The sequence below is a fragment of the Xiphias gladius genome, chromosome 2, assembly GCF_016859285.1.
Source record: "Xiphias gladius isolate SHS-SW01 ecotype Sanya breed wild chromosome 2, ASM1685928v1, whole genome shotgun sequence".
In the NCBI taxonomy this organism is placed as follows: Eukaryota; Metazoa; Chordata; class Actinopteri; order Istiophoriformes; family Xiphiidae; genus Xiphias; species Xiphias gladius.
Genome location: NC_053401.1, coordinates 19,633,195 through 19,777,373, shown reverse-complemented (window position 1 = coordinate 19,777,373; position 144,179 = coordinate 19,633,195). Strand labels below are relative to the sequence as shown.

The following is a 144,179-nucleotide window of genomic DNA, read 5'->3' as shown; positions in this document are numbered from 1 at the left end:
GCTGATGGAGGCAGAGGCTCTCACTTCCCAGTGCCTTTATTATGGAGGAGGAGGCTTCCCTCGGGCTCCTTCCTCTTACATCACAGTCTCCTGGCTGCAGCAGGGAGGACATAAACATATTCATAGCAGCCACCGCAGCCCCTGGATTGTTAGAAATGAGCCTGCTAAGGGGAGATGCAGGTGAGAGCTGGTGGTGCTAGGAGATGACGGGAAGGGGGAAAGGGGAGAGGAGGGTGTTGGATTAGATGCAATTCAGGAAAGATGAGTCTTTTTTTTTTCTTCCTCAGCCCATTCCAAAATTCCTCAGCCATTGGCAAACTTGAGAACAGTGTTAGCAAAAGCTTTTATAGGGGAGGCAAAGAGAATGAACATGTAAAATTCAATCAAATCAATACTAACCTAGAAAACAGGTTTTTCAAAGTAAGGTTTCAAATGAGAATTATGGACGTAAATGAAGTTCTATGAATTCTTGATGACCAACAGAGATGACATGGAAAAGTAATATTTATTGCTTTGCAGAGAATTGCTTTAGTAACTCTTAGGCTGTCTTAGCCTTTTTGGTCTTAGCCCGTGCGGGAATGTAACTAATGACATTTACTCAAGTACTGTACCAAGGGTGACATATCAGGCTTACTACACATGAGGCCTGTACTACGAAGCAGGATTTGTGGTTAGCGAGGTAACTTCCGGTTTAGCCCCAGGTTTTCAGGGTTACTACGGCTGTTCATTGCCATGGTAATTCATCCTGTACGCGTAGAAAAGGACTGCCCACTGACCAACCAGGTCTCTTGGAAAATGGCATCCCTGTTTGTAGAGGAACCAATGGAGGGCAAGACTGAGAGACTGGCAGAGCCCTTTGGCTTTCCCTGCGGATTTCACATATGAGAGATACAGATTCTCTTCGGAGGGAATAACTTCTCCCTGGCAGCTTCTTGAGCCGTACGTTGCCAGTGCAACACATAGGCGTCACGAGCTTACAGTCCTGCAGACTGTATCCCTCGGCCTACGTTACTTGGCTTCTGGTACTTTAATGTATACTGTGGGTGATGCAGAGAACCTGAGCAAAAACGCAGTAAGCAAGGCAGTTCACAAGGTGGCATGTGCTTTAACAGAGCTCCTGGATGCCTTTGTTGTGTTCCCTGGTCACTTGACCACGCGGTCGATAAAAGAGGCCTTTTATCACGTAGCAGGTAGATACTATCCTATGCGACTACTTGACTACTTATAAATAATGTATATATTGTCGTACATTAAATGTGCTCCTTTCATTGGGTTCCCCAGAGGGATCCATGCCGATCACGCAGCACAGGTGTCACAGTCGGGTACCTTTCTCTCCACCATTGTGTCCTTTCAAACGCACATGAATGCGACATCGACTTTAATGCTGTTATCTTGTGGAAGTGTTGTTAGCCCCAAATGCTGTTGCGGAAGATTTGTGACCGTCACTGCATGATCACCGGCATTCAGGCAAAGTGGACTGGTTCAGTCCGTGACTCCTGCACTGTGCCGCAGTTTTGAGCATGGTATGGCAACTGTACATGGCATTTTTTTTTGTTTTTTTTGTTATGTTCTTTAAACAGCATTTTGCGACACTAATCATGGCAATATTCCTTTTTATCATCAGGGCTGTTCAGTGGAGTGCTGCTCAGTGAGCAGGGGGTACGCCTGCCAGCCCTTTTTATTCACCCCCTACCCTGGCCTTGATGCAGGGCCACAAAATAGATTCAACGTGGACCTTAACAAAACCAGGGTCAGGATAGAGATGACATTTGGACTACTGAAAGCCTGATTCACATGCCTGCGTGGGCTCAGAGTGACCTCATACCAGGCTTACAGAATAATTTTGGCGTGAGTTGAACTCCACATTATAGCCACCATACGGAAGGAGAGGGCCCCTCCTGTCAGACAACTACCCCTTGATGTGGTGGACCTCATCACCCTGGACCATCCTACTGGCAGGGCTGTGAGAGAGACCATCACTCAGCAGTTTTTTGCCTAAGAACAGGCCTTTTTTTTCTTTTTATTTACAAGTCTTTTTTATTAAATTGTCCTTTGTTCTACCATTCCTGTTAACAAAGGAAAGTACAATTTAGTTTAATTGTTTCCCATGCCTGGAAATAAATTACATTATTGAATTACCTTCTTTTAGGACTTTAGTTTCTACACCTTGGGTTTTGCTTTTTTCATTTAATGCTTTTTGTATTCTATATCGATTTTTTTTGTATTCAATATCAAGTTTTTTTCTTTTACACGATATACAGTTCCAGAGTCCTCTTGCAAAGAGACTTCATACTGTCTGCTCCATCCTGAAGCAAATAACACAGCGTTGTCCCTTTGCAAGGCTCACTTGAAGAAAGGTGTAAACGTCACAGCGACTACCCTATTTAAATTAAGGTTCATTCATTACCACTTGTGATCGTCTTGGCCTGGAAGTGGAGGACACAGGCTCAGGGGAAGGAAGACTTCCATCTTCCGGCAAAAATAACATCATAGCAACGGGAGCAATTGATTCATTTTAGGATAGAGAGCACTTGAAGCAGTAATTAGTCAGATGTGCAGACCAGCACCATTAGCAAGTAATTAAAGATAAATCAATTACGGCCAAGTGTCCACTCCCACCATCTGTGTTAAGATGGGTAAATAGAAAACTGTATAAAATTGGTAACAAAGGACTAAAGTTTACCCCCAAAGCTGTCTTTGGGGATAAGAAAGCTTTGGGGGTTAGGATTGCCAAGCTGGCTGTAGACCATTTTGTAAGTGCATTTAGAGACCACTACACCTATATGTAGCTGTTTACACTGCACAGTAAATGGTGAAATCCATGGTGCCAGAAGCTTAACCAGGGTCACAATCACGTTAATAAGCATTCAAAGCAACATAGCATAATATTATGCTACATGGGTTCACATGAGCTCTGGAAATCCCCTAACAGGCTTTTGTTACCCCCCTGGAGTCCAAGGAACAAATTCAACCTTTCAGTCTTTGCTCTGATCCTGAAGCCACTGCTGCATGAATTGAAGATAAGAGCTCTTATTTGGAGACATGGACACAGGGGATCCTGGATCATCAGTGCTCAGGGATGCATACACTCTGTCTGATCACATCCTCTGTGGGCCATGTGAAGGATGCAGACGTGACCTGACTCTGGAGCTTTGGTTTGTGCTGAGACATTGTTTTCGTGCTGTATGGTATCATTATGTGAGGACTTTTCTGTCGAGGGAAAAATATCAGCGCTGAGTGCCGAGCAGGTCTGGGATGGAGAATTATTTTGCTTGTTTTTATGGGTTCATGTGAATGTCACTGAACGTTAGTGCTGGGGGATGAATGAGAATCCATCACCTCTGTTTTCTTCACTCGGGCCCTACGGTGTTGACAAATGGAGATGATCACAGAGTATACGGCGAATGATGCAGGCATCTGATATTCCAGCACGGATGTGACACTGGAATAACGTGAAAGCTATCAAAGTAATGAGGTGACACTGAGGCTAGAGCCCTCTTCATCTGTCTCTAGTTGTCTCTGTTTCCAGTAGCCACCAGCCAGTGCCTTTCACTTCACGTTCTGACGTGATAGTTCATTTACACACTGCTGCACTGCTCTGACCAGGGCTGGAAGAAGTACTCAGAACCTTTATTTATGTAAAAATAGCCCACCAATGTAAAAATAATCTTTAACAAGTAAACGTCCTGCATTAAAATTACACCAAAAAATACTCATCACTATTATCAGCAAAATGTAGTAAAGTATCAAAAGTAAAAGTATTCATTATGCAAATTGGTCCCTTTCATAATGTTATATTACATTATTAGATTGTTCTTACTTATAAAATAATGTGTGAGTAAATTAAGTACATGATATACCAATGGGCAGTTTAATCCGCAAGCAGACTTACTGGGAATCCACATCATAATGCGAGTAGCATGAGAGTTAATGAAGTGTTCAGTCAGTTCAATCCGCACCAACTCCAACCCCCTTTCAGCCGTCACTGTCCTCAGAACCGGAGGACAAAGCGTCTTCTTCTTCTGCAGACTGACAGGCGAGGGCTGTAGACAGCTCCATGAGTCTATGACTAGGCACATCAGTGCTTTAAGCTAAATGCTAACGCCATCATGCTGACATTATCACAATGACAATGCAAACATGCTGATGTTTAGCATGTAATGTTTACCATGGTCACCATCTTAGGTTAGTGTGTTACCGTGCTGGCATTTGCTAATCATCACAAACACTCTACTGACTTTGTACACAGTGCAAACCAAAGTATTGGACAGACTTAAATTTTGACCTAGTGGCGTTCTAGTGGTGCTAGGCATACAGTGCCCTTTTTCAATTTAGATTCAACTTTAGTTTTATCAGTCCACAAAACATTTTCCCAGTAGCATTGAGGACTGTCAGGGTGCTCTTTGGTGCTCTTCAGGCACGCATTGAGGATGTGTGCCTTTGGAGGGGCATGATTCAAGTGTATGGAGGAGGCTGGGTGTTGGAGGAGCTGCAGCAGCAAACCGCTTTGGCATGAAGGCACAGTATCAGCAGAGTGATAGAGTAAAGTGTGTGGTAAACCTGCATATTGCTAGTCAGCTGGTAGCCACACAACTTGTAAATGTGATTGCAGAGCATTCATGAAGCAGCTGATGCCATCACTTAATGGAAGATCTACTTCAGTGCTCCGCCTGAACTAATGCTATGCTTCAAAATGATAATGTAACTATTGCAAAAACTAATGTAGACTTGATGTTCACAGCCAAAATTCAAAAGTTTGGTAATTGATTTTCAAATCACATGGAAATGAATGGAAACCAACAGCTGCCTCAAAATGAAGGAAAAACACATTCATATTTCTAAAACACAGCATTATTTACAAAATAGCTGATGGGATGTAAAATGTAGATTACTTGTAACAAATTGACAAAAATATGCAAAACCACAGGTGCAGACCTTATACAATAAATGAAGAAATCAGTGCAGTAAGAATATTTTCAACCAGTTCTTAATTTCAATACATTTGCCTTAAAGTGTTCTATAGATGAGAGTCTAAATAAGAAAGAATATGGCTGGTCACTGGAGGAGTATTATGAAAAATAAAACTTGATTTTGGGAAATACTTTAAACAAGTTGATTTGCATTGAAAACAAGTTGGAATAATTTAACTACACAAGTAGATTTGTCACTTTTAGAAACCAAAATGACTTTATAAGAAGGTGGAAACCTGAACTTTTGATCAATCTGACCACACAGTATGGTATATAGCAAAAATTGTATGTGCTTGTCCTAATTTCTATAGCTAATCACTCTAACAGTAAGGTGTCCTTGCTTCATTGTACATAATATTTATGTTTAATTTATAACTAACAGTACAAATTTCTGTCCGAATCTGAAAAAGCTTGACCACAAAGCAAAATACAAGTACGTGTGCATACAGCAGCTAGTATAATAATAATTAATTTTGCATTCTGCTTTAAGAGGGTCACATTTGGTGTAACCTCTCTTTTTTCCTTGTCGATTTTCATCACATGAAAATCACAGGGGCTTAAATGAATCTCTCAGTCTGAACAGTCAGAAATATGACTGCCACAAAATGATCTGCTGTTTTTGGAAGCAAATTGTTAATGACCAGCTGACCATAGCAGAGACACACAAAAAGCCGAAAGAGAATATAAATGGTACCAAAAGAAAACGACAAAAATCACAGGGGACAAAAAACAAATTAAGGAGAACTATATGAATCCAAGATGCTGGGAGGCAAAAATAGAGAAAAAAATAGAGAAAACATTTAACTCTCTTTTATGCGGAGAGGAAAAAAATAAAAGAACAAAACAGACTGAAAAACATTTATATAAAAAAACAAGTAAAACTAAAACAATAATGAGTAATTATAAAATAAATCATTTGATGAGTGGTCTAAGTAATTAATATGTTCATTTAGAAGTATGTGTATTTGTGTGGTGGTGTTAGTGTCAGGAGTCTCCCATTGGCAGAGACAGCCGGAGGGCACCTGATCCAGGCATGAAGGAACAGGCCCCAGGCCCAAGCTCAGACATCATGGCGGTTCGAGAGGGAAGCTGGGAACCCCCCTGACGGGCAGAGACCACTGAACAACCTCATGTCCGGTTTTTTATGAGGGTTAAATGGTGGGGGCTGAGAGCTTCATGGGCAACCCCCAGACCCTGAGGAGGGGGTTAGCTCATCCTGGTCAACAGCTTTTATTTTTTTCTTGTCCACCCCTCCCCTTTTTGTTAACTTGTTATGGCTCTTGAGATCACCAGCACCAATCATGCCCCGGGGCACTTCCTATGACTGCCAAGACCCAGGGCCAACAACACCACCTGCCCTCACTCATAGGGGGACGAGGGAATGGATGAGGGGTTGGGAGCTGTGTTGTGGGATTGAGTGGGTTGATTGTGTGTATGTGTTGTGTGTTGTCCACGGAGTGAGTGTTTGAGAAAGAAAAGAAAAAAAAAACACCAGGAAAGAGAAAAAAAAAAATTATAATGATAATAAGTCATATTAATGATCATCAAAGTGATGAGCAGAATAGAGTAGTGAAAAGGGTGTGTGTGTGTGTGTGTGTGTGTGTGTGTGTGTGTGTGTGTGTGTGTGTGTGTGTGTGTGTGTTGGTGTTGGTTGAAGACACATTTTAATGCCAGGTGAGACCGGACGTAATTAAAGCCGTCCTCTTGTGATGGGATCACCCAAGGCGCATGTTAATGCCAGGTATGAACAGGGCCTCTGACTTATAACAAACACTCACATCAACATTTTGAGTTTGTCATTGACATGATGCATCTAGCGATGCAAGCCAGGCCTCGCAAAAAAGAGATCTCAGGAGACTTACATAAAGAGGCTGAGAAAAGCTGGAAAGGGCTACAAAGTGGCCGAGGGTCAGTAGAAGATTAACCCAGTAGAGACGCTGTGGAATGAGCTCAGAGAGCCGTTCACATCAGACTACCTAAGAATATGGCTGAGCCGAGAGCATTCTCCCTCACAGAACTGCTGCTACAGAAAGTGCTTGTTTGAGGTTTGACAAGATCCAACACTATATATGTATATACACCATTTATATATACCATGTATACGATTGAAACCACAGCATTAAAACCAGTGGCTGCTTGTAATGTTGTGGCTGATCAGTGTATATTTGTGATTTGTTTTTAAAGATCTACGTCTTCGGTAGAAACCAATGGGCTTGGAGCTGAGAGCCGCAGACAGGGTAGGGAAATCAGTTCTTTTCGTGAAGGATTTGTTGACAGTAAGAAACAGTTTTGAACAACACCAGCTTTTACTTTGAGTAGTTCTGCGTATGCGTATGAATATTTTTGCTGTGGCAGTGTATAGTTTTTTTTATACATGTTTCCTCATTAAGAATAACATTACATTACATTTCCTCCAGCACATTTGCTACTTCATATTATTATATATGAATGGAATTATTTAGAGGACAGGATTGCATTGCTGCACCATTCAACATAAACACTCTGTAAACCCACTGAAGCTTTAACACAGCAGTGATGCAGATTAAAGTGTGTGAGTGGGCTGCAGAGTAATTTTCATTTTGGACCTCTTTCGATTATCTTCAGTGAAGCCAAATGCAGTTTGTGCTGCCTGACTATAAGTCAGCAGACAGTGGAGATGATAGCAGCTCTCTGCTGTGTATTTGTAGCTCACCAAGGCAAGGTGACATTGGAAAATAGTTATTGCAACAGCAGTGAGTCTGTTTCATTGGAGTAGATAATAATTCACTATTCCCCTACAGGGACAGCATTTAAAACAAATCCCTATCCCCAAATGCAATGTCCCAAAACAAAGCATGCCAAAGATCAAGCATCAATCAAAGATCCATTTCAGGTGGTATCCTTTTTACGCCTGTGTGATGGCTATGTCATTTGATGTAAAGTTTCGAAAGCCTTATCTCTTGCTGCCTGTCTAACAAATATAGTACATGTTCACCTACAGCAACAGGGCTGTAAAAAATGCGCAGCTGACATAGAATGCTGCATGAATTTTAAAGAAACACATCAGTCAGCTGTCAGATGCTTCATCGCGTCGTTCCTCTCAGGCATGAACACGGCGATGGAACCTCTAGAGACAAGGCTGAATATGTCATATTCACATACAGTAACGTGTAGAATATACTGTATAGTGTATGTGTATGATGAGAAAACAGGAGCTTAGAATAGGATTAAAAAAAACAGGCTCTGCTTTATAAAGATGTATTTTTGCTTTTTCTTTCTATCACTTTATATAATTCAGAGAAAGCAGCGCTCTGTGGCACAATGATTCTTAGTTTGTATTCCACAGAGGGAGATATGGTGGTTATAGAGACAGATAGTGCTATAGGAGGCTTTATGAGCTCCCGTCCAAAGCAGGGCATCATTACTCAAGCCATGTCAGTGCTGATCTCAGCTTAAACAATGGTGTCCCCACTGAATGGGGAGCCAAATAAAGGAAATCAAGCTTATCAAGTCTGTTAAAGACCCGAGTGAAGGGCCCAGCACTGCATCTCGCTACAGCGGGAATTCGTCTCTTTTCCATACACGGGAAATTCAAATGGTCAGAACTGCCATAAGGAGTAGCACTGTACGGATCGCTCGATAAGGCACACTACAGAGCAGACGACATAATGGTGTCTGCTCTGTAGTGAAGTTCAGCAGTCTAAAGACTCAAATTTTAGCGGGTGTCTATCCACGTTGTGTTTTCACAAACAGTGTTTTCTTGCTGAGCTGCTCAAATGGACAGTAAACAATAAATTTGTACAAAAAAAGACTGTAACACTATGCCGACATCGAACTGGGACTGATTCATTCCCCATCGCTTACATTAGAATTACTTTAGGAAGGAATCTTCATGCCAGTATGGACATGAGGAATAATTACAGTGACCAATAATGCTTTTAATGTTCACATGGGCAGGTGACTATTGTTTTAAGAAAGACATGAGAAACGTGAACCTTTTGTTTAGAAAGGGCAATAAACAATAACAGTACGCTTCAGTACTACAGAATGTCCGAAAAAAAGTCATTAAGTAGAACATATTGTCACTCAAGTATGAAGTCTCATCAGCGTTACGTTTGAATTCCACTTGAGACCTGGTTCTCAATGGTAAACCACTTCTCTGCTCTCTGTTTGAACTGTTTGGCTTAATTAGCAACCTAACACTTGACATCATAAAAATTTGGAAGATTCTTGGCTGAGACCGGCCAAGCAACTCTTTTAAGTTATGGTAGGGAATGGTATATTAGGAATTTATATTGAATCATGCTGTATCACCTGCAACTTGAGCCACACATTTGTTTCTGTTGTGGGCAAATTCAAACTTCTGTCCACAGTTGTGTTGTGGAATTTGCCCAGGTGGTACAACCACAACCTACAACTGCTGCAGGTATGAATTGGTTAGTTTACACATTGGAGGAAGGTCTGCCTTCAGAGGACTTAACTCATCAGTAAAATCTCCTGACTGTTTAAGACTCGTGAGACTTCTGTAAAATGAGCCCAAAGCGCCTCTTCTTCTGTGGTAAATAAGGACCTCTGAATGACAGGAATGCCTGGACTATGCTGGATAAAATGCCATGCTGGTGCCATGGCGCTGGTATTGTAACGTCGGTCGGTCCACCACTTCGGTCTGGACTGGTAGATATCAGCGACTGTTGGATTGATTGCTAGGCAACCTGTTACAGACATTCACGTTTCCCAATGAACGAACTGTTCATACCTTTGGTAATCCTCTGACTTGCCACCTAGTGGCAGCACCAGGTTGAAATTTCCAGTTTGTCCAAAATTTTGGTAACCAATGACGTTCTCATCAGGTTCAGCTGTACTTTATCTTTAGCCCTAACTAGCAAATGTTAGCATGCTAACATACTAAACTAAGATGGTCGGTCTGTTACAAATTCAAACAACAACACACAAGCAGTTGTTAGCATTCTCAGCACACGTTTGCATGCTGAGGTTAGTATTAAGGTCCAGCACTTAAATGAACTGAATTTGCTTTCACTCCCTGTTTTTCTACAGGTTAATTTCTAATTTTAAAAAAGAAATGTGTGTATTTCCCCTGTTTTTATTATTATCTACACTATAAAGAGTGAATGGAGCACGACAGTCACTACCATTTGTACATTTGTTCACCAGAACAAGTTCAAAAACAAACTTTGAACATCCACTTTAAACAATTTTAAATTTGATCTTTTCTTTACATGAGCATCACCGCCTCACTGATTTGCTAGCATAGTTCTAAACAGACGCTCGACTTAATATACCCACTGATTTTTTTTTTAGGATAACAAAATGTGCTGCCACTTTAATAGATTTTGCATTTTTTGTCACTCTCTTCACTCTTTCGGTTTGTTGTGGGTCTCCAGTCCCGATCTGTCTCGGCCTGTTTCTAATGATTATCAGTTGCAGGTCTCTGGTCTCAGGGGGTGGTAAATGAGCCGGAAAGCACACCATGATTTGACACCGTGGCAGTGATGAGTACTGTCTACTTCAGAGAGACAGGCGCAGACTCTCTCTGAACTCATTCTTTATTGAGCTGCATAATTTGTATCTGAAATGCTAATGTTAACTGAGACTATGTTTGAAATGCTTCTGAATTCTTTAAAAGGTCAGCCAAAATACAACAGGCAGTGTGAGGCCCCAAAACAAATATGAATTGCACATTAATTTGCCTCCCTCGAGGTCTCATTACGACTAATTGATTTATTTGCAGAATAGTTTGCACACGAGCACAGCACGCCAATCTCAAATAGTATCTTCGCAGTATTTTTTAGTCCGAGGCCAGTCGGTCTTTTATTAATCCAGACCCGGAGATCAGAGGATAGAGCAAAGCGAACATAACAGCACGTCCAGCCAGAATTGGCCTCAGTTGTCCTTGGGGGGTCGCTCGGCTCACCCTCTGGATTCCTGCTCTCCTCAGCAGTGTGCAACAGAGCGCACTCAGTGGGAGAGAAACCGGCGCCTGTTTACATCTGCGAAACCCTCCCTCTCTTTGCTTCCCACTCTGTGGGGAGTTTTCATTTCGGCTGTTTGATATAATATCGTATGCGAAACAGAGGAGTGTGCATGTGTGTGCGAGAGCATGTCATACAGTTGGTTGTAATTACTACCCAAGGGAATTCTCCTCCCCCGGAGATATTTTCCTCAGTAGAAAAACAGAGGCAACTCTGTGAATATTATCTAAATTACACTTGATGCCAATAATCTTAACCACATCGAGTATTAATGTACTGCTATCTGTGTCTGATATGAGTGTGTTTCTATTATTTAATCAAACCAGAGTGTTTAAACAGAGCATGCATTGTACATTCACACTGATCTCTCCCATAAGGCTCTAAATGCTTGATCCACACCCATAGCTCTGTGGCTCAAAAGTTTCTGTTCTGATGTACTCTCTTCATTAGGCAGCAACATGTAGAGGCTAAGTAACTGATTGTGCTGGTGCAAAGCTGCAGTTTGTAGCCTTCTGTTCAATCAGCAAAGATGAAGGAGCACTTAATGTTGTCATGACAACAGCTCCATCCTACTTATTTTTGCATGTTTCCTGCCATTGATTATATCTCCGGCTCTAACATCTCTTGTCATTCCCTTTCCGTCCAGCTGTTGGCCCCAGCTCTTCCTGCCATTCCACAGTCAGCTGATCATTACTTCCATGCACAGCTGCAATAGGGTTGTTGTACATTAAAAGTCATCACCAACATCTGTGACATAGTAACAACATCATCTGCCATTGGCATTTCATGATTCACAAGGCTCCAATACCCAAGGTATTGCCCCATTCTTTGTCTCATTCCACGCCATTGGCTTGTCCCATTATTAACCATATGCACTGATTCAGTGGGTGCTCATGAGCTCAAGCAACCATGGGCAATCGTCAGAAGTCGTACTGGGGTGACTTTCTCTTGTGAAAAAATATCAAAACTTAACAAAGGGTTAGGTTAGATAAAGTCTTATGAGAAGTAAAAGTAGCTGTTATGTCGCTGCTTGTCCAAATCAAGTCCATCCCTCCCCCTAGCATCCCAGGAACCTTTAGCAGTTCTAGCTGCAAGTGTTTCCCCTATTTGCACGTGTTTTTGCATTTGTTGCATTCCTGGAGTTAGACCTTGTTTCCATCAATGTTTGTGCTTTCTCTCTTGTATGTCCTTTGTCCTAAGGGGCCACCGTACCTTTTGAACCATTGCTTTCTGAATTAACTGATTTTAACACATGCACAATAATTTTAAAGTATAAGTTATTTCACAACTAAACCTTTTAATAAAAGAACAGCGACGTTCTGGTGTCGTCCAGGCATGAATGGCCCCCCTTTCCGTCCAGCCAAGGACGTTTGTTCCACGTCCTGTCGGCTTTCAGCTGTCCAATAGATTTATAGAATGTACAAAAAAAAGGAATAATACACATCATGCCCGTCAGTTCTTCAATAATAAAAACGAAAGCAATGTTGTTCCCTTGGCTTGTGCTGTATATAGAATGATTAATTTAAACCATACCAAAAACTCTAGTCACACTAACAGCCCCATGTTGTGGGGTGTACTTTTTTTACTGTCCCCCACAGTATGAAAGGGTTTTCCCAATATCCTGAATCATACCACAAAACAACTACTGAAAACCTGAGTGGTGTTAGAGCAAGTGCACTAATAGAATAGTTTGGTTGGACTGGGCAGCTTCCACTGTAAATAGATAAAAGTGAATGAATGGTAGTGCTGAAGAAAAAGCAAGACAATTTTGATCACGTCTTCCATATACAACAGCTAGGTGGGCTACGTCCATGTCATGCTAATAATTTCAGTGGTGATCGTCTATCATCATTGGGTGGCCAGCCTCTGGTCTGCCACTATCACTGACAGTTTTTAAGCTTGGTTGCTCTGCTGCTGGTAAGGCGTTTCCTGCAGACCTCTGCTTCAGTCTGACTTAAAGCCCTGTAAGTGATGCAATGGCTTCCTCTCCCATGCAACTCTCTGCGGAATGCCGTTTTGTTAGCCCACTTAACAAACCCACACCTCTTTAGTAGGCTTAGCTGCACGTTGAGCACTATGGAGAGATGGGATACACTGGAGAGACTAAAGTGCACAATATCATCAGCACATCTGTCCCTGTTGACCCGAGTGGGTCAGAGAGAGTCTTTAAAGAGAGCACTCGAAGCAGGACTCACTCACTGTAGCGCTGACTTAACGTGATGTGATATAACTAAAAGGGTTAAAGGATGTGCAGCTGCATGAGCCTTCAGGCCTCTCGGGGGGCCAACTAATGCTAGGTGTCCCGTCAACCACAACTAGACCAAGACCAAGTCTTTTTGTATTCAAGAATAAAGTAATTAAAAGTACATTTAAAAAAAACTGCCATGCTCCAGTGCATATAATAGTGACTTTTAGTTTATTTACTTAATTTAATAAGTCAAGGCCTTTATTTGAGACAGGCCTTTATTCAGATTTGATTCTTCACTTTAGAATATTTTAGCATATTTTAAGAACTCCCTCTTTTCTGAATTGCTCACATTTGTTGTATTAAGGGAACACTCCAGTGATTTAGTATGATAATTCCATGAAGTTGAGGGACATTCGAGAGACAGGTTTAAAAAATGGTCAAAATCGAAGCAGCAGAGGCCGAGATACCCTGACCTTTAGTACCTAAATTGTGTCTCACTCTGAAAACACTGGATCTTACACTTACCATAATGCAACCGATAGCATCTGTTGTTAATCCCTTTGGGCCTGGCAAATGCCCACATCTTCAAACTTCATGCCAACAGTTTGTAACGCAGGCTTTCTGTTAGGAATGTGTAGTCTCCAAACCCAAAGAAAAGACCACCCTTGATGACATCACTATGACATAATCAGGGTTACTTTCTCAGACTTGACAAAGCTCCTCATGAGACACAGAAGATATTATACAACTACAGTGGTGTCATGGAATGGGTAATGCTAACCATGACTAATTAAGTGATCTTCATGTGTTTCTTGTTCCATACTAAAAGCCTTCCAGCATTCCACATGACACTTTCCTGAGAGACTTTTATTTTGAAACATCCGCAGAACCAAAAGGTTTTTATTGTGAAATATATACAGGAAGTTTTGAGTGCTACTAACAGCAGCATAACATCGAGAAAGACAGGATAAAAATTAGTGAGAAATGGCAAACATTGTGTTAAAAAGGCAAAGATGACACGACTGTTGTTGAGCTGAAATGTACATTATGCTGAAGTTATAATGTGAGCTGTTATAGTAAATGTAATTTTGTATTTTATTTGGGCATAGCGTTTTCAGCATCCTGATACTTTTATTTGCAGCAGGACCTGGAGGGCTTCTGGAAGCAGACATGAATGCAGTAGCTCCTTATGACCTCTTTTCTTATTCAAATTGTGATTCTCTTATCGCTCAATGATAAAAGCCTTAATATAAACTTATCCAAAACAATTTTTTTATTATCCTAATTGTGAGTTTTGGTTTTTCCTAGTTGTACTAGTAAACTATAATGTGTATGTATTTTATTTTTCCACATCCACTCACATTCAGCTTCAAAACATAACAGGGAGGCTCTGAAATTGGGCAACCTTTCTGATGACTGGCTGGGTTTGAAACTCTGATTGGGCTATTTTGCATCTGGCAACACTGAAGACATCACACTCACCATAGTAAGTTGTATAAAAAGGTAATTGCTTACATCCAGGTAGAAGGCAACAGCATACCTGTGTTTTCATTTAGAAGACCTTTCTATCCAAGCTGCTGTTATTTAACATTCTTTGACAAGTTCAAAGTTCAAAATACTCATGTTCTTTTTTGGCACATTTCAGATGTCTAGTCTTCCTGTTGTGTTCCGGTCAAATTGACCGATTTATGAATAGTCTGGCTGGAAAATGTAGTTTATTTCATCTGATTGGCATAAGGCTTAGTAATATCCACCACAAAGATCATATAAACATAATAACATGTAATAATATCATTACATTTGGGGTTTATTATTTAAATTTTTGTCCACAGTCAAAAATTACCGGTCATAGGAAATGAATGCGTGAGACTACAATTAAGAGCAAAGTGTTCAAACTCTCAAAATTGTGAACACACACACACACACACACACACACACACACACACACACACACACACACACACACATACATTTACACTCACCTAGCACTTTGTTAGGAACACCCGTACACCTGCTTATCAATGCAACTATCCAATCAGCCAATCGTGTGGTAGCAGATCAGTGCATAAAATCCTGCAGATACAGGTCAGGAGCTTCAGTTAATGTTCACATCAAACATCAGAATGGGGAAAAATGTGATCTCAGTTACTTTGACTGTGACATGATTGTTGGTGCCAGACAGGCTGGTTTGAGTGTTTCTGAAACTGCTGATCTCCTGGAATTTTCACACATAACAGTCTTTAGAGTTTTTACTCAGAGTGGTATGAAAAACAAAAAACATCCAGTGAGCAGCAGTTCTGTGGATGGAAACACTCTGGTGATGAGAGAGGTCAGAGGAAAATGTCCAGACTGGTTGGAGCTGACAGAAAGGCTGGGGTAGCTCAGATAACCACTCTTTACAGCTGTGGTCAGAGAAGCATCTCACAATGAACAACACGTCAAACCTTTAGGTGGATGAGCTACAACAGCAGGAGACCATGTCAGGTTCCACTCCTGTCAACGAAGAACAGAAATCTGAGGCCGAAGTGGGCAAAGGCTCAACAAAACTGGACAGCTGAAGACTGGAAAAACACGTGTTGCCTGGTCTGATGAATCTGGATTTCTGCTGAAGCAGCACATGGTGGGGTCAGATTAAGCATCAACAGCATGAATACATGGACCCAACGTTCCTTGTGTCAGCAGTCCAGGCTGCTGGTGGTGTAACAGTGTGGGGAATGTTTTCCTGGCTCACTTTGGGCCCCTTAATACCAATCAGTCATGGTTTGAATGCCACAGCTTATCTGAGTATTGTTGCTGACCATGTGAGTCCCCATAATCACAAAGCAAAAACAGAATTTTTGAAATTTTTGCAAATTTCTTAAAAAGGAAAAACTGAAATATCACATTGACATACATATTCAGACCCTTTGCTATAACACCTCCCATTTCTCTGATCATCTCTGAGATGTTCTCCACCTCGACTGGAGTCCACCTGGGGTAAATTCAATTAATTGAACATGATTTCGAAAGGCACACCCCCCTCTATAAAAAAAACCAAACCATGAGGTCGAAATAACTGCCTGCAGAGGTCAGAGGCGGGATTGTGTCAGGGCACAGATCTGGGGAAGGTGACAAAAAATTTCTGCCTTATTGAATGTTCCCGAGAGCACAATGGCCTCCATGAGTCTTCAATGGAAGGACTCTTTCTAGAGCTGGATGTCCAGCCAAACTGAGCAATCAGGGGAGAAGGGTCTTGGTAAGAGAGGTGACCAAAAACCCGATGGTCACTCTGGCTAAGCCCCAGACATCCTGAGTGGAGACAGGAGAAATTTCCAGAAGGACTCTTAGAATTGAGGCCAAACAGTTCAATATTGTCCTGGACAACTATAGAAACAAAGGGGGAGTCAACAACCTTGATAAGGTAGACAATGTAACATCCTAGGTGTGTCAGCATAAAATGCTTTTGTAGTGTGGACAGAGGTGAATTCAGGCTGGAATCAGAAGAAGACATCAAGAGGAGACACAAGCAAAAAGCATTACATATTGTCAGTCATGTGCAAGAGAACACATGTACATAACATAATCACCACGTAATGGTTGATTGACTCACAGATTGTGAACCCTGATGTATTTTTTTTTATTTCTTAGTGACACTGTTACTGTTACTGTGCAATGTTCAGAATTGAATGTTGTAACTGAGATGAGTTATAAGTCAGTTGACCAGGAACACTGCTTTGCTATTTTGTACTACTGTTTAAAAATTTGAGGGGTTTCAAAATAAATGTCCTTTCTACACTGTGGCGCTTAGTGTTCTGTGATAAATAAATCTGTGATAAAGCACAATATGTGTCCTTTAGTATTTAGTATTGTCTAAATGATCCATAAATAATGTTTATTTTACTCAAAAATGAGTTGTATATGTTCAGCTCAATGAGGCCTAAAAAAGTATAAGATGTGCAAAACTTGATATAATTAATAGAAATAAAGTTAATAAAAAGATCTAACAACATCTTGTAGTAATAATGTATTATGATAGATTTGTAAATAGTTATAATGGATTGGTCAAGTTGACCAGAAACACAAAAGCTGGTACTATCAACTGAAAAACCAAAGGCTAGAAACTCTAGACAGCTGAATGGAATCAGAATCGCTGTTATATTCCATCAATGCCTCTCAGCCTTCTGTCACATCACTGACAACAAGGCCAGTTTGTCATTAAAACCTTCTCTACACCCATTGTGTTCCCTGCTAAATGACACTAATAAAATTAGCTTTCACCAATGCATCCTATTAAGTGCTCTGAGTGTCCCTTGGCCCTGGTCTTTACAGATTACATCAGCACTGAGTGAGTTAGCGCATGTACATAAGCTTTCACATAAACTTGACACTGATCTGCAGATGGTGAGGGTTAAGGTAAACACTTCTAAACAACTCAAATGATGTCTTAAAAAACTGTGTTTAACACGTATTAGCCCCGTGTTAAACACGGGTGATCCTGACCATAGGGGGTTTGGTGGGCTAATGAGGCTGTAGCCCTGTGAAGTCCTGCAGTAAATCAGCAGGAACCCTCCACCTTTAATGCTGACTCAGTGCCGAGCACTCTACTGACTACACTCCTCTTTCTCTGCCTCCTTCTCTCTATTTTCCATCACTTTTTACCCCACTAGCAACATTGGTTTGTCCATGCAACACTTTGATCTAGAACAAAATCTCAACATCTACTGGACACACTGCCATTGAATGTGCTATGTAATTCACAATTTTGGCCACATCTGACCTTTCCTCAAACCCACCAAAAGATCAAAATTTCCCCTTGATCAACAATTTGTTCCATGACAAGTATTTTAAACCAATGACTGAATTTCAATGAAATCTACTGAAGAAATTTATGGTCGCTAGGAAATTCATCGTAATGGTTTTGGCAACCCCTGACCTCTGTTCTAGCAATACCATCAGATAAAAATATCCTGTCTGTGTCACACTCCTCAGCATTGGATAAATTCTTCACATTTCGGACACCCCATGAGCTTTTCTGTAGCATCGATAGAAAAATTTACACTCAATAGGAAGAACATTTTACTTTTCATACCCTAAAGCAAATACTTTTTTCTGTGACGATTGTTCATCAGGCCCAGACTGGCCGTCAGGAGCACTGGGAGAATTCCCGGAGACCCGGCCAGCCAAATAATGAAAATGACGATGAAATAAAATGAGGAAATAAAAGCAGCCACAGTCCCCCTGCCCACAATACAAGTGTTTCAAGTCAGATAAAAATTGCTTGTTTAATCTGATGAATGCCACTTACCTCCGTGCATATCTCTTACCACTCTGTATACTTATATTGCTTTCCATTTACCTCGGAAGTCAGAGCTGGGAATCACGTCACACCCAGGTCGACCGCGTTCCAGTACATGAAGGCTTGAAAACCAAGATGGACACAATTTATTGTTAGCAAAACCAGTTCTAGACAGGCTAGAGATTGTTAGCCATTGTTAGCAATACCAGTCGATAACAACGTATTACGCGGTATTTTGCACGTACAAGTCCACAGATAGAAGTTGGACATTACTGTGTGTACGACTGATTTGACAAGACACAATTAAAAGTGAAGTGCTAATAAACAGTATATTACTACAGCTTTCGCTGATGTTGATGTACCAAGCAGTTGTGCGTTCACTAACCTCCAAAACTATTTTGGGGGTAGAGTGTTTTCTCTTCAACCCCCCCTTCTTTGGAATAAACCGCCACTGACTTCAGGCTGGTGAGATTGTCAAAGTTCGGATTAAAACCCACATTTTTCCCTCTATGCTTTGGTCCCTCCAAGTTTAACTGGCTGAGTTAACATGCAACTGATGTCTACTTTAATAACTAGTTACCTGAATTCTGTCGTTGTTACATTAACTTTTTTTTTTTAAATTTCTTAACATGAACCTTGTTATTTTAATGTAACATTGGTATTCTGCCTGTGTGTCTGTATTTGTTTCTGTGTATTGTGAGGCCTTGTGTGTATGATGTTTGTATTTCAACCTGTGAAGGATGCAGAAACTCTTTTGGTGAGAGTTAAAGTTCAAAATCGACGCCCCCAGTTTGCTACATAAGGCTACCTTTTCGTCTTCGTTTGTGGGAAAAAAATGTTACACAATACTGAAAAGAACAACTTGAGACCACAGAGCTAAAGGTAGAAAATCTGCAGATGATCATATACAAATTCAGCAGTGTCAGAAGTGGCATTAAGGGACCTGAAACAATTGAATATTGACATAAAGTTGCAATGACATGTTATCAGAGCTATTGAACTGCAGAAGTTGGCCAGTAAAATCATTAAATCTAAATCAAACAAACAAAAACATTGCCCAACTTCTCAGTAAATAGGCAAGCAATGATGATGATGATGACATGGTGAACAATATGTTCATTTTGCATCAAGTATATTTCTAATTTTATTTTTGTTGATGTCAGTAACATGTTTAAACTCCAAAGTCGTTCAGATTAAGACATTATATTTAAATATGAATAAAACAAGCATTTACCCCGTGTGGATATCTGAACATCACTTATAAGGCAGGTGTGGATCGCTCAAGAATTTCATTCATTCCTAAGCGAAAACGCTACAAACGCTTGTTGTTGTTGTTGTTGTTTTGGTTTAATTTACACTTTATGGACTGTGTCCGCAGGCAGCTGTTTCTTTCATTGGCAGCGCCCATGACCTTATTTTCAGAGCGCTCCTCTCAAGTGCTTATTGCTGCTAGGTTGATGGTGTCTGGATGATGCCAATTATGAGTTCTATTTCAGACTGAAGAGGATCCAGTTTGAGATCGTTTTTGTCTTGTTTTCTTTATTCATTAACCTAACTAATGTGACAGTTCAGCCGTCTGACATGTAATGATAATATAACATATATAAGATATAGGTCTGGCCTGCGTATGTGTAGCCTAGAAGCATATCAATTTCTTGACGTTACTTTTGACAGGTATCTGTCAACAGGGTACTCCTTTAGGACAGTTGCATTCAGCTGCAGAGCGTGGGGGTTCTGCTCTGTTGTGCGCAGTGTGTGAAGCAATCTGGAACTGTCCCGTGGAAGAATACGTGCCCCTCCCAGGGGCTGAAGCCTGGAGAAGAACGCCAAAGGACTTCCAGAGGCTAATGAGGAATTCCCAAACTGCGTGGGTGCAATGGATTGGAAACACATTATCATCCAGGCCCCTCCCTCCAGTGGCAGCCAGTATTGGAACTATAAGGGCAGTTTTTCCATTGTGCTCTCGGCTATAGTGGATGCTCACCACAGATTTTCTGTCGTGGATCTGGGGGCCTACAGTAGGAGCAAGGCTGGGAGCAACAGCACCTCCAGAGAAGCAGCTGCTGTAAGAAACATCTTTAACAGCTACTTCTCCTCTCCAGGGGGCAGAGTGCCATGGCAGGGCAGAATCCTGTGAATATCTAACACCTAAGCACCAAAGTCTCCTATAAGACCTGGCACCCACTACTCAGATAAATGAGTAATAATCTGTCTTAAATAAATTTTTATGTATTAGTTCTATTTATTTCCATTTGTCTCCTCCCTGTTACTAGTCAGTTTTTAACAGTGTATGAAATTAAAAAAATGCAAATGAACAAATTGACATTTATTATAGATGTATTACTTTGTGTGTGTGTATGTGTGTGAGTGAGTGAGTGAGGGCTTCAGCTTGTGTCAGAGACATGAGAAAGTGCCCATCTTCATCTGGTACTTTGTTGTGAGTATCGATGACAGGCCGTTGGTATGTGCTCAGCCCCTGGTGTGGGTGCTGGTGTTCGCTTCCCTTTTCTGTGACTTGTGGGAAGGCCGACTTCTTTGGGAGGTGATGGAGAAATCTCTATGGGTCGCAGTCTTCCTCACTCTCCAAAATTTGTAGAAAACATAATCATAACGTCAAAAAGTACTTAAAGTCTCTTAAGGTCAACTGATTCTATGTTAAGTTCCTATGTTAGGGCTTAAATGTATTGCATGTACTTCCATCGTTTTTCCCACTCTTCTTCAATTGTTCCTGATGTCGCTCCCTATATTTGTCTCAAAGGTATTTCCACTTCTTTTTGCGGTCCTCCACTGCACAGATTCACATAAAACCCAGCTACAGCTGTTGGTCCCCATAGTAGTAGTAGTAAATGTTACCAAGTTAGCTAGCTAGCTAACGTAAACTTTGGCTAAATTCACCTGACATCCTGACAGACGTGGTACCATCCCTCCACGCTCTTGATTTCAACTAGTGATCACGCCAAGGACATTGAGCACTGTTGATGCCGAACTACATAGGATTTGTATGCAAAATAGATGTTGCCAGAGCAAAACCAACTGCCTGAGGACACAGGCCCTGAATCTTTTTTTTTTTTTCTTTAAAACATGGACTTTATGTGCAAAACAGTTGAGTAAGAACATTAGAAGACCTGCACCACCTGTAAGACTGTCATGATTATGCATATTCAAAAAATTACAAATGATCCCATTCAGCCTCAGACTGCCAGTACCAGATACTTCAAGACTATCTGACATTCACCTTTTCTATAAGTCTTGCACATGGTGAATAGGAAGCTTAGCTCCTCATCCAAAACCAAACTTTGATGTTTCTTTCAAAGCTAGAGTAGAATCATATTTCAGTTTATCCAAGAGGCTCATCACTTGGACAGAGAGTGAGGCTGAGCAGAATAAAGCATGGCTAGATCTCATGAGGATTTCCAGGGTTAGAGAGTCCTGAGCCCCTGCCAGTCAGTGGTGCAGCTCAGAGACCAGCTCCCTGCTGGGCGCTTTGAAGGCAAGCACCACAGCTTTAAAGTAGCCTGCCCCCACTGATCCCACCGCTACGACTTTGAGGTCATCACAACAAAGTCTAGAGCCAGCAGAAACCCTCTCACACTCCGTGGAATCCTCTAGAAATGTTGACTTCACCTACAAAGAACCTGCTATGAAGAGACTTACATTTTAACCTAATCAAATGGCAGAGTAAAATTGCAGCAGCGCTGTATAGTTACACGATGCAATGCAAAGAGAGTCAAGAAACAGAATGCGGTTCAAATGCAACTGATCAAAGTTGGCGGTGGGCTGGATGAGGAGTAAAAACCTTTTTGCTTCAAACTTCAGCTCAGGGTGATTTTGTTGGTATTCAGACTTAATTTAAACTAGGGACCATCTTGCAGTGGGATCACTCCAGCCACAACGCCCGTCAGTATGTTGACATTTTGACCCATGAGTACACAGTGGTCGTTACTGCATTACTCAGCCAAAATCTGTCAATCGATTGACAGGTGGACGGACAGAAGGACGGATGGACAGACACCAAAGTACTCAAAGCTGCCTGTGTGGTAGTTCCTGCTGCAGTAGGTGTTTCTAGGACCACATTTTGCCATGACGACACAAACAGACTTAGAGGGTGAAAACAACACCAGCCCCACTGTCACGGCTGGTAACAATCTATTAGGTTGTTTTAAATGAATGAACTCCCCCTCCAAGGCACAGACAGCATGAAGAAAGAAAGTACTCATTTACAGATGACTGTCAGTTCCTTTGAGCTGCTGTAGAGATGATATATTAGAGTGCCTTTTAGGCAGAAACAATTGGTGTGTTCTCAGACCCATCAATTGACAGCTAACATCCCAAAAAATTCAATGTCAAGTTTTTGGTTGGTCTCAAAGATTAAACTAATTTTTTTGTATTTACTCATACCGTAAAGGTTATTTGCATGTAAATGTCAATATGTTTAATCCTTAACTTTCATCTATAGTGTTTCAAGGATATATCTGGTGATATTCTAAATTTTCTTATTCAGTAATCCCAATCCCAAAAATAAATACATACTAACAACTATTATGTATCAAAAGCCTAATACACTATATCTTAGTCCTTGTTGTGCCAGAGAGCTTCATTGATGTCTACAAACGATTAAAACATATCAATGATACACATTGTTGCGCAAGATGACACGTTCCTCCATTGCCATGAAAAAATATATATTTACACGTATTTCTTTTAACTCAATCCCTCATATATCATCCTGCTGCCCCAAATCAGTAGAGCTCCACTGCTGAAATGAGTCCCCAACAAATGCCCCAGTCAAAAAGGAGTAGCATTCAATAAAAACATCAGCAATGAATTACTTTCTGAAGTGCATTCAGAAACTATTCAGACCCTCTCACTCTTTCACATTTTGTTATGTTGCGGCCACATGCTAAAAATCATTTAGATTCATTTTTCCCTCATCCATCTACACTCACTACCCCATAATGACAAAGTGAAAACAACATTTTAGAAATTCATACAATTTATTAAAAATTTTAACTGAAATATCATATTGACACAAGTATTCAGACCCTTTAGTCTAGTTGAAGCACCTTTGGCAGCGATTACAGCCTCAAGTCTTTTTGGGTATGACGCGACAAGCTTTGCACACCTGGATTTGGGGATTCTCTACCATTCTTCTCTGCAGATCATGTTCCAGTACTGGCAGGTTGGATGGGGATCCAGACATGTTTGATTCATGTCAGGGCTCTGGCCAGGCCACTCAAGGAAATTCACAGAGTTGTCCTCAAGCCATTCCTGTCTTGGCCATGTGCTTAGGGTTATTGTCCTGTTGGAAGGTGAACTTTCGGCCCAGTCTGAGGTCCTGAGCGGTCTCGACCAGGTTTTCATTAAGGATATCTCTGTACTTTGCTCTGTTCAGCTTTCCCTCAACCTAGTTTCCTCCAGACATGATGCTTAGAATTGAGGTCAAGCAGTTCAATCCAGGTTTAATCAGACCAGACAATCCTGTTTTATCACAGTCTGAGATTTCTTTGCTCTGATATGCATTGTCTGCTGTGAGAACTTTAATAGACAGGTGTGTGCTTTTCCAAATCATGTCCAATCAATTGAATTTACCACAGGTTGACTTCCATCAAGGTGTAGAACATCTCAAAGATGATCAAGAGAAATAGGAGGCACCTGAGCTGAATTTCAAGTGTCACAGCAAAGAATCCATATACTCATGCCAATGTGATATTTCAGTTTAAATTTTTAATAAACTGTACAAGTTTCTAAAATTCTGTTTTCACTTTGTCATTATGGGGTACAGAGTGTAGATTGATGAGGGAAAAAATGAATTTCAACGATTTTAGCATCAGGCTGCGACATAACAAAATGTGAATAAAGTGAAGGGGTCTGAATACTTCCTGAATGCACTGTATGTTTGTGAGCTGTTTTGAAAGATTTACGTCATCCACAGAAAGGGTAGGCAAGTCAGAAAGTATTGAAAGTTGGACTAACTTGTTGTCGGTTATTGTTTTTTCATTTGTCTTTTCATTGGATTTTTTGACAGTAAGAAAAATATTGAATAATATCAGCTTCATTCGTTAAATACAATTTGTATATTTAGGTTCATTTACAGAAATTCACACTTTCCAGCTAGTTTCTATTTCAGTAATGGAACATGCTGCCAGATATCATACAGGAATTTGATGGAATCAATTTTTCATTTCTTTCTCATTACCACTTCAGAACTTATTAACATGAATTGATCTACCTTGAGGTCTTCAGACTTGAAATGATGAATTGAATGGATGTACTGCTGAATTTAACTAACTGATTAAAGTTAAGTTTTTAAAGAAAAAAAAAAACTACTATATTAGCACAATTCCCAGCGTGCATTGTTTGAGAGAAAACAGATGTGAACTTGAGTGTCTTTAATACTTATGAAGATAAGTCAAGGTTGTTTCTTTTCATAATAATGAAAACAGTGCAAACCATAATGAAGGTTAGCATGGAGTTCAGCCCCTACTCCCAGACATGTATAACTTAGTAATTATAACTATAAAGTCAAAGAGCTGCAAAAGTTGTAAGTTTTTCATGTTTATTGACGAACCAACTCTCCAAACTGACAAACTGAATAAAGATAAACTTTACAAACGGGCCACATTATTTATGTTGAAATGGATGTTTAAATTCAAAGAACTACCAAAAGATTTCAATAAATGAAGACATTTAAATAAAACAATCAAGACAAAGGTTTGCACAACCTAAAATTTTAATTAAGCTGAACGCGATTTGCAAATTCAAACAACTACCTCAGCAGTTCAATAAATTAACAAATCAAATCAACCAAACTAAAACAAGGGTTTAAACAACAAGCAATAATGAATCAAGATAACATTTGGTGGTATTAGAAGAACAAATTGTATTTTTTTTAATCAATCTGAAATTTCAAGGCTGTCCTTTCACTCACAATTTTAAATTGAAACAACAAACAACAACTGAAACAGAGAACGCTCTACCAGCTGTTTCACTGTGACATAGAGCAAATATGACTTAAAACTGCAGAGAGAGCCCAAGTCATGATGCCACATCTGGGCTAGCCTCTGTTCCGCTAGCCTCAGTAACTCAGGGCAAGCTCTCCTTGAGCATTTCTTCATGAGTCTCCGTGAAAAACTTAAGCACTGTCCACTGGTTTACTTTCAGTGTCATAAGACAAAAATTATTTTGTGGGCAAAGGAAAGACTACAGCTCCCGTGACAAAAAACTACAAGTGCGGTGGCACGGGTACCTACTGTGCGCCATTGTAACTTGGTTTCATCCATCTCCATATAACTAATTTTTCTCAGCTTTCTAGTGGTAATCTCTGCCTTCTAAAAAAAGGTTCTACCACGTTCAGTCCACTCTGTCCTGGTGTTATTCACGAGCCCTCAACTCAGACATGGACACGTTGTGACGTTTAGCCCACAAATGTCTAGGGCTTACGGGAGATGGTGTTCATTAAAGGCAGCTTAAAACATATATACCGAATGAACGATGTTATTAGACTGTTTTTCAAAAATCTACTATAATTATTTAAACACATAGAGACCCATATGCCACACTGTGGAGAAAGGCTCCTTTCCAAAAAAATGTCATATTAATAATAATACACTGATTCCCTCTCCTGACTGAGAAATACCACTTGCAGCCTCAGCATCAATTTACTAGCAAGTGATCCAAATGATTTTGTTGGCAGTTGACGCTGGGACAAAAGTGAACATTCATTACAGTACATATACTGTGTATTTGATGCCATATAGAGAGCCAAAGTAAATGCTTGTACAGAAAAGATTGCTGTACCAGAGGAGAAAACAAGACTATAATTTGGGAACATGTAAACTGTACTAATGAAAGAAGCCCTGTCACTTGTTTGACAATATTCCCAGATTGGGAGAACATTCACATGACAGAGAATTTGGTGATATGCACAGGTACCGTTAATCATCTCGAATAGCTTTAGCTACAAAGTTCCCTTTTACAGTATTTAGCTGGTCTGCATTAGCATTTTCCTCAAAGAAAACCACATTATGCGTCTTAAAGCAGCTTACCGAGTGAAGCCATAGTCGGCAGCAAAAAAAAATTAGCCTTCAGTTCATGACATGTAAGGCTCACTGCACCAATGGCAGAACCGTGTCTGTGATACCTAAGCAAGCCGCAGGGTAAAATGTCAGAAAGTGTTGTTTGATACAAAAAAGTCACACAATCATGCTAAATAATCAGAAAATGTTTCAAGTTTTCTTCCAAATTACGTTAATAAAAACAGTATGTTTAGTATAAAAAACGTCTAATTTAAAAACTGATTGAAGTCTCAGAGAGGATTCTGACCTTCTGTTCAGAATTTTGACTTAATACATTGAGGGATTTCTCTATATACCAACTTTGTAGAGAAGAGCGTATGAAATTTGAATTAAAGGGAAACTTTTGAGATTAACATCTGAGTTCTGATTTTATGCCACAAAAATTTTTATATTTGAGATTGTCAAATAAATGTAGAATTATTTTTTTCCAGAGTTTTTTTGTACAAGTTAAAATTGAACATAAGGCATACAAAAGGCCCGAAAGGGCTTTATTCATCACACAATTAAAAAAACAATATTGACAATGTCAAAGTTGTATTTAGCGTTTGATGTAGGTACGGCATACTCCGACTTTTTTCCAACATTCATCTCAGAATTTTGAGATCGATTCATTTCATACTTTTTTCCATGTGGCCCTATGATTCTTCCTTAACATTCAAACGGTTTCAGAGCAGTGCCTCTTCAGGCCAAGGCTGAACCAGCTGGGCGAAGTGGCCAACTGCCAGGCTCTTAATCCTCAGAGGCCCCGGAGGCCCCAGGTTCATTGGGTGGCAAGGTTTGTGGTAATTTGTTTTACTGATTAATAGAAACTGAAATGGAATGGCTTTGAGGTGACCCCTGCATTTTCACCTAATTCTGGGGCCCTGTCTTTTACAGTGACCCTGTGTTAAAATCCACTTTTCAAAAGTGTCTTCGACATTTCAGTTGATATTTTGCACACATGGTGCATATTCGCGGATGAAATCAACCTATAACCAAACTGAGCGGCGGAACACATGAGCCCAATAGGAACCCACGGCTCTCGCCTTAGCCTCAGCGGAAACCTTGGGTTAATGCAGCCCTGCTTCAGTCTGCCGGGCTCCTCGGTCCATCAATCCCGCAGTCCAGTCCAGACTCCAGTCCGTTATGATCCACTCCCTTTTACCCTCCGTGCCCCCCTCTCTGAACGCGGCGCTGTGATTGGACGCTGGCTGCTTGTCAGGAAGAAAGAGCTGCTGTGTTGAGGCCGAAAACTCAGACACAATCAGAACCTGGACGACAGTGGAATTCCTCCGTGGAGGGACGTATACTTCACTGGAAACACGCGAGGCGTTTTTAACTAGCTGAGCGTCCGTGGAGCACCGAGCGAGTCTCCGTGCTTCTGCTGTCGAGGCCGCCGCGGTTCTGGTTCTCCCCCTCGGACTGTGTGTCGCTGCCTGCTGGTCGCAGTAATCCAGACCCGCTGCTATTAATGAGCCTTAGAGGAGTGAGGCTGCTGTGTGGCGACATAGCCACAAACCTGTCTGAGATTCAAGTCTTTATCCAGCCCGGAGGGAAACATAACGGCTCAGCTGTTACTGCCGGTAGCCGGGGCTAACTGCTGCGGCTGCCGGACCGATAAACAACCAGATAAAGCTCCAACTACATGGAACAAGTCAGCGGCGGACCTCCGTCTCGTTTTGCGCTAGAAGAACTGTTATGACTGACCCAAAGACACCATTCTCCGTTTGAAGCAGCACCGCGGGCTTCGTTGCTGTGGATTTACTTGAACAAGGCTTCCTGAAAGCAGCAGTTTGTAGCCCCCCTGCATCAGGTGAGTGGAATCCGCAGTTACTCACGTCTGACTAGCACGGCGACCTTACCTCACCAGTCCCGCTGTAGCTGCTATGAACCGCCGGAACGACCTGTGCGGTTTTCACCTCTCATAACCTTAAAAAGTCCTTGTGCTAAAATTTCCATTGACGTCTCTCTCTCTCTCTCTCTCTATATATATATATATGTATGTATATGTGTCTGTGTGTATATATGTGTGTGTGTGTGTGTGTGTGTGTGTGTGTGTGTGTGTGTGTGTGTTGCTTCAGAGCGCTGGTAGCAACTCAGCAGATTGAGGTTCTATCACCCAAACCTACAGAAACCGTGGGGGGGGGGACGGTCCCTGAATTCCCCCTAAGCAATAGTAAATAAAGGAGGAGGAGAGGATTACCAGCGTTCGTGCGGTCAACCCCACGCTAAGTTTCCCACCTGACATTTTCTGACTCTTCACGTGTTTTTTTTTTTTTTTTTTTAAATTGGATAAACAGCGCGAAATTGTTTTCTTTTTGAATTTTATTTTGTAAAATGTGCTCACTGTCGTTGGTAAGTGTGCCGGTCGTGGTCCCCCTGCACTTCTTGCGCGTGCTGACCGACAGCCGTGGAGCGAGCGGAGTGGCAACAGTTGCACGCGGCAACGCTGCTACGCCGTAACAGCGGGAATGTTACTTTGCAGTAACAGGAGGCAGCGGACAACAAGGACATTAAATAGGGATGCGGTTGTTAAGCCAACCCGGTTTTCGTTTACTACTGTTTTTACCACTCATTTTAGCAAGTACTTATGTAGCCTAATAGGCTATACGTAATATATCCTAACAGTAAACGATGTTACATTCATATGAATCATATATAACGTCACTAAAAACATTTATTGTAAGTTCTGTTTTATCACCACGGTGTTGTATAACAATTTTCCTTGTGACCAAATTTTTTTCCTTTTGAGTTAACCAACTCTGCCCTTCAAAGCCTGTAGCTGTATCTCTCTCAGACCATGCAGTTTGTCTGAAAAATCCCAGCCAACGATATTCATCCTGATTCGCTTGAACTAAGTGCTAATGGCTTCTTTCACCTGATGCTCCATGGGGGATGGACTGGAGGTGGAAGTTGAGGCAAAAAAGAAAACACGTTCCAACATTACAAACTACATCATAGGTCAGCAAGTAATGGTGATTTCATCGGTGATTATTTATAAATTAAAGCCTTTAGTCTCAAAATGTTAAAGTTAATGACAAAGATTGGCCACAAGGTCCCGGAGTAGGGTTGCTATCAATGAAGATTTTTATTATTGATTATATTTTGTCAATTAATAGATTAACCATTTGGTCTGTAAAATGTCAGAAAATAGCCATCACAAGGTTGCTTCTTGTGTCTGGCAGTCTGAAAAATCCAAAGATATTCAGTTTACAGTAATATGTCAGAGAAATCAGCAAATCCTCACAGACGAGATGCTGAAACCAGTGAATGTGTTCCATTTGTGCTTGAAAAAGGACTGTCGTGATACATTTTTTGTCGTTTGACTAATCGATTAATTAGCTCATCTTTTCAGCCCAAACTGTACTTTTGTATGTGGTCTGCTTGTATTGTTGCACCAGCAGTCCAAAAAACCTGCCGGAAATCACTTTATGACAGAATATTATCTTATTATGGAAACTGTTACTAGGTAATATTTGGTGTTTTTGACTGACTTAATGTCCTCTTGTTTAATGGGCTAAAAAAAACATTACATTTCTGCACTGACAACAAACCGTGTGTATTTAAACTACCAAGAAACATCTATGAAGCCATTGCTGCTGTAAGATGAAATATCTATATCTGCTAAGTTTTAAGGAACAAAGATAGAGTCTTGGTGACATTGCACTTTTGAGATGTTGCTAGGATTCTGAACAGCTATAATGAGCATAAATTGAGCATTTTCTCAACATAATCCTTATCCTTCAATTTAAGTTTGGAGATGCGTGGTTTTCATCCGACAATCACGATATATTTCATGCAAAATATAAATGAAACCAGGTTTTGACCTGCCTAATTTTATCTTGACTGTAAAAAGTCATTTGTCTATAATATGCTTACCTGTATTGAAAGGATGGTGAGTAAGTTCACCTCACCTCAGAGAATTAGTTGTGGAGATTTAGACACTTACATGTAGTGAGTCGATAATCTTTAGACAATCAGTTGACGATCAATATCTCCATCTGTCCCGTGATACATAGTGTATCAGTGTTATGTCTGTTTGTCTTCATTAATGAGCACGGAGGCTGACGCTCTGGGGAATGAATGGTGGAACAGCAAACAAGCCTGTTCTATCCACTGCTTCATTGATTTCCCCATTCGGGCCCGTTGGCATTAAACAGCCACATTTCAGGTGATGCACTCATCACGATATAATCACTGGAGATATTCTGGAAGTTAATGCCCCTCCACTGAACACAAGCTCAGAGTCTGAAACGACTGCTTTACGAGTGTTGAAGCTGAGGGGAATATTTTGACCTCTACAGACAGTTAGGTGAAATCCAGGAGTCACACTATTCACCGCTGGACATGCTGAATGTAGTCATTGTTGGATTGTGATTGGTTGACTCGCTCTGTCTTTGGACTTTTCTCTTCACTAAACTCAGGAGAAAAACAAATAATAGCAACCAACCTCATCAGTAATACTCCTAACAGACAGCTCATGTTGTCCTTCATACGGAATGCTGATCCAGTGCTGCTACACTTAAGAAAAGTCATTTACTGGACTTAATTGAATCTGTGTGATAGCATGTCCCTCACTGGATTTATTGCACCTAACAGCTTCGTATCGGGAAAATTGAGGGACTTGCAAGACAAAATACAACCATGTCATGTTTCCGCCTCCGTGTTTTGATTATCTAAGCATTTCACTGAGCTGATAGGGAGCCTGGGCAGCATGAATTTGGACGTAACTTCAGTTAATGAGATTTTCACATTATTCATACACGGATTTACACTGATGTTATTACCATTAACACTGTAGATTTGGCATTACGAAACCATGCATTTGTTCTATAGCCATGCTCAGAGCTGTACTATATGATGTGTTGCAGATAGACAAATCCGACTTCAGCTGCTTATTCTCACTTTTTGGTTCATCCACATACAGCAGTGTGATTTTAAATCACTGACATATTTTAGTCAAAGTGTTTTGCAATTGAATTGACAAGCCCACATGGAACACATTTAGGTATCAACTTCCGCTGTTATGTGTATAGTTAAAGCAAACTCATCAATCAACAGTAGATGGACAAATGATATGACTTGTGTTGCATTAACTCAAAGGACAGTAAAACTTGTTTAATTATCATTATACTAAGTTAGAGCGGAAACAATTAATCAATCAACAGAAAAATAATTGGCCATTATGTTGATAATTTATTGATTGTCTCAGTTATCTTTCAATCCAAATGGTCCAACGTTCGAGGATTTTGCTGCTTTTTCTTTTCAGTATATTGTACGGAATGGAACATCTTTGGGTTTTGGCCTTAATGTTGAATAAAACAGGAAATGTGCAAGTTCCATCTTTGGCTCTGGGAAGTTATAATGGGCATTTTTAACTGTTTTCTGACATTCTATAGACAAAACAATTAATCAGTTAATTGTGAAAATAATCATATGATAAATATAATAAATAATCTTTCCGAAATTAACAATCTGGTAACCATGCCCCTTCAGGCAGTGATTGTGGTGGTGTGCGGAGGCATAGGAGTAGTAGAATTTCTCTCTCTCCGGCTGTCTTTTATCATTCTTCACACAACTACTCCTATCACATTTCATGTGAACAACTGAGCTCTGACAGACTGTCTGAAAATGTGCGTTGTTGCTCCTCTCTGCGACATCAAACTTTTCAACCCACCTTCAAGTGTGGCCATTCAGAATAGTTACAAACACTTTTGCCTTCAAATATGGTCAAAGGACACATTGTACAAACTTGGTTTCTAGCATACCCTCCTCTGATATGTCACTCATCGTTCCTGTTTTAATAGGTTGCTTGACACAATTTTCTCATTTCTTTCTTTTGTGGCCTGCTGAGACCCTGTTTGCTAAGGTCTAGAAATTTCCATGGTCCCAGAAATTAGGGCTGTTAACTTGTCATGAGAATCAAAGCTCACTTTTGTATTGTTTTCAACAGAAAGGTGCAGGTAGCCCCAAACGAATTATAAAACAATACATACTTAATACCCAAGTAATTTATTTTTCATTTAACATTATCAAGCAAATATTAGTCTTGAAATTCTCCTACAACCTCATTTGCATATCAAATCACCTATTACAAGAACTCTGTTGCATCTTGCCCTTTTCCAAAATAGAAATATAACAAACTGAACCTTGGGCTTCCCACTGCTTGAACTTTTAAGAACCTTGTAAAGCTTTAGTACCAGGTTCCCCAATGTGTTGTAGTGAACAGGACAAAACAAAATCAAAAGTGAGCCAACATATGAAAAGAAGTACAATGCATTGATCTCTTTAAAGAAGGTTATCATTACATTACAAGGTAATTGTGACAGTTTATCGTATTATGGATTTTAGGTAATATTTAAGGTTGGGGTTCGATAGCATTTATGAGAATCTATGTATCAAATCCAATTCTTTTTGAATTCTTTCTCGAATCTCTTTTGGTTTAGCTTTCAATATTTGCAAGTAACTAAAGTTATAAATGACTAAAAGCACCTGCAGCCCACTGACTTCGTACACCTTATTTTTCAGGAGTTACTTAATCCAAATACTGGAGCTCTTGAGAACTGTGAAGTTGATTAGCTTAAATGACTGATATGTTAAATTGAAAATTGAAAATTGGAAGATTCTGACTGCTGACACTGAAGTGACTCGGTCAGCTAGATTGTCTAGACTCACCACTCTGATCTTGTCTACAAAAACATATGGTCCTTGGCTGAGTGTAGACACTGGCGAAGAACAAATCAGCCAGACAACAGCCAAAAGTTTGATTTTGGCCTGTGAAGGCACAGCTAATTACAGAATTAAAGTTAATCAGCTACAGCTAATATAATCTTGTGATGTCTGTCATTTCAGCTGAAAGGGACAGTTTGCGCTGCTTAAAACAGAGAAGGCTGCTTACGTTACCTGAATGATTCATAGATTCCTCTTTACATTCTAATAAAAAAATGAGGGAGGAGAGATAAAATGCTTGACGAGAGATTTGATACCATTAGAGCTAAGTGAATTCAGATATTTTGCCGACTGGGAACCGTATCCAGAATGAAATTGGCTAATGGAACACAATTCATACTCATAATGCCCAACTATAGTGTTGGCAGTCATTTTTTTCCCCAATTGTCAACAAGGAGGTTTACCTGGAGGTTCGTACTATCCCTCTGAAATCCTACCCTCCTCTGTAGTGGCACTGTAACCAACCAGTAGGTATCAACAGAGTGACAACAAGATCACTGGCTTCCCACCTCCAAAACACTGCCACTTGGGTTTGTTGGAAATCACAACCCCAGGTCTCTAACCTGGTGGTTTAACTGTTTACTGCAGCTAATTATCATTTTCAAAATTATCAGTTTTTATGCATAGTATTTACTCGTATATCATATTTTAATAACATTTTGGACAATATTGGAAAATGCCCGTTATAAAAAGCTAAAGTGACACCTCCAAATATCTTATGTTTGACAAACAATCCAAAACCCAAAGATATTTCAGTTCGCAGTAATATAAAACAGAGAGGCAACATAAATTTTCATATTTGAGAAGGTTCAATTTGAGAATGTTTGCTTATGTCAATGTTTGCATTTTTACTTGGAAATTCTCAACATAGATCATAATCAACTCTATCTGCTTTACTGCTTTGCAAATGGTCCTTTTGAAAAAAATTAAATTAGAGGCTTTAAAAATGATAAAAACTGCTGTTAAATGGATCTTTTTTTTTTAACCAAACACCGGGGAGATTGTTATTTCTATTTACGTGCAGCTTCATATCTTTCATTAGCTATAAAATTTAATAATTCTAATCATGAAGAGACTAGAAAAGTTTTATAATCTATTGACGTTGAATGACAGAAAAATACAAGTAATGTTCCAAAACTATTACAAATTTTTCACTTATTGAGTGGAGATTTCTCACCAGTAGCCATACTGATAGGGTTTTAAATTGAGCAAACAGTATGAATACCCAGACTCACTCTGGAGTAGTCCCTTTTACAAAGTTGTAAATATTGCCTCCTGAAACATGCAGACACCTTGTTTATTTCAAACCCAGCAGTGAGGCTGAAATAAAAGCAACAACCAGTAAACACAATATGACTGCAGCAGCAGCTCCGGGGGACATTGGGAGTACATCAAGCATAGCGCGGTGAATGCAGGTACAATAAGGACCTGCACACACAGGAGTTTGGGTCATGAGTGGAGGAAGTGTCACAGAGAAATGATTGACTTATTATCATAGATGTCTGCAGTTTCAATTCAGAGAATATGCTTTTATTGAAAAGACTCCTTTCACCTTTGGCTTTGAGTCTGTGATACTGGGATAATCTGTCTTCTGCTCTACATATCATACCACCTTCCATGCGGGAGTGAAAAAGTAAAATGAAATGGATCAGATAACAAATTGATTTTTTTTTAATTTATCAGTTTAGAAATTGATGTTCAGAAGGATTCATTCGGAAATCTTTTTTTTAAATTCAAATTGTTTTTCAAATGTTGTTCAGTTGAGGTTCTGGAGCAGAATTCAGAGTTACTATCTGTAGTGAAATCACTGTCGTACGGTGATAAGACGTGTCCTGCGTGGAGTTGATAGGTTTATCAGTTGTGGAGTGGTGTCCCTCTCCTGTTCAATGGTTGTGTGAAGTTCTTGGATACTGGCATTTAGTAGTGGTACCCGCTGCTGTATGCTCTAGTACAGAACATCTCAAAAACTCTAAAAGACTTTAGAGGTGGCATATCGTGAAGAACTAGACACTGAGTAGTGTGTCAGAATCTGTGATTGTGTATTTCATATCGCAAACGTTTGAGGTAAAAGGAGGTGTTGTTGCTCTTTAAATAAATATACACAAACTTTCATCAGAATCCTGAGGTGGTCCTTTTAAAATTCGTTCTGAATAGAACAAGCTGTCTGATGTTTGGCTTGATTTTGGTGCAAAGTGAAAGTCTTTACGTTTTTTAAGATCACATATATTGTTTAGGGAATTAAATGTTGGCCACAGTAGTCCAGACAGAGTCGATGGAAATGGATGGATGTCAGCTGATTGGTAGGCAGCATCAAAGTTATTAGTAAGCTGGTTAGTACGTACTTAACTTACATTTAGTCTATAAGTGCAGTGTCTCTATAAGAGCCTTTGAATGAATCTTTGTAGCGTCCTAAATAATGGTGTTTGTGTTGTAAAGTTTATGTTCATCAGAAGAAATCCAGTGAAATGTAACACTGTGATTGTTGTGCAGTCTTTCCTAGATGTATAGAGGCAGTGAGGTGACCATTCAGTGCCCTGAAGAGATGCTGCTGAAATAACCTCTGACATTCAGACTGAATGGAATGGCCTTTTTCTTTCCATCCTCATTCTGCAGTGGGCAGTCATGTGGGAGTAATTCAGAGGCTGGTTACCAGGCTGGTTTCATGGCTGCTTACCACCAACATTTTTCTGTCTCATGCAAGAGCAAGACTGTCAATCAGCCGGGAGCTTAGGTTTGTATGTAGAGACGTGGAGCTTAGGTCCTATGGTCTAGGTTTATGATAATGTGCATTTATAGAAATACACACGTTAAAGGTTTTCCTATTAAAACATTTATATTTAAATGACAGATGCCCCTTTTTTGCTAACACATACCTACAGTAAACGGTCTCTTTTTGATCTTAATTATCTAACGTTAATGTTTCCCTTCAGCTTCTGCGTGGTGTATCCTTTCATTTAATGAAAGACATGTCAGACTCGTGTGCCTGAGTCAGGTTTACATGAAGGTCACAACAGCAATCTTTCAAGGGCAGACCTGTAACATGTCTGATTTGAATGTTGTTACAGTCATGTAAAAACTGAGATTCATAAGGTTAAATACACAGAGATTTCAAATGCGCATTTTATAACAGCGTGTCTATACCTTCTGAGTAGACATGGTGTACGAGAACTGTTTAGTAGTTGTTGTTGATGATCAATTATCATTTGTTATGCATAAAGAAAATATGACCAGGCAAATAAACCAAGAAACACTGTGAATGAGCCAATTTTAAGTGGCTGAGGGGATTTTTTCTCATGTCAGCTCAGTCTATAAAAAAAATTTCCCTTCAGAAATAATCAATAATATTAAAATAATAACACCATTTGTCTCTTTTTCGATACTTTATTGTTTTTCATGAAATTCCTTTGGATTAAATCATTAATATCCAGCAAAACGTAAAAACGTACAACATGTCAGAAAATAGGAATTAAAGTCGCAAGTTAAGAGTCTTAATAACACTAAGTTTTCCAATCCATCACTGATGCAGCTTGTGAGAAATCTGTGATCACTCTTTTCCCAGCCTGGAATAATGAGAAATATGTTAACACTTAACTTCAAGTCCCCTTATTGAGCATTTATAAGCAGTATGTAAACATTTGATGAATGGTTTAACACACTAATGTAGTTGTACACAGCTAGACATTTAAAGTGTTTATTAATGTACATTACTTGTCAATAATTCAAACTTCTCCTATGAAGACATTTTATATTATTTTTTACATTATTCCATCCTGTATTATCGTTCATTATCTGTTTTTACAGTAGCCTTCACTTGTGAGTTCCCACATGAGGCGTTATAGCTGTTGATAATTTTATTAATACACAAAATGGCATCTGCTTACAATGACATTATATCGTGTTATAAACCAATTATTACATGTTTATACACTGCTTAGAAATGTTAAATAGGGGACTTAAAGTGTTGCCAAAAATACTTTATTATTAATGGCCTCCGTCCAGTTACAGAGAAGCCCAGGGCACTCCCAGAACAGCCGCCCCACACTAAACTCCTATATTGGCCTAAATGTTAGTTCTCACATTTTATTTGTAACAATCACATTTTAGTGCCTTCGATCACACAGTCAAAGAAATATAAAGTGTGTGTCATGGTCTGAGTTTAGTAACAAACTCAGTACATTCTTGTGTTTTAAGTTTTGATCACATTGGAAGGCAGTGGTGGAGTAGTGAGCAGGAACAGGGATAAAGGCAATACATCGCGCAGCTCTGCCCTCCTTTTCCATCACCTTTCTCTGTTTCCGTTACAGTTAGACGATCATGAGACAAGATTAGCTTTGTAAAAATGTGTTGCCTGCTAAGCTGTTTTCCTGTGCTGCTCATTGTACACTGACACAGTTCCAAAAAAGGGGCCTGATGATTTAACAAACAGCATGCAGTTTGAATCGGGACTTGTCTGCTAATAATTTGAATCCTTGACACTCCTTCTTGATGTCATTATTTTTCATCTCACAGCTGTTCTCCAGAACGGCTACTGCTCCCTTTTGCCCACCAAATGCCAAATATTGTGCAAGCTTTGTGCATCTTTGTCATTTTGGTCCTGTCGTGTCTGAATAAAGCCGTTAGGAAATATTTACTGAACGGACACCTATGTTAAGACAACATTATAACATCTTCCATATCTGCAAAGGGCTTACAGCTCCATTTTATTTCTGCTCAAGATAAAAATTAGGGGTGGGATTCTTTAGGAATCATCATTATTTGATTCAGTCGGATTCCTGGTGTCACGATTAGATTCAGAATGGGTACTTGATTCAAAACCGATTCTTGATTGAATAAATAGAAAGGGGGCGACTATTTTTAGGCTCTTACTCCACTGAAATGCAAAATGAAAAATAATTGGCAGTTACGCTGACTGGTCTTGACGAAGGTCACTGTCTGAGGAAAATAGGAAAATACAGAGAAAAGTGTGTGAGAGTAATGCAGCTTTTAATGTTAATTGCATTATTTTGGGAGCATGTTTTATTTTTTTTTCCCCACCCCTACTAAAAATATCAAGTCACCCTTTTGCCATGAATCATTTGGGACTCACTGTCTCATAGAAATGTAGCAGTTTTCTGTGTGATCATCTTTCTTCGGTGCTTAGTGACACACCGTTATGTCAGCACAGTCAGAATATTGTAAGTACTGAATTGAAAGAATCTCATTAAATGTTGCAATTTCACAGCACAAATGGAAAGTGTTAAAATAGCATTTGGTAGAAGTTGTCTCCCAGGTGGCTCAGTGTCTTTTTCAGTGTTAACTGATAAAGATAGACATTTTAATATCAATGAGTGGTGATGAATGTGATGACATAGGAGTTTGCAGTTTGAATGAAAATGTATGAAGTGAGACCCCATCACACATCCAGGCGCAGCTGGACCAGAGAATTAGATAAACAAATTAACTCAATTTGAATTTGGACCAAGGATAAGCTTGAAGCTCTGTCTAACTCCAGTTACTAGACAGAGCTTCAGAGCTTATCCTTGGTCCAGTAAATGTTGAGCCAGGTCAGCTGCTGGGAAGATACAGCCCAGTTAACATGGCTAACCCTGAATACTGGCCAAGTTACATGTCCCATGGTGCTGTGCTGGGCTTATTTCGTTTAACAGAAGAGCTGTTTTGAATGGGGGCTGGGCATTAAACATGCTTTTTTTAAAAGATGTGTATGCACATGAAATAAAAACATCAAAGCCATATCATTTTTCAGTGATTTAAACGTTTTTAATTCACAGTGCCTTGAGTTTGAGTATTTATGAAACTGCCTTTTTCATCATTTTTTTTTTTTTAGTTAGGGTTGAAGTTTTCTATTGTACACAAGTTGCTGTTTGAAGTAGGTGTGCCCGGGCTTCACTGACATGATTTCACATAAACCATGATATAGCACACATAGCTAGCTCAAGTTTAAGTTACAAGGCACAGTTGCACACAAATACCATTTGTATCACTTTACGCACTAATAACGTGGACATCCTGGGGATTGGATGTTTTTTTCTTTTTCAAGCTTGCAAAAACCATACAACGGTATTACAACCAGCCAAAACAGGACTATATATCTTAAGCAGCATAGACGCAGTGGAGGGTGACATAAGAGGGGATGTGAATGAGTGGTAGGGGATTTGAATTTACATCGTAACAATGAACAATACTGCACAAAGTGTAGAAGTAGTAGTAGTAGTCGTAGTCAACTGTATATGTAATACACTTACTCTAAAAGTGATTTTGGCATTAGGTTACTCTTTAAGGGCACATCCTGCATTGGCATTGAACGCTGCCATAGGATGAAAATCATCCAGTATAAATGTAATGCACTCGTTAGGCAAGGGACAGGGACAGGGGGAATGGTCAGAATTGAGGGAAGGATAAATGCACCTAAATACAGAGAGGTCCTTTAGAAACACCTGCTCTAGATTGCACTGGACCTGAGACTGGATTAACGGTTCACCTTTCAGGATGACAATCACCCTAATCACAAAGCCAAGACAACGCTGGAGTGGTCTGGGACAAGTGTGTCCTTGAGAGGCCCAGCCAAAGCACAGACTGAAAACCCCCAGAACATCTGTGGAGAGAACTGAAGTTGGCAGTTGAGATGCCTCTCATTCAATCTAATGGAATTACTGGATAAACTTCCCAAATAGAGGTGTGCAAAGACTCGAAGCTTTAACTGACCCTTCGCTAAGCCTCGCCCCATTGTTGTTGGCCGGTGGTAGTCCGTTGCGCTGTCCATGCTAGAATGGCGCCCAGACTATCACAAACTCCCTGAAGAAGTAGCCAATTCCTGGAAGAAAAAAAAGGAGTTTCAGAGAGACGCAGACAGAAGTGTCTACATTATGCATTTGAGGGATACATCTAGGATGTCAAACTGATTCAGCAGTGAAAAAATGTTAAAAAGATAAAGATAGAAGCTAAAGCCTAAAGATCAGAATGGAAAAGTGAACCATCACATCACCTGGCAATCGAGACAGAAGACTACGAAATTTAGGAGCAACACTGTTCCTGTAAAGCAGGGTAGCTTCACTGTTTAAAAGCAAAAGCAGCATGTGTATACATTCAGTATACCCTCAGTAGCTAGCAGAGCATAGAAGTGCTAGTTAATGATTGATGTGCTGTACTCTGTTAATGTTAGCTCCACGGGGTTTTTGCCTCCATCTGATCGAACTTACTTTGATCGGTATCACTGTTACACGGGCCCCATGCACAACTTTTAACCATGAGTAGTTCAAAATCCACAAAAACCAGCCTGAAAATGATGAAAATCTGAAATGATTGCATAAGAGTCTATGTAGCACGGCTGTATATTTGTTGGAATGAGAGATTTCAGTCTTTGATTTTTAAATAAAGTGGCAGAATTTGCTAAAAACATGTTTTCATTTCAGATTATTGAGAGTAAATTGATGGGCAAAAATGACAACTTTATCCATTTAAAATTAAATCAACAGAACAATTAAGTGTGCAAAAAGTGAAGGGGTCTGAATACATTCTGAAGGCACTATACATAGCTAATCTTCTGTTTATATTAAAGTAAAAGTCAACTTTAATGCGTTAGCTGTTGTTTTTTTTTGTTTTTTATGAAAAAAAAAGCACAAAAAAGTTAAAATTGCCTCCACATCCACAGTACTTGATAGTTACACTAGCTTACCTTTTTATCAGTTTCAGTGTGCTGCCCGCATGTTTTCGTAGTTTGTCTCAGCTGTTTTGTTGCGGCTTCTTGTGTAATTCTCAGTAGACTGTGGATGAATTTAGTCCTTAAATCTGTTTCTTCCCAGAACAGGTAACGTCAGAAAACGTTACTGACAGAGACATAACTTTGGAAGGTGTTTCTTATTGATAGTCGTGCAACAGGTCAAGCAGCTAAATCAACCTATGAACAAGATATATTTTGGGAGGAGGAGGAAACTGTTGTACTAGTCAGGAGCTAAAGTTCTGCAGATGCATGCAGGTTATTGACTAAGACCTTCCATTAAAACGTCCATTCGTCGGTCTTTCACATTATCATTTAGTTTTTATTCGTTGATGAAAAATGTAATACATTTTGTCCTAGTTTTCATTTTCAAAGGTTACTTTTTACTTAGTTTGTCTTCTTTTTCATTGTGGAAAAATAGGTCATGAACGTATATTTTTCTTCATATATTTCATTGATGCAATTAACACTGGTATTAAGGTCGCTGGCAACATTTGACGTGTGAAACATTTCCTTTTTGTCTCAGGAGTCTTTTACAGATCCTCTGTTAGTTTGGCATGAAGGTTGTCACTGCCAAAGGCTTGCGCTATCGATTTTGACAGAGGAGGGTAGATATTGACCTACTGGGATGTATAGAGAAAACCACTATGCCCAGCTGACACCCAGCTGTAGACCTCCAGAGATTTCTGCCTGTTTCTCATAGGCTTGTTCCAGTATTTAAGGCATTCTGCTTCTGTGTTACTAACACAGTGGTACATTTTCCTTTTTCTTTTTAGCTCAGTATTGGTTGGCACAAGTATTGTGTCCTGTTAAAGCACAAACACCTTTTTAGTCTCAGCAGGCTGACTACTAATAACCAATCCAGGCGCTACTGGATTCCTGATTTCATGAGAATACTCAAAAGTGCTGGACAGTGGGTGTACTAAAATGTACCATAGCCATAGTGAAACCAGGATAGGTATTGTAATTTGCTAATGCATTATGGAAAACCTTAACAAAAGACCTCTGTTGTGCTGTCGCACATTAATACAACAGAGCCAGGACGTTCTTCTAATAAATGTGGAGATAATATTAAGGGTTCACTTAGCCTCAAATAAACTAGTCCTTATGAAGTGTCATCCTGTCACATCGAAAGACAAAAGTGTTTTTCTAGCTGTTTTGAATGGCTGCGCTAGTGTTCCTGACAGCTTTTGCATGTGTTCCTTAACACTCATCTTTTATGTTAAGTAACTTGTGGTTAATTTAGATATTGGTCTATGTGAGTGGTTTTTCAGTATAAGGTGGTCTTAATACACTTACCAAGTTCTGCTACCCAACGTGAACCTATCAAGCAATTTTGTTAAAGGTCCATGCTTTGGTCAGGTTCAGCTTTGGTTTATTTTGAAATATTTTTATGAAGATCTCCAATGGAGATCTGTTGAGTTTTTGGTGGCACTTGAGCTGCATTATGGGTGACATGAGTACAGAGTCCAGGAACATGTCTTGTGACAGCTTCTTTTTCTCTCTCTGACATTGTCAAATTCCTTCCTCCATATGTGCAATGTGACATGCCATGCCCAGTGGGAAGAACTGTAATGCAGGTGTCTAGGAATGGAAGCTTGTGATCCTAAAGCCTTTTGTGATTTTTGTATCTTAAGTTTAATTCAAGTCCAGGTATCGAGTCTATATAGCTTCGATGGCTTGCTGTCTTTTCTTATGGTTGTATTTTGCAATCCAGGATGTAAAGAAGAGGCCTTTGTAGAAACAAAAAAAAAGACTTCTGTTTTTCAAAGATCAAGTCATGTTGCGAGCAAACAAAAATCCATTCACCTCCATTGTATTGGGGTGATGGTAGAAGTCTCAGAGGTTTTCAGGCCCCTGAGAAGTCTTTTTAACTTTTCAGGACAGTCTCGTCACTACATAGCAGGGGTTGATTTCAAACATCTCTCTAGCCTTGGCTTTGTAGTTGTGGTCACCCCTTTCATCAGTCCTGATAATATTTTAATAACTAATTTTATTCCTGAACACAAGTAGCAAGCAGTCAGCAGTCAGGTAACTCTAAATTACGTATTTGGAAAATAAATCGCAGCAAAAGACACTGGAAAATGTCTGTTATAATCCTTCAGTCCATTGTAAACTGAAAGAGGAAGTACAGCGCTTTGCAAAATCTAATGGAGGTTTACAGTGGATGGTTTTGAGAATAAATGCTTTCCTGAAAAGTGATGCGATCTGCTAGAGAGAAGACATATCACAATGTTGGAGAACTACAATACAGTTTTGTATGGTCATCAATTAACTTGCAGAATTAACATTCATTAGCAACAGCTGATATGACCTGCTGCTGCCAGCTGGCAGCACCCTGGTCACTCACAGATAGTTTTTCGCATTCACACGCCAGTTTTCACTGTCAAATGCATCAAATGCTGCCTGTAGAACCCAGCAGTCATTAATGAGCAACACCAGCTGGCTAAGGTGGACAAAACACAGCAGAGTACAATAAAGCAAGGATTGGCATGTCATTGGCTTTATTTTAGTTGAAACTGATCCACCTTCCTGGGCATTCTGCTGTGAAGCTTTGTTCAGTGGATTCCCAGCTTCCCCTTATCTCAGCGGTGACGCTTGGGGGTGAAATGTTGTAACTAATAGAAATGACAGTCCAAATTAGGAAGATGGGACCAAGATTGTAGTAATTTAAAGAGTTAAATTTCACATACAGGGTTTAACGTAGTTTGTATGGTTGGTTGAAAATAACACAAGGACAATGCCGGATTGATATCTGTAGACCTTTATGTCATCGCACACGGGAAGCTGTATCCTGTGTTCAAGTGTTACCCTCCACTCTGATAGTCCTCAGCTTCCATGGGGAAGACACTGATGACCCCATTTCTGTTTTTACTATACCCTATTTTGCTCCCTATGCAATGTGTTCTTAGATGGGTTGGTGGGTGCAGGATTAGGACCCTACCACATACAGAACATGACTCATGGTTAAAATGATTTCAATCTTGTTATTTCACAAAGGATCAATCAAAGAAATACTGTATATTTGTTGCACATCAGCTATAATAATCATTAAAAAGGATGATTCATGCATGTCCAAAGTTTTGAATTACTGATCACTAAAGAGTAAGCTATTGAGGGTTTGTTAAATATGGATTACTGAAGAAATTTTGGACATAGCCTAGTTTTGTTTTGTTTTGTTTTTTTTTAAGCTGAATTTTTCCTCTAACTTTAAGTATTCTAGAAATAAGCATTCAACAAACTGAACAACAATACACAGTTAAAGTGATGGAGTTTAACTTTTTGTGAACTAACGGGGCTACTTGGCTTTTGACTTGCAGCCAGAGAGAGATGCAGACGGAAAAAAGATCACCGTGCTGATGAATGTTTCAGTAGGATGTGTTTTGTTTTTTTTTGTTTTTTCTGCCTAGCCTCCAGCTTAAAGTTGTCCATGATTAATTGCTTCATCTGGGCCACTAAAGGTCTGTGTCCGTCCCAACTAAACAGTAGTTCATCTTCAACCTGTTGTATAAATGTATAGTGCTGTTTCGTATAAAAAGAAGTTCAAATGCCAAGAGTAGCTGGGAGATGTTGTCTGCCCCTGAGTGATAACCAACCACCCAACTGAGCAACCTGCCTGTCACAGTGTGAGTGAAGTTTACGCTGGTAGAGTAATTAAATGGAAACATTTTCTGAGATTTAAGGCAGACATAGAGGATACAATGAGTCCAAAGTGGTGACAAACAATTTCTTTTTGAGTGCACTCTTGGAGAATAGATTGTAGGTCTCCATGGTAACAGAAGCTTTACATTTCCCAGATCAAACCTTGAAAGGTGGAGAAGAACCCTGGTAGAGGAGTGATTTCAAGGGTAATTTTTGTTCATCACAACTTCAGTCTTTGTAGTTTTTTTTTCCATTATTTCTTTCAAATATCATAACAATAAGGGTATTTCCTAAAAACAAACCGTTCAAAGAACCAAATATTTTCTAATGCTGTTGTTCATTTTGTGCATTGATTAGGAGTGAAACTACTGATAATTTTGATTATTTATTAATATATTGATTATTTTCTCAATTAATCAGTTGATCATTAAAACAGAATATGAGAGTGAAAGTCCATCCCAGTTTCCCAGAGTCCAAGGTAACAAAAAAAAAAGAGTCAAAAGGATTAATTGATCATAAACATTGCTGCCAAATAATTTTCTGACGATAGAGTAATTGATTCATTGACTAATTGTTGCAGCTCTAATATAGAGCTGCTGGTCCTGGTCTGTCACCAACTGTGCACCAAGGTCAGCGCTGGTTTCAGTTCATTTAGGTTAGCAAATAGACAGAGGCAGAAACTAAACAAAAAATTTAATCACTTCAGGGATGAAAGTTATCATTCATCATCCTCATTTGTATTTTCTTCCTCCTCTTCTCTTCTATTTACACTCTTGGCATCTGACCTGTGACAGGCTCATATTAGATAAGACCCGCCCTCTTGACAAACAACAGAACAAATGACAACCTGTGACTGTGATGGTAGCAAGATGGAAAGTAAGGGTGGGGGAGGTTGGGGTGGTGAATGAGCATGTAAGTCATCTGACTGACTTTTAAAGTTTGGTGTTTTATAACTGTACGCACAGTCTTTCCTAACATTATCCAAGTGTCTAAGTTCCCTATCCTTACAATACCATAGCTGCTGTGGAACTTCAGAAAGAAAGAAATTTAAAAATATTGGCATTTAACAATAAAAATGATCTCACTGAATGTAACTTGTTTGCAGTTGAGTTTGCAGGTTTTTCTGTTTTTTACATCCAACATCAACGTTCTTTCTGACAATAAGATTGGACTGTCTGGCTGTTGTGTTTCCTCCCTGTCTGAATTTTTTTCTAGTGGTTCCCAGAACTCAGCAATTAACTTGGTACCTGCCATCTTATGATTACACTTTGTGATAAACCATGGCATGATGGGTTGAGTGGGGATCCTAGATTTGGTTTCCTTCTTAATGATACCACTAATCATCATGAGTCAAGGTATGGGTTGGGTCTGAGGAAATGTGAAATCTTATTACTGCATCAGGACCAACTCTGAGTTAGACATCAGTAACCTGATTTGCATGAAAAGCAGCCCGTGCCGATTGTGCACTACACTTAGCCTCTGAGGATTTGTGTGAATTTTCACCTCTAAATGCATTTATGTGGTTAAAAGCTCCAGTGACATACATACTCTAGAGCCTCCTTTGGATGGCAGTACACACGTCCCTCCCTGCTATAACAGAATACTAATGAGTTTAAAGCCAAGGTGATATAATGAAATGGAAGGCAACTCCCTCTGCACAATCAATAAATTTTTTTCCTCTCTGTGGGTAAGGCAGAGGCCATTTAGTCCACAGTACATTCTGTACTCCTGTCAGAGTAATGTGGATTGTTTTGACCTGTGGCCACTCTTGATTATCATGTCTAGAGAGAGAGAGAGACTCTCTGCTGGTCTCCACAGAACAGAAGCAGCTCTTCATCTTTGTACTTCTATCCAACTGTGTGGCTGTATACGCATGCTCGGTCATGCTCAATGTGCTTTGTTTTTTTTGTCACTTCCTGCTCTTCTCAGCTCTTATAGCTGATGGAAAACTGGGTCCCTTCTCTCCTCCTCAGTTGTTGAAATGTCTGGATGGAGTCAATGGTGGAGGAAACGTTCGGCCTCTGGTGTCACCACCTCACAGAAGAGTCGTGACGTGTTCCTCTGGCTCAATGTTAAGGGCAGTTTGGGATCAAACCAGAAGTGACAGGTTTAATAGGCCATTGTCAGGAATTGTCTCTACAGCCGAAAAGATTTCTGACACCAAGGGATTTCTTCTCTTTGTACTGCATGATATGAACTGGCTGTATGCTTTTTCACGTTTTGAAAGTGGAGGGGCTTTGAGAATTGATATACAAGAATCAATGATGACTGGGACGAATGGCACAAACACTTCACTGGTTTGCACTAATGAAACAGAAAATGTCAAACTGTGTTCATCTACATTCAGAGGATATGACAAAAGAAAATCTAAAATCAAAAGTTCCACTTACTAGCTGGTTCATAGACTTTAACTACATCTCATTATCTGCTTTAGCATATGGAAAAAGCTCAGATGTAATCATTTGACCTAAATATGGAATCTCGGTCATGTGATAACAGGATAAAGAGAGTAGCTGTTCAAAGATAGTCCTTGGCGTGAGATCTCAATGGCCTTAATCCTGACCTGTCGCACATACTGATCCCAAGGTCTAGAATAAACATTCATACTCAAGTATATTCACACCAAGATTTTGCAATAGATATTAAGCAATGACTGGTTAAAATATTATCCAATAAATGTTAAAAAGTCAGCTCATTACTACGAAATGTTATTTTAACCTGCTCCCTTTCAATTTAATGGTGTCTATCAGAGTTTTTTTTTTTTTCTCTTTTTCATTGCAGCAGAATTGTGTTCGTAATCCAAATTCTGTCTTTTAAGAGCAAGTTATGTGATTGGCTGTCTGCTTATTCAGGTAGGTCAGTCAATTTCAGTACATATCTTGGTCACATATTTATAACCAAATTCAATTTGGTTTATATCTTTATATATTATTTTATATCCTTATGAAAATGTTTGTTTTGTGTTTTAAAAAGAAAAAAAAATATCTTTGAGATTGTTTTAACTCTAAAACAAGTAATTTTAAATAATGACATCAGTATTGGCCTTAAGCCGTAATACTGTATTAGTCAGGTTCTAGTTTTGAACTTTCATTAAAAAAAAAAACTTCGATAGAATTCTGATGTGCATTTTCACTCTTTCGTAACATTGAAAATATAGACTAAAAAAATCATCAGTTAAACAAAAAATAATCAACATATAATTGTTATACATAATTGATAATTGGCAGGTGTATCTAGACCACTTTGACATATAGTAGCTTGACACTCTCAGCAGTGTAAAGCTCCACTCTGTTGCCTTTGACTTGTGAACACTTTTGTCTTCCTCCAGTCACATAACACAAGAGTTACCATTGACATAACTTTCTGATTTTAATGTTAAATATTAAAATTATGATTTAATCAGGGAATATCTTAATGGGTGACTCAGAAGGACTTAGAATGTGACAAAACCTTCAGTGCCACCTCTCAGTATCTGTGTATCTGTGCTGCAAACACAATTTTCTTGGTACTCTGGTACTGTCATTATTTCCTCAGGTCACTCCAAACATTAATTCTGCTTTCAGGGAAGGAGCAAGGGTGTCAGCTGTATTGTGACTTTCCTGTTGATTATCTAAAGCTATTTATAATCCCCCCACTTCATCTTTTTTAATATGTTAGTTAACATCATCCACTTATTCTTGTACTAAATAACTATTTCGAAGTTAAAGATTATTTGCAAATACAGTATTACAAAGCTAAGTATACCCCAAAATACAGGCCCCCAAAGTAAAACCTAAGTGCAACAAAAGTCAGTTTACCTTTGATCAATGCAACAAAAGTGATTACACCTGTGATTTCCAGATTAGGATAACTGCATGAACAAGGTTATAAAAGAACCTGTGAACACTGCAGCTTTCTCAGTTTTGGCCTGGAGTGTGTACTACAGGCTCCACATGGTAAGGAATCGCCTGAACAAATAAGAAACCACATCGAGAAACTTCATAAAGATGGGAGGGGGTACAGGAGCACCAGAAGGTTCCATCAGTAGGCTACTGAACATAAGCTGAAACACAGCTGCAGCAGTGGTTAGGAGGTAGAGGAAGAGCCATATTGCCAATAACAGAGAGTGGAGTGGCCGCCCTCGAAAAATGATGCCAAGCACAATTCACTACTTACTCAACCTTGCAATGAAAAACGGGCGAGTAAGTGCTTCTGAATTGGCGCAAGGATTATTTGGTGAAAGTCAAATTCTGTGGGAGGAAGTCAACCCCTACGGATGGCCTCCAAGAGGAAAATCATTACTCAACACTGGCACAAAATTGCAGGATCAAAAAACTGCAATAACATGAAAAGCCTGATGAATAAACACTTTCTTTGTTCAGATGAAACCAAAATAAACTTCATTGGATCAAATGGGGTCCAGCATGTTCGGTGTGGACCCGGCCAGGACTACCACGGTGACTGCGTAGTTACGATCGTGAAACGCGGAGGTGGGAGGATCAAGTCTGTCATCAAAATTAAAGGTGGACATACACAATATTAAAAACAAATAAAATAATGGAATCTTAATAATGAAGGTTGTGCTAACTTTTCTTGCAGCTGGTTTTTAGATAACGACTTTTCATTATAGTTGAATTAGTCAAACCTTTCTGTTTTTCAAATTAAATGGCTTGATTGTTCTTGGGCTTTGGCTGAAAACAAATATTTTATAAAATGGACAGGATTTATAATGACTTAACATTTTAGTGATATAGACTGGGAATGTACTTAGTTGTATACTGTAAATCCTGCTCATAAATTAGCCATATATAATCACATCCTGCAGAACAGGGTTACCACTGGCCCCTTTTGGCCATTTTTTTCATTTGTTCACATTGGTCACCAAGCCCCTCCTCAAAACACATCCTGTGTCACAGATCAGACAGGTGTTCAAATATAACTCTCCTGGCTTACGTAAATGTAAACATCTCTGCCTGTCTATGCAGACAAGGGTGTTAAAGGTAACCGTAGGTCACAGAGGCTTGCAAAGGAGCAGATTCAGACACCTTCTATACCTCATCTACGTATTTGTTATTGTGCTGATCAAACAAGCTGATAGTTTGATTCAGCTTCCTGTTCAGGAAATGGGTTTGGAATTTACACATTATCGTTATACTTGAAATCCAAAAGTATCACAGTTTCCCTAACCCAATGACACCAGTGCACACTTGCTTACGTGCGGCTGTAGAAGCAAGCTTGAGTCTTCACAAAATGACATCTAAATTACAAAAAACATGGCACCAAGCTATACAGATGGATTTGGTTTGAGAAATCTGTCTCTGAGATCTATGCCTCCATCTCAATGCAATGGAGGTGAATGAAACTTTGTACGTGTCTTTTGCAGCATTAAAATATAACATAAAAACAAAAGCAAGAACCTTTTCCAGAAAAAAGTCCTCCAAATTAAGTCTCTGTGCCTTTAGACCCATATTGTTGTTTTCCGATCTTGTGCTCCATCTACAAAACATGTTTGTTGGTGCTTTTCAAAACCATTACAAATCACATTTACAGACAATGATTCACATGCCAGTTTTCTAATCTGCTACAGCTATGACTCAGTAAGGAAGGATCAATTGAACGTTTCTAACAAAATGTATTGAGGTAAGCAACAGCGAAGAGCACAGAATCCCCTGTAGTCTGGATGCTGGTGGTGGTGGTGGACTAAAACCAGCAAGTGGTTGCTCGAAACTTTCAGTTGAATCTCCTTAGATATCATGAAGTTTGTGGTGGTGGGTGGTGCAACAGTAGGTCTGAAAGACAGAATGAAGAGAGCAAAAATATGTATTTTGTAATTTAGGCAAACTGGATGTTTAAAACACTTAGTCTGTCGTTTTCATCTGTTCCCAAAAATTGTGGTATAAATAAAGGTGTCAGTTGTGACAATTATGTGGATTATTGAAATACAGCGGTAGTTTACAGACCATACATTTTTGAATTTGAGTGGACCTGCAGTTGGATTGAATTGAATTGTTCATGTTAGGTACCTTTTGTCCATTGCAGTTCTCTGAGATGTTTTCATTTCATCTGAAGACTATTTTTCATAATAATTCTGTCAGAGTCATTTATTTTTCTAACCTCTGTAAATCTACAATCTCTGTGCATTTCCCAGCTCCACTGCAGTGCCTTTCTTCACAGCAAACAATTCAATCAGACTCTCAGCATGTTTCCCCATGGCCTTTTTCAACCAATAAAACACTGCAATGTAATCATTGCTCATCACTTTTAGTGTCAACACACAGCAATTTAATATTGAGTTGTGGATATCAAATTCCCTTTTCAACTTACTGATGAGCCATGAGGGAAGGCTCACTATTGGCATCTTCAGCAATCACTATAAATTTGAAGCCAGGTTATGGATATCACATTAACTTTTGTACTGGACAAGATTAGAAAAGATTGGATCTAATGCCCCCTCTCATATTATAAATGTTTGTGAGTTTTACAAATGGCTGCGGCTTTTATATTATACGTAAAGTTTGACCAAGGAGTAAAATGAAGAAGTGATGTAAGCCTCGTGTTCATGCCACATTCAGTTGTTAAAGTGTGGACTGTTTCTCTTTGAGGACCGTGAATTGTGACGGTTTCATTGGCTGAGGCAATGGCTTGACGAAGAATTACGTAGACTGTCTCTGGTTGAAGGCAAAGTAAACAAGCCACCACTACTGCGGTGGCTTCTCTCTTCTAAATCCATGCAATACACTTTGATGTATGACAGTATCTCACTTTTTGCTTGTTTAAAAACATGGTCATTACAATGCCAGGTTATAATCTTAAAAAACCCCAACTTTCCAGTGAAAAGTTTTAAAAGATGGCCATTCTGCTAGCTGGGACTCTTTACGTATGTCTCTTGGCCCAAATTCTCCACTGCATTTCATGTGCGTCAGGTTTTTATTGAATGGTGCATTACATCTGTTAACAGTGCAATAAATTATATTAAGTTTAGAGAAAATGTTTTTTTTCCGCAAAGCACTGTGACAAACCCCAAACATCTCTGCTTTCACTGTGTTCAGTTTGTCTCTGTCACTGCAGTAATTGTGGCACCAGCCAGTGGATTAGTCTATATGAACAGCAAAATTGAACTAAAGTGCACAATAATACCTTTCAAATAAAATCCTTAAATCATGTTTATGAAAATGATAAAACTACCTCAAAAATTTTCCAGAGAACACACTGATGTTCAAACAGCCCCAGATAAGGATAAACACATAACAAGTAAATCTGAATATCAGTCTAATTCATATTAGCCCTCTGGATTTATAACACTAATCTGACATACTATAACTTGTTTCTCAATCTCATGAAACTTTCCCTCAAAAAATATTCTAAATCTAGAATTTGCCTTTGAAAAATTAATTCATTTCAGAGGGAAATATCTACTTTTTACTTAACTACATTTATTTGACAGCTATATAACCAGTTACTTCTCAGATAAAGATTTTTATGGGAAATCATATTGAATATGATTCTAAAATAAAAAAACATTTTAAAGATTCTATTGGTTCCCAACCTTTTGGCTTGTGACCCGTTACAAAAAAACTGTCTGGTTGTAGGTAGTTCCAAAAAACGAGTTTCCACTTCTGAACTTCTCGCAGTACCAGCCATGCATGACTGGTAGCTTACTCTGTGGTCTGACACCTCACTTGGATGTGATAATAAATGTTTCTCATTTGCAATTTAAATTACAGCAGCCAATGAAGAGCTAATATCACACAGGGGTCAAAGGCTAAGGAGCCACTGAAATGATTCATAGCATAAGCAGTCGCTGTCATACTTGAGAGACTTCCTTAATCTCCTCTAGCCTCATTTAACACCATCTTACTCAGCACTTTTCACAATGCCCACGCCACAGTAAAAAATCTTGGACATTCAGTAAGCACTGGAAAAATGCTGGAAATAGTTTTCCATTTTTGAAATCTGCTCGCTCTACTGCATTTCACTGGGTGACACTGTGATAATTGGCATCCTGTCTTGTGTATATGCCAGCCTCCACAGTGCCAACCAGAGGCATTATGTTTCATCCCTGGGCTGTTTTGGTAAAGATTAAAAATCGACTGAGGTCAGCTGGGTAATTGGACAAATGTTGTTGAAAACAGAAACAGGATTTCGACTGATATCATATAATGAGACTTCTGTACCCTCTGCCCTGCATAACATTAGAAATTGACAAATCAGTTTAGGTTATCAAGTCAGATTGATATGTGACTGCGTGATATATGCAACATTTAATAACATTAATACCTCTTCAGACGTGGTTGGCAGGTTAAAAAAGGTTGAACTGCTCCGTGATTGCGGTTGTTTATGAGCGTCTAATTTAAATTTTACATAATTTATTTAATGAGCTTGATAAGATGGCTCCATGGAGACTCTCTTCTGAGTGGCAATGTCTAACCCCAAATTTAGTTTGTGTTATCAGGGGTCCAATGTGGAATTTGCAACAGCACTAGAGGAAAAAACCAATCACAAAAAAATGAACTTTTGTGAAGGGGTGCTATAATAAAGACCAACATGTTTTGGTTTATATGTTGCTAGCCCCTTGCAAACTCAAATGCATTATGTTGATGCATTCCTGATATAGGGTAGTGCTGCATCTACTGGTGTAGGCCACAATATGTGAAACCCAGTTTTGCGAACTAATCCAACAATAGGTGAGAGTAACACTGTTTTTCTAATGTTTCATAGTATTCACCAAAGTATAATAGTCTAATATTTTCATGGTTTAAGTATCACCAAATTTGGCATGCCTGCTCAGTTTTTCCGCCAGTACTGGTATACCCAATTGGTACCGTCACACATTTTTGAATTTTTGATGAAATATTTTAGCTCCAGGTCATAATACAGTCTCCAAATGAAAGCATAAGCATAAGCTAAGCATATCCTCTATCTGCTGCAGATTGTTATAGATAGATTGCTAGATGCTATACCAAATTTGATGCAAATCTGACATAAGGCAGTGCAATAAAACAATTGTGGTATTATCTTACCAATACATTGTCACCAAATTTGGTCTGCAGATCCAATATGTATTCTTGCAGACTCGTACCAAATCTGGTGAATATCTAATATATATATATATATATATATAATATATGTAACATTGTTTTGCTTTTCGTGGTCTCATTTTGCCATCTTTCCCTTCAGCGAACACTATCTGAATGAGCACTTGATGCAGAGCAGGGCGGTGTCGTACCTTGTCCAAGCACACAAACAAACCCATGTTAAAACACCTGTTTTATCCTTAGTCAGGAATGCTCTTGCCCTCTTCCATCATGCATGGGTCGTGGGCGTGATAAAGTTACAGCATTGGTCAGCCGAATGCTGGGTGGCCAAGTGTTGGAGTTTTTCCATTGGCCGTTGGTCTTTCAAAATGAATTGGAAACAGTTTCTAATACGTCATCAGGGGGGCATTTACAGGCAGTGTTGCCATTTTTGTCGCTAGATTTACCAAATTTTCAGAGCCCTTTAGCAACTTTTCCTCAAAAAAGCAACTAGCGACAAATTTAGCGACTTTTTGGACAAACCTCAGCAAATTTCTGCAGAAGAGAGTCGCCAGTTTTGCCCTGCGAGTCCGAGGTTGGGCTTTCTCTCCGCAGGCACCGCATTCAAATTACTGCACAGCAGCTGTACAAACGTGAATGTGTTTCTAACTTTCTCTCTGAGTGATCATTTTACAAATTAATATAGCTGAAATCACAGCACAGCCGTTGTCTTTAACTTATGTGTTTGGTGATTTTATCAGACGACGTCATGGTTATAAAAGCTGTGCCCAGCAGCAGCTTGGAATATCTTGGAAGTGACTGCTGGTTAACATGTAGTCTTAATGGGCCATGTTTCAGTCAATATTTCATACTTTTTCCGTTGTCTGACAACAGAACCAGAAAACATGTAAATGAGAACACCTTTATTGGGAAATCAGATGGATTAAATTACTGTGTACGTGAGCACAGAGCTGGAGAGAAGCAAACCGATAAAGAGCGGTCCTGACCTAGTCTTCATAATCGCATAGAATGAATGATAATTAACAGTCCTACAGAATCTTGAGTAAGTTATTCAAAATGTGTCTAGTGGCTCAGGAAATTTATATATATTTTGCTTCGGCAATAGCAGAAGCCTTGTGCTAAGCTGTAATTGTGTCTATACAGGATGTGAAATGTCTATTCCTTTCTTAACCTAGTTTTGCCTTGTGTCTCCTCTCTTCCAGTGCCATGAAACAGCCTGGACAACAGCTCCTACCCACATAGAGGTCAATTTACCTCTCTTTCCATTTGCTTTGGTCCAGAGGATGCTGGTAATGTGTCGCGGGCGCAGGAAGTTCCTGGCGGCCTCCCTCGCCCTGCTCTTCATCCCAGCACTCACCTGGCTTTACCTATCAGTCGGGAGCTTTCAAGGTAAGTACATGGGCATTTAATAATTACAGCTGACGAAATGATCCGTGGCACACATGTGATCCATGACAGTGAACAAAACAGCTGGGTGTGTGGCTTGACAGCACTCGCCAAAGTCTGTTCTGTATCTTCCGTGCACCATGCACAGATCTCCAGCACACAAGGAAAACACATAAACACATCTTGACGTATTTTATAATGACGGGGGTCAAGCCCCCCCAGTATATGAAAAATATGATATTTGTAATGACAGCTCATCAGATGCCTCTAACAGTTAATAGAAAGCTACGTCTCTCCACTCATTATTCAGTATTAACCGAATCCAGAAGACACTGTATGGTCACTGAACCACTCCTGCCTCATGTCGCTGTTCATGTCAACCAGCAACAGCTGCGTTCGCAGCTCGTGAGCAAGTGCCAAGGTTTTCGGTCTTTCTGTATACAGCATGTGCCATGCATACAGTAGTTGCTCACTCACAGGTCTACTACAGTTTGTTAAAATTGCAGCATCACTGATGCACATGTTAAACATACAGTGTGTTACTGCTTTTGATGAACACAAAATACAGAGATAAAATACTAAATACGTTTTTTTGTTATTAAACACTACATGATATGTTTATTGTGTAGTATTTTTGGTTGTTCTTTTAGGTCAGGTGTGTGATTCAAAACGATTCTCGATTCAATAAAAAGTAAGGGAGGTACTGTAATTTGGCTCTTCCTCTAGTCCACTGTATGCCAAACCACTGGCTCTTTCTTTTGCCCACTAAGCTGCAAATGAAAAATAAGAGACAGTTAGGCTAACTGGTCTTCATGAGAGTCTGAGTGAGAAGCAGAAATAGGTACATGAGATTATGCGACTTTTTTATTTAAGTTGATTTTTAAAGCTACTTATTTAACTGCATTAACTTGAAAGTGCATGTTACAAGTTCAGCCCTAGTTAAACTCCATAACTCGAGCAGTTAGGCAACAAGATCAACTCCAATCGTCCTACCACCATCTGCTTTATTCCGACAGTGTGTCAAAGGAGAGACAGCCAAATATTTTTCCGATATCATCTTTAAACACGCCCACAGACTTAAAGTTTTCTTTAATACAGTGAATACAATACTCATCCCTGCAGGGACAAAATGTCCTGAAGCAACATCTGATACCTGCCACCATTTCCTGAGATACTTTGTTAACAAAATTGAAACTGTTTGATGAGATTGCAGCCCCTTCTTTTGACCTGTCAGAGTTAAACTCATGCTCCTCGTTTCTCATGAACTTTGAACTGAGTTCTCTCTCCTCTTTGACGCACATTATTTCACATATGAACCCTAGTACAGGTCCCTTCGAGATTATTCCCTCACAACTACCTAAGGGATGATACTGGGCCCAATGTTTTAGCAATAACTAATAGGTCCCTTGTCAAACGCTATGTCCCATTTTGCGTTAAACATGCTGTCCCAAAAAACGTAATCTGGATCTGTGGGCCCTAAAATTATCCACTAATCTCAAAGCACTAATTTTCATCCAGGATTCTTGAAAAAGTTGTTTTCTCTCAACTGAGCTCCTACTTTGACGCATACAGCATACTGGACAAATTTCAGTCAGGTTTTAGTACGCACCATAGCACAGAGTACACATACCTGAACCTCATGCTAAAACTAAGTTATCCAAGCAGTGTTAACTCCCTTCTGAATTGCACTGAGGATGTAAGATCCTAGATGGCAAAAAGCTTTTGACAGCACAACCAGAATAAAACGGAGGTTCTGATCTTCGGCCCTACAGACTACTCCTCAACCACAATCAATACTCCTGAGCCACTGTCACTGAAATCTCAGTATTTTTATTTTCTCTCACCTGCAACTCTCTATGTGTAGGAATCACTCAGTCAGCCCTGTCTCACTGGCAGCTGGTTCAAAATAGAGCAGTGAGACTTCTCACTAGTACCAAGGACAGAGACCACATCTCCCCTGTACTGTGCTCTCAGAATAATTTAAGCTTGGTTTTTGTTTTCAAAGCACGGTATGGACTGGCACGTGGCTACATCTCTGAACTCATCATCCCCTAGTCCACTCCCAGACCCCTCAGATCTACTGACCAATCACAGCTCTCCATTCCACTCACCCAGTTAAAAACCAAAGGTGATCAAGGATTTTTCAGTTGTTGGCCCTAAATTGTGGAATAGTTTTCTACTGACAATTAGATCTCCCCCCTCCTTTGATATCTTTAAAACCCCTCTAAAGACATCATGAAGACATTTATCACCAAACTATGTTTTTCATTTGTTTCCTTTGGTTTATTCTCTGCCCAGTGGAGTTGTTTTTTAATGATCATGTATTAATATAGAAGTTTATATTTGATTGTAATCAAACAATCTCATAATTTCCTCTTTCTGTAAAGCATTTTGGTGAACCTTTCATTTAAAAAAAAAAATGTGCGCTGTAAATAAACAGACTAGCGTTGACTTGACAGTCGTCTTCCTGCGGGATGAAGGTGGTGTGTGTGTGTTTGTGTGCGTATGTGTTTGTGTTTGTGTTTGTGTTCTGGATTAAAGGAGGGAAAAAGGAAAAAATGGCAGTTGCCTGCACTTTATTAATGTTATTCTCCAGCAATGGAGAAGAGCATCTCTTTTGAAACCCTTGTACCGGTAAAAGGCGCAGAGCTTTTCAAATGAAACAAGCTATGGGCCAATTTATTTTCTTTGCCGGACCAGAGTTGGTTGAAATTTGGCAAAGTGCTGAAGTGTTTGTTAGTTCGCTGGCCTCTTTTGTCAGTGTGTGTGAACTGTGCACGTTCCGAATACACAACTCAATAACTAACTGTTTTCTTCACATATCCCTAATGAAAATGCAGGGAGACATAAATTGAGACTTACAGTATGTCCATGATGTTGTCCCTAGTCCCCTACAGTACCTTTGGATGCTAAAATTAAAATTTAGACGAACATTGATGGAACTACATATGTCTTGTTACATATTTACCATATTACTTAAGGCCACATTTTTACTGTTCTGTATTTCATCTTGTTAAACCCATTTCACATATCAAGTTTTGAATCATACTTTAGAACAAGCAAAAAGTAATATATGAAGGCCAGACTCCCACAGTCAAACTGCAAATACTGTACATTCAGCTAGGTCACACCTATTTAAAAAAGGACCATAATTGACAGAAAAGAATTTGACTTACACTCTAATAAGTCCCTGTCTTTAACAAACTACTAATATTAGGCTGATTTGAATAAGGATCTGCAATAGTTGTCCTCCACCACTAATTTAAACCAAATAAGAAATTGCATCTTGATTGAACTCTAAAAGCCTTTTGGGATTACGCATTGTACAGTGAAAAAGAAGAGAATTGTTGTAGTTTTTCTCTGTACCCCATGGCCTAATATAAGCATCCAAAGTTATCCCAGAAAGTCTGAAGAAACAAATGTCCTGTAGACAAAGTCACCCTTCTCTCCCCTCTTTCTTGTGGAGGTTGTTATTAATGAATTACTGAAGCCTGTCCAAAGTTGATTACTTCCTCCAGACAATATAGTCCTGGAGTTCTTGGGGCCATTTTAATGACTTTTACTTGCAGGATTGAAATGCTGCAGTAGTGCCATCATTAATTATGATTAAATTGACAATTTTGACTTGAGGTCGCAGTCCTGGAGACTGTACATGTGAATTCTCTCCCATAATGCAATTGTCACCAAGGTCTGCAAAGTAATTATTAGATTTGGCAGTAAGTTCCTGGCGGTGGAGGGTAGTTGCTAGAAATGTGATAAGTTGTGAAAGGACCTGGCTTCGGGGAGCGTCAGCTGTAGGTGAGGCCTGAATGTGTGAGACAGGAACAATGTGCTTCTGCTGGCTCAGACTCTCCCTTTAACACTCAACCCCCCACCACCCACCACCCCTCCCTCTCTCGCTCTCTCTCTCGCTCTCTCTCTTCATCTCTGACCTGTTTTTGTTGCTTTGTCTCCATCTTGAATGTTGTTTTTTTTCTTTTCTCCCCACTTTCCCCTCTCTCTCCTTTTTGTTATCTGTCTGACAGAGTGAGAGAGATGGCAAGTCTCTAGGGTCTTTAGCACTTTGTATAGATGAGCTGCACATAGAGCAGACAGAATAAGGATTTATTGATAGAAAAATACACAATAAGGCTAAAGGTGTGTGGCCACCCTGTCCACATACTTTTGTGTACTGTGATCTGAGTCCGTTTTTCATAGTTTGGGTTAGGGCAGGGTATTGAACCTAAAAAATTCTTTGGTGCCATCTGAAATATGCCTATAGGGTTAGGGTTCTGTAACATTTTATTGATTTTATTGAATCCACATATCAAATCGGAATCCTCTTCTAATCTCTGCTGGTCTTGTTGAACTTTAGAAACACACGGTCACATGGCCATAAAGTGATGTTACAGAGATATGTGTTTTTTTCCCACACAGAAGATTTTGGATTGTGTACTGGCACCACCTCGCAGAGAGCAGATTAACTATACAAAAGCCAAAAGTTTCATTTGTGTAGTCTGCCTATGTTGTCTGCATAATTTTCACTTCGCTATTAGCTAATAAAAACAAAGAGGAATGATAAAAGGTTCAATAAGAGATTATTTAGCACTGGACTTAGACTAAATTGGGTATTTTGGGAAATGGGAATTGGATTCAAAATTTAACAAACTGTCGGAACCCGACCCTATCTGTAGTACCAAAAGCTGGCATCAAATGCATGGTCAGATTTGTAATGTTGCTTAGTTATTCTCTGATCAGACAGTTTCAAATTCAGTTAACACTTCTGTCTTTTATTTGGTCAAAAATCTTGTATTAAAGAACATTTTATATTTTTAGAACTTTGGTGTGGTTAAATAACAAAAAGGCTTTCGTAGAAAAATTCAAAGTAAGGTATGAGAAATGTAAGGTATCAGTACCGAAATCCACGTGTCAAGAGAGTGTTAAAAAACAAGCAACAATGCATCAATCATAGAATCAAACAAATCAGTAATAAATTAATATAATAAACAGGTATAAAATCATCCATAACCAATAGAGAAGATCAGACCGAATATGCCAGTATTAGCTTGAATTACTCTTGTGCATCTTAGAAAACAAAAAAACACACTCGGCCCCAGAAAACCAGATTAGTAAATCCCATATTCCATTCAGATTGGCAGTAACGTGGTCTGAAAAATGCAGGGTTTATTTAAATTTCTCAAGGAAATTAGCCAACTCTTTCATCTTTCCCAAAGCCCAGTATGCAAATATTGTCTCTTCCCCATTAATCACATTGCCTGTTCAATACTTCATCACTATGGCCCTCCTGTCAAATTCATTTTAGCTCCCTTCATGGTGAAGTTGAGCCTTGTTGGTCCTGCTTTTCTTTCATATTTATAAGAAAAGAGATTCTCACTCCAGTGAATCAATTTAAGATTCTCTCTGTTAGCCCAGAAGTGGAAATTAATGTTCCTGTGTCCTCAACATAGCTTGGGCCTTTACACTGACCTCACACAGCTGTCTAAACAGCAGAGAACTACATCCTGAAATAATCAAACAATTGATGTCTGAGAGGTTTGTATTGTTCCTGGAGCCACTTGCTTGGCTCATTTACTCAGCAGTCCTCTCTTATATGGCATGGGGAAATTCACATCCAAAAAGAAGCTTTGATGCCCAGAGGTATCAAATACACATACCTACCACATACAGCTAATTTGGTATACAGCGTACGGTTTTCCCCCATATATTTTGTGGTCTGGCTGTTCGTTAGTGAACGGTTGCAGGATTTGTGTTTTCTTTGCATGTGTGTGTGTGTGTAGGTGATCGGGCAGCTGTTAGTGTCAATGTCAAACTCTTGCTCTGAGATGCTGGTAGGATGTCTGCTGTTGGTCACAGCTGTTGGCAAAGACTTCAGCATAAGCCTGGAATTAATTTCTTCATCATGGTAAGAACTACAGCGTAAGAGGCAGCTAAGATAGATTATATAAGAAAGAAAATAAATTGGTTGGTTGATGTGTCATTCATTCATAGTGCCAAATGAAGAATATATGCTATGGATGATTTAGCACATACTGTAAGACAGTAAAAACAGTGTAGCTTACGCCTGACTTTAAGTTTTCTTGTTTCTATTTCAGTCACTCTCTAATTCCATCAGACCTCGTCCTTGTCCCAGTTCTCCCATAATTTAATCACCATCTTTGAAGGTGTAGTGCACTCCACAACACTCTAATTTGAGTCATACAGAACATGACAGTTTCAGGTCTCTGTAACTTGATTCAGCTCAGAGAAGATGTCCAGCTCTTAGCTTCACCATGAGACTTCACCTTCCTATAGAGACAGTGGCTGTAGGATTTTATTTTACAATAGCAGGAGTGGGGTAAGGGAAAGGATACTAGTTGTTTTGGAAGTCTCGATAAATGGCTCTCATTTTGTACCTGTTGTCAGTGCTTAAGTAGGTAAATGTATAGCATCAAGAAGGATGCTCCTGAAACCTGGATGGGGTTCAAAGTTAGTATGAACCCATATATTTAAAGTTGGGTCCTCAGTCATCAATGAGGGTACTAGAATGTGAGATTAGCAGAGAGAAAAAAAGGTAATGTAATAATCTTTCAATTAAATTCAAGCAAAACTCAACGCTAAAACTGTAATTCAAGAGGCATTATTTGCCCTGACCCCAAGCTTCAAAAATGATTGATTTACATTAACCAACATACAGTTACCTAGCACAAGGTGACAGCACAGAACATTATTTATTTATATGGAACATAAATGTAGAAGAAATGGAGCAAAGTGAAGATGACTTTAACAATTTGAAATCTCTTCCTTGTAGCAGTTATGAAAACCCAACACTCTTAAGAGTTCACTTAATGCTGCAGTCAATCGTCTATTTAGTCTGTAGGCCAAAGCATATAATCAGTAGGTGTAACTTTAAATGAAATATGTTTTATTGTAGATACATAACTTGACTGTAAATATATATACTGTAACATATGTTTTAGTTGCAGTCTGAACAAAGATCCATAGCTGTAAGCATAGTAAAGGGAAATGGCAGTCCACACTCTGAAGGAAATGGAACAGTTGCAGCCCTTTTATCACATAGTTCCCCAATTATAGGGATGATAAAATGAATTATCAAGTTAAGATAAACTAAAATTGTGTCACAATAATTAATATTTAACTGCAAATCCTTCATAGTCAGTGAATGAAGTCTACATATTGTGGACACTATCAGACGGATGGTCATGATGATGGTCATGACAGGCCTGTACTGCAGCCATCTTCTGGCATGTTTTGGTCTTTTTGCCTTCAGTCTGGTCTTCAACAAATGAATCACATGATTAGTTGGATTGAGGTAAGATGTTTGACTTGTTCAGTCAAGAACATCTTGATGTTTTGCCACCAAAATGTATTGGTTGATTTAGGATAATTGTCCTGCTGCATGATTCAAACTAACTGAAGCTGAAAGTTCCTACCCTAACCTCTTTTTTTTTAATCCAATGTGATGGAGTAGATAGTGAAACACGTCAACATACCTCCATTAACCTGTGTTGTCTGATTTCTGAAGAACAAAAGATAGTAACTGTTGCGAGAAATTGAAATGGAGAAGATTTTTTAGCTAGGCTGTACAGAACTTTAGCTGTATGTATGTATGTATGTATGTATGTATGTATGTATGTATGTATGTATATACATATACATGTATGTATGCATATACATATACATGTATGTATGTATGTGTGTATGTATGCATATACATATACATGTATGTATGTATGTATGTATGCATATACATATACATATATGTATGTATGTGTGTATGTATGTATATACATATACACGTATGTATGTATGTACACACACACACAGCACACCTGCTTAACATACATTTGCCTTGAAACACAGACTACAAATCGGCCAGTGAAACACTTTTGCAAACATTGCGGGACATGCTATTTGGAAAAAAGACAAGTCAGTGCTACTCCAGTAAATATTAGTGTCAACGTGAACAGTAACTGATGCTCCATCAGTCATTAGAGGTTACTACTACACAGGATATGTTCAGCAATGTCCTAATCTAAACAAAGAGAATACAGCCATAGTATTCACACACATGCAATGGTACAACATTAAAGTAAACACTGATTGATTGTATACATGGTATATTTTGTCGTGATGTAATATAGCATAAATGAATAATGTTGGGCTGGTATTCAAACCTTTTAGCAGCTGGCCTAATGAATACCATCCCTCTAATGATCAAACAACGTTCAAGGTCACTAACCCAGACAGTTTATCAGTTTTTATTACCATGCTGTGGTGAGCCTTTCCATGATACCACCCAGGATCAAACCATCACTGTCAACGCCAAGATTAGGCAGCTGACACAATCCATCTGTTCTGAGGCACATACATTCACATTCTGTTGGCACACACACCCGCTGGGCATCCGTAAGACTGCTGTAAGGCTCATCAAACCTCAAATGGGGATGGTAGCTTACTATAGCAAGGTAATTGAGTCTTTGTGCACCTGTGTGCACCTGTCGATAAACACATGCTTTGGCAACAGGCCTTTGTTGAAGGGTAATTGAGGTTTTTTGTGTGTGTTTTTGTTTGTTTGTTTGTTTGTTTTACTACAGATGGTGTTATTTTCATAGTTTTGGCAATAATGAGACTCTATTTACCAATATCTGGGAACATGTCTACATCGCTTTCTTACCTATTTTTCAGCAGCAGCAGCAGATTGTTCATTCAAAGGTCCAGTATATTCCCGGATCTCGCAAATGTCTCCTGCATGCCCAGAAGGACAAAATCCCACATTTAAACTGAGTATTTCCACAGACTGTGTCGGCCAATGCCTTGACTTGCCATAACACAGCAAAGAAGTGCAGAGCTGAGCGAGACAGCCTTTGAAAATGTTGGGACTTAATGTTGGTTTCACCCTGAGCAACCACCTTATAATTCTGGGCAGACTGTAGACATCTGTGGGATCAAAAACACCTTGAAAGAGAGGGCCCACTGCCAGACAACAGGTAAAGAATAAAGGTTTGATTTTGTACAGTATGCTATGTGACTGAATCACAGAGTGTAGTGAGGAGTACTGAGGTCACAAACTGGGCTAAGTCCAATTTTGACTTACCATACTTAAACTAGCTGTGCACACAGTTTTCCTTTGCAGTGAGGGATTATTAACATTTAGAGTGTGCTCACCGTTTTTGCCTACCAAATAAAGTGGGTTAGATAATAAGGCTAAACTTTTTCTTCCCTGACCTGTCTGATCGTATCACAGCATATGATTCTTCCCCTCTGGACTGTGCTCCCAGAATCAGTACTATGTTGTTATTATTATTCTTAAGAGAAAAGATGTCCAAAACTATGAAAATAAATCCAAAGTTGGGATGAGCCACACAACTACAGTGCTTCTGTTTTGTCTACAAGCGAGTGCAACACAATGGATGCCTTGTTAAAGAGACACCGTCTGAAAGTGTGCGCCATCATCCCCACTTTTACAATTCATTGCATTGAGACTAAAAAGACACACAAAGGGCAGAAGTCTCGGAAAAAGATCAGAGAGGCAGTGTGATGCAGCCAGGAGGAGGCTCGGCAGGCTATGCTGACACCCGTAACCTCCCCCACCCTCCCCTGTGCCTACATCCCCTTAACCTGTGACATTTCATTTGAGTTTGTGTTTGTGAAGCTAGACACTCCTAAAATTAAATTAATAGATGGCAAATCTTCACTGGATAGAAAAAAATGAAGAGAATTCATTTTTAAAATACCAAATCACTCCTATTCATTTTCTGTATTCTTTTAATCTCAAAGGATGTTTTACTTTTTTAAGTGGTAATCTACTTTAGCTCAAATCTAGGGTAAGGGTTAGGGCAGTGTTAGGCTTAATAGGGAATAGTATTTCTTGGTGCTTATCACTTCATTCTCCTTGTCCAAGTGATTAGACAAAATGGCGGCTGGCTGGTGTACTTGTGGGGAGCCGTTTCCAGCTGTCTGCCAGGTGAACAGATGCCATCATATGATGGATTCGTTGCCACCGCTCAGAAGATATCTGCCGAAGAGCAGGAGGGAGAGGATAGAGCTTTAAAGCTGATGACAATTAAAACTGATGCGCATGAATGCGCTGGGAGCAGGGCATCCAAACAGGCATGAATCATTCGGCAAGCGCTACAGGTGTCTCTGATAGTTGGATAAGATGTCAGCTGGTTAGTTTTAAGAACATATGAGGTTTTTAATTATCATAAGAAGCCCAATCACTCATCCTGTTTGTGGGTCTCATCATTTCTTAATGCATCAGTCAGAGGTGGACGGTATTTAAGTAAATTTATTTTGGTGCTTAAATACAATTCTGACATTCTGGTACTTAACTTTAGTGTTATTGTTAGAGTTAATACATTTATTATTACTGGGATTTGGGAGTGCATTAATAAAACAAATTTATAGAATGTTAAACCCTCCACTTCAAAGGAGTGATTAAATGTTGTTTGTTTGTGTGAAAAGCTGTGTAACTGCTGAAAAAAAGCACAGTTAAGTACAGAATAATTTTCCTTTATGTGATTACTATCTAATTCAACAATAGCCAATTTTCCAATAAATACCGCGCCAGTGCAAACAAAATGAAAGGCCATATAGAAATATGCCATCAGCAACAACGGAGTCATGTCATACTCATCGTTATTTTTAACACAAGTACAGTTTTCATTCACTGATTAACTCCGATGTTTTCTCCTTTCAGTTTTATTTTTCCATGAAGACCAGGTCAAAACCTAGTATATGGCTGGACAGCGTATGGTCAATGTGCGACATTGAGGATGTAGTTGACAACTGTTGTGGAACGGCTGTAAACAACTACTTTCAACGGAAGTAACTAAAGCTACAGTCGCTAAAGTCGCTCAATATTGCTAGATAATGTAATACGCCAATTAGCATATTCATGATGTCATTGCATTGTATTTTCATTCTGCCTAGTGTCGGCTGGTTTCAGCCCTTTATCTGTTTGCTTCGCTCCTACTCTCTGTGCTCACATACACAGTAATTTAATACAGCTGATATCCCAATAAAGCTGCTCTCATTTCATGTTTTTCTGTTTCTGTTGTCAGACAACGGAACAAGTATGAAATAGTGACTAAAACAAGGCCTTTATATAATACTGTACAAACCTGTTGTAGAAAAAAGTAATAGTTCTCTCTGCAGTTGAGGTAAATAATAAAAAAAATTCAACTTAAATTAAATTGAGAATTTAAAATAATCGAAAATTTTGATTCTTTACTTCAGGTGAGGTATTCAGTAATCCTCCGCAGGAAGTCCGGACAGTAAAATTGTGTATGTGAACTGCCATTTAAAAGAAATACGAAGGGATTCAAATCAAAATGGTTAGCATTTAGCTTTAAGTAAAGCTTTAAATGCTGGTTACTGTCAGTATTATTCTGTTGAAAGATTTGGATTATTTTTTGCTTTACTGACATAAGGCACTGCACACGGAGCAGATGAAGCCCACACTGCAATTAACATTTTCCTAAATCAAATATTAGTGTTTATGGTTTTTAATTTCACAACACATTTAAGTTAAAAGTGCATATTAACCTGGTCAGTGTTAAAAGAAATAATTTGCTGGTGGCTTTCTCCCAGGTGTAAATAATTGTGCGTCACAGTGTTATTTTTTTGTCCTCAGCTGGGAAAAAGTCTTTTGTTTACATGTAGATGATGAGCTTCGGGAGAAATACCTGAAAGCCAAATGAATTGGCTTGGCGGCATAAAAGACCAGGTGCATCTGCTGGCCGGAAAATGCCATATGCAATCTCTGAGCAGCACAAACAAATGGTCATTGAGTCCAGTTCAGTGGGATTAGGCCCAGCAAATCCACTCTGCAAATTAATTACAGCTTGGATGATAGGGAGTCCAGAAGGTGCTTTGGTTGTCCAGGAGAAGGCTTAGTGGCCCTCCATGGTCGAAAAAACCCATTTACTGTCTGTATTGGCTTTCTTTAAATCGTATGACCACAATAAATCTGAAAGAAAAAAAATGTGCCACTTTATTACCACATTTCGTTAGACAACAAACTAAGCCATGGCCAATGTTTTGTAGTTTTTAAAAAAATTACCTTGGTTTATTGTGGGAAGCATTTAGAGGGCTTTACATATAAAACCATTTGAGAAAAAACGACAACTTTGCTGAAGTTTGTTGACATTTTATCTGTCGACCTGTTGAGTACAGGGATGTTTATTTGAGCCTATGTCAAGGGGGGACCAAGTCTCTCCCATTTGGGTGGAAGCAAGTGGTTGTTGTCAGATGACAGATGGTATCATACTGGAAAGCAATCTTTCTCACAACACAGATCAATACATGTAACGTGAGCTATAATGCCTCTGGTTCCCTGCCATACTGTAATATGTGGAGCTCTCCAGAGCTGTCTGTTGTCCCCATTGACATTCTGAATGAAGAACCCACTGTATTCTTTAATGATCTTCAACCAAGCCCCCCCCCCCCCTCCCCTCTGGGAGCTGAGGGTCCTAAGATGTAGTGGAGAGAGGGAGAGGTTCATCTCCTCTCAGAAGATTCATCTCTCTGCCTCTCCTCAGGATTCGGAGCTGCTTGTTCATATTTGAAGCAGTTACAGATGAGGACAGGAAATTGCTACCGACTTGAATTAGATACACACAGTGTGGGCTGCCCTGCTGTTAGTTCTGACAGTACTGATCGAAAGATATCTGTTTACTCCCCCGACTTGAGATGCATCAACACTTTGATGTAAGCCACCACCTTCTCACTGAAATTCGCATTACATCTGTCTACTAAAGGGAAATCTACCATAAATCACTTTTACTTTTGAAACAGCTGTTGAAGCCTGTCTTTCTGGGCAAAGTTTGTTGGACTTTTTTAAAATAGTTCAATTTTTGGTCATCATTTTTATGTATTACAGTGTGAAAAAAGTGAAGGGGTCTGAATACTTTCTGAAGCCGCTGTGTACAGTATACAACACAACGTAGCGCTCTCCCAGTAAGTATGACTGAAATGTTAAGTAATTACAATACAATTTAATACAATTTGATTTGCTTTTGGCCAAAGCCCAAGAAAATAATAATTAAAAATTAATAAAATAATAATTTAAGGTCCATATTTAAAAACAAGCCGCAACAAAAGTCAGTATACCCTTCACTAGTGAGATTCCATTGTTTTATGTTTTAAAAATTTTGTATGTCCACCTGTATTTTTGATGACCGATTCGATCCTCCTGGACATGGATGATACCAGTCTCGCACAAATCTGTGGAGAATTGTTCTGCTATTCTTCACAAATGATTTTGTTCAGCTGCTCCTGGCTAGAGGGGTTTTGTTGCTCTACCTTCTGCTTTAAAATAGACCTGCTAATAGGAGTGTAGAACTAGAACTAGTAGGTGTTCTATTTATGACTTTTGGGATCAGTCATGTTGGAAAATTCCTCTCCTGCCTATCTCCTTGAGACTGGGAGTCATCTTTTCATTCGGTATTTGGGGATGCAAACCTGCTTTCTTAGTGCCATCTATAAATGTCATCTCCCCTACGCATTTTGCACTCACGCAGCCCCATATCAGCACACTCCCACCTCCATGTTACATAGTTGGCACTATGAAGTCCCCGTGGTGGTCCTGGTCAGGTCCACATCAAACTTGCTGGACCCCATCTGATCCAAACACATTTATTTGGGTTTCATCTGAACAAAGAATGTGCTGCCAACATCCACTAGGCTTCTTTTCATGTTCTTTGGCAAAGAATAATTTTGAAGTTTTGTTTAGTTTTGTGAGCAGTGGTTTTCTTCGCGGACGCCGTCCACAGAGGTTGACTTCCTGCAATGTCGTTCACACTGTCTAATCTGTCACTGAAACACCAATTTCCACAGATAATCCTTGGGCCAAGTCAGAAGCACTTATTCGTCTATTTTTCAATGCAAGGTTGTGTAGTGAATCTTGCGTGGCGTCAGTTTTCAAGGACGGCCACACCACCTTCTGTTATTGGTAGTATGGCTCTTCCTCTACCTCCTAACCACTGCTGCAGCTGTGTTTCAGCTTGTGTTCAGTAGCCTACTGATGCTCTTGTACCCCGTCCCATCTTTAGGAACTCTCACAATCTGGTTTCTTACGTGTTCAGGCACTTCTTTACCACACAGAGCCCGTTTTACATTAGACAACAAATCAGTCCAAAACCCAGAAAGCTGCAGTGTTCGCAGGTTCTTTTTATAACCTTGTTCATGCAGTTATCCTCAACTGGAAATCTCAGGTGTAATCACTTTTGCTGCAGTGATAAGAGGTAAACTGACTTTTACATTTTTGAGTTTTTCAGTTTGGACTTTGGGGCCCTTATTTTCAGTGTAGTCTGTCTAACCGGTTTGTTTTTAGTTGCATGTAAGATCAAATACCCTACACTTCAACTTAAAAAATAATACGATTATAGTAAGAAGGATTTTTCTCCAAACCCCAATCTGGGTCCTTTTAAACCTGCTGATACTGAGTCTGATACAGTACTTATATTTACCTAAATTTTGATTAAATATCTATCTGATACACTTAAATAAGAGCTGTAGCTTTCTAAATCTGACACACCTTATTTTTTAAAGGCTACTTGATCCAAATACTTAAGGTCCAGGTTCAGAATTATTAAGTTGATCATCTTAACTTATTGACATGATATAAAGGAAAGTTTGACGGGAGAATGTGACTCCTGAAGCTGATGTTCTGTGACCAATTAGATCATTTTACTTAGGATGAAATCTCACTCTCTCTGATTAAACAGTGGTGTTACAGAATAGAGCTTTTCCCCTTATAGATGATTTTTGGCTGATTACAAACAAACAACCAGACAACAGACAAGTTCAAATGTGGCTGGAATCAAGTTTCTCATGAAATTAACGTTAATTAGTGACGCCTGACATGATCTGCCACTGACACCATTTATCATTTTAACTGACGAGAGTGATGGTCAGGGCTGGATAAAAATGAGAAGCTTGGATGTTTTGTACATTACACTACTCTGTGTCTAATATGAAAGAGAGAGGAGAGATGAAAGAATTGTTAGCGTCACGAGTTTAGTGTCTGAACTCAGAGTTAGTTAGTTTTCACTTGTGTATGCAGTGGAATTCTGCACTGTGGGCTGACATACAGGAGAGCCGGGCTGTCACACTACCAAGCTGTGTTGGTGAAAACACAGCAGATTACAGAAAAGAAAGGATCTGCATTTGATCTGGTTTATACTGATTCTTTGAAATATGTCTGGGTCGGCTCCAATATCGATCTTCAGGATTAGGCCGGGATATCTCTAAATCTTGCACATGCTGGCATAAGCAATTGCATGTGGAGAAAATTTTGAATTCTTAAAAAAATTAGCAGTTTTAACTGTGAGCTAAATATCTCTTGTATTATCTGACAGTCCCGTATAGGTTTTTTACCAGCCAGTTGTTTCATAGAGTGATACAAATGTACCAATCAAAACGTGTGTGTGTGTGTGTGTGTGTGTGTGTGTGTGTGTGTGTGTGTGTGTGTGTGTGTGTGTGTGTGTGTGTGTGTGTGTGTGTGTGTGTGTGTGTGTGTGTGTGTGTGTTGACTGCTAAGTATTTTACAGGTCAAGTCTAGTATGGTCAGACTTCATGTATTTTCATTTGACTAGTTTTAGGCAAACAGAGCAAACAACAAAAATATTGTAAAACATTTATGTAGGGAAAAAAAATGTTCAGAAAATATAATTGAACAGTTAAATGAATACACAAAATATGAAAACTATAGAATTTTACAGATGTGATTTTTGATGTCCCCTTTTCTTTGGGGGGTAGAATTGTGTTTGGGTGATTTTGGCTCAGTACTGTGGAACTGAGTTGTGGATTCAGACAGGATTTACATTTTTCAAAATTTGAATCATCAAGATAGATTTTTTTATTTGGGCGCATTACGTCCATATTTTTTTGTTTTTTTTTGTTTGTGTAAATGTGATTAACGTGTGATTCTTTGTTGAATTCTCAGAAAATATCTACATCATGATATATTTTTTAGAAATTTCATATAGACACTGCAATATAAAATGATCCAATTGAAGACTCTCCATATTGCCTTCTCCTAAAATGCAGCAGCAATTTGTTAATATATCCATTGCAGAAACAATACAGAGAATAAAACCGTTTGATGGCACAAATATTTTAACAATGTTCAACCTAATCAGTGGTTGACATCAAGTTTTGGTGTCAGTCCTCATGTTAAAACTATTTCTCCCTGACCTACTCCACAGTCAAGCCCCTCCCGCTCTCTCCTTTGGAAGTCCAGTCATCAGCGCCAGTGGGTGGAGCAGGTGAGCGGCAGGCCTTAGAGCTGCGGGTCCGGGCGGTGGAGGAGGAGAACCGGGCACTGCGCCGGGAGCTCAGCCGGCCACCCAGGAGCCCGTCAGCACGCCTTCCAAATGGCAGTCACCGTGGCAACCAAAGCCGAACCCATTCAGAGGAAGGCACTGGCGACAATGAGGGCCAGAAGGCTGCTGCAGTGGGAAATAGCTCAGACTGTGTGCAGCAGCCAGTGGTGGATAAATGTGAGGTGAGACAAATTTAAGGTACATTTGCCGTAACAGTTTAAAAGTTTTGCTATAATTACAAAATGTTCCATTGGTAACAGACCACTCAAAGCCTTTTTATGGGGGATGCAATATGATCTTGCAGGTAGTTTCCAGGAACCACAGTGCCAGTAGCACATTGTGAGAACATTTTCTAGGCTGGCTTTAGCCTCCTATTAGCCTAATCCTGTTGGTTTGCTGTTGGGATATGTCTCTCTGTCAAAACGCTGGATAATGTGAGAGCTTTAACACGGCCATGCTGTGATCCCCACACCGATAGTACCTCGCAGCACCACGGCAACTCACCTTTAAGCTTATTGGGACTTTTACTCGATGACTGCAACAGCCAGTGGTAGTCAGGTGTCTTGGAACAGATTTAGGATACTGGCTCAGTGCTGTGAAACAGGGTCATGGATTTTGACAGTATTTGTCAGTATTTTTTCTACAGTCCGGGCCTTGTTTCATAAGACTTTTTTGAGTATAATATGCATATACACTAGTAAGTACTGTAGCCTAACAAATTCTTTCAGATATTTGGAAGTTTAATCAGGTAATGATATATTGGCCGGTATTCGTTTTTTAAGGTAAACATAAAACATAAAGAGAGTTTTTTTTTTGTATCCTAAAATTTAGATATTAAAGAATGTGATCGAGATATGTACTGAAAGGGACGGTTAAAAAATACTTTACTTAGATTTCTTCTTGCTTATTGACGAGGATATATGCAAATACTGGTCAGCATCATCAGACTAATATCGGACCAGCCAATTTATTGGTTGGGCTCTAGTAAGTACTGCAGGTTAATCATGATATTCTGTTTTCCCTATTGTTAACAAATCCCATGTTTACAGCCAAACCAACACTGAATGTCTCCTACTAACACGTATTGTGTTTGTATCACATGCTGATACATGTCATTTCTCTGTGCCAATTGGCTTCATTGTTTCCACAAACTATTAAAAACACATCAGCGAGCCACACTGTGGCATTGCTTGACACGTTCCTTCATCACCATGAACAAACAGACTGTAGTTTATTCTGACTCAGTCCCACATACACCGTCCTGCTGCCCTAAATACTCACTAGAGCACCAAATGTGGATTAATCGGTCTCTGAAAATAGTCTCTAAGAAATGTGTTATTTCCTCTTTTTTGGGTAACATTTGTTAAGTGGCCACCTGTTTTGGGAAATAACTGAACTGATATATTTGTGAGCTTTTTTTGATTTGTGTTTTCATTTTTCGTTTTCATTTCAGTCATTTTATTTGCTCATTATTGTGAGACAAACTAACAACTGTGGTTTTGGTCTTCTCATTTGTTGACAATAATAGAACTATATAATAACACCAGACTTATCCTTTTCGCACTGGATTTTATGTAGGTGAAACTGAGGTTCCAGCTGTTAGTAAAGAAATACAGTCTGAACAGGGTGTCCCCCAGAAACTGGTTAGTGGAGGTGGTATTTGAAATCCCAGACTGTCCACACAAACTAAAAACTAACTTCAACATGATGCAGACTCTGTTGGGACAAACATGTTTCCACCTGGTGATTATCCAACTAACTTCACCATGCTGCTTGAACATTGCAGTGGTAATTTGTTTCTCACACATCAGCAGCTGATTGTGACTGATTGGGCTTTTGTGTCAACTTGTCCAAACTTTTCAGAAGTTGGACGAGCCCCTACGTTGCAATTTGCTACTTTGATTAATTACTGCAAAGCAAATGTGCAATGTGATAAATCAATCCATCACCTGCTGAGCCGATTCAGACAGATTCTGATGCACCTTGTCTCACTATCAATATGGTTACTCGATGATGTTGTAAACAATCTTTTCACCCATTAAATATATGGCCTTTGCTGTGTGATGTAGCACCACTGCTTGTTTCCCCTGAAGCAAATTGTAATATGTTCTTCTGATTAAAGGCACTCTTTCTATCAGGCAAGGCAAGGTCCCTCCACTATGAAACATGGCAAACTGCATATGTGAAAAAAGTTGTATAAGGCTTTTTGTGTCTCCAGAGGAAGCTGAGTGAAGTCTAATAAATGTCCTCAGCTGATGTCATCTGAGTCAATGTTAGTTAGGTCTGAAGACTACCAGTTTGAAAATTTAAAAACAATCAGTAGTCGGGGTGCTTTGTGGGTAATGTCGCCACCAGGTTTTGACAGTGAAGAAGAATGCGTGGAAAAAATGCTGCATCGATTTTTGATACTTTTTGTTAACTGGCCAACGCCAGTCCGACATTGTTGTACAACTGCAATAATAAATTCCTGCAGTACTGGTTCAAATGAGCAAAATGGGTTTTATAATAAAGGAATAGGAATTCATGAGACGCTTGTTTTGTGAGGGAAGCACTTAAGTAAATCATAGAGGGAAATTTATTTGATTAAAATGGGGATATGCAATCAATGCCGAGTCTCACTGTTATAGGACACAGTCAATGTCTATGTAATTTACTCACGCGAAGAACAGCTACCAGAATCAGTGAGTTAGCCTGGCAACAGAAGTTCTTTTCACTTTTAATTCATGTATTGTGAACTTTCAAATAAAGACTACATATGAATACCAGGGCTTATTACACAGAACACCATGTTAATTCCTTGACAAATAGCAGCCCTTCGTTGTCATATCCATGATTTATTTTGTTATCATATATTTTAGAACCGTATGGCCACTGAGAGAAGCAAGTGGGGTGTATACTTCTGACAACAGTGTACTAGTAGAAAGGCACAAAAGAGCAAAAAAAACCCTTAGATTTGGTAAATTGCTGTAAATTCATATCAAACCACTAAAGAAAATTTAATATGCACCCTACGCATTGGAAGGATGAAACAGCTTCATAATACATTTTCTTCTCTCTCTAGAGCTCAGACCAAGGATGCTAAAGGAAGCTTCAGGGCTGATTTTCCTTCCAACACACAGACACACACTTTCGCACTGTCAGGTTTGTGTGATTTGAGTTTAGTGCTCTGGAAAAGCATATGCCCTATGATAGTTTCTTATCACCACCCTCTACTTTCCTCCAACATCAGCTGTCACTCACAAACAGTTCTCAGCCAGGAAGTGATCAAAAGCCAGCCGACGGCAGGGAAAGCACAGCTCCTTCAGGTTTGGAAGAGGAGAAATCTAGAGAGGGCAGTCTGACTGTAGAACCCTTCCAGCAGTGCTCATCTGGAGGTTTAGCCCAGCTGCCCTGACCCCTGCCGGGAGATTACTACAGAAACTCTGAAAGGGGAAAAGAAAATACACATGGAGTTTTGACTCGTCAAGCTGGCATCGGGGAGAGACATTTGGGGCTAAAGCTGTAGCCATAACCCAGGGCTGTGAGGGAGAAGTCCAGCATAATTAATGGCAGCGAAAGGAAAGGGATTCTTCTACAGACACAATTTTCAACTCCCGTCCGTCAGTCATACATGGTGAAATCCTTCACTAAGGAGGGAGAAAGACCATTTTTTTGACAGGTTCCAAAAGACCACAATGCAATGCTGCAACGTTGCCTGAAAGCCATGTTACAGCAATCAAGGATGTAACTTGGTTTAATAATGGCATTATATTATAATTATAGAATTACATATGTTTATATTATTTAGAAAATAACAACAAATAACAAATTATCAATAATGATAAATCAACAATGCAAAACCACAAAACAAATCCCGTAGACTGTCAACACTTAGGATTCATTTATAAAAATGCAGAGTTTCAATAAAGCGACCTTTATCAGGCGTTTCACACGACTAATTACAATCAGTCTGTATATAAGTACATACAACCATGCACCCACAAAAGAAATCAGCCAGTCCAAGGGACTAAGAAATGAGCATTCAAGAAGAACCTGGGAGGAGGTAGGGAAATGAATTGATGAGGCCTAACATTTGGTCACAACAGTGAGAAATATAGTTCACAATAAACTTTACATGAATGATAGGGATGATAGGTAAATGGAGTAAATCGAAAATACCTCATAAATATACTCAAAAATAAAACAATTAAATGTTACACTGAACACGACCATCAATAAAGACATAAGTCGGTGCACATAAATACACTCAACAAACACTTTATTAGGAACACAATACTAATAGTGGGTAGGGCCTCCCTCTGCTCTCAGCCTCTTCAGAACAGTTCTTCATGAAATTGGGTTCTACGAGATTTTGGAAACTTTCCTCTGAGATTCTGCTCCATGTTGACATGATTGCATCTCATCATTTCCGCAGATTTGTCAGCTGCACATTCATGCTGACAGTCTCCCAAAGGTGTTCTACCGGGTTCAGATCTGGTGACTGGGGAGGCCAGTTGCATTGGAAAAAGTGAACATTCAACAAAAAGTTTTTGACATAACTGTCCTTTCATTCCTTAAGGTTCAACTTTGTATCTTCTACAGTGCATGCACAATTTTGCAGTGGAGTGAACTAGCATAATGGTCATTACCAGTGCAGTCATTTTTGTTTTCACTTTCAACTAAATAGTTCATATAATTGCTATGATATTGATAATGAAAATACAAACTAGGTTGTAAAAAGTGAATTGAATGTTCCTTCAAACCTCTCAAATGGATTTTTCTCAACTATTTTCTTACTTTAGTGAATCAACAACCACCAGGCAGAAATGGATTGTTGTCTAAAAGGTTTGTCATCATAGCTGAGCTACACAGGGTTTCATGCCTGGGGTAAACAATACTGAAGAATGTGTGGCTGCAAGGCAATGGACCATAAGCAGTTGACTTGATTTTACTGTGGTTGATTACTATTCCGACCTTGATACTTTGATGTATAAGTTAATGAATGTTCCACTGTAAGATTTGCTATAAACAGTTGCAAATAAAACAGTGCTTTGTGCTCTATATCCACAAATGACGTGTTTTCTTTCTTTTTTGGTAGTTCTACTCAGGAGGTTCAAATCTGTCAATATGTTTCTAGAAGATGCAGAATGGATTTCTCTTTCTCTCTTTTCAATACATTCCTTCTAATCCTTCACTCATTTTCCTCCACAGACCATCCACGTGGCCATCGTCTGTGCAGGTTACAATGCAAGTCGAGATGTGGTGACGCTGGTTAAATCAGTCCTTTTCCACAGGTACAGCAACGCTCTCTTTTTCTTCTTACCCTTCTCACACCAACCCTGTCTCATAGAAATTACAGTTATATACAACTAATTTGCAACAGCAAATAAGTTTTGAAGGTAATACCACCAAGATTCTGTTCTGATTCTTGTAGCATACTGAGTAATTGCTGTCAATCAATATCTGGAAATCGTTTTGTCAATACTGAATGTGTACAAAGTTCGCTGACAACATAAATATCCACTAAGCATTATTAAACTATTTTTATGGTTATTTTTAGGCACTGGCAAGGTTGTAGGCTTAGTTTCAGCAGTGGGGGCACACAATGAAATTTGAAAAAAGGAAAAGAAATCCTATGTAAACCTCTACTGGATCATCTGTGTCCAATTCTTGCATATTATCTAATTAAAAATACCAATTCAGCTTTTTTTTTTTTTTTTTTTGAACCCAAAAAAATGCAGAGGTAGCAAGGTAATTCTTTCAGACCAGAGTAGTGTCTGCTGGTCTTCTCTTTGGTCTCCACACGATCCCAACCACCTACAGCACCAAGGTAGGCTGTATGTAGCCTGTGAGCCCAAACCCAGGGCAAAAAAGTCTGAAAAGCACTCTCCGCTCCTGTCGCTGCTGCACGGTAAGCTACCTGCGCACAGCACTGGCAGCTCACGGTGAAGGTTAGCGAAAGATCACGGTCTTTGGTTTGATATTGAACACGTCTGCAGTGACTTTACGCACAGGACACTACTAATTGAAAGTGCTTTTGTTGCCTAAATTTAACCACTTAACTGAATCCGAATGACTCTGGTGTTACTCTCAGCACTTCAGCATAAAGAAACAACATGTGGCTGAAGCAGAACCACTCTAAAAAAAATCAGCAAACCTGTTAAACGTGATTAATAAGGTCTCCTGTTTGACCTGAAGGATGGAACAGACAAGCCTCCACTCCAGTTGATGCGACAGCACTTAATTGTTAAACAGTGTGAAAAATCACTTGATATTCAGTACGTGCCATTAGTCTTATGTAAACATGAATAATGAAGGGTTTATTATGTGTTGACGATGGAGGATGTCAGTTTGGATTCAGCATCGCAATTTCTAACAGCACTACTTGTTAATTAGCTCCAGAGTTGCAGGTGAATTAATCATAAGTGCAATTATAATTTCATTTTATAGTTATAGAAACTTAGCTTTGAATCCCGCTGGCAGACAAATTTTCAGACTGTCATTTCTTTTCTTTTTTTATGACCAGAGATAGTTAAGCAGCAAAGTACCTGTTTCTGTTGTTTTATCCTGGTTGAAGTAGCATCAAATTTCTCTCGGATTAAAGGGATTCTCCCTGTTAGAACCAGGGGGTCTCTAAACAAAATCAGGCTCTAACAACTGTTGTGCTTATTTATAAACATTATATTTTGATTATGCTTGAGTGTCTGAATGGTTTCAAATAACCATCAAAATCCAACTTGCTCTTGCCAATAAGTGAGCATTTAACTCCAAAGCAACTGAACTAAGCAGAGCTTATTCCCTCCAATGATATCGTCGTCCTACTTGGTGCTGCTAAAAATCATATGAAAACACTGTCCGTATAACTTCAACTCAGCCCTCATAATCCTCAAATTCAGACTTTGCCTTTAGTATGAAAAAGTAATCGAGCCTGTACATTATGGTGCGAACAGGCAGCTAATGCAGCATGACTTTTCATGGTCCACATTTGTCAAAAGGTAAATAAATATAGATGCCCTGCCCCAAAACAAAAAAAGAAGATAAAAGGAATATATGGAATTTTTAAAATGCCTACATAAAAACAAATCAAACATAGACATGAAGTGAACTACAACACACATTGTTACATATATTTCCTTTTTATGAATGCAAATTAAATGAAAACACTTGGTAAATGGACAACAAAGTGAATTACAAATGTTACTAAATGTACAGTTTTCTAGTTACAGTGTGAAAATGAGTTTTGAAATGTTGATTAAATGTATCTGAAACACTGAAATAACAATTGTAGTGTACTGGCTTATACAGCTCAATTTCCAGTTATCAAATCCATGATCCACTCTTGTATACAATTAATAACATTTTTTGACAAAACTGAGACACAGAATGTCCCACCAACATGGTTGTTGTATTCATTCATATACATTATTTGAGACATATTGAAAGGCTTTAGAGGCCTTCAGATGCAACCAAAAGATCAAAACAAGTTAGAAATGTATATAACTTTTGTTTTTCATAAAAATCTATCCTAGAACATGTTTAGATTCCAAATTCAGCTTTTCCTGTAATTCTGAAAATAAGCCATGTAGTCACTCTGCCAAAAGACTGGAAGTTAAGGGAGTCGAGCACAAACAGCCTGGGTTTAGGTTCAATCCCAAGATTAGGTTTCCGAAAGTGTAAATCAAGTATGATGCCTATCTAAAGTATGAATCTTGCAGTGGTGCAGAGTTTACAGATTTCCCCCTAATTCATCAGAACACGGGTGATGATTTGGACAAAAAGGGCGTTTTTTTTTTTGTTGAGGACAGGTCACCAGCAGCATAGTTAATGTGCCAACTCCTGCAGGCTGTGTTTAATCAGAGGGGATGTTTAAATGTTGACTCACTGTTGTATTGCACCTAAGTGACAAATATGTGAGCAGAAAGGCGCCTGAGAGGTCAGCCTGTTGGACTGCCATCTGGTAGTGTGGGGCATCCTGCTGAATGCTTGAAAGGATGGGAAGGGACATGGGACATTCATTGTCACACACAGGCTGACCCTACGACAAGATGAGCAGCTTTTATCGAATAGTCCATCCAGCTGTATTTCTTCCCTATAACGACGATTTGTAATGCAATATTGAATATGCTATAAATTCCCTGTGAAATTAAATTTAAATGATGCAGTACTGATATACCATTCTTTTTAGTTACCATACTGTCAGTTAATTTCTAGCAGCGGTATGTTGTTTAGCCTGCACTATAAATCATATATTTGCCATCAGTTCATTTGTGTGACTGATGCTGTTCCATCTGAAAGATGGCCTCTTTCTGCTGTATTCAGTCAGACTGCCGGGCTTCTCCTCATTCTGATATATCCCACAGCAGCTGTATGTGTCCTGTGTCTTTGGTAATCCAATACTGTCCTCAGTAGAAAAACCTCTGGGGGGTAGATCGGGGCGAATAGTGGGATGTACAAAGTGTCTGATTTTGGCACCATAGGCCACACTTCACATCTCATCAGTCAGAAGTCAAGAGTTGTTTCTTTTAACCATAACTACCATGTTTTCCTACCTTCCCTACCTGTACGGCCAATGGGGCGCCAGATCAGCAACCATTTTTTGGGGGTTTTTTTTGTTTGTGTTGTTTTCTTTAGCTTTCTCCTTCAATTCACAAATTGGAATGGATGAAAAGAAACAGAAAGTTATCAATAACAGCATACCTACTGTGGGATCAGATTTATAGACATACTAGGTAAGTCATTACAGAAATAGTTGCTTATTAATGTTGCTGCAGGGAAGTTTCCCCAGCCACACTACAGTGTTAGACTAAAAACATCTTTGAGTGGTTTTCATGGCTGGAAAATCGCTTATTGTAAATGGAAGGCCAAACAAAGAAAAAAGTGAGTCTTGTAATTCTTCATATAAAGCACAACATACATATTTGGTTTTCAACATCTTTAATAGAAAAAAAAAAAGCATTACACACAGGATACGCACTGATACTGACATTATCAAGAGAACATCATCCAAACTGCATTATGTGCGTCAGTGTTTCTGCTATGAGTTGCATTTATTCAGTCATGATGAGCTGATGACTCAAGTCATCACTCAAATTCCTGATATTACTGCCTTATTTATGACATCTATGTTTGCCATCCTTCTGTCACCTGAATGGCATTATTACAGGAGCTCCGTTCAGTTAGGTCTATTTGCTGTGGTGACCTAATGTCAGTTACTGCTGCTACTAGCTCAGTAATTCCTGTGCTTCATTAGAATTACAATAAACGAAAAGTGTTGACATTTCTATTCAGAGATAACCAACACAACCAAAAAGTGGCTCAACACAGTTTTTTATAAACCAGATTTACACATTATTGGCTCTCTGTTGGCTCTCTCTTAAAACAACTATGAAAAGAGGCTAAACAAACACAAAGAGATGCAAAACTACTACAACAAGATGTGGGCATGTCATTTGTCATTGTTTTCTGGGTCTTACAGTCTGGTTGTCTTGCTCCTATGTAGGGTGGTGGTGGTGGTGGTGGTGGGGGGGCTTCAGATGTCTTACCTCAGGGGCCAATTGTCTCATAAACCATCTGTGGTGTGTACACACAGAGAATGGTAAATGAAGTAACATTTGTAAATCTTAAATTGTACACAATACTAGTAGATCCCAGTCCCACAAGAGGAGCTGTTTATGTTACATGTTGTAGACAAGTTGCATTCAGATCAGCATCTGAGGTTGATGTATCATAACAACACATAACAGTCTCATGACAGACTGTTATGAGATTAATATGCAGTATCCTGACTTTTGATATTGGAATTAGTATTGGGAGAGAACAAGTTGGATCAATGCATCCCTACTCTATAGGTATAAAATAAAATTCAGATATGCCTTATTGGCATGGAAGGTTCAAAAACATTGTTGCCAAAGCATCAAAATACAATTTCGCCAAGTACTCAATAACAGAAAAAAAGAACAGTAGAATAATCTCTCTCTCTGTCTCTCTCTCTGTCTCTCTCTCTCTCTGTCGGCCGCCCACCCAGAGTCGGGTTCTGCTCAAGGTTTCTACCTGTTAAAAGGGCTCTTTCCTTGCCGCCGTCACAAAGTGCTTGCTGTTGAGGGGAAATTTGGGTCTCTGTAAATATAACTATAACGAGTACGGTCTAGACCTGCTAGCACTCTGCTCTATATTAAAACTGCCTTGAGATAACTTCAATCAATCAATAAATATAAAATATATACCTATATAAATAAAATTAAATTGACTACTATACACACAGTGGAAGTAACTTCCTCTGTGCATTGAGGTAAATGCTCAAATTCAGGACAGTCCTTCACTCCTGTCTAAGTCAATGGGAGCACAATTAGTCTGAATCTCTGCTCACTCTGAAAGGCTTGAAGTCTTAATGAAACAAGTTAACAATATTGCATTATGAAGATTGGGTTATTAGATTATCACAGGCTCAGGCCTGATGATCAGGATGTACTTATCAACATAATCCCAAGCATCCAGTATGTGGTGTGAGGACCCTTTCTATTTGTACTACTGTAGCTTACAGCTTGTGTGAAAACACAGATTTGAAACATTTTGACAGCTACTAGCCTCCAGTACTTCTTGAGCAAGTGCAGCTGACACATTCATTCCCAAAGTCATTCAGCACATGAACCCCGTGGGGTTCTCACATCCTCAGTTCAGTCTCACTATCTTTTGACCTGATTTGAATGTCCTGAATACCTATTTTGCACATTTTACGTCCTCCTGTGTGTGTTCTGATGTACAGAATGTACGGTCTTCTTTGGTTGAAGCTTTGGCCATCCTCCTTGCATCCTCAAATTAGGTATAGTATCAAAGCTGACTAACAATCTCTACTCGAGGCCCAATTACTTGCTTGTTCTGGGGCTTTCAATCATATCACACGGTCCACATGAGCAAATGGAACTTTAAATGTACGGTTAGGGTTTTGTCCAGAAGTTCCTGTGAAAATACAGGATACATGTGCATGTGATTTATTCATTGAGAACAGGTTGCTTCCTAAAAATGGAGACAAAAAGAGTGGCCAGAAATGGGAGTAGATTGGAATATGTGTGGCCATCATTCTTGGTATCCACCAATTTTACAAGTCAAGAACATCTTTAAAATTTTCAATACTATGGCCAATAATATACAAGTTTTGGAACTCATACTAAAACTACAAGAACTTTCCTCTTTTAATAAAGATGCTTAAGTTCTTAACTGTGAAATGCTGTCTGAAGACAAACGGCTATAGAAGAATTTGGCCCAAATAAAGCACAGTGTAAAACTGGTAAAATTGTAATTTTAATCAGGACCTATCTGACCACAGAATCGGTAATTAAAACTACAAATCTGACCAGGCATTTCATTGCAGCTTCCGTACTTTTAATAGTTAATAGTTTTTGATAGTCAGTGAATTATGTCATCTGAGGCTCAGGAGGAGCTTTCTCAAGTCTGAGTAAATGACTACATATTTTTAACAGAAAGCCTGTGTTACAAACTTGGGGATGGAGTTGGACAGATGTGGGCATTAACCAGGCAGGGAGGGTTTAACACAAGATGTCATGAAGTTGTGTAAATGGTATCAGAGCATGACCCATTTTAGCTCTTGCTGCATGGTTTTGGACCTTTTGACCATTATTTTTTTTTTTTTTTTAAATCTATCTCTTGAAAGTCTTCCAGTTTTATTGAAGTGCAATACAAAACAACTAGAGTACTCTTGCAAATGAAAAATCTGGATTTATCCTATTTATTTCTTGTCAACAAATGCAGCCCAAAACCAACAATATGTTGATCTGGCTCAGTATTTTCTGACTTCCCTAATCTGACTGTGGCTCTCAGCTCCAAGCCCATTGGTTACTACTGAAGACATAAAATATTTAAAAAAAAAAAAAAACAGCTCAAAAATATATAGTTTCATGTTTTTTGAAAGACTCTGTAATTTCACTAAACAGCTGGTCGCTGTGTACCATTACTCAAACAGGAGGAAATAGTGCATTCGTTGGGGACTATTTCCAGCAGTGGATTAATCCACATTTGGTGCTCTAGTGAGTATTTGGGGCAGCAGGATGGTGTATGTGGTATTAAGTCAAAATAAACTACAATTTGTGTGTTCGTAATGAATGAACTTGTCAACCCGTGCAACAGTGTGGCTCATTGATGCATTTGTAATAGTTTTTGGACAACAATGGAGCTCTATGGCACAGAGGAGTAAGATATCAGGCTTTGGATACACACACAACCTTTTTAGTAGGATACAGTCATTGTGGGTTTGGCTCTGCACATAGGATTTATTGATGATTCATTGAATCATCAATAAATCGTTGACACCGATTTTTTTTTTTTTTTAAGCTGGACCGCGACAACAGGCCCAGCCCTATAAATGCGATGTCCGTGACTGACTGACTGAGTGCCTGATAAAGTTACACCATTGGTCAACCAGATGCAGTGTGTATGAGTGCTGACATTACACCCTTGGCTGGCCAGCCGAGTGTCGGAGTTTCCTCATTGGCCATTGCTTTTTCAAAATGAATTGGTGCAAACAGTTTGTATTGCGTCATCAGGGGGTCATTTACAGGCAGTGTTGCCAACTTGGTGCCCTCGTCGCTAGACTTACCAACTCCTCACACCTTTAAGCGACAAAAGCATCTAGCAATAAATCTAGCAACTTTTTGGACAAACCTTATCAACTTTCCGCAGAAGAGACTTGCCAGTATTGCCCCACAAGTATGAGGTCGGGCTCTCCCTCCGCAGGCACACCTCTCCTGTGTCTCATTCAACTGCATAGACGTGAATGAGCTTCTAACTTTCTCTCGGATTCATCATTTTACAAGTAAATGGAGCCAGCACAGCCGTTGTCTTTAACTTATGTCTATGGTGATTTTTGTCAAACAACGTCGTGGTTATAAAATCAGAATTTTAGCTGTGCAGAGCAGCAGCTTGGAAATGGCTTGGACGTGACTGCTGGTTTACACGTCATCTTAATGGGCCACATTTCAGTCACTATTTCATACTTGTTCCATTGTCTGACAAAAGAACCAGAAAACATGTAAATGAGAGCAGCTTTATTGGGAATCTGGCTGTATTAAATTACTGTATATGTGAGCACAGACAGTAGGAGAGAAGAAAATAAAGAGCGGTCCAGCCATAGACTAGGTTTTGACCTAGTCTTGTTATTTTGACAAAACTTGAAGAGATTATGCATTTTCACATTAGGGTTGCTCAGTTCCTGGATTTTAACAAATTTTTTTGTGTCTTAGCAAAAATAAATAAAAAAAATCTTGATGTATTGATCTGCTGAAACACAGATTATTAGTAGTTATTCAGTAATATTTAATAATGCAAAATGACAGCAAGTTGTATGGGTATAGCCTAACTATGATGACTTACAGTAATTTCTAAATTACTTTATTAATGTAAGTGTCACAACCTGGCTCAAAATTGTGTGACAAAAGAGGGACACCACACATAGTCTGTAAATAATTCTAAATGTTTTCATTAAGTAAATTACATAAATACAATAGAGTGCCTGTCAGCAGGTCAGTATGTATGCAATGTCTGTGTGAGTGAGTGGTGAGGATTGTGTGTATGAATGTGAAACACAGAGTACACACAGATGACTATATCAGTCAATAGGCCAGGGGATGAGAGAGTGAACGGATCTTTCAGGTCTAATTCATAGCCTCCTGAGCCCAGCCTACTCAGGTGTGTTACATCTCTGACAAGGTCTCAGCTTCTACCATCAATTACCTGGAAAAAAAAAGGGAAAAACACCACCCCACAAGAGGTTAAGTGACAGGGACACCCCACCAGTCAGTTAGAACAGAAGAAGCCTTTCGGATTAGAGGTGAAATGTCTTCAAAAACCTCAAGCAAGTCCCGTTGCCTAAGTATAGCACTTAGATTGTGTGACTCCAGTTCATCCATGACCTGGATGACTGAGAAGCTTCACGAACATACAGCCAACAAGGAAGGACAATACATAACAGGACGTAAAGACATAACATTATCTTTGCCTGTAATGTGCCGGATGTCCAAGTTGTAAGGCTGAAAAAACACCATGAATTAACATCAACATGATGTGAAAATGTCAGAATAAGCCAAAAGGCTAACTTTTGTCTGCAGGCTCTGGACAAGTTGATGTTGTTTTTCAGAATGGTTTTCCTTTCCAGTCGATCCAGACATTGTTTAACTAAAATTCACAGTTTTCCTGAAGTTAAAAAACTTAAAAAATGTAATTGGAGTTGGTGGAGGACTCCCAGTGTGAATGTGTTTAAGTCTAGGAAATATCTAGTAGGATGTTTCTGTGAAAGAACACCAAACTTATTCAACCTTTTGTGTGTGTGTGTGTGTGTGTGTGTGTGTGTGTGTGTGTGTGTGTGTGTGTGTGTGTGTGTGTGTGTGTGTGTGTTTGTGTTTGTGTGTGTGTTTGTGTGTGTGGTTGTGTTTGTGGTTGTGTTTGTTTGTGGTTGTGTCCACAGGCGGAACCCCTTACATTTCCATTTCATCACAGACTCCATTGCTCAGCAGATCCTGTCCTCTCTTTTCCATACCTGGATGGTTCCTGCCGTCAGGGTTGACTTCTATGACGCAGATGAGCTGAAGGTGAGGAACAGCAACCCCTCTTCACCTTAATAACTCCCAGGCTCAACCAGAAATGCTCAGAGCTGCATTTAGTTTCACTTACTATTCCGTAGTACTTGAAGATCTGGCTGCTACATGCTTTATTTCTTCTGAAGAGTTATGAGCTCTGTAAACCATCTTTAAGTGTGATGTTATATAAACTACACATTTTTAAATTTCAGTCCATTTAACAGCAAATGATCCCAACCCTGCATTGATTTGTTTCAGTCTGAGGTGTCATGGATCCCTAATAAACATTATTCTGGGATCTACGGTCTGATGAAGCTGGTGCTCACCAAGACGTTGCCTTCCGATCTGCAGAGAGTCATCGTTCTGGACACAGATATTACCTTTGCCACTGATATCGCTGAACTTTGGGCTGTCTTCCACAAGTTCAAAGGTAACCCAGCTCCTGTTTTCTAACAGTGCAAGTTGACTATATATATACATGATTATTTACCAACAATTTGACCAGTATGGCTGTGTAAAGGCGGTTTTGTTTTGAAACTGATGATGGTAATTTTGTGCTGGTAGTCAGTGTTTTTCAACAATTATTTAAGCAAATTACACTTTGCCATTCAAGTGAATGGGAAATTGGTCTCAGACTTCTGGACCCGACTGTAGATCTCTACTAGACACTTAGCCTCACCTGTGTCACATTCTGCGGCCACTCTGTCCAATGTGTGAATGTGCACCAGCCATCTGAGTGTATCAGTGTCTTTTTGTCTTTTTTCACTTTCTATAGGGGACCTTATCTACTTTTTTTCTCGACTAACTTGTGTTTCTGAAGCCTGGAATTCACTTATAAATGTACATACAGCTCAATCTGTAAGTGTTAGGGCAGTTTTGTTTTGGCTATGTACTCCTGCACATAGGAATTGAAATTAAAGTTTTAAAGTGTTGAATTAGCAACTTTCATTTGAGGGTGTAAAAGGAAAAAGAGAAGCACAATGGTCATCAAAACCACTGAAACTATAAACAGTTCAAATAAGGCAACCGTTTTGTCAACAATAGCAACCATAAACTGTTTTCTGCTTGAAGGCCTGTCAGCCACTATTTTCTAGCCCTGTTAAGTCAACAAATCCCATTTTTCAATAGGGCGAGGGATAGTCTTGCCAAGCTGAGCCGTGAGCGACCAGAACTACTCAAACTGTGCTGGCATGGTGTAAGTGTTATTCCACAGCATATCTGGTTTGCCATTGGAAAACTTATAATGTCAAACAGCAGGAATTGTTGGGCCGGCGTTAGCAGCAACTTCACACAGCTCTGAATCACAGAGATTCCATCAAGAGCTACATAAGAATGGAGAGCTAAACACAGAGAGACTAGCTTTCTCGCTAGTCACCAACACAGACATGTGTTGAGCCAATAGGGTAAGACGCAGCTTTGGTTTTAGGGGAGGAGACCAGCTGCTGCCAGGCAGGACCACGGCAGCACAGGATGCAGCGGAAACTCATGTGATCACGGCGCAGAGGGATTAGAGCCAACTTAACCGACCCATGGAGAAACTGTAAAACTGATGCCATCTTAAAGTGAACTGCAGCTTTACTGTTGCTCGCTCATAGCAGTTTAAAGTAGCTGTATGGTTGTTAAACCGGCGAAAAGCACCGAACTGATTAGTTGGTTAATCTTGTAGCCAGACGACAGAAAATTAACTGATAACAATTCTGGTAACTGATATTCATGTAAAGTATAAATGACGAACAGCTGATACTTAGAGCCTCACAAATATGAATATTTGCTCCTTTTCAGTGCTATACATGTATATATTTTAATACACATGCTTGTAAGTCTTTTTATTGACGGTTGGTCAAACAAAACCAACGGACCAGACATCGGTTTGGGCTCTGGTAATTTTTTATCAGCACCTGTCATTATTTTTGTATATTTCATAGACCACCTAATGATTTTATTCTTTGGAATTATAAACTATAAAATAATCAATATAAATGTTAGTTGCAGCTCTGTAATTTTGTAGGAGCTTCCCCTGATGCCAACACAGACTCAGAATAAAGTTCTGTCAGAGCAGCTGTGTGCCTAGAGGTAGGCCTGTCGATCTTCTGTAATCCCTTCTCTCCCCACTCGTTCTCCAACAATGGCTGATTCATCACTTGTGGCGAAAATCACTACCATGACTCACCACGTAGGTTTGCTGTCGTTGAATCAATATGTGGTTGGGATCAGCCGGATAGAAGCTGTGTGTTATACAGTTGGTGTTCATATAATGAGTCTGGAGGAGTAGCTCAGCATCTTTTCACGAAGTACAGTGTGCGTGTGTGGTACATGACACTTTAAAAGATAGGCCTGCAGCTATTTGCTGTTTGAATTCATACTTGCATTAAATGGTAGGATATACTTTGATAAAGATAGTTGTGACCAAATACATCTACCAACACCTCCAAAGCTGACTAATAAATACCTTTTGTGTTTGTTTGTTTGTTTGTTTAATCCTTACACAAACAGAAAGGTAAAAACTTTTTTTCTTTTAGGGGTAGTTATGTCCTAGAGGTATTTCTTGAGGAACATAAGTCTGTCCATCTGCTCAGCACTTCCATGCAGTGTTTCTGGCTATGAAGCAGGTTGTCAGATACAGTCAGTGAATACTGGTTTTGGTCTCTGAATAGGCATAATGCCAACCTCACTGTGAGTGTCTGGGAAGACTCTGCCAACAAGTAGCGTGGACCTCTCCCCACAAACAAAAATTAAACACATAAAATAAGTTCAGTTTTACAGATGATGTGGCTCTTTAGAAAATCCGAACCCTGTTCTTGAATTGTGACCAGACTGGGCTTTATTGTGTCTTTTTTGGTGAGGTTGTGAGTTTCTTTTTAAATGACATCAGCTGCGTCTGTTGAAGTTACCATGATGACAAATACTCGTTACAATCAAATTACAAAAGTCAGATCTTTGTTCATTATCATGAACAAATATATGAATGTCCATTCTTTATCATCCATCCCAGATGACATGAAGGGCCAAGGGGTGACTAAATGAATGAATGAATGAATGACTGTATAGAAACGGGGATGTGTGAAAATTGTAAAAGTAGAGCTTGAGAGAGATCAAATTCTGGCTAATTCCACACCTCTGCACACCTGGCAACTATGTAAAGTGGGCATGATTGTCAAATTGTCTGTTTCAGAAATTTAAGCTGCCAGAATGCTTAATCAGAACTGCTTGTTTGATGTTCAAAGAGCTTCAGAAGTTCCCTCCTTCCACACCTTTCCCACATCAGGCCTAGGGATGGTTGCATCCGAGAATTTCTATAACTTTCTGAATCCAACAAAACAAATGCAACGCTGAGTGCCTTCCAGGAGAGACTGTCTGAACACGTGTGCCGTTATTTTCGTATGTAAACAATCTCACCCCTCGACCCTCTCTATGACAGCCAGCTTTTCACTCTGTCTTCCAGTGTGGCTGATGAAAACAGCCATAAACACTTTCAACATGCTCTGACAACATCTCGTACAAGCTAGCTTTGTTCCACGATAAACGTGGCATGTACAAATAGTGGTGGACACAGCCCCAACAGATTATTCCATTAGAAGAGGGGTTTCAGATGCTGTTAGTCAATCCGACAAGCACTTCTTTTAAAAAGTCAGACCTTAATAGTATCCTGTCCTCTATTCTTAATAGAGGACGGGCAGGAGGTGTGGAGGCGTTAGGACACCTTCCTGTGAGTTTATCCCTGGGAGGTAGGGAAGGGAAGCGAAAGGAAAGATTGAGGAAGGCACATAGGTAGGAGGAGGGAAGGAGGCGCTGATGAGTCACCTCAAAGATTTATGGTTAGTGCCGTCCTATAGCGCAGCACAGCCAGCAGGGGTTTGGATCAATCTTAATTAACAGTTGACTCAAATGTAGCACCACTGCCACCCACTCCTTTTCCTGTTCAGTCTTGCTGAACTGTCTATCCCCATTATGTTTAAGGCATTACAACCATCCACTAAGACACACTCAATAAATGTTACTCAGGCTTTAGCTTTCTTCAAATTACCAGCTGATACGCTGATGCTGATGAGCTTATAAAAACGAGAAGAGAGCTGATACAGTGCCACGATTCAGTCAGCACAGTTCTTATTTTATCTGGTCATTAACTTTACCAGCCTCATATAGGCCACCAGTACATGAGGGATGATAAAATGTTAATCTATACAAAGTAGGCATGTATTAATACATGTCATAATGGAGTTTACATACAGTAACTGCATGGGATTAGGTAGGACCCATTTTACAAAGATATTTGAGACAGTTCTTTAGTGTTAGGCCAGTCTTAATTTGGCTCTTAGATTAGTCTAATGGAAGTTAGACAGTTCCATAAAAATAAAGTCATCCTACAAAAGCCATCCTACCCTCTGGAAAACTCTAAACTTCCACACTAACAATCAGTGACATCTTTCAGTTGTTGCTTGGTCAGACATATGTTTTAGGTTAAAAAGAGTCTTATTTACCCAGAGTCCATGGCAAATGAATCCTACTAAAGAGCTTTGTCAAACAGATAAAATTAGACATGTATCTGAATTCTCACTGTTTGATCTAAGCCACAATGAAAGTCTGTCTTTGTGAGGATCTTCTCCAGGCTGTAGACAGCAGCTCGTCTTGATCTTTCCTGCTCAGGTAATAGTGCTGCTGTTGCAGCCTCCTCCTGCTGTGAGCTTCTCTCTGTCCTCCTCCCTCACTGTCTTTCATGTACCAACAAAACTTCCTCAACTTTTCACCATACGTTTTTTTCCATCGTGCCACTCTCAAATGATCCGTTTTGACGGTATTCAAACTCTGTTTGGCTTTCAGACATTTTTCTGTTCCTGCTATTACCATGGCAAGACCATTTTTTACAGTCTTGCCATAGTAATCACCCTCCAAATCAGTATTCAAATGCTGCAGGGTCTTTTTGTTTTGTTTTGTTTTGTTTTTCATTGTTATATATGCTTTATCACAAAAATCCCAAATAGCCCATGAAGAAACAGTAATCCAATATTATTCATTTTGCATCAACATTAATTATTATTAGTTGTATTCAGACAAGGATATTTAATCTTATTGATAGTTTTGTGCTATCTTGCAACTGCTAAAATTAGCTTTTTTTGTATTATGCTTGATGTTAGTGCAACCTGCATGCCAACGAAGTATAATGTGTTTTTTTTGACCTCGTCTCTCTCTGTGATCCCTGCCACCTGACTCCTGGTCCATGACCTTGGACCTCTTCCCAGTGGGTGCCGTCAGTGGTTTTAATTCTGTGCAGTTACAGTGTCATACCAAATGTATACTGTAAATTGCAAACATTGCACCACAATGTAGCAGCATGTAATAGCGAGACATAAATAAGGGTTCTGGAACAACTAAGCAAGCATGGGATTTTAGTGCCGGATGTAGGTGATTTACAGTCCAAGAAGTGTGCGTGTGTGTGTGTGTGTGCAAGGACACCAAAGTCTCTGTGAGATTAAGGGGGGTGAGGGTATGTTGCACCGGCCTGAATGTCCTCAGCTAATACTCTTATTGCTGCTGGGAATAAGCTGTTGCTGAATCCGGTTCGCTGTGTGCTGATATTCTCTGGTCTATGGCGTCTCAGGTTGTAGCCTGTGTCCTTCCATCTGAACAGAGAGTGTCTTTAGTTTTATCAGTGTTCAGGAACAGGTCATTCTCTCCGTAGATGGTGATGGATGTTATCAGTAAGTCCAAGAATGGTTGTGTTGTCTTGGACTTGAAAATGAGATCATGGTCCAGGGTGGATATGCAGTCGTGTGTGCTCAGCCGACATCCTGTTGCCCAGCCCCACCACTTGTGCTCTGCCCCTTGGAAAGTCCAGTAACCAGTTACAGGTGGAGGTGAGCCACCAGCGCTCTGCCAGTTTCACAATAAGTTTCATAGACTGGATTGTGTTGAAAGCTGAGCTATAGTCCAGGAAGAGGATGCATACTTAAGTGCTTTTATTAGTGTCTAAATGTCACAGGGCAGAGTGAAGGGCAAGGGCCACCACATCATCCACTGACCTGTTCGAGCGGTAGGCATACTGCCAGGGGTCTGTGGTTTTCGTGATGGTATTGGTATTGTATAACACCAGCTTCTGCACCAGCTTCTACAGGCACTTCAGCATATAACAAGAAGCATATTAAAATAGTAGCTGATCAGAAATCAAGGAGGCTTCTTAATAAAATATAAGATACACTTACAGTATAACAGGGAAACAAAAGCATGTCTCTACTGTAGGTCCTGGTTTTCTCTACACTTAATAAAAGAGAATTTACATTATGTAAGACTGGAAATCAATACATTACATTTAATTCCTCAAACTGTTCTACTTTGATATGATAAAAATGTCTTTTTCAACAGACAGAGCTGTCAGTCTCCGTCATGCCTGTTGTGTAGTGACCACACAGTATTTTTTAGACATTTCCAGAATGTTTTCTGTCATCCCATTTGTATGGCCAGTCTATCTTAGGTTCAATGTTAATGTCTGAATTCTTTTTTTTTTCTTGGGATATTGATTTAGATGATAGGGAACATAATCTGTATTCCCTGTATGCTGTGCTTGATGTTATTCTCAAGATTCTTAATGTGGCTTTGGCAGAATGAACCCCATATTTCACAGCTGGTTTGGTCACATTGTCAGTTAATTGCTATGTCTATTCTATGGATTATTCTTCCTCATCGCCTGCAAGTCTTTTCTTTCAGCCTGCCTTCTGTGTTCTGTATATGAGCCTGGCAGCTCTCAAAAAAATGAAACATTGAATGTGCGCCACTTCTTCTGTCACTGTTGATGGTATGTTCCTGCTGATGGGATCCAGGGCCACTCAATGATGGTGGCATACAGTACACCATTTATCCATCCATTGTCAGAAATCACTGGTGTCTGCCTGGAATATATTAAGAGTTAACCCTGCAATTTTAATCAGCAGATATTCTGAAGTAAGATGTGGAGCCCTAGGAAAATGCTCCATTCAAGACCTCATTTAATTTTGGCGTTATTCTCATACACCATGGCCTCCAGAGAGTACAATCCATGACCCTTGTCACTTTGACAAATTTGAGGCCTGTGAGGGTGTGTACCAAGGGGGAGATGTTGAGGTCAGGTGTCGAGGAGGGGAGGAGATTGAACAGTTGTAATGCATTTGAACTCATTCATTCTTAAACATCTCTCAGGAGCTATGTATAGAGCCCAGGTCCATTTCTCTTCACCAGGCATTTTTCTACAAAACCATTTACTGACATACAGTACTTTCCATGTGTCTGGGAGTTCTTCACTTGCATTAAGGTGCACTTTCCAATAACACTTTGTATTGTAAGTTGTAGAAGACAATGGGAACTCAGTTATTATAATTTAGCTATTCACGAACACAGCTAGCAGTTGGGGCAGCAGCATGGAGGCAATAAAGGTATTTTAAAACCCAGCCTTAGCTCCTGATTACTGCAATTTTTTGGCAAAATTTGTACTTCTTGGAATCCTAACTCAGACTCTGTCTACATTAAGCCATCTAAATTTTGAAACACTGTTTTTGGGTGAAGAAGATTTGCATCTTTTCTAGAATGTTGCAGCTGAACCCACAATTAATTTGATCTTATTTACATATTTTTCTGTTTCTGCTGTCAGACAAATGAACGAATATGAAATAGTTATATAATTGTTGCCCCGAAACACTGCATGTTAACCAGCTGTCACTCCCTAGCTGCTGCGCTGCAGAGATGAAATCTTTATTTATAATCCCGACAGTGTCTGACAAAATCAGCAGAAATCCAGGTTAATGAAAAAATCTCTGCTGTGTATTCAGCTATATTGGCATTTAAAATGAACTATCACAGAGAAAGTTAGAGGCAACTTAAGGTTGTCTTCTTAACTTTACTGGTGCTGCAGCACACAATTGCTTATTCTCATTGGGCTGGCTTATATCATTTTGGAAAAGATCCATTTACCCTGTACAAATGGAACCACCAAACCAGCATTCTAAGATTTATACACTCCAGATGCCCTTTTGGAAAAGCTCTGTTTCAAGGGGAGGAAAACACCAAGGGCTGAAACTGAAAAAAAGATACATTTACAAATTTAACCAGCATAATGTGGACGTACTCTCCGTCAAATATGAACACATGGACATGAATACAGTTTTTTTTTTTTTTTTGGATTCAGTGTGACTTACACTTTCCGAGGACATCATTATCTCCAATGTCCATCGCAAATAAACGTCCATGAATCCACTTAGAAGCCATAGAAAAAGAAGCTATTCATAACCCCATAACTTACCCAAGAATCATCAGCTTCATAACTTTTTTGCATTTTCTTCAGTATCAAAGTAATCCATAATAACTAACTAACTTTTAATGCCAGTTAACCAATTGCCTATTTATTCATATACAACCACCTTTCCCCAACATTAAACGAGTTGTTATTTTAACCCAAACAATTTTTGCTAATCCTGATGAAGTAAACCTAACAATACATCAATCTTAGCTGTGGCAGATGGGGGAACAGTCACATGACTAATTTGGAAGGCGCTGTTCCTGCTGATAGGGAAATCGGATCAAATTGCGCCAATATGAGTTGCAGTGAGAAACAACATGCATTTGGAAACCAAGCAGCTTTGGGGAATATTTCTGTTGGGATTATTGATTGGAGAATTTGGTTTGTGACTACTTGTTAACATCATGAAGTTCTTGCAAGTATTCAGGTGTGCCATTCATTTTCTAAAACCCTCTGTTTAGCTTCATTCTAAGTTTTATTTTTTGACTAAAAACTTTTTTGTTTAACAATGCTCTCTTTTTCAGGACGTCCTTCACTCACACACATTAGCACCTGCAAAATGTACATACTGTACAGTCAGTACAATACAGTGTTATCTGTTTGCCACTGACCGGCTACAGTGGAGCAGTTGGGGTTCAGGGGCCTCAGTATGCTTCAAACAAACTAAGTCATATGATGTGCAGTTTGTTCACATCTAAAGGCAAAAGTGTGTCTACCTGTGCCAAAATGCCAACACTGAAGGTGGGCTGAAAAGCCTGCTGTCATAGCCTCCTTTTGAGTGCATCCCACTGCATCTCCGATCTCTTTCCAAGGATGCTGTCTTCGGTGTGTGTTTGTACTCTTGATCTGGTAACTTATACCAACTTGGATAAAGTTTCACACTGACAGTGTCTCCTTGAAGGACTTCATGGTGTTTTACTCAGTAGCAAATATGCAGATACTGTGATACTGTGGATGATTCAACAAGCACTTTGTCTGAAGCATGCAGAGGCCTTAATGGCCCCACAGAAGGGCACCTCAGCTGTAGTTATGAATGAGGGCCAAGCACTGCTCTGTAACTTTAACTAAGTCCCACACTGAGGTCAAATGAGACATCAGACCCATCTCCATGACAACTGAGGAAACTCCTTCCACTAGTGAAGATTGTGAGATGCAGTTGAAAGCTGCTTGTCTGCTGCAAGACAGAATAAGCAGGGGCTGCACAGAGTAAAATCAGGCTCCCACAATCAGCTACTTGTCACAGGAACAAAAAATAAATACAAACGATCTCCTCATATGGGGGAGCAGATTTATTTGCTTGCAGTGCCTAAATAAATTCCATGCATAGTAAACACTGTTCTCGACACAGTGTTTCTAAAAGGTCCAAGTGCAGAGAAGGATTTATATCAGGAGGAAGAAAGGGTTTGGACCAAACAAGACTCATGAATAGAATTTATCATGCATACACAGGCTCTGCTTCTCCCTCTCAGTTTCTGTTGCTTTCTCTGTACATCTGCTCCGACACAGTAATGCGTAGATTTAACAAATTTTCAAATAGAACATTGTAATGCATGCACACATGTTGTTAAATGTTAAATGATTCAAAATGGTACCATCTTACTAAAATTGTAATATTTTTTTTTAAAGTGTAGGGTAATTGATTTGATGTATAATTAAAACTAAACAGGTTAGATAGACTACATTGAAAATAAGGGCCCCAAAGTACAAACTCAATGCAACAATAGTGAGTCCACCTGTGACCACTGCAACAAAAATGATTACACCTGTGATTTCTAATTAAGGCTAATTGCATGAACAAGGTTGTAAAAGAACCTACGAACGCTGCGTCTTCCTCAGATTCCTCAGGCCTGGGTTGTGTCTAATGCAACATGGAATCCACATGTTATGGAATTAATTTAAAACATAAGAAACTGGACTGAGAGACTTCATAGAGGTGGGGGAGGGTACAAGAGCATCAGTAGGCTACTGAACATAAGCTGAAACACAGCTGCAGCAGTGGTTGGGGGGTGTAGAAGGATTCATACTAATACGCCATGCACAATTAATTATTTAAGAAACCTTGCATTGAAAAACAGATGGGTAATGGCTTCTGACTCGGCACAAGGATTATTTGTGGAATTTGGGGATCTGTGTGTATTTGTGGAATTGTGTTTCAGTGAATCAGGCAGTGCAAAAGACATCACCTGAAGTTATGTTCTACGGACAGCATCCAAGAAGAAAACCACTACTCACAAAGCAGCACAAAACTGCAAAGTTAAACTTTGCCAAAGAACATGAATAGAAGCCTAATGGATGTTGGCAGCACGTTCTTTGTTCAGATGAAACCAAAATAAATGTGTTTGGATCAGATGGGGTCCAGCATGTTTGGTGTGGACCTGGCCAGGACCACTAAAGTGACTGTATAGTGCCAGGTGTGAAACATGGGAGTGGGACTCTGCTAATGTGGGCTGCATGAATGCAAAGGGTGTAGGGGAGATGACATTTATAGATGGCACTAAGAAAGCAGGTTTGTGTCCCCAAATCCTGAATGAAAAGATGACTCCCAGGAGATAGGCAGGAGAGGAACTTTCAAACTGGTGCAAAATGATTCTGCCTCTAATCATGTATAGAGTGTTACAGTGGGGAAGAAAATCAAACCCTTATCTGCAATTGTTAGCAGCATCAGCATGTTGAAATTAATTTAACTTATCCTTGGGTCGACATCAAGTCGTCATTCTGAGCTGTGGCAGTTCAGTCCTTGCTGCTTCTGTGGTGACTGCGGCTGATTCTCATCACTAAAGCTCACTGAAATGAAAGGCTGCCAGCCACTTCTGTACCGCAAATTTTGGTGTGATCACACAGTTAAATATCACCCTTTAAGAGCTGATGACACATTGAAAATAGTATCAAAGAATCTTATTTTTTCAGCAGTCATACAGCCTCTACTTTCTTTCTTTTATCTTTGTTATCTACCATTTACCCCAAATTTTCTGAGTTGATATGAGAGACAACAGTAATGGAGGCAGAGAGAGGAGAGTTACACGCACGCAAGGGGAAACAGAACCTTATCACTGAACAGGGACTTGGCTTGCTCATCAAGTGTGTGATGAAGTCTTTCCAAAAAGCTGGTGAGCTGGAACAAGCCCCATACACTGACACTGGGATTGTGACCCATCCAGCATCCTCCAGCCTCAGGCCAAACACTGCTGCAAGCGGGAGCTTTTGCTTCAACTGTTGTCTTTCCCTGGTGGCAAAAGTCATCCAAGGGTGGTCAGTTAGATATAGTACTGTACCTCACCATCTGCTGAATAAGCTGTCGATGCCCCTGCACATTTCAGCCGAGGATCTACTCCACAGAAAATTCCTGTTCAAGGAGAAGTCATATGCAGTATACTGCAACTACAGTATATCATTTATTTAACCAGGTACTGTCTTAGATGATCAGCAGTGTCAAAACTCCTGTAACACTTGTAGTATAAAGACACCATCTAACTTTTTGAGAAGGAAAGTTTGTGAAAGTTTGAAACTTGGAGTGGAATGATGAAAGTGAAGAGACAAGAAAACAAAATATCCAAACTTCTATTGAAACGAGTCTCGCACTTCAAAGCAAGGGCCAAAAGCCAATTCATTCTGGCCTGCTTTTATGTCGGGATCTGGCAAAATTGATGAATTACTCCTTAACATTTCACTTTCCTGAAATGCAATTTCACAAGAAATTGCATTTTAATTTGTTGATATCGTTCTTTTCCCGGCGAGTTGTAGAGGGTCAAGATTTTACAATTTGGCTCTTCATGAGTTATTAAGTCCTTAAGTTTGAGTTGGATATTAAAAACCCTCTTCTCTTACTGCCCAGCAATGTGAAGATTAAAATCAAAAGGTGCTTTTGTCTGATGGTGGGTAGGCACTACATCTACTGTGGTAGGTTGCATGAGCAGTAAATAGCCTTCATTATGCACCGTATTTCAGCCTCAGCTCAGGGCAATGAAAGAACTGATCTACAGACAGATTTGCAGATCTCCAGCATTACAGGAGTGTAACATGTAAAAAGACAGCTAATGTAAAAAGCCGATTGAGAGCCGTAGCTGAGGTATAACTGAAGAATTCTCTGGTTTTCCCTCTCCTGAAGCTTATTATGGTTTTTACACTTAAACTCACTGATGGCCATTTACATAGTTTTTTGAGTATATATTTTCTGATTGATCATACGCACATTTACGGATTCCTGAACACATTCATAGATCTTTGTACGCATTTTCAGATTCTTTCACACATTCATAAATCTAAGTACACGTGTACAAACTGACTTACAGCTGACAACTCTCTACACCTACTGTACATTTTAGCCCCATAAGCAATGACGGATGGAACATTTGGAAAACTAGCTCCAAAAAATATTAAAATCTATAGCGGATGCACCACAGAAGATGCTCCCTTCCCATTTCCCATTTGACACTCCATGAGTTTTCCTTTGGTGCCACCTTCAGGACAAAAGGACGATTTGTACATGTCATCTTTGACCGCAAGATATCTTCTTATATAAAAGTTATAATCCTATGAGATATGCTGATCACATTCATCCCCCCTAGAAGTTGAACCATTTTGATTTTAACAATTCCATGGTTTTACTACTGCACCAATTGCAGGATAAAGTCACTAGTTTTGTTTCAGTTTTAACTCCATTTTCTATCTGAAAAAAGCAGAATTTTCAATAATATCATCCAAAATTTTCATATCGTGGTGCAATAAACACTGCACCCTCTGCAGCATTAAGACATTTAGTTTGATTTTCAAAATAATGGATACTGATATCAAAATTAAAGGACTGATGTATTTTCTAGTAAGTACCAAAGACAGTTCTCAGGCCAGTCTCCAGGTAATGCTGCAAGGGTTTCCTGATACAGACTTGTTAGTCCCTCATCAGCCACAGGCACATTTTTTCTTTACTCTCATTTACTTTCTGCTCAGACAGACCAGATAGATTAACCATGAGCCAACCAGTCAGAGAAAATGGAGGTCAGAGCCACTAAAGACTGTTTACACTACAAAGACTAAGGAATAATTAAGTTACAGCTGTTTAGAAATATCTCAGCTTCCCTGCCAAGACCTACTTTCAATACAAACCCATACATCGTTAGCTCTTTCTCCTCAGCTGCTTCCCCATGAACCTTAATTCTTCGATTATGTTGATATTAAAAGGTAGTCATTCGATTGTGTCCAAATTTACTCCCTAATTTGCCCAAATCTGCAGAGAGAATTTCCAAAGCAATGACTGTTTTGATGTTTCTGTACTTTGTTCTTATAACGTTTTCAAAAGGACAATGATGAAGGTGTACATAAAATATATGCAGGAAACCCAATTCAAACCTGGTCTGCTCCTGCAGTTAAAATGCAAAATGGCATCCGTCCTAATAACACAATTGGGTCACCATGACAATGCCCTATGACATCATGCTTTCCCTCAATCCCCCACCATCTGTGATCAACAGAACTAATGGCGGATGATACTTTGGCAGTATTACCTCCCAACTAACTGTCCTTGAATTAGGGACACTTAAGTGCATTGCAGTTTACTAAGAGCATGAGACATCATTTCACATTTCAATCAGTTCAAGCCTAATCTGACAGAAATGCTTTTTAGCTGATCACTTGGCGTTCAAGGGCTCTGGGACGGACAAAGTGACTTGCTTCCTCATGCCAACTCATTAACTAGCCTCTACTTCTACCTGTCGCTTTTTCTAAGCTTTGTGGTTTTGCGTGGTATGTCTGGAAGTTAAGAAACGTAAGTAGGTTTGTCCGTTTACTAAACTTAATAGGTCTGTTCCACAGAAGACAGTTTGACATGTCACTGTACTGTAAAAAGCCCAGGTGTAAATAGTAAAATGAATGGCTGAATTCCATTTAGCTGCATTATTTTCAGGGTCCTGGTATTCATGCTGTCACCCTATCACACAATGACTTTCTGGGACACTTAAATAGAGCAGAGCAACACTGTTGACACAGTAACAAAGTCAAAACGTCTGTTGTAAAAATAAAAAAAAAGACGCGTCTGATGATAACATGTGATTTAAAAAATGCCACATTATCTGAGTAAGATTTAGAACTGAGAGGCTGTTGTACAGGAGGGCAATGATATTTAAGTCCAACTGAAATTAAAAGTCATGTTCTTTGTTTTTACTTTTGTTTTTCTGCTACAGTACACAGATCTGCTACATCAATTGCATTTCCTGTGCACGCTTTTTAGAGGACAAAATAGTATCCAAAAGGGAGGGATGGGATATTTGATATGTTTTGGTTTTATGAAGTTGCCCCATGTCTGAGCATTAAGCAGTCAGAAGGATGTTAGCTCCCTATGTAGACGGACAACTTCTTCTGTCACTTGTTGACAGTGACATGAGTCAAAAAGCAGCCTGGCAACAATAGCCATAGACTTTGAACCACAACATAGAAAGCAAATGTCTGCTTCTTATCTACAACACACACGTCTCATGTTGCACCTTGGTTGTTTTTACAAGCTACCAAATAAACATCCACTCTATTAAAATGCACTGCCAATATCATTTTGCAGACCACTTAGCGAATTAGTGGGGCGTCCAGATAGCCAGATAGTTGAGGAGCATACCAGTGTCTCTGGTTTGACTCCTGGGTGGGACCTTTGATACATGTCGTACCCAATGAATGTATATAAAGATGGACGATGCGTATCCGCTTCCTCCCACTGTATAAAAATGAAGCCACAATTTCCTGGATGCGGGCACTGCCATCTTAAGCAGGTGACGTCATTTCGAGCCAGAGTCTGCGCAGCAGTGATTGACGGGTCGAGTCAGGGTACCGACTTCCCGCCCATACACCTGCCTGGATCAGTCGTGAGCACAATCACAGCTGTCAATCATGATACCACGCCCCCTTTTTATGGCATCAAATAACTAATTCAAATCATAAAATGAACACTTGAACACTGTAGCGAACTAAAAAGCTTGAAACAGCAGTTTTTTGAGATATTGGTGAGATGATGGAATGGTCTTGTTGTTATTTTTTGACGCCACTGTTAACAAAACACTGTCTCACCTTGGCTTTGTCAGTTTGGCTCTGGCTCAGATGTCAAACACACACACCAGCCCACCCACTCAGAAGCTTAAAAGCTAAAGGAGCATTTCTAAAACCCTCAAAAACCTTTTTTATTCCCTGTTTTAAAAATAAAATATTATATTAAAATATTTCATGATTCTTTTAACTTCCGAAGGGGTTGACTAATTAGGATTTTTGTTTTTGCTTGGCACACCACTAGATGTACAAAAAATATCAATTTTGTCCTACTACTACTATCTAAATCTGCAATGCTAGATATAGATCCAGTTGCAATGTTCAGTGCAGGTAAAGTAGTGTCTCCTTTTGGTAGTGTTGTATGTAGAGAGAGGTAATTGGGGAAAAAATAAAACAAAGAAAAACATTGTTTGCTGAATTATTGAATATCGATGTTCTATTCTGGCAGAAGGTTGAACATTTAAATAGAGCAGAAAAGCATAAGGGTATGATGATGACTGTTTCTGCAGTAAAGATGTGGGTGGATGCTTTGGATCATTTTTCAGTCCCTGGGAACCTCTCTCCTTCGGGGCAGCATAATGTTACACTAACCATCAGAAACTCTTGTCGATTAAACTGGGCTTCCTAAAAAATCTCAGGGCTGACTAAAAGCTGCACGTCAGAAACCCACTAGTGTGACAACAGTAAGACTACAAACAACTCATAATGCAACACTCAGTTTTGCACCAGTACTCTCCGCTCAAATGGAATATCTGATGTTATGAATGTATAATTGTATAGGTCTCTAATATAATACAATCCCAACTTTTTCAAACATAGTTTCCAGAGAAAAAGTATGATCTTATATTATGGTATCAATATGGTATACACCGTATATAACACAATGTAGAATAAAGGAATGTTTACTTCAATGAACTGCATTCCACAGCTCCACTTACCCAGCCCTAGTATGGACCGTGCCAGCAACTTCGAAAAACCTCCAGATGAAGAAAAGCTGTTACATAATCACTTAAAGCGATTTCTCTGTTGTAATTTCTTGAACGTATCTCCCGATAATGTTGTTAAATAACGCTCCATGTGAGCTGCAGTAGGAGGAGGAGATGGTGAAGTGAAGAGTGTATGTTGGGCCTGCTGACCCTGGCATTCATCTTTACTTACTGCAGCAGTAAAAAATTCCCACTGGTCCCCTGGTACCTCTCCACAGCTAATTTAAGAACTCCCCCCATCGGCCACCTGCATGCTGGGAAATAGATTGTGTGTGGCCTGAGGTTTGCTGTGTGAGGACTGTTTAGTGGGACATGCATACAAACTATTATGTCCAACTCTGTAATACATTCTACCCACATTGCACCTGCTAAACAGCAGGTATTTGCTTTAATCCTCCAGGGGCTCACAGGCCAGATAGCCAGTTGGTAAATTACAAGATCAATAGGAACTAAATAGCATAATGTGAATTAATCTGTTTTGAAGATGAAGCTGATCCAGTGGATGTGGCTGACAGCTTTGTTTGAATACAGAGAACAGTGTGAAGAAGCACCTAGTTTGGATGGAATATTTACATATTATTAATAATATTATATTTAATATTAGAGATATTATTCTAGAGCAGAATGTTTCATTTTTGTTAAAACAGAGGAGGGCTGCGTTGATTTAGTTTCCTTTTTCTTGCCCGTCACAGCTCTCTGACTTGGAACCTGACTATTTGACTGTTTTTGAGAAGCAAATGATTAAGGCTTCACAGTCAGTTTTCAATCAGTTTTTCTCATAGTGAATGTTTGGATTTAGTCACAGATTTTATGGTTAAGGTGGACCTGTCAAAGTAAATGCATTAACAATCTGTGGTCATTTGAAAATAGCAGCTAAAGAGCCAGTAATTTTTTTTTCTTAGGAGTTGGTGGAGACCAACAACAAAGCTAAAAGCAGAGTGAGTATTGGACTTAGAATCACCAGGTGGTCACAAACACCGCTCTGATTGAATGATGATGTTGTTCTGTGTCCGTTGTTCTGTGAAACAACTATAGAAAGCAATAATGCGTCAATGCCCAAGTGGAAATAAATATATTAATTAATTAGTCTTATTGTGTATCACTTATTTGCCATTTTCTGGATTTTCTGGATATTTTCTCAGATAGTTAATTCAGCCATCTCACACGGAATAGATTATATCTGACTGTAAAATGTGTAGAGCATTAATATTTGGCATCCAAGCTCTGACCTCACCACTCCCCATAAGAAGACACTAAGGTCAGTACAGCAGAGAGTGGGGAGTGACATAGAGGTGAATGCTGGGTGGAGGTAGGGCCTTTTAAATGCCATATGAACAGCAGCAAGTGTCAGCAGAGCTCAGTGCATGGCGTGGCAGAAGGCATTGCAGCAAAAGAGAGAGAAAAGGGAAGCGTATGTCATGTGAGTAGTGGTGGGCTTAAGTTAACTGCCTGAACTAGCTTGCAGGCTTCATTTCAAAGTGCTCCACTTATTTAGCATTGCACTCCTATAGTATTATCGGTCTCATGATGGACAGTTTTTATAAAATAACTCAAATCGATGCAGCAGAGCCAATGATATCATTGTTTTTTATCCCACACTTCTTTCTCGTCAAACCCTGTCACCTAGATTACCCACAATGCGACTCACCCACTAACAGTTCCGTCAGAGATTCGGCTAATGTGGCGTGGAGCCTCGAGACTCAAGCAGAGATGAAAGGCGGGCTACAGAGGTCTGCTGAGCCCACATCTTTCCAACACCAGCCCCCCAGATTTTTTTACTTTTCAAACGTGTAGTGTTCACCCCCAGTTGACAATGACTCAAACGATATAGAGGACATTTATCAGACTTCACACATTTACCTCTGAAAACACAAACCCACCTTGGAACTTGGAAACTAACTTTGATGTAAATCAGTGGGGTTCCCCTTTCAGTCTTGGCCTTCAGTTCTATCAGTAGTTGTGGTAACCAAGTTCATTTCTGAGATTTAGGAACGGGGCCTCATTAGTAAAAAAGGAAGTCATATGGGTCACAACACAAGAGCAGTCAACTTATTCGGCAGGGAAAATCGTCTGTGGTAAGCATGCTGCCCTCCTGTTTAAACTTTGACCTACTGTACTTAGTGTAGTTGTGCACAGTGTCTTGTGCAATGATTTAACTAGTGACATTTGAGGTCAACTCATTCTCAGTTTGCCCTTCAAACACAGTGGCTCAGATAATCCGGATGCACTGCTGGTTTGTTTCCGAACTGTCTGATCGTCTGGCTGCGCATGTTTCTTCACCTATCTGACTTTGTCTTAGCAATGTTGTTGTGTTCCCACATCTCGGCAATTAACATGCTTAGCTCAATGTTATCATAACTGATAGAACCAAAGCTGTGTAAAGAAGACCCAAGATGATGTTAACCAGATTTTCTTTAACCTGGGAAGTGTAACATTGCATGTAATTCTGAATAAATGTTGCTTGTTAGATACAATAACATTGTGTTCTTTCACAGAATTCAAACACAATTAAAATGTCATTAACTATAATTAATCACACAGGGTTGTTACTTAATTGCAATTAAAAAAGGACTAACCGTTATAAAGATGTCAAGTGGAATATAAACAGAAGGGATCTGCAGTAGAATTAGAAGTCCTACCACTATTGACAATGCCATCAGGCCAACGGGCACTTTTTGGATGAGGCCAAAAATAGTAGAATCACCTGTGAAGTCTGCCCAGTAGAAGGAGCAGTGTTTTGTTTTTCAGCTCTAATTGTCCTGCTCCGGCGTCACCTTGATGGCAGCTTTGTGTTCTTTGTTTTGCAGCCTTTCCAAAGGGTGCCTGCTCCAATAAGCGCTCATTAATCTTCCTTACAGCCTTCATTAAAGCTGCCACCGCCACACCCATGCCCGCTCTCCAGGTTCCTATATTCTCCCTAATGCCTATCTCCTCGACCTTTATCTCTGCCCAGCATGCCTTCTATAATCTGTCACCCTGAAGCCCACGTGCATCCCTCCCCTCTTGTCCCTCCATCTGTTGGATCTCTCCTCCGTATTTCTTTCTGCCTTATTTCCTCTTCATACCTTTCGTCTAGTGGCTCAGAAACTTTAAATGCATAGGAGCTGAGTATTGAATTCAATTTGCACCTTCTCCCGTGGCAGCGTTATGCCACTTGTGAGGTGTTCTCTCCCGGTTTGTCATTGACTCAGACTTAAAAGCCCACTTTATGTGTGGGGATTATGTTTCTGCTGGCTCTGTGTTGAACTGGTTAACCCTGAAGTGTCTGCCACTGATCCGCTCCAACTTCCATTTCTGTCTGCACGCACTTCAAACTGAAGGGATGCCAAGAACAGCTAGTTATGAGGAGATCATGAGTCAATTATTGTTTTATAAAACGATAATTGACTCATGATCTCCCAATAAAACCAGCAGCAACAAATGTTTTTATTGAACTTATATTCTCTTTGTAAAGCTGCTACCATAAAATTTAATTGTCATAAATTATATAATGACCTTTATTTATCTCAGCTACAGAGAGAACCAGCAGAGACTGGTCTTTATTAAGCCTATTTGATTACAGATTAGTCTTTAGCCTCAGTGTTTTCTGATCTGCTCCAGTTTTAATTTGCTGTTTCTGCGTTTGACTGTTAATGCAAAGTCAGCACTTCCTCAGTGTCCGACTAATGTCTTGATAAATTCAGTATATTAAACATTTTTTCCGGTGCTGATTCCATCAGAGTTATGTGATATTCACCACTCCGCTGCTCTGAGTTTTTCTTTTTTAACAAAAATACTGTTTTCATTCCCCAATTATTCCTAATCATGTCTACTGTGCTGTTTTGGTTTTTTTTTTCGTTTGTTTTTTTATTAGTGTAAAGCTACTGTATACAGTAAAACCCAATATGTTGTGCAAAGATGTTTCACAAGAAAAGTCTCCCGGTGGTTTAAAAGGTATCTTTGCCTTTTTCCCGGGAAGACTTGTCCCCTCTGTCTACACAGAAGGATTTTCAGCTGTGCTTTGCAGTCATCCTTCCCGTGCACGAACAGATACACTCCCATTTTAATCAATCCAGCTGTCTACACAGGGCACAGAATGGCTCACATTTTACTCACGCTACACACCCATAAATGCAGCCTAAAGTGCATTTTTACACTTCAAGTCCATTTTCCTGTGTTTTCTACGGCTCAATACAGTGACTGAGTGCCTCCTGTGTAGACACACACAGAGCACCAGAGCGGCTCCTGCTGCTTGGCTAATGTGTAGACAGGGTGTGAATGTGAATTAACTGCATGAAGTGTTGAATTTCAAAGAGTATTTTAATGGCAATAGAACAAAAAAACAGCAAGTAGAGGGGAATGAAAATAATTTTTGAATGAAAGTGTTATGGCCTGATCTAATGGTGATATATTGGCAGGTATTCTTTTTTTTTTAGTTTAACAAAAAAAAATTTAAAAATGGTAAAAAATAAGTAAATAAATAAAAAAGATAAAATGTACTTGCTGATATATCTGTGATAAGCTTGTATTGGCTGACACTGTATGTTATTTATATGGCTTAGAAAACCATATTTCTGTTAAAGGAAGAGAAACTGAGCAGCAGGGTGTTGAGTGTGACAGGTTGAGTGTAACTGGACTTAGTTGTACTGATGGAATTAGTGCTATGTAAAGATAGATTAGAGGGTCGGTAGATTATGCAGAATTTACCTTATAAACCAGTATAGCACAGGTTATTCCAACAAAGCCAATGCTTTTAACTGGCCTTACCTGCATATGGTGGCCATGCCCTTGGCTATTATTTCATACTTTATGAATCATTATTTGAATTCCACCTTTTATTTGAGAATTTACAAAACTGGATGTTAGTTGTTTCTCCTGATGGTAACATTATATGTAGTTTTTCTTACTTTATCCAACTGAATTTCTGTTCTCATCTCTTCTGCAATGACTGTTACTCTCAAAGCTGACAGGAATGTCCCTCTGATAAAACCGCCTTGGATAGACCATAACAGTTTTGTCCAAATGCTCACATTTAATTTAAAGCAACAAAAAGCAACAAGTCCACAGCCTTTCCTGGGTTTTGACTGTGTTTAAAAGTACCTTAAGCATATTCAAAAAGAAAAGGACGCAAAATCAACAGCTGATGTAGGGCATGTAGAGAAACCAGGTTGAAGTGTGAAAACCAAAAGAAGTAAATTAAAAGGATTTTTCATAAAAGAAAAAAACTCAGGGGATGCCTTGAACATCAGGTATTAAATATATTCAGCATTGAAAAAAAATTCAAATGTTAATCTTTGAAAACATCACATAACATCAGCCAAAACCCCCAGGACAGAATATATAACTACAAAATAAACAGAAATAGAATAATAGATATACTACTAATAGATAAAAAGAAAGTGGATAATGAAACAAACTGTACAGTGATATAGAGTTTAAGATGGGATAGCTGCAAGGGAAACAAGCAGATGCATAGAATGTGAAATAGCAGTAATGATGTTGTGTTTGCTGTGCTCAGGTCAGCAGGTTCTGGGTCTTGTGGAAAACCAGAGTGACTGGTACCTGGGGAACCTGTGGAAGAACCATCGACCCTGGCCGGCTCTGGGCAGAGGCTTCAACACTGGTGAGTACATGATGATATGATGTTGAGAGACAAATTTATCATGTCAATTAGTTTCATTAAAGAATATCAGTGCATATGCTAACAATGCTTCATTTTTGAGGGAGCTATTTCTATGGGGATGGTGGAGAAACAGCTCCAGGAAGATCTCAGAAAACCTCCAAGGTCCTCTAGATGTGGCTGCAGTGTGTTCCACTGCTGGAGTCATTTCACTGCCCTTCTAACGGACACTCAAGCAGAGTGTATCTTTACATAGCTGGTCTATTTTTACCGGAGCAGTAACGGATGTTTTTATAAAAATTCATGAAATGATAACGTGAAAACAATATGATAATATGAAAGAGGTTTCTTGTAGTTATGAACCTACAGAGGATTATGACCCAAACCTGAAGCTCCACCTGGCGTTACAGAGCTTTATAGTGAGTGTCAGCTCATTGCTTAGCTGTCCAGTATGTAATTTTACTGTTTTGGTTGACTCTCACAGTCTGATATTTTCTGAGAAAAAGCTCTAAAAAACAAGCATAAGCTACCTGCCCAGCACCACACGGCAGGTAGACGCAGTTAGAGAGCAGCTGCTGAACATTTCTTAGTTCTGAGCTGGTGCAGACCAAAAGCAGAGCTAAAAGAGAGGGAATTCTGGACTTAAATTCGCCAGGAGGACACAAACATCACTCCAAAGGAATGATCATGTCTGCTCTGTGAGTGCTTTGTGAGCCAGTTTGCCATATCAGCTTAAAAAGTGATGATCTGTTAATGTTGTGTTCACAATATGTTTCTGCTGACCTCAAGTAGGCGGGGAAAAAAAATATTGCAGGTTTAAGTACATACAGCAAAACTAATTCTCTTCTTTGTTTTTTTGTGGTTTCCTGTTTGTTTATATTCTCTGTAATTCAAGAAATACAGATGCAAAAGACAGATCAGACAACATGCTGCATACAGTCATTAAAACCAGTAAAGTACAGCCCCATCGAATGTAACCCATCAATCATGAATAAGCTGTAACCACGTTTTCAGTGTGCCTGTAAAACACAATCCTTCCAGTGGACATTGGAATTAAATCTTTTGGAAAACAAACAGGTTTCTCTTTGCAATGTTCCATCAGAAGTTGTACTCCAAGATCACTGTATGAATGTGTCAGCTCACATAATGTGTCATTTCCTACCAGCACAAAATGCTGAAGTACACTGATTCTTTGCTTCTAAATACACAAACTGTATATTATGGACAATATACACCATGAGGCAATATACTGTGTATTAGTCGACCATCTATTTTTCCAGATTGTGTATACTAAAGAAGCTCTCTCTTTCAAAACTCTGGTTATTATGAAGTCATTTCAGATGACTGAAACAAACATTCCTGCCTGGTTATTGTATCCAGGAACAATTCCTCGATTCATTATCTGGAAAACTGACCAGATTACAATATACATTGCTATGAAATTACGTAAACCATGATAGACAGGTTTATCCATATTGCCCACTCCTACTGTGACAATTCATATATAGCACATACTGTATATTATTAGTATGTGTTCCTGAATTTAAACTGTTAAGTTTTTATTTTTGATCGAGCTCTCCCTGTGATTGTTATTTGGTGTGTTACACCATCCTAGGTAATTTTAGAAATACATCTGATTGTATTTTTATTTTTTGTGTTCCTTTTTTCCTCTAAGAGCTTCACTCTCCATGTTTTAAAGCGTAACAGTGCAAGAGTGTGCAATGAGCCAGTTTCTTTCCTCACAAGAACGGGGTACATTTGCATAGTGCTTGATGAAATATGCAGGCATCCACCAGGCTTGTTAAAAGTTGTGTGGAAAAACATTTTCCAAAAAGTGTGGGATATAATTTCACAGAGCCTCAGAGCAGCGGATAGTGGAATTGATTGGATTCCACTACACATTGTTAATATTTTCCCCTGCCTATATATATATTTTTTTTTTTCCCTCTTTTCCTCCAGGAGACATATACCTCTCTTTGCTGTTTGGAGCAGGTGGATAATCTTTCTATTGAATACAACCCAAAACAAACAGGATGGCCCACTGCAGCAGTTCTGTGAATTTCGCAGTAGCAGTGTGGAACTCACCTGAACATGTCTTTGTCATAAAGGTTCAGTGTCCTGCTATCACACTCCCCATCACTGTGGCTGAAAAGCATATCTCAGGAACAGAAAGGCATGTGTTGCATTTACACAGGACAGCAATTTGACAGAAAAACCTCCGTTTCACCAACCTTTAGTTGGTCGGCTTTGTGGCAGTGGCCATGGCAACAGATGGGACACAGCATGGTGTGAAATATGGTTTGTTTATTCCAATTCAAAAAAAAATAGTCACCATGTCTCTCCCTCTGAACATTGGCTGCTTGATTTTGTTTGTAGCAACCGGAAACATTTCTTTTATTAGCCAGGGAACTGAGAAGAAGAAGTTTTTGTTTTTGATTTTTCCTGTTTGTTAGGGGAGAAACTAAGCAGAGAAAATAAGCACATGAGCTTCTAAGAATAATTTGTGTTTCCGGGAGGATTTTAACATGTTTTCTCCATCCAGTGCCAGTCTGTCTTCAAGCTTAAAGTCTACAGCTTTATCTCAGAAAACATGAGGCTGGGATTCAGAGCCTCATGATGGGACTTTATCACCTTTACCAGGCAGCAAGATACTAATCTCTCTGTTTCTTAAGCTACCATATCTCTGTCTGTGTGCGTGTGTGCTTTCCAGGGGTGATTTTGCTTCTCCTGGATCGGCTACGGAAGCTCAGATGGGAGCAAATGTGGAGGTTGACTGCAGAGAGAGAACTAATGAGCATGCTGTCCACCTCCCTGGCAGACCAGGTAAAATACATCATCACACATCCTCAGACATGAAAATTTATCACCTTTTGGCAAAATTTGCCATTTCATATGGGCCGTCAGAAACGCACCTGTACTTGGAAAGGTGTGCTTTCCAATTTTCTTTCAGCACACACACAGAACAGACAGCTAGTGGTCCATGAGGAGATATTCACAGAAAATGTCAAAAAGAGTATTGTATTAGAGTCGTTTACTCCACTTTTAAACGATTCTCTTGTTTTGTGCCTCTCTCTGACAGTCTGCTTTTCACCCTTCTTTTGAGTGTTCAGGGCAGCTAGAAACACTGTTGATTTCCACCATGATCTGACAACACAAACTGTGAACTACTTCTTCTCTAATACAGGGTATCCCAGGTCCTTAAAAAAAATGAATGTTAATTGCAGGTCTGTGATGTAGCTCACTACATACCCATCCACCACACTAATCTCCACACCCTTACTCCCCTGCTCCACTACGTACCGTAAAGGACACGTTAATTACTGCACTGACATTAAACGTTAGCAGTTGCCATAAATGGTGATCCACAGAATCATTCAATATTGATGTAATTCCCAGGATACTGTGCTGTGTGCTATAGGTGTCAACTGATGTGAAGCAATAGGATGTGTATGTGTTGCTCTAGAACAACAATGAAGTTTTACTGGCAGCCATTTTTCAAGGACGGGAAAGAGAAGTGGTAGAGGAAGAGGCATATGGCTAAGCCGCAACAATGAGCAATTGAAATCCCATGTCCAGTTGTTCTGAGGTAATCTAATTGGATTTAAGATCTCAGATTGGATCAAATTTTCAAAACGGGTTGTTCAAAAGACAAAAAAGGATTCTGAAATCAGATAACATGTAATCCAGATCGTGGTTTTGATCTGGATCAAACCGTCAATATGTGTTTTTCAAAACTTTTTAGTAGGATTGGGATACCTTTGATCCAAGAAATCAGGATTATTGTTATCCCAGTATAGGGGTAGATTCAGGGTGGATTTCAGGAACAAAATGTAAAAAAAAATTTTAAATTGTTCAAATAATACAACATTTGTGTCATCTATTATATATACATTTATTTATATTTTGCATTTGATTTGTATAACCGTTATAGTAATAAAGAAGATAAAGTAGACATTAGGCTACCTATCAAGCCCTTCACTACAGCAAAGTTGAAAAAAAAGGATTTTGTCCTCATAAAATAATCTCCCAAACAGCTGTCAATATCAAACAAAAATTATGTATTTAATTTGAGCTGTCATTTATCAATGTATATTAATTATATCAGAGATGAACTGGTCAAAAGTAGTTGCATCCCTTACTGCACGTCCACTTAGTCCCTCATTGAGGTTGGTTTGGCTCTTCAACAGGCTCAGGTGCATCATAAACGTCATTACAAAGAGGGACATTGCGTCTGAGAGCAATGTTGAGCAGGACAATACAGGCAAGTATTAAGTTGCACACTCCCTGTGGTTCCACTTGCAGGTAGTTAAGTCATGCAAAAACGCCCCTTCAGTACTCCATTTAATTATAAATTCAGGTGCGTTTGCTGCAAGAAAAGGGGTCATCATCCCTGGTAGGAGTGGATAGGCACTGTCTCCTTATATTATGCCATCCGGTCAGTTGGTTTGGAGCTCTCTGTATTGAGCGCTCTGCCTCTGATTACACGCATCATGGACAGACCCAGGCCACTTCACAACGCAGTTTGTGATGATGAGGTCAGTGTCGCCCACAAGTTGGATGTTGATGCTGTGCCTCCCCTTTTGGCAGAAGTACTCCCACTCCCTCTCATGAGGTGGTTGTGCATGCACATGTGTGCAGTCAGTGACCCCAATAGTATTGGGCATGTTCCCCCAAAGGAAAAGCTTGGTCTGGGCAATCTGGGTCCTCCTTTGAAAATGATACAAATTGATTGAGCAGGCTGGCCAATGCGACAGACACACATTTCACTGCATTACTCACAGTTGAATTGTCCACTTGTATACTGTCACCAACAACTTGGTAGAGGGTCCCAGATAGAAGTGCAACGCAATAAGACCCTCTTCTTCCACAGACAGACCATTACTCCTTCGGGTTCTGCATTGAAGTTTTGGACAAGGTTTGCAATGTTCTTAATATCAGCAGTCCAAAAGCAAAACCAAGCATACAGTTCCTCAGTGGTGTATTGCAGTGGTTTCTTTTTTGTACGCTCAACATGCACCTTTTGACCGTATCAAACTGGTGGTGGCGATGGAGAAAACCTGCCATGTCAGTGCCTCTCTATAAGTGCTCTGGATAAGATGGCTGTGTAGTTGGTCATTTCAAACATACACCAAGTAAACATCAGTTAGATGATGTGCTTTGGTTTGTATCCAAATAAATCAGTCATCCCCAAGACCTATAAACTCAGTGCTCAATACAACAAAGAGTTGGAACCATGGACACAAAAGGACATCATTTCACTGTTGCAGAAACCCACACACTGCTGGAGGGTATTAAGTGCCATTATGCCTCAATAGTAGGACGTTTTGATTCTACTAAGGTTGGAGAAGTGACTAACAAAAGAAAAAGACAAAATCACCCAAAATGTGAATGCCATGGGGTCTGGCCAGAGGAGGACCACGGAGTGAAATTTAGATGGAAAAATGTGAAGGCCAGGATGACAAATGACCATGCTGGAGCAAAAACACCCAAACAGGCAACAAGCCCTTTAGGAGAGGTGATTAAACAGATGTGATTCATTATTGGAGGTGAAAACTTGCGAGCTCTGCATGGGATTCAAGGTGTTGTGGGGGACGGTTAGCCCATGATTGTAGAAGAAAGCGAGCCAGTTTCTCCTAACGCCGAAGAAACATTTATTCTGGATCTCAGCCAGGTTATTGAGAAATAACTACTGGTAGAGCCAGTAGTTATTGCCACAGGAGCGCAGAAAAGAGGCTGGAAGCGTTCTTTGCCAAGCAAAGATGATGATGCCTATAAGTCACTTGTTAAATGAGAAACCAAAAGAGCAAAAGTACAGATTCATCTGGCAGAGGAACAAATCACTCTTACCCAACTACAGCAAACCAACACCAGACCTGAGATCCGTCTCCTAAAAGCAGAGCTTCAAAAAGCTGGTCTCTCCACAAATGAAAAAGAAGGCTGATCATTTTTTATTTTGTTAACTGTTGGACATTTTTATGTCTAATAGGTATGATTTTATAATTTAAAACGTGTTGAAAATATCCACAATGTATATTTGAATAATGTGTTTTTGTTTTTTTGGGTCAGATGAGAGGTCTGACTGTTTAAAAGCAATTGAAAATGGAACAGGATGTTTGTTTTGTTTTATTTTTCTGTAAAAAAACACTTAAAGTGACCCCATTCTGGCTAATCTACCTGCTGCTCATTAAATAGCTAGTGGCCTACATTGTGATATCCAGTCCCATTTAGAGCACTGGTAATCCAGATTTTGTCATTTTGAAAAGTTTGTATCTGGATCAGGGTGATCCAGTCCAATGTTGCTTTGAAAAACATGCACAAAAGTAAAATGGAATACCTGATCCTGGATAGCATGGGATTTCCAAATCCAAATCATTCTGTTCCAGATTGAACACCTGCCCCTGGTTTAGGCCAAAAGACAGAACGAATAATGCACTTGAATTTTAATACTGCTGAACTGAAATATTCAGTCTACAGTTTGTCTGCTACTGGTGGATGTGTGTGGATGTACCACTTTTATGTTCTTTTGGTGTATTGCGAAGTACCCACAGCATCTTTAATTCGATCAACTAAAAAATCTGAACAGGGTATGTTTTCTGCCTCTATATTCGTACATCAATCCTGGAAGTCATAAACAGGGGTCAACCTCTCTTATCCTTTGCGGTGTTCCTAACATAGTGAGGGCATACACGGAGACCTTGATTAATGGTCTCTCTATTATCTCAGAGCTCTTCAGAGCTCATCTAAACGAGAGGAGCATTTATGAGATTTTAATTAAAACCTTCATTAAGTAAATTCCCGCAAGGTATATTTTGGAAAATGAGCGAGGCTTTGGAAATCGATTCAGCTTTCCATCTGCCTTCTGCTGTATGAGCTCTTCGAATGGAATATTACCCCTCTTTATCACAGCATTCATTATATGGCTATAGAGTTTTAATGTCCCCCATCAGGAAGTTGGAATCTGTCACTGACACTCTTGTCTTGTGAACCCTCAAAGATCTCAAAGTCAAAAGTGTCTCCAATGTAAGGCAAGTACATTTCCTAAAAGCTATTTAAAGTAATCAGCTTTATGAGTGGTGTTACACATAAATGAAGAATTAAAGCCTGAACATCTGGAGACATACAAAATACTAACAAGACGGAAGAAGACTTATAACTGTTAAACTGACCCCCCAGGAGTAACATCTGGAGAGAATAGTTTACAGTATATTTTTAATTAAGGTAACGCCATCAATTGGGTAATAATTCTTCCCACCTCACTGCTAGTGGTGATGATGAAATTATCCATGTATAAAAAGGTATTTTACTGGCCTCTTAAAGCTAACAGTATAAACTCATACACTGCAGCCAAACCCATAGAATATATTATAAATTCTAGTGGAGATCCCAAAGTTGACAAAGATACCAAATCTGTCAGGCTAAATATTTGGGCAATACATCTAAACTGATGAACAAGAGACATAGAATATTTTAAATATTTCAATTTCATGGCATGGTACCGGCATAAGAACATGTAGTTTTAGGATTAATTTTTGCCCTTAATCCTAAACATTTTTGATTGCGTTGACATTGTTAATATGACACTGTTTACTTGTTGACACACACAATGTCCCTGTCACTCCGCACTGAGGGAATAAAACAGCCTGCATGTCCTCAGTAAATCAAGTATTCATTATGAACTCGGACCTGCCTTCTCTGTTGTCCCTGCTCACCAAACATTAGCAGAGCTACCTGTGTTTTACACTGACGAGCAGCGAATCATTCAGATGCTGATTCACTCACCTGTTAACCAAAATACAATTCATCGTCTGGGTTTAGTTTAAGAGGAGAAACTAAAACGCCAGGTAACATAGCGTTTTTTCCTCAACGAATATCTAGAGGAAGTTTAGATGGTTGACCACTGACATAAATGCTGGAATTTACTAATTTCTTCTGATATTCTTAGTGGATTTTTGATTAATTTAATCCATAAATCTGTTTCTTCGAAGAACTGGTAACGTCACTCAACATTACAGACAAAGACATCATGTTACAGTACAACAGATCAGACAGGTAAATCAATTTCTGAGCAAGACTAGAGATATTTTGGGCAGTGGAGGAAAAATAAACAATCATAATGATAAAGTATGAAAGACATGTTAGACATACTGTACGGTAATTTGAGAAAGCATTTGTTAAAAATGTGCAGTTTTTGACAGACATTGTTTTACTGTGTTTTTAGTAAAAAATCTATGCAAAAAGCAGAGTAAGATTAAATACAGCTTCATGTGGACATCAAATAAACTGGTAGCAGGGTCAGATTAAACTGTTTGGTGCAGGCCTGTAGATGATGAAACATAAGGCAAAGCATAAGGCTCAGTGTGTACTTTGTGTCCATGTGTGTGGTGCGTGCAGGACATCTTCAACGCTGTGATCAAACAGAACCCTTTCCTGGTTCACCAGCTGCCGTGCTTCTGGAACGTCCAGCTGTCCGATCACACACGCTCTGAGAAGTGCTACAAAGATGTTTCAGACCTCAAGGTGAGACCCTGCTTTCCCCACTGTGCACCCACTGAGTCACTTCAGACATACAAGACCTTACCTGTATTAATCAGTCTCAAGCCAGCTCCACACTAAGTGACTCGCAATTGTTTCTACTTTTAGGCATTTTATGGATTTTTTTTTACCTTGAAAATACAACCTGTTTTTCTAGGATTCAAGAGATGTAAAGAGCTGTCTGAGCCTGTTAGCAGTTCTCTGTAGGTGGACAGTGATACAGTATGTATACATACAACATACAGTATGTGTGACATACAGAATGTAGAACTTCAAAGATATTGTTGTATACTGTTTCATGCCCATTCATCAAACAGCATTTCTTCTAATTTCAGCGGTTTTTCCTACAATTTCAGGCTCCTAAAGTAGCAGCGATCAGGTTTTCTGACAGGCAGCCATCTGTACAGGTTTAATTTGGCCTTTTTACACCTCAGAGCTCAAGCTCCAATAATGTCCAGTAATGCCTAAATGTGGATTTCTAATAGTTTTGATTTATCAGTGTCATAGCTTAGTTAAAATCATTGCTACAAACATAAATTTGGGCACACCAGCCATAATGCCCGTCAACATGTTGATGTTCCAACTCATGAGTACTCAGAAGTCATTACTACATTGTTGACAGGCATCGCGGCTGGTGTGATCCCATCGCAAGATGGTCTTTAGTTTTACGCATTGTCTTAGATGGGAATGATTGAAACTGGGATACAGTGATCCACGGCATAAAACTTATGTGCACCAGGGGCCCTACTTCCAAGCCCCTTCCTTTCGGCGCCCTTGCTTGGACCACACCCATCTTCGAACTCAGCCTTCATTTTGATCACACCTACACCTGTAATGTTTTGTGACTGTATCTTGCGTGGTTGTGATTGTGGTGACCAAATCTGTCCAAAGACAGAGAGACAGATGTATAAACATCTGCCAGGTAGTTCCCGCTACAGTAGGTGCCTCCAGGACCACATTTTGCTATGGTCACACACAGAAAGTCTCACACCACGCTGTCACGGCTGGTAATGAATTGACATCAAAATAACAAGAGCTAAGTGGTTATGGATGATGATGCTTTATGTTATTGTCAAATTGCCTGAGCACACATTATGCACAGTGATAGCAAACCAGCAGCTACCTCAGTTGGTGAAAATTGTTTACAACAGCGGATGAGCAGTTATTTTTGTTTAGCATGTTTCAGGTCTTCTCAAGCTGAACCTTTTGGTAAGTGGCCTGTCGAACATCCAAATATGATGCTATTTTCTGTCTTATTTTGTGTCGCTGCATTGAAATAACTGAACTATAACCCTTTACTCCAGGGTTGGACTACTATTAGAAAACTACAAGATGTAATCAGATAATCAAATCAAAAACTATGCTCAAGATTTGGCTCTCAAAGCATCTGCATTAAAAGTGCTCTATGGACTCAGGCTACTATAATGTGACTGCCTTCCTCTAATGAAAGCTAAAGTCTTTACACACAAACCACTTTTGTTACCAAGGAGGGGCTTAAAACACAAAGACAATTTACATAAAATAGAAATGGCAAAATGTGCTGAAGAAAATTTACATTTGCTTGCTTCTGCTGAAAAACTGCATTTGAAGCATTTGAAAGGAACGTTTCAAATGTTATGGTAATAAAGTGGCAGTTGTGGCAGTGTAAGCAGTGAAAGAAATTGAAGTGGCAGTTGGGATGTAACCACTATCAATGTAAGTATTGAAAGAAGTAAAATTGGCAGTTGAGGCGTAAGCACTGTTTGTGTAAGCATTGAAAGAAGTTGAAATGGCAAGTTACAACTTCAGTTTATTCTGAAAGAAGTTGAAGTGGCAGTTACAAGAATTTGATGTCGCAGTCCATCTATGGATTCAGGCTACTTGTGACAAAATTGACTGAAATGTCTATGAATAATTGCTGAATCACTGTTAAACTGGCTTTTGTAAAAATACACAAGGGTCATTGTAATCTCTGGTGTCAGACTGTTAAATCGTGAAGATTGTAGTGTCTCAGTGCCCTGGGTATGCTTATCGTAAACTGTTCTTACTGGGATTTGTTATTCTGAGAAGTGACTAACTATGACCTTGTCCTCATTGCAGTTTGGTATAATAGGCTGTTGGGGAAGGAATGGTTAAGCAGATTCTGTAATGTTTGCCCAGAATACCCACAATGGTTAATGGACTGCACTTATATAGCAATTTTCTACTCTTACCAACCACTCAAAGTGCTTTACATTACATTCCACAGTCACCCATTCACACACACACTCACATCAGGGGCACAGCCATCAGGGGCACGGCCATGAGGGGCAATTTGGGGTTTGGTATCTTGCCCAAAGACACTTTGACATGCAGACAGAAGGAGCCAGGGATCGAGCCACCGACCTTCTGATTAGTAGACAACCGGCTCTTCCTCCTACATACATAATACAATCATTTAAGTCATCATAGACTGAGTGACAGTGTTTTTTAATTCATCACTACTATAGCATGGCTTTCACTTTCTTTGTATGTTAATGAGCCAAAACATAATGACCACTCACAGATGAAGTGAATAAAGATTATCTTGTAACGACCATGCATGACAAGGTCTGGGATATATTAGACTTTAAGTGAACCGTTGGCTTCCTTAGTGCACTTGTAGGATGCGAGAGAAATGGGCAGATGTAAAGACCTGAGCAACTTTGACAAGGGCCATATCATTAAGGCCTGACAACTCTCCAAATGGCAAGGCTCGTGAGGTGCTCACAGTCAGAGTACCTACTGGCAGTGATTCGAGGGACAAACGACCAACTTGATACAGGGTTTTGTGGGATGTGCTAGAACAAGTCTAATCCACAGCAGCTCCAGCTCGCAATTTACAGGAATTAAAGGATCTGCTACTAACATCTTGGTGCCAGATACCACAGGGCACCTTCGGAGGTCTTGTAGAGTCCATGCCTTGGTGGGTCGGAGCCATATTGGGGGCACGTGAAGGACCAACAGCATATTAGAGAGGGGTGGTTATAATTTATTGGCTCATTGGTGCATAGTATGTGGAAGTACTGAAAGTACAAAAACGTGTCCTGGAAAATAATTATGTAGAAGTTATTCATAAAAGTGTAATTTTTAAAAGAAATGTTTGGTTGTTTTGATAACTACAAATGCTTTTCTTGAAAGGGTCTGTAGAGACTGGGGAATAAGACTTTGGGGCTAGAATGACAGTGGCTCAAATCCCAGGACCAGACACTTTAGCATTTGGTAGAATGCAACCAATTTACTGTTCTGCGCATTATAATAAAATTATCTGAGCATGACAATATCAACCCTGTTATTCTTTTTCACTGCTCTATTCTCTGTGGTTCTTCTGAACAGGTGATCCACTGGAACTCTCCCAAGAAGCTTCGAGTGAAGAACAAGCATGTTGAGTTTTTTCGGAACCTCTATCTAACCTTTCTGGAATACGATGGCAACCTGCTGCGGCGAGAGCTGTTCGGCTGTCCCAGCGAGGCCGACCACAACAGTGAGAACGTAGGTGGAACTGCTTCTGTATTCCTGTTTGTGATGTATATTTAGTGCTGAAGCTATGAAGGGTAGTGGTAAATTAATATGTAGGTGGCTGCATCAGAGCCAAAGTAGCACATTTTTAGGAAAAGTTATGAATGTTGGATCCAATTATTAGCCAGGCCGATAATCGCCCTACCTCCTAGATATAAAATGTCCTTTGTAGAAGGCGTCCATATTTTCTGAGGGGAGAAGTGTCAGTCATTTCTTATACAGCCTACTTGGAATGATGTTTCACCCAAACAAAAACTGACTGAGGTCTTGTCAGACCACCCTTGAATCCCAGATTGATGAAATGGTTTTATGAATTTTTTTTGTGCTGCTCATGAACAAATCTGCCATTCTCTTTATTACAGAGTTTTTTATGAACTAAACAAACAACTTTAATGATTAGCTACTGGAGTTAATGTAGACTCCACAGACATAACACAGTATACACTCAAGCAAAGTCGTAACCAGCATCTGTCGGATGGGGCCTCCTCTGTCAGCTGATATATGATGCTTCATTTCCATCCTGGTGGGATGGAAATGGGAGGAGTTAATGAAGTGAACTATGGACCCAGCCGATCCCTCTGTACATCAAACTGTGACTGCAAAAGAGTAAGGACATGGCTGAGAAGGGGAACAATCACACACTCTGCGCCTGCCCATCAAAGACTCCATGCCACTTATACAGTCAACGGGATTCTTCATTTCACCCTTGGCATCATCTAACTGCTCAGTGTCCACACTGAAATTCCACAAAAGAAAAGTGACTAACTCTCTGCCTCCTCTAATAGCAGATGTCAAACAACAGAATTATGCCACTAGCTGGTAAGAGGTGTGGTTAGATGCAGAGACCATTTTTGACAAAAAACGCCTGTTGCGAAACTGCTTGGTTTCAGCAGGTACAGCTCTGCTGTGTCACTTTTAACTCTACCTGTTATTGCTTATTTTGGTTTCCAGTATGACTACAAAATGCATGTTTAGTCGATTCGGCTATGCTGTAGCTCTCATGCACCCCTGTCATGAAAATGTAACTACACGTTGGGGCTACAGACATACCACATGGAAACCACAATAACTGTGTTTGATCAGCCAAGGTTGCTTGTGCTTTCTCCTCCAAGTCTCCGATGCTGGTGGATATTACTGATATTGAAGACTATTAAAATCCAGTGCTCGACTACAAATTAACATTTACAGCCATAGGCTGCTGTTAGCCCCTTGTATCAGGCCAATATGGTACATGTTATGCGGGCCATTATGTCGTCACCCTGGCATGTGTGACTTTGTTACTCTGTAAATCTGTGACTCTGTCTCTCAAACAGAGGGTGTCCAAAAATTATTTAAAAAATTATTGCGATTTATACAGTTTATCATGTTGAGGCTACAAAGACACATACAGGACAGAATTCCTAGAGAGAGATCAATGAGGCTTTAGCCAGGAGGAGGCTATGGCGGAAGGCTTTTCATGCAGCCTTCCAGTGTATCCATTCAGAACTGACAGAAACACTTTAGAGGTACTGTTTGGCATACTGTGTAGATTCTGTTGGTGTTTTATCATTTAGGCAGTTCATCCTTCTCACTTCCTCAGCTTCCAACCTGCTGGTCATCATGCTCAGGAGTTGGGTTTTTACAGGACCAGCCTCTATGGGCTGTAGAATTATTTAAGCCTGAGCTCTGTGGTCAGTTAATCACATTATAATTTTCCATCATGGTGTGCCAGACTCTTTTTTTTGCCAACAGTCAATTCTAATGTGTCCTTAACTCAGGAAATAGTTTGCTCACTCAATTTTTCAGAGTTTGAGCAGCGATTTAAATCCCATTAAAGTGATGATTAGACTAATGAAGTCACTGAGGGATTGGCTCCAGCAGTACATTGCAGACCGGGCTCCTTCAAGGCCACAGTGCCACTGCAGCCCAGTCACTCACTGCAGCTCCACTAATCACACCGTTCAAAGCAGACCAACGCCACACACCAAGACAGCCCTTCAACCACTTCTTTCTTCTTTTTCCCCACAGCACAATTAGACTGTGCTTTGTTGAGCTGCAGCATTTTCAATGTGTTGAGCTCATCTTCACTTGAACTGTAATCAAGTTAGATAGACCTGAGAACAGAATGCTGATGTCCGATGTGTTGATCTGTTAACACATCACTTTTACAGCTTGCACACAGTGTGCAAAAGGCTCCAGTCTTGTGCTCATCAAATCCTGTAACACTGTTTTGTGTGAAATTTCAGCAGAATGTGGAAAAGAGCTAATCAGGGAAAATTAATTGGAAAACTGCATTTTATTTGCATCACATTGTATCAGCTTGATGTGAAATGGACTTTCTTACGTGGGATTAGAGTCCTGGGTCTGTAGTATACAATGGCAGACTGAGACACAGAAAATCCCTCAAAATTTAACCTATGCTACTTCAGCATAACAAACCCCATGATTCAGTGCATATGTAGACAAAGTGATTGGAAAATCTGAAAAACAACTGCAACAGTCGTTTAGAGTCATTTTTAATATGTTTACATTTAACTGACAAAGACCCCTAAACAATAAATGCAATATGGCTGTTTTGAACAAGGGTGAAAATAGCAAGTTGTTGTTGTACCACCTGAAAACTTTTTAGGGAGGAGATTGGGGAGGATGGACCACCAGTCAAACTTGTTTTTTGTTTTTGCAATGACCAAGAACCATAACCAAAATGATGGCAGAGGTTCTTTATTAAGTTGTTTTTGTGCCAAAACGTAATCGAATCATAACCATAGATCACCTCTGGTAAGCGTATTTTTGAATTATATAGATAAGATTCTACATTTAAAATATAATCAGAATGTGTGTTTGTGGGGTGGTCTCTTTCATACTTCACACCATGAGTCTGGCCTTTCCATGTACAGTTTTAAAGAGGTAGACCAGCAATTTAGTATTTCCATTCCTGAACAGTTGGGGCATCTTTGATATGTTGTCACTTTTAACTGTCCAAAACTACCTGATGTATACAGAAAAAGAAACATGAACAAGTCTACATCTACAGGTAGTGATCTGCCACATGGCTAAAGGTGTTTGATGTAACATAAAAACCTTCCTTATTCTGTGGCAACTTGTACCAGTAGTGTACAGTCTGAAGATTTAACTCCCTGAGAATGTGAGCTAACAATTGTTTAATTAACCCAACACAAAAAAACCTAATAACCCTGGTACAGTTTGGAATATGTGAAGTGTTTAATGATGTTTCTGTTTTAGCTCAATTTTGATCATGGTGAAGAATGCAGGGAGAGAGAGTCAGTGGCACTCCACAATGCTGATGCAGCAACCCAACTAACAACAGCATCTTCAGGGGTTTCCTTCTGGTCCATACGCCGTCTCACTGTTAGTGGCCTTCTCCTCTCTGTCTGCAGCTCCAGAAGACTCTGTCAGAGCTAGACGAAGATGATCCTTGCTATGAGTTTCGTCGAGAGCGATTCACTGTCCACCGAACACACCTCTACTTCCTCCACTACGAGTATGAACCCAGCTCTGACAACACTGACGTCACTCTAGTCGCCCAGCTCTCTATGGACAGGTAATGTTCTATGCCTACAGCAACCACACTCAGACTGTTCTTACATTTATTTAACACCCCCCTACATGTCAATTGAGAACTCTCTGAAAGACCCTACAAAGGTTTGCCTAGATCTGAAAGGGGGCAGGGCTCTGCAGATTCTATAGATGCTGTAATTATTTTGGGCGTCCAGGGTTTCAGAAGTAAAAGTTCTCTATATTCTCTACGTAGATAATGTCAGGTGAAAGGAAATTATAGCACTTGCAGGGCTTAGATGAACATAGAACTCTCTTGATTAAATTATCAGTGTAAAAGACCAACAACTGTGTGTGGTATATGTGATTCTTGATAAAACAACGAAGGTACAAGCTTGTGTAGGTAAAACTGAAGGAGAATGTCACCTACAATACCCAAGGAGCTTTTGCGTAAGAAATATCCAATCACAGAGCTTAAAATTATGTTGTTTAAACTGCTAAGAGATAGCTGAAGCTAAAGATTGCACTTGATAAAAACAGGTTCACTTTCAGATTCTGGGTCACTTTGGACTAATTCAGCAACTATTGCATGGTCTTTTTATCACAGTTGCAATGATAGCGTTCAAGTTCTGATTTCCGCCTCTAACTGGCTTCAGCTCCATAGCAACCACAGCCAAGACTCATGGGTGTTGTAATATTTACAGCCATCCACCATACCAAACAAATGAAAAAACATTCTCAGAAAAAAGTTGAAGTAATTCAAAGCGATAGCCGTAACATAACTCTGTAGCATGATTAGATTATCCAGGAGACTCCTGTGTTTCTATGTTTAGGAACACTGAGGACATTTACAGTGGCACTTCAAAGCACTTCTGATATTAGTGGCTTCTCTGAATCTGCAACTCTATTCTATTATTTTTGATACAAATACTTCCAACACCTTCAAAGGTGACTGTTCAACCAGTAAAATAGCTTCAAGGAGAAATTCTGAATGTTCATGTCTTTATTCCCAATTGTAAGACTCATCACATTGCTATTATTGGGGAGCCTGTGCAGTGCAAAGTGGAAAAGGTGCAGATGACTAGGAACCAGTTTGCTCCTCTTGGTGCTGCTTCATGCAGTGTGCAGTCAGGTTGAATGTTTTCTCTGCATCCATTCTTTCCTTCCCTGTCTACGGTCTTTTCCAGACACATGAAAGCCCTCTGAGAATCCTGGCTAAGAGTGTACCAGGGCAACTAATCAGGTTTATATTTCATGTGACAGGGGTCATTTACAAACGATGAAGCAGAATGGTTGTCAGTGTTCTACTAACACCATGCTGAGACACAATGGGGCATGTAGACAGATCTGCAGTATCTGATGAGCCATACAACGTTCAGCTTTTAGTGGATTTGAAACACCCCACTGTCAGATTTAATAAAGAGCATTATGTTAGTTCCAAAGATACAGAGAAAATCTAGGGATTTTACCATCAAGCATCTGGTGTCGTCAATCTACTATTTATATGCTAATTTTGCTGTTTGTAATATCTTGAACAGTGGGCAGGGGGGTTATAAGCAAACTTTTGCAGTAAGCATTGTGTTTATTTGAACATCCAGTTCATCCTAAATCTGAAGTGTCAACATGCAGTTAGGTACATAAGTATTTGGACAGTGACACAATTTTTGTAATTTTGCCTCTTTACACCACCACAATGGGTCTGAAACGAAGATGTGATTGAAATGTAGAGTTTCAGCTTTAATTTAAAAGGGTTTAATAAGAATATTGCATTAACCGGAATTACAGCCATTTTTATACATAGTCCCTCATTCTAAAAGGCTCAAAAGTAACTGGACAATTGACTGTGAATCAATGTAATGGCCGGGTGTGGCCTGTTCCCTCGTTATTTCATGACAAATTAAGCAGATAAAAGGTCTGCAGTTGATTCTTAGTGTTGAATTTGCATTTGGTAGCTGTTCGTGGCAATTCTAGAAATGCGATCCAAAGAGGTGTCGATGCAAATGAAGGAGGCCTTCATTAGGCTGAAAAAACAAAACAAACCTATCGGGCAGGTGGCAAAAGCTTTAGGAGAGGCCAAATCAACAATTTGGTACATTCTTAAAAAGAAGTAATGCACTGGCAAGCTCAACAACACCAAAAGGCCTTGTGGATGACAGAAAACAACTACTGTGGATAATCGCAAAATTGAAGGAAAACCCCTTCACAACACCTATCCATATCAAGAACACACTCGAGGAGGTAGGTGTATCACTGTCAAAGTCTACAACCAAGAGACGCCTTCGTGAATGTAAATACAGAGGGTTTACCATAAGGTGTAAACCACCGGTAACACTCAAGAACAGAAAGGCCAGATTAGACTTTGCCATCATCTAAAAAAGCCTGCCCAGCTCTGGAAAAACATTTTTACGACAGATGAAACCAAGACTAACGTGTACCAGAATGGTGGGAAGAGAAGAGCATGGAGAAGGAAAGGAACGGCTTATGATCCAAAGCAGCCACATCATTTGTCAAACATGGTGGAAGTAGTGTTGTGGCATGGGCATGTATGGCTGCCAATGGAACTGGGTCACTGGTGTTTATTGATGATGTGACTGCTGATAGAAGCAGCAGGATGAATTCTGAAGTGTATCCTAAACGGTTAATGTGACATTTTTGCTAAACCCATTTAATTAAAGCTGAAAGTCTTCCCTTCAGTCACATCTTGATGGCTCCATTTCAGATCCATTGTGGTGGTGGACAGAGGCAAAATTACGAAAAATGTGTCACTGTCCAAATACTTATGTATCTAACTGTATTCAGTAGTTATATGGGTGGTTGAGGTGACATGGGCACTTTGTGGTTCAGTGTCAAACGCAAAAAATCTTTTTTATACTGTTCACAACATGATCCTTAAAATGAACATATTGAACATTCATGTTATTCATCACTTACTTTTTTCACAATTTTTAACCAAACATGAAAAAGCGCACATGCTGTGACTGTCCCAAGCACATTTCACAAGTTGAAACTTCAGTAAAACTGAGAAAAATAAATACAACTCTCCCCAATGAAGTATAGAATAACATAGATATCTATTTGTGAGTCTGCTCCTCTCAAAGTCCCAGTATAATATTTTGAGTCAGCTCAGATCAAAACAATTTTGCCCCTGAAATGGATATCATATGGTGTGATACTATGTTGTGATATTTAAACAGGCAATTGTTTGGAGACCCGTGTGGAGGAGGGGTCCTTGTTCAATCAAGAAGTACAAAAAAAATCTCAGAAGGACAAGAAAGGGTTACAAGCTGAGCTGTCTCTTGACATTTTGTCAATAACTCAAATCTTTTTGGCACTCCCACTTCAGCACCCTTTCCCAGTGTCTTTTAGTGTGACGCTTTTTACATGAAAATGCCAAAGATTAACTAAGAGACCATGAAAGCCTTTTTTCTCATTATCCTTTTAAATCTATGTTACGATGTTGTAGTGGGTATGCTGATAGGATGCTAGGATGCTGATACTACTTTGCGTTATGATTAAGAAAAATAATGAAGGAAATGCTAGATCTCAAGATAGTAATGATGAAGAATTATGATAATGTCAGTTACTTAAGAAAAGTATGCCCCATTTTCATTTTATATACAATAACTTTCATGTCACAGCATATGAGAATTTTAGGCACTAATTCAACAAATTGGTAAATAACTTCAGATTCCAATACATAATCTAAAACACCAGATATATTTTTGGAAATCTAAGAGTCAGTACCGCTGAAGTCAATAATTTTCATGCCTAATATTTGAAGTTAACTTATAGACTCAGACTTATATGTCAGGAACCATATGTACTTGCTAGCTCTTTCTTTCCTTCTCTTCTCATAACAGGATTGAGTAGTTTGAGTTACTGAAGGTTTTCCCTCTAGACGTTTGAGCTGGAACTTCAGGAGTATAGTTTAGACTTTTGTCATTCAGTCTCAGAAACTGCTTGTGTTACTTCGTCGATCACTTTTACCAGTACTCTGAGGATCCATCAGATTTCTGCAGCTTTAGTGCTGTCACATCAGAAAGTGGAAGAGCCAAATTCCCATCTTCGTGAAGCACAAAGTTTGGTAACGTAGTGACTACTTGCACTCCTCGTTGATAATCAGACACTTAAGTCAGCACAGTTAATTCAAGGGGACATTTTCTATCAACAACTAACTGCAAACCATGCATAGCAGGGTTTTATAAAACTGGATAGTGCCACACAGGCTGTGGAAGAAGTACTCAGAGGCTTAACTTGAGTAAAAGTAGCACACAATATACCATGTAAAAATACTCAATTACAAGTAGAAGTCCTGCATTCTAAGTCTTGGTAGTATAATTTAGTATTATCAGCCAAAAATACTTTAACTATCAGCAGTAAAAGTACTCATTCTGCAGAAAATTAAATGCTGTACTTGATACATTAATTAATATGTGACATTATTATATCATTATACTGTTGCATCATTGTATAAGCATTATTTTACTGTTGTAGCTGGTCGAGGTGGTGCTCGTTTAAACTACTTTATATAAGGTTAGCCAGTTTAATTTAATGGTTCCCAACCTAGAGCCCCCCCCCCCCCACAAGGGTCTTAGGGTATTGAATGATTAATAGAAGATTCTATTACATAAATTTTTATTCATTTTCTCTAATCTTTAATTTTTGTGAAACATAATTTTACCTCTCTGGGCATCAAACAGTTTGTGAAATGAAACTGTGTGAGAAGTTTAAAGGGTGTCTTTAGTTGAACTACTAAAAACTCATTGACATCTGAAATGTGACAGGGGCCCCAAGCAGACCCTGATTTATGTAAAGGTTCACACACCAAACGGGCTGGGAACTGCTAGTTTAATATGTAACAATCTAATGTTTTTTTATGTAAAATCTTCATCTGAAGAGTAACCAGTAACTACAGCTGTCAGATAAATGTAGTGGAACAAAACAAACCGATTTTTCTCCAATATGTAGAACAAGTATAAAGTACCATAAAATGGAAACACTCACGCAAAGTACAAGTATCCTAAGTATTGTGTTACTTTTCAACGCTGCACACAGCACAATACAATAGCTTGCTCCATTTTGGTCCCTAAAAGACCACAATGATGGATGGTTTGCGGTTGGCCAGTGGTCACCAAAGTTGAATTTCACACAAAAGCACAGAGTGAATTTTCGGAGCCTTTGCTAGCAAATCCACCGAGTGCTGCAATTTGATGAGTCGATTTTGGTCTGAAAAGTTGCAATTACAAATACTAGGGATGATGAGGCCCCCTTAAAACAAACCTGCCTTCAGACAGCTGTTCCTGTGGACTGGTATTCATGCCACAAAATGCATCACTAAGCAAGCAAATTGTAAGCAAGTCTTTGCACACTGTTGGAACTGGAGGTCTGAAGCTTGAGGTCACTGAAAGTCTCTCTAATGTAAATACAGTGGTCTTTTACTGGTTCTCAATATTATCTCCAACTGAAGCACCTGTTGTAAAATTATGTGGTTAAGATTAAGGATGTGACAGTTTCTTGCTTTTCTCAGCTTTCTCCACCTGTAAAGATAATGACTGAATTTTGAGATTGCCAGCAGAACTAATTAAGATTAATTTGTCAGAGTCAATAGAATTGTTTGTGCTGCAGAGCTTTTAATCCTGTCTTCTAACCGAACAAATAACTTTGTTTCCAGGTTGATTAATAATGTCGGGGATATTACAGGTCTGAAAAGGGGCCTCTATTTGCTCGCTTTGACTTCTTGCTGGCTCAAGGATAGTGAAGGCAAAGAATAAAGCCTGGAGGCATGGAGCATTTCCCCCAATAAGGCAGTGAGCTTGTTTAGTAAGCTTCGGATCTCAGTAGTTGTTGAAGTAAGAATGGAGAGATGTACATTCATCAGCACACACTGGAAATTCCTGCTGGTACCATAGCAATGAAAAAAACTGACTGATTGTTCCTTCAAATATGTTTTCATATTCTGGTCATTTGAATGAAATTCTGTAAATCTTATCGTCCGTGTCTTGTATTTTTATCCTAATACTTTACTACTATTTCATTCTGTGACATAAACCAGTTTCCCATTGGGAATCATTTAACTCCTGCCTTATTTAAAGTTAAAAAAAAAAGTACAGACACCTCATCACTCATCCGTGTGGACTGTAACTTTCCTCAAATGAAAACATGAAACCAACAGAATAATTTCATATTTGTGTCACATTTTCCACATGGTTTTCATTTGTTTGAGCGGAAGATTTTTTGGGGATCCCCCCCAAACTTTAGCTCTGCCATCAGAATAAGAGGTTCAGTATGCTTGAAATGAACTACTGTAGTTTGGCACATGTTTCTTTGAGGATGAACACTTTTCATTATAGACATCCCACAGGCATTCGTAATGTGCCACACAATGTAAACCTTCCACATAATTACGTAATCTATATTAATCTAATACGTTGTCAACGAATTTGCGGAGAATATTCATGCTCCCAGGGAAATAAACCTTTTTATTTAAACTGCACTTTAAAACACCCTCAGGATAAACATCACTTTAGTCTGTTTTTAATATTGAACCTTTGTTGTTGTGTTTTGCTCAGCAATATATTATTGTGGAGTATGTATAACAAACATGGCTGCCTCTAGGGGCTTTGAGCTTGCTTTAGACTTTGTCATGTTTTAATGAAGCCCACAGTGACTCTGTGGAGGGAAATACTGGTATTTCAGATCCAAAACAGTGTGAGACTCTGAGCAAATAAGACAAGCTTACCTTCAGATAGAATACCATTTGAAATGTAGGGTGATTGTAGTGGGACGCATGCAGTTAGGGAGGAAATGAGACTGACAAAACCTCGTTTTACAAATCAAGGCATCAAAGCTTCAGAACTCGAAATACTGGCATATACCTAACTCAGTTAACGAGAAACACTATGACATCTATGACTTTGCTTGCCCTCTTCAGCGTCCCTCTACTTCAGACGTCTATTGCGTATTCAGAGCAAGTGACTTTGAGTGGCGCCAGCGTGACCAAAACTGTTCTTAAAGCTTGGCTCTTCAAAGAAAAGCCAAGTCTCCCCCCAAGGCAGGCTGTCTCAAGATTTCTTTAATGTATCAAATATAAATAAAATAAAAAAATATCAGTACTCCATTTGCATATCAAGTCCAAGGCTGAGTGATTCATAATTCCATATCTTCACAGAGAGCAATTAAAGCTGTCGGCATCAATGGCTAATTGTAATGGTTATGTTGTACAATATGTCTCACTTTTTAAAGTCACAACGAATCAAAAACAGATTAAAACAGTTGCAGGGTTCAGCACTTGGCTTAAAATCTTCCAGACTATGCAAGATGAATAAACAGCAGCCGCCTTGACACATCTTGGAAGGACCCCCTACCCCGTTTTGTGCTACCATTTCCCTCTTTTACAAGAGGCTCTATTTAATGTGTGCATTCAAAAGCTTATTTAGTATTGGGTAGTTTATGTAGATCTATCGGTTAGGGCCGAGTATCGAGCCTCAATACATTTTTAATACAGACCAAAATGTGTCTGTACTATATTGTATCTAAAATGTTCAGGTACCCTAAGGCCGATATTGGATGTAAGTTTATTTCTTGTTCCCGGAAGTTATCATCTGTTGTTCGGAAGTTATTTTTTTCACACTATTTATTATCTTGTTTACACAACTAACTTTGTACAAGTTATTATTTTGTGCACTTAAGTTATCATCATGTAGTTAAAGAAAAGAAATGGGGGGAAAAAATCACACTGGGGACTTTTATCCAATGCATACTGTAGAACAATGATACATTCTTGTAATGTCACACATGCCTCCGTCCCATCCTCTGCAGACTCCAGATGTTGGAGGCCATCTGTAAGCACTGGGAAGGGCCCATCAGCCTGGCCCTGTACCTGTCGGATGCCGAAGCCCAGCAGTTCCTGCGCTATGCTCAGGGCTCCGAGGTCCTGATGAGCCGCGGGAACGTAGGTTACCACATTGTCTACAAAGAGGGACAGTTCTACCCAGTCAACCTCCTGCGTAACGTGGCCATGCGGCAGGTCAATACACCCTACATGTTCCTATCGGACATCGACTTCCTGCCCATGTATGGCCTCTACGAGTATCTCAGGTAAGAGGAGACAGAGAGTCAGATGAAAACCAGCCATGCTGAAATTGGTATCTGACAACTTAAAAGTAGGAATTTGGCATGTGTAAGGTTTTGAAAGACAGCTTGTCTTTTTTGGTTGTTTGCTTGTTTGTTTGCTTTGTTGACAGCGTGTTTTTTTCGGAGCTATTGTACACGCGGTGGCATTGCTGAACTAATAACTTCCGCACCTGTGTGTGTTTGTAGGAAGTCGGTGTTGCAGCTCGACATGGCCAACACCAAGAAAGCTCTGGTGGTTCCAGCCTTTGAGACGCTGCGATATCGCCTGTCCTACCCGAAATCTAAGGCTGAGCTGCTCTCTCAGCTAGACATGGGTACACTCTTCACCTTCAGGTAAGTACCTTCTCTTTTACTGTAGCCAAAAATATTCACGACTCTTCAGGTTTTTTATTTAACAAAACACCACAGCAGCTCTTTTCATTTCGCAGTCCATGGTAGAGGTTGCATAAATCAGTAATATTGATTCATCTTTTTTTTCATTCATTAACTCAGATCTTTACCTAATCCTCTGGACCATACTGAGAGAGAGGCACTTGCACTTGTGGTGAGCTAGCAATAGATAGAGATATAAAAAGATATAAATAGATAAAATTGAGGAAAGATAAGCAATTAAAATGATGGGCAGTTACACTGTTGGAATGCTACTGAAAAGGTTAACATGAACAATAAGCAGTACTCCCTGAGACACAAATCTTATCTTCTGGCAAGTACCAAGTAGCTTACTAAACTTACTAACATGTGAAATACACAGTACACACATGATGTAAAAAATCATACATGTATATGAGAATAGCCCGAAATTAGTGCCACACTTGGCAGGTGTGAGCTCACAAACAAACCTGGTGTCCCACTTTAAAGCAGCAGTCACACCAAACAGTGACATGTGGCCAGAAGCTTAATGATGTAGGTGGTGAACTGATGTAGGTGGCAAGCCAACTATAAAGCCACTAGCCAGCCCAGCTGGGCTAGCAGTAGTCAAGTCACAATAGCTATTTTCTCTCTACTGTTTTGTTTACTTTCTTTCAAAAGCTTATTGGAGAGGGAAAATGAAGTTCTCCAAGAGAACGAGCTTGTTTATTCAAAAGGCATATTTCTACCATCGACTCAGGTCTCATAAGTGTGTGTAAACCATTGCTCCTCTGTGGAGCAGTTTATACTCCAACAACGGAGGTTAAACAAAAGTGAGTAGAGCAATGCAGCTAACAAGCTACGACAGCTTCCTTTGTTCTGGACTCTGCGGCTCTTCGTCCCCTCAAACGCCAGCGCTGCCAAGATAGCTTGCAGTCGTTCAACAGCGCAAACTCACGTGATGAAGTTCACCAAGCTTGACCTCTACACAGATTAATTTCACCTCCTCGAGATATCTTGCGATCTTAAATCCTGGTGTGACTGGGCCTTAAACCGGTTAGAGGATTATTGTCAGCACTTAAACAGTGCAAAATAGTCATATCATACCTGAAAAATTGGGGAGAAATAATCAATCCTCAATCCTCATTTATGACACGTAAGATTACCAATGTTTGATCAAGACTGTATCGGCGTTTCTCACACACCAGTAGTAAAGATAATTCAATATCTGAAGCATTGGTTTAAACAAAAAAGCGATGAAGTGAAAAAGAAGTTGCAGTTTTATTTGTCTAGTTTTTGAAATACCCTTCTGATGTTCACCATGCATACACCTCCATTTTAGTCGGGTGGAGGCAGAACTTTAAGAGACCAGAACATAGACATGTGAAACCAAAACTGTCTGCAAGGACAGATACCATGGCCCAAGGGAAGTAATATCAATTAATTGTTTTACTTTGTGTATTATTTACACTTATTTATTTCAGTGAACTGACCGTTTACTATGATTTTTACTGTACTTTACTCCAAATGGGATGGGTCAATAACCAGGATAACTACATATCTTGATTAACAGTAGCTATAGTGTAGTTGTTTTTATTGGTGTCTCTATCACAGGGCGTGACAATGCACACACACAGCCTCTCTTGCGCCTCACACTGTGGATTTGATTCGGCTGCATGCCGGCAGGGTTTCTCTGTATGGCCGGAGAAAAGGGGTGTTGATTTTTCTCGCGTCTGCAGCCCTTACGGGTGGTCCCTCTTCCTTCAGTCACACTCGCTTTGCTCTGCCTGCCTAGAATTTGCCATCAGTAAACACGGCCTTTATCTCGGTGGTGGGTGTTATGGTGACAACCCAACTTTCAACATCAAAAACGATTTGATCTGCGGGGTGAGGTAAACACTCTTATATAAAGTGAAGAAATTTTTAAGAGCTTCTATGATACAGACAAGGGCTCTTAACTGAAATGCCACCTAATATTGTAGAAACTATAAATCACACTTCCTCCCAGGAAGCCTGGATGTAAGAGGAAAGTTCGCACTCCCTCCGAAAATAGTTTGATGAAAACCTTTTCTTTTTTCTCCTGCTAGGTATCATGTGTGGACAAAAGGTCACGCACCCACTAACTTTGCCAAATGGCGGACTGCTACCACGCCCTACAGGGTGCAGTGGGAGGCAGACTTTGAACCCTACGTCATGGTGAGGAGGGACAGTCCTGAGTACGACCGCCGCTTTGTGGGCTTCGGCTGGAACAAGGTGGCTCACATCATGGAATTGGATGCACAGGTAACTAACTCACCTCCACTTTATCCAACTCTTATCTGGGTCGGCTACATGTCTAAACTGGTCTGTTTCAGTAGAAAAGTCTTATATTTTCCTTAGATGTAAAACTTGCAGACATCTAGGAAAACAATTGTTAAGCAAAGGAAAAAAAAAGGAATTCAGACCATCAGTAAAAACTCCCCACAGAAACCAGATTAATGAAAGGATTTAACGTGGGTTAGTAAGTTTTATTACAGATTTTACATCCCTGTACCACTCACATCATATTTTCTATTAAAAAGACTATGAAATCTAACTTGGCCCTCATTTTTAACAGCAATAAGAACGTTGTACTTGCCAAGTTAATTGCTAAAATCTGGGAATACAGCAAAATAGCTAAAACAAAGTCAGACATGACCAAAAGCACAACGAGTCAGATGATCAGAAAGGTTGAATGTCTATGCAATTACTGGCTGTCAAAACTCTGCATCTTACTTCTGCTCTCCTATGTGATCTGTAATGCCCCTGTAAAAAAAAGCTACATCCAACTATGATTAGGTGTTATCATTAAGGTCTCATTAAGTTGCCTTTGGCCAGGTTTGGCTTTAGTGTTCAGTATCTGTCCTCGTAATGACTTGTTCAATTGAATGACATCTTATAATGAAGGAGCCCTTGATAGATAACAGCCTCACTAGCCCTTACAAAGTATAATATAGTATAATATATGTATATATATATATATATATGTTTTGTTTTGTTTTTTCAAGTGCAGATTTTTGGTTCCTAATAGTGCTGGTCCCTCAAGAATGTCAACTAAGGGAAAATGACTATAAAACTAACCCTATGTAACAACGCATCAAATGACAACATAATGTGAAAATGTTTCTGATAGTGAGGGAAGCCACAGAGCATTATCACTCTGCACGTGTTCTCAGGTTGACTGAGCTGTTTTAGCTTCTCTCAGCCCAGTGTTTTGGTTGTAGAGCTCACCAACTCTGCTCTCAGCAGCTGTGTCTAGTGGCAGCAGCTGTCTGCCTATACCTAGCACAGGCTACGTGGTACGTAGCTCCTCCACTACCTTCAAACTAAGCCGTGGTTGGAGGTTAGTAGGTTATGCTATAACTTAGCGAAAGCAGGTTGCATCATACAAGTTAGTTCAACATACAGAAAAGATATAACTTAACATGTACACCTTTCTTGAGCAGGTGTATCTCATTCTTTATTACTGTTGTCATGGCAAAATAGGAGCCAGAGAAACGGTTTCTGCGTTATTCATGCTACCATGGAAATGTACTTTCTCATACTATAGTCCTTTACATTAATGATGACACTAATATGCACACTCGGCATTGTGCACTACAGTTACAGTTATTTGGATTAGACAAAAGCATGAGTAGGATCTTTATGCTACATTCACCTGAGTTAGGAATCATCCCTGGTTCTACCTCGTTGCTAAGGTTTTAAAGGTGTGCCAAAAATGAAAGTTTTCCAGACTCTTGCTGAGGTAGTTTTTTTCCTTTGTTTGTTTGTTTGTTTGCCGTCTTCACCTTAATAAAAACATAACACCGCTATTAATAAATCATTCATTCATTATAAATGAATTAATCATTTAAAAATGAAGTAATTTGCTGACATTATATTGGCAAACATGTTAGATAGTTGACAAATTATCTATTTTAGTAAAACAGTCTGTGCTTGCCTTCTTAAATCATTGTCTTCCTCAGGATACTCTCTGCCATTCTCTGCGACATTGTTTTAACTAGAATTGACTTTGTTAAGATGTAGTGTATATACAGATGGTCTGACTGAACAAAAGGGTGAGTTTAGTCTGAAATTAAGTAGTTACAATGTAGCAGTTAGTGTTGAATCTAAAACGTACAATCAAACTTGCCTTCAACTGGTGAAACTTACGTTTTTCTCAGGAAAAGGTTGTAGACCAAACCAATAGGAGACTGATTTTTGCACTTAAATCTGTCAGCTGGACACTAACATGACTCCGAATGAATGATATCGTTGCTCAGTGTCTGATGAATGTGTAAATGGGCGAAAACGGTCCGTCTGTCTGTCTTTAGATTTTCTTGACAACCGCTCATCCGATAAACCTCAAACTTCCTTTGTGTATTGTCGAGGACCCAAGGAAGTGCAGTGTGGACTGTGAAGGTTTTTGGTTGAGCGGTTCTCAAGAAAAATATAAAGGGGAACATTAAATGACAGTTAGCTTGGGCTGGGGCGACTCATCCACGAAGCCAACGTCATCGATTTGACAACGGCACGTTGCACAGATGTCTGCGCCCGGTCAAAGCATGGAAAACAGGCTGCAGCTAAAAAACCTGGCACAGGATCATCTAAAGTGTGGGACTATTTTAGACAGAGACCCAAGCTCTGCTAATTGTAAAAGGCTTATCAAAGCAGTACAACTTGCTTTGCTCGGTCACTTGAAGCGAAGCCTCCCGGAGCACTTTGTTTAAGATGCAGCAATAGCAAGACAGCACCATTTACTTTTTATCCCCACCCAAGCAGGATATATTAGGATTATTAATTCAAGCTCCGCTGCTGTTCTGATAACGTAACGTTACACCATGCGTCAACATTGTTATCTGGCCGTTGTATATCTTCTCTTTCCTTTTACGGCCTCAAATTAGATAGAAAATGGCATTAACTGACGTTAAATCGTTTCAAATATTTTCTCAGTTTAAGTTTCAAGTTCTTCAGTAAAAATACTGATTCTCCAGTTTAGGGAAAGGGTTACTAGAACACACAGTGATTAAATGAATCTACACACGCTTACCACTTTATTAAATGCAACTCGATAAAACTAATGTAGTATAATACAACAGGCCAGCAATAAATCCTGCTTTCAGGAGGATTATAATTTTCACTTTTTATCAAATCTGTTTAAGAGGATGTTGATTTATTTTAATGGTCATTTTGGAGACTATCGCTTGTGGTGCTGTTGACCTGTACTGGGTTATAGTGAGAGTTGTTCCTAATACTTTGTCAAAATTAATTGATATAAATGGGATGGAAGTAAAATTATTGTGTCACAGCAGTCCTTTTGAATTTGTGGTCCAGTATTTTCTGATCAGGTATCTGACAAATTTGGTCTATTTTTATTAATATTAATATCATACCACATGAGTGCCTTGGAGATTAGATGATGATGATTAGGTGAATGAGTAACATATTGAACTATCAAGGACAAAAAGCCCGTATTGAACGGGCACTGCACTAGTATTTCAAAAGTTACATGGTCATGCTTTCACTTCATACGTGGTGTTGTACTAAACTAGTATTGAAACGAGTATTCAGTTCTTCCTAATCTTCTCTCTCTACAGGAATATGAGTTTGTGGTTCTGCCCAATGCCTACATGATCCACATGCCTCACGCGCCCAGCTTCGACATCACCAAGTTCCGCTCCAATAAGCAGTACCGGGTCTGTCTCAAGACCCTGAAGGAGGAGTTCCAACAGAACATGTCGCGGCGCTACGGCTTTGCCGCCCTTAAGTACATGACGGCAGAGAACAACAGCTAGCCACCACTGCAGACCCTCACAACCTCGGTGCTGAACTACTGACACACATCACAGGCCGGGGAGGGGGGGGCACAAGAAACAGGCGGCCCATGTGAGACCATCAGGATACTTTGAGACTTGAGTCTCTCAGACTTTGTTAGAACATTTGACCCTCAGTGTGGGACTGCAAGGGTCTTTATGTCCATACTGCTGTGGATAGAAGAGATAATCCAGGAGAAGTTCGCTTCTGCCCGGATCTTAAAGCTGTGAAAGATGACATGAGTGACTGCTGGACCTGGGCCCCAGCTGTGGAATCTGTCAGACAACAGGCAAAGGAAAGGAGACATTCAATGCCTTGCCATATTTGTAAGACCAGTGACAAAGTTGTGGGCTACATGTAACATTATGTGTGTGTGTGTGTGCGTGTGTGTGTGTACATGCGGATAGATGAAAAGTGTGTGTGAAAATGTGTGTGTTCCTTCAGGGCAGTGCTTAGCAAAAAGCTTGAGGAGAGTTGAAGATGTGAAGCGTTGTGGGCTAAACATTCTGCAAAGAGGAAAGCCTTCCAAGTGCCGTGAAGTAACAAAAGGCAGCTGCAGTTTGACTGACAGCTCACCCTGACTCAAATGCAAATCGTCGGCAAGCGGCAAGATGAGACAAATCGGTAAACATGTCCACACAGATTTTGAAAAGCTCGTGTGACGAGTGACACACACTCAGATATTGAGGCGAGCAGCCAGTCAACCAGCCATCTGCTGCTGTCAATTCTTTTTTTTTTTTAAAAAGCTGATACGGATCAGAATAAATCCTCTTCCTCCTATGAAATGCAAGGATGGCTGGAGGACGTCCACGCGGTTGATATTCAGGGTATCGCCACGTACGCCTGAGCGTGCTGCTAGCGATTGTTTCCAGTGTTCTGTTACGACTACAGAATGTGACAGCAGCTGGTGCAGTGGGCTTTTCCCGGTATTTCAAAGCGATGCCAGCGCGCTCTGCACACACACCTGCTGGAAGCCCTGTCGGTTTGTGACACTGGGCAGCACGGGGCGGAGCACCAGTCCCCGAGCTCACTGTTTACTTTTCTCTCCAACGATCAGTGGTATTCACCCGCGTGCTGACGGTCCTACCGGGCGGAGCGGGGAGGGTTAGTGAAGCCAACGTGTCGCCTCCACGCGCCGCCAGGAGGATCCGAGGAGGACGGGAAGGAGAGTCCAAACTCTGAAACTTCATGAAATTCAAGCACTTACGGGCAGGAGAGCCAAAGTCACCCATTCTCTCACGCTCTCTCTTTCTTTCCCACTCTGGCCTCTAGTTTAATGACATTATACAGGTGGCCAGTACACGCTGCAAACAGTGCATGTGAGCGACGCTACAGTTTGTAGTCTTGCAGTGTGATTATCTACTAAAAACTGAGAAGAAACAAGCTAACAACCTCTCCATGTTCAAACTGAGGGTTTCAGTGTTTCCATTGGCCGACCATCTGCCTGGTCATAGTCGAAAACATGTGCTAAATCTCTTTCCAGTTATCTGGATAATCTTATACTGGTACCATATGATAAAATATCATAAACTCACTGAGTTTCTACATCAGGATGTATGTTACATGATCATTAAGTCAAGGATTAAAAAAGTAGAACTAGTTATTATAAATGCAATATAGATAACAGAGAAATACCACTGCAAGAGTATTTTTTAATATGGTAGTGACTTTAGAAGTTACATTTAAGAATGTAAAGTGTGGTTTTCTCACAGGCATATTATAGGGCTTGAAATCATTAACTAAAAATCCAGATAAGATTACGATCCGTCTTGCTTTTCCCGGGCTACATGCAAATCGGGGTCGGCTCTAATCCAGTCCAGCGGGTGTCTGTGTGGTAACAACAGAGAAAAACACCAGAAGAAGAATTTTATTTAGAGCAGTCTAGCTAGGTAGCTAACGGCTATCCGTAAACGAACACGGCGATGAAGTGCGTGGATGGACTACGAGCAAGACGAAGGTTTTATGGCCTGTACGGGATCCCACTCACGCTGCTTCACCCACACGGATCATTTAGTGGTTAAGCTGATCGCTAAACGCGGGAACAGCTCGGTCTGTGTGATCATGTGTTGAAATCACCTGAGCGTCTTTCTTCCTTTCACTGTAATGTGCTGGGAGGAAAGATGGCCGACTGCAGTGAAACTTCACCCGACACTAACGCAGGTGACAGACCCTGTAGACTCTACTTCCACACTTCGACTACTGATGTCCTTACATTGGGGAGGAGTAAAAAAAAAAAGAGAGGGGTGTGTGTATTTACACCTTTTTCAAAATCCGGTTAGATGTGTCTCAAAAACCTCATCCAGAGGTTTCTTCCCCAAGGAATAGAATCGTTAAAACATGTCAGACAAACGGTGTGATCAAAGAAGCGGACGTTGAGCTGGGATCGTTGCGTCACACTGCTATCTCCAAGGTCAAGAATGTCATATGTCATCATTTCTACGCGGAAGCTCGGACACAGTCGATTTAGATTGTGCAGAAGCTGATTATCTCAATCAAGCTCTGTCAAGCTGTGATGAGCTTCAGGAAACCAGAAGCTGAGGTGGCTTGTAGAGGGACAACCCACACAGATCATTATTTTTAATTAACCCCAACCTGTCAGTCTGGTCACCCTGGGTTTGCCCACACACCGTCACCGGTCTTTCTCCCAGTACACGCTGTTGTGAAACTGGAGGCCTGTCTCTCTCTCTCTCTCTCTCTCTCTCTCTCTCTCTCTCTCTCTCTCTCTCTCCCTCGACAGTAGTCTCTCACTCCATACAGGAAAGCTGCAGAAGTCTGTGAAAGTGAATAGGCTGTGTTTCTGATTGTACATGTCTGTTCAGTTTGCAGGTGTTTGTGTGTGTGTGTGTGTGTGAGTGTGAGTGTGAGACGTTTGACTCTGCTCTGAGTGAGTGAATGTGAGTGTGTGTTTGTGTGTGTGTGTGTGTGTGTGTGTGTGTGTGTGTGTGTGTGTGTGTGTGTGTGTGTGTGTGTGTGTGTGTGTGTGTGGCTTTGCAGGGCTGGGAGGAGCTGCAGTGTGTAAGTAGAACAGTGCTGACTGATGCTGCTACCTGAATAAAAGCAAAGAGTCAAACACTCTGCTGTTACTTTGTTCCATCATTTATTTCCTCATGAATATCAATTTAGCCTCGTGAACCCCAGAGTAAACAGGGATTCATGGAAGCGCTCGCTGTTGCACTTCACACACACACAGCGGAATAGTACACCTGTGTGTATTTATGCTAGCAGGAATTCCCAAGAGCTTACTGCCTTTCAGAGTTAGCGAGGCACTCCGCCTATTTTAGGTGTCAAACTCAGTTTCCTTATCAAAGAGAGGACTAGTCAGTCACAACAGTTGTTTTTGTGTTTGCGTGTCTCTGGAGCTGAGAAAATGAGGTCACTACGACATCAACGGGGTTATCATTGATTGGGCTTGTAGACTACTAACTTGAGGCTGTGTTACAAACGGGTGAAAAACTTACACCAGGCAAGACCGTCAGGCAAGGAGGGTCTAATGAAAGATGCCACTGAATCGTATCATTCTGTGCCTTTTAATGCATTTTACTGCTCAGAATGTTTTCCAAATGCATTGTGGAGTTCGGCTGAAGCAAGTATGGGGTTTAAACTGTCTACGGTCGACAAATCAAAGTGGGGATCATCCTTGCTGAGCCTCAGCCGAGAGACGTGTCCTGGCAGTCACGCGTAGGTTCGTCCAGGAACTCAGCGGGTGCCTGTGAGCTCTGGTGGTCAGTGGGTCCCAACTAGGGGTACCTTGGGGTGTGTCTGCAGTTACCAGGGATACACAGAAAGCTCAGCTATAGGATAGACATTATGATTGGATTAGAAAACATGCATCCACATATTTGTGTTCAGGAGAAAAATCAACTCAAGGAAATTTTTAAATAGTTGTATCCAGTGGTCGTTGTCCTTAAGGCAATTACTAGGTTTTGTTTCCTTTTTTCTTTTCACTTATGCCTAGTTTGTGCAGCATTTCCCTGTCTGTAGTCCTGCTGTTGGGATCTTTGAGGCTGAAGGGGCGGTGGGCTGACCTGACGCTAACTGAAAAGAGAGCGGGGAGAGAGCGGAGCACCCAGTTTATCAGCTCCCTGGTGTCTGACTGTCCCTGTTAGATCCATCCCTTAACTTCCCTTTAATGAAGGTCCCAAGACACCATTTCTCTTATCGGATAGGCTATTAAAAGTTTTAGAGGAGCCGCTCATTAATTCAATTTAAAATTTAATGCATGAATTTCAGCTGACTTTCAGATCATAAATTCAGAGGACTGGAGGAAGTTGGCCTTACAGTAATGTGCTGTGGCTTTTGTTACTAAAAGGGGAGATTTTAAAGGGTGTAGCTCCACCTACAGCTGTGTTTGTTTAATTGAGCTCATCCCGTCGGCAAGCAATCTGGAGCTTCAAAAGAAAAGCCACATTTTGGCCAGAGGTAACCTGTCATCCTGGCAAGGACTGAAACAAACAGAATTCCAATCCACGTACATGGAACTAAGCATGGACTTGTCTTTGTTCTATTTGTCTTCCAGGCGCTCACATTTATTAGGAACCGAGACGAATGGCTGAATAGTTTATTCTCAGTCCATTTTGTTCCACCAGCTTTTCCCAACTTAAAAATACTCACTGTCACGTGTTAGTGTCTGTCCCATATCACCTATAACCTATACTGCCAGATTAGAGCCCTGCACCGGCCTTAAACTGAGACCCAAAGATCTGACCCAGCTTAACAAGACTGGTACTGCCAAATTTGACACCCAACCTTGACCCAAGACTTGAAGCTTTGTTTTTCTTTCTGTATTTCATCCATATCTAGCTCTCAAGTTAGATATGGATGAAATGAGCGCAGTCAGGCAGAGAAAAAACATAGTCATTGATTACATTTGAAAAATAACCAAATCTGAACCTGACCCCAACCTCAACTCAAAACCCAATATTTTGTCACAGAACACACCCGGCTTTCTAGACACCATTGCTCAAAATCCCGAGCAAAAATACGAAACAACGTGTAAGCTCCATACTTCAAGTACAACTACAGTTTATGACAACTTTGGTTTTATTTTCATATCTTCTGCCATTGATTTTTAATATTGCAATCACCACAACAACTGCTTGGATCTTAGAACGCATCACCATGGTTGAAACTGGGTCCAATGGGTCAAGAAACACAAGCAGTCAGATGATCAGACAGGTCGGAAACAAATCCCAAGGTTAGACGAACTCTTCTGGAAGAGAAAACAAACGTGAACAGTAAAAATGATGACGAGCCGTCAGTTTTAAAGAGCCATCACAGATTAGACTTCCTGCTTCAACTCAGACCCACTGTGTTTACTGTAGGTGTTCACAGTTTTCCATTGTAATGAGGGTTTATCAGCAACATTTCTAGTGCGTCCTCTTTCAGGTTGACCTCCAAATAAAGCAGTTTAGATCATCTGGATAAACTGATCGTCTGATTGACTGAGGAAGACTGTGATGCAAGAAAAAAGCTTATGGGTGGACCTTGAAAGTGCATCTGCAAATGAGATATTATTTCCAATATTCAAATCATGAAAAAGATCCGGAAAGAAGCCCCCAGGGACAGCACATATTTGATATGGTGGGCTCCCTGGTGGCTGCTGGGCTCTCGGCACACACTCAGCTCATTTCCTCCTCAGGCCAGCTGTGGTTTTACAGACAACTCTGCAGGGAGGACACACACACACACACACACACACACACAGCTGTGGAGCGCCAACAACAAATGTTTCCCACCAGAACATTCTCAAGAGAGACAAAATCCCATCACCATCTCATTTGTTCACAGAACAGAACTTTAATTCAAAAAAGCAGTTCATTCAAGACAATACACTGAATTTTGATTGATCGTTTTAATCAACTTACATAAAGGAAGGAAGCGCTGGGACTCAGTCCTTGCTCTACTGCTTTCTGCCAATTGTAAACTTCCTTTGTATGGAGAGCCATCTACATACTACCGTTTAGTAATTGATTCTCATATATGCCAAACTGATTGATATTGTGCTTTACTACATGCTGCAGTTAATGATATTTCAGTCTTGACTGAGAAAAAAACAGTGTCTTTACGCTCTCTGGAGGTTGTCTGGTCTCAGATTGAGTTACGGTTCTTTACTGACACCTGGTGGTCATCTTTCAGGCCTCCGTATTCTTTCCAATAAATTATGAAGCATATCAAAACATAAGCTCAAACCTGCAGACATTAAATGGTTAAAAAAAAATATTTCAGGCGGTTTATTTCCTATTCCATACAATGTGATATAATGTTATGCCACAGCCCAGCAATGAATCCTACATTCATGAGGTTTATAGTGGTCAGCTTTTGTTGCAATTGTGGCAAAGCAGTATCGGTTCAACACTGGTCATTTTTGACGCTGTGATGCTGATACATTGGTCTACATTATTTTAAAAAATGTTTTTGATAATCTGTTGCCCTGATATGTAAATGGAAGTGGACAAAACACTGGAAACATCCTCCTGTTGTGTATATTGGAGTCCATTTCAACACCACCACTAACTATAACCTAGAAGCATTTTAAAGGTAGAATTTATGTCAGTTTCTTAATTATTGTCTTATGCTGTAAAGGTGAACCTGATAAACTGTAATTCCCAAGCAGCACTAAGTTTTTATGCTGAACTAAGCTGCAAAC

General features: G+C 39.8%; 1 protein-coding gene across 2 annotated transcripts; it reads left to right on the top strand.

Annotated features, from left to right (window-relative positions):
- Nucleotides 1-27,605: 27,605 nt before the first annotated feature.
- large1 (LARGE xylosyl- and glucuronyltransferase 1) lies at nt 27,606-140,477 on the top strand. 2 transcript variants are annotated; one of them, XM_040150637.1, is made up of 16 exons: nt 27,606-28,269; nt 48,903-49,043; nt 54,758-54,944; nt 71,153-71,451; nt 76,460-76,542; nt 85,722-85,845; nt 86,092-86,263; nt 107,597-107,701; nt 110,409-110,521; nt 116,090-116,215; nt 119,564-119,719; nt 123,124-123,287; nt 131,060-131,338; nt 131,561-131,707; nt 133,810-134,005; nt 137,317-140,477. In XM_040150637.1, exons 3-16 carry the CDS (start codon nt 54,839-54,841, stop codon nt 137,512-137,514), a joined length of 2,268 nt encoding a protein of 755 aa, XP_040006571.1. In that variant the 5' UTR covers nt 27,606-28,269; nt 48,903-49,043; nt 54,758-54,838; the 3' UTR covers nt 137,515-140,477. The 2 variants fall into 2 exon arrangements, with proteins under 2 accessions (XP_040006571.1, XP_040006562.1); XM_040150628.1 differs by lacking the exon at nt 48,903-49,043 and having other exon boundaries at nt 27,611-28,269; nt 137,317-140,476.
- Nucleotides 140,478-144,179: the final 3,702 nt, after the last annotated feature.

Excerpts from the sequence above, each read along its gene's own strand:
- large1 (XM_040150637.1), top strand. The coding sequence starts at position 54,839 with ATGCTGGTAATGTGTCGCGGGCGCAGGAAGTTCCTGGCGGCCTCCCTC. Across the intron at positions 76,543-85,721 it reads AAATCAGTCCTTTTCCACAG|GCGGAACCCCTTACATTTCC; the intron begins GTACAGCAACGC and ends TTGTGTCCACAG. Across the intron at positions 119,720-123,123 it reads CCGACCACAACAGTGAGAAC|CTCCAGAAGACTCTGTCAGA; the intron begins GTAGGTGGAACT and ends CTCTGTCTGCAG.